Source organism: Ambystoma mexicanum, chromosome 1q, assembly GCF_040938575.1.
Source record: "Ambystoma mexicanum isolate Mex_15411 chromosome 1q, UKY_AmexF1_1, whole genome shotgun sequence".
Taxonomy (NCBI): Eukaryota; Metazoa; Chordata; class Amphibia; order Caudata; family Ambystomatidae; genus Ambystoma; species Ambystoma mexicanum.
The window spans coordinates 716,601,054-716,745,232 of record NC_090922.1 but is presented as its reverse complement, the minus strand read 5'-3'; positions in this window follow the sequence as shown (position 1 = coordinate 716,745,232).

Below are 144,179 nucleotides of genomic sequence, written 5' to 3'. Positions count from 1 at the left end.
CCTGGGCCCAGGCATTAAAGGATCAGACCGATTCAGAGACAGCAGCCTCAAACACGTGTGCAGCATATCTAAAGGCCTTTGATCCTATTGAGAATGGTAAGGTACGGGATTAGTGTAGACAGGGAGAGCCAGGGGTGGGCTGGAAATCAAAGAGACTATGGAAATAATGTTCAAAGTGGCTCATATTGCACATTTTCAGCAAGGACAACCCTTTTCCTGTGGGACATTTCGGAAACATCACACACAAGAGGCCCAGTGTGCAGAGTCCTACTGCGAAATCTCCAGAGTTTCCTATAATATCACTATAGTATCCCCTTAGAGTATCCTCTTACAAGAGATTAAGTGGAAAGCTGGGCAAAAGCGTAGAATTATTGGACCTCATATGTGACAAATATTCTGGGCTTCAGGGGATGCCAAGTGAGGAGGAGTGGGGATAATTCTCCATAGATCGTGGGTCCTTCAGGAACCGGAGGCCTTTCTTTCCACTGACGGGAGGTTGTTCTGGGTTTGATGGGCTTCTGGGGGGCATGAGAATCTCAGTGGCCTCTATCTACTGACCAGACTAAGGGCAATTATCATACAATAGGCCGGTATTGGATCACTTTCTGGGTATTACTGGGTATTCGTTTCTCTCCTCCTTCTACAACTTTGGCTGACTCCCACTCTGGCACAATCCTCTCTAACCTTCATCTCTCTATCTCTAACACTCTTGACATCCTTGACCCTGTCATGAGTATCGGCTTGAAGCCCACTTCCAAGTGCAACTCTTGGTATGATTATGAACTTGCCACCCTCACACGCAAGTGTAGGGTGGCTGAGACGAAGTGGAGGGCATCAGGTGCACCATGTGACAAACTGGCCTGCCTACTATTCCAAATGCAGTACAGACTCTCTGTCCTCTCTAAGAAGAGAGCCTACATCCAAGTCTGCATCTACCTCTCCTGTTCCCTCCCAGGCCCTCTGCACGGCCCTGGCTTCTCATTTCTCCACTAAAACTCAGGACATCCTGTCTACTCTCTCTTCCTCTACCTCCCCTTCGTCCTCATCTGCCACCCCTGCACCCTCTTTGGCCGCTTTGCCTCCTCCTGTCTACTCCTTTCTCATGTTCATCCCTGTCAATTTTACTAGACAAGTCTGATCTATGAAATTATCATCAAAGCAGGTTCTCCCTTGCTCATCCAGAACCTTCAAGTACCACATCAACACCCTGGCTCAAGCATTGGCTAATTTCTGCGATCACTCCTTTGCCACTCGAACCTTCCCCTCCTCCCTTAAGCACTCCCTTGTGCACCCCCTTCTTAAGAAGCCATCTGATGATCCTTCCTCTCTGGCTAACTATTGCCCGATCTCCATCACTTCTTTCCTGGGCAAACTCCTGGAAAAGCTGGCCATCTCACAGCTTAACTTGCATACTGAATCTGTTGGTTGTCTCCACGACCACCAGTCTGGATTCAGAGCTGCCAGAAGTACAGACAGTGCTCTGCTGAACACCTGTGAACACTTGAACTCTAATCATGACTCTAATCTTCCTTCTGTTCTCATTCTCTTTGATCTATCCTCTGCTTTTGACACGGTTAACCATGCCATCCTGCTCAATCGCTTCCATGACAACCTGGGTATCACTGGCCAGGTCCTGTCCTGGTTGACATCCTTTCTCACTGACTGAAGCTCCCAGGTCCAACTGGGGTCTTTCCTCTATTCCAACTCTCTCCCTACTTATGGTTTTCCCAGGGGTCTTACCTTACAGAACATGTTGGGGTCACACGGTGGGTAAAATGTTAGAGGTATTCTTGAGGAAAAGGGCTTGGTCGATGTATGGTGATGTAAGCATCCACGGAGGAAGAGTTTTACATTTTTCTCTCCCCCTCATAACACTTACACTTGTATTGACTACCTGCTCATTAAAAGGAGACTCGGGGGTAAAGTAGATGTATTTGGGATACAACCAACTGGTGGAGCGGATAATGATATGTGGTAATGGATATGCTCACCTGTGTTCTTGGCAGAAGGGACTCCATCTGGAGATGCAATGATACCTAATGGCAGGATAGGGTTTTGGAGACGAGTTAGGGGAGGCAATCAATAATACTTTAAGTTTAATTACACAGGTCATGGGGAGATTGAGACAGTGTGGGAAGCAGGGAAAGGGGACATGGAGCAACTTGCTGATCAGAGAGGGGTTGCAAAAGTAGAAGGAAAGGGATTGCATTGAGGATGCTCTTAGGAGGGCGACCCGTACTATGGAGGGGCAGGTTGTGCAAGGTGTGGGACATAGTGGGGAGATTCTAGTAACACTAAGGCAAAAGAGAGTCAACCCGAACGAGCAGGGGATGGTTGAAACAGTAAGGAAGCTGAGATTCCTAAAACAGAAATGTTACAAGAAGGGAGATGAGGCAGGATCTATGTTGGTGACCAGGCTACGTGGACTGAGGTTCGAGAGATGCTTGATGGAGATATGTGGATACTGTCTGGAGTCATATATTAACCCTAGGGAGATTGCAGAATGCTTCATAGTTTTTTTCACTAATCTATATAGGTCAGAAAGAGCAGGACAGTCCCAGGAGATTTCTGAGTACTTTGGCAAGATGGCCTTGCCGACTCTTTCGGCAGAGGAAGTGACATAACTTAACATCCTCATACCTGGGCATGAGATCAGAGCAGTCCTCGGGCGAATACAGGCTAGCAAAGCTCATGTAGAGGACGGATTCACCATATGGTTCTAAAGGAGATACTTGGACATGCTGCTCCCATACTTGGTCAAATTATTTAACTACACCTTGAACAAGGGACATGGCCCACCTCTTTTAGAGACACCCTAATATCAGTGATGTATATGGGCGGGAGGGATTCTGCCAATTGTGCCTTCTATTGAACTATCTCATTATTGAACGAGGATGAAAACATTTTCACGCAAACCATTGCCTCAAGGTTTCATTATGATATGGTATGATATGGCATTTATAACGTTTCTATACACAAGTGTTTCAAGGTGCGACGTGGCAAGGGAGGGGACCAGACGGAAGACAGAGACAAACAATCTTACTAGGCCAGGTGACATTGAGATCGCGCAAGTGCAGGGTAGCAGGATGTTAGGGAGAATTCTACAGAATGGCTAATTTCCCTTACCTACTGAGTCCCCCAGCAGCTTTGCTGGATTTCTAGGATTTATTTTTTTCACCTGGTAAGAGTGCGAGCCTTGTTGTTCCACTCTTACATGTGTTTTGCTGTGTGTGCTTAACAGTTTCTTGTGTTCACAGACTGTGGAGCCTCACCTACTCCATAGGCATCATCTTTTTACTGTGTGTTATACAGCACCTTCAGTACAGTGAAACAGGATTGTCTTTTTCGACTTCCCAAACTCCGACTCCATTTTCTGGGACTGACTACTGTCTCCCAGAACATCTAAAGTTGCCATTGACTTTATTAGTCTTTTAAACTCACAGACCCAGTACAAACTATCTTTCATAGAGTTCTGGAAAGGGTTAATAGTTATCCCTTTTTGTCTGTTTCTCATGGAACATTGTTTCGTTCCCCTTTCATTAAGATGTGGCTGGTGGCAGTGGTAACTACCCTATTTTTCCTGCTGCGGTTATTTTATATAGCCTTGGTATTGTTTTAGTCTATCTTGGTAGCCTCGAACTTAAACCCGCTGGACCATATATGTTTTTATACGGTACCAGCTGGGTTTATTTGCCATTTCTTTTTCTAAAAGTTTTTTTCGTGTTTTACTTTGCGTGCCAAACCAGGTTTGGTTCCTTTGTTCGCCGACCTTTCGCAGGCTTCTGCACAGAAGCCCTCCTTAGGCGCCTGAATGTCTGAGGGGGACAGGATGTGAGGGAGAGGGTTGAGACTCCCTGGAGAGGGTCTCCTTGGAGACCCATGTCGCACCCTGCTATGATTGGCTGTGGTGACTGTCCCGGCGGGACAGCCACCCTGCTGTGTTATTGACAGCCAGGCTGTGTGAATGGGGGAAAACTGCATAAAAAGCAGGTCTCTGGGACTGAGAAGGCAGAGCTTCCACTGAATCGAGAGAACCAAAGAGTAGCTGACAGTAGAGGACCTCTACCATGACTGAACCTCGCGGTGAAGCCCTGCTGCGTGTCTGAATCTTCATACTTCGACGACAGGGAAGATCTACAAGCGATCTTCTCCCCTTCAGCTGGTCGGAACAACCAGTTCACCAAACTGCTAGCCAGGCCTCCCTCCTCTGGTCCAATTTTCTATACAGAGCTACAGTGAACTGGATAGCCAGGAGGAACGGACCCTGCTTGCATTTTAAGGAGCGCACCTTTTATTCGTCGCTTTACTCCGCTGCTGGTTTCTTCCCTGGGCAGTGCAGGACCCTCCAGTGTTCCTCCTTCTTGTCAGTCCGACAGTCCTTCAGGAACCATGAGCCTGCTGAACCTGCCAGGAAGGTCTGCCACAGCTACAGCAATCTTCTGCTCTAAAGGTACTGTGCTAACCCAGTTTTTTATTTCGTCCAGCCGCAGTGAAAGTGTGTGAAATCTTTCGCCAATCAGAGGTAACTTTTCGTCTGACCAACTTTGTTCTGAACTCTTGGCAAATACTTAACTGCGAACCACCCTGAACTGTGTGATCCTCTGCAAAGACTTTGGTCCATTAACTTTGGGCCAGGTCCCTTGATTTGATTTCCTCACTGTAGTTCCTTTTTCTAGATTGCCATGCTTACTTACTTGTAAGCGCTGCTCGATTTCTGTCTAACTTTGTCTTTCCCTCCCTTTTAAATTACTGGAGTGCCATTTTGTTCACACTTCATTTTGAGCTTAACTTGTCCAGAATCTATCGGGTGCGGTGTAGTGTTTTAAGATTGTGATTTTTCAACTACTTGATAATATTGAAATGTTTTATAACTGATGTGTAAATAAATGTATATTCTTTTACTCAGAAACCTTGAGTCAGTGTTTGTTTGAATCATAGTAATTGCTGTCCTTTGTGTAACTATTGATACTGCTCACTTTACTCTTGAGATAAGTCTGGCTGATCAGCCATCGCTAAGACTTTACTGTGTAGTACAGATCTGTACCAAAGGTGAATTTGTACTGTCACTTGTAGTCCTAATTGTGTGCGGTGTTCCCAAAGGGTACTGCGTATAATTATGCCTAACACAGGGGAGCGGGAAAAGTGTAAAGGGAAAGGGGGAGGGGAAGTGCAGTACATAGGATAAACAGTAAATACATAAAAACAATAATAAGAACAATAAATAAGAAGTGTGGCCAACTGGTGGCAGATGCAAGGGTAAGTTCAGCCATCAGGTCTCAAGTGCTGATAGGGGGCTGTAGGGATACAGAAACAGCCCCAGAGTGCCAGGGTTGCCAAGGGGGTAGTGCATGTGTGCAATTGGCGGTGAGGGGACCTGGGCCCAAGAACAGAGGGTAGCCAGGTGACCAGTGTAGATTAAGTTTCAGCCATGAGTTCAGCAGGGGAGAGATGGAGAGAAAATAGAAGCAAAGAGGAAGGTCTTGAGGTGCTTCCGGAACCACAGGTTGTTCTCTGCAATTTTCAGAGCGGCAGGGAGGCTGTTCCAGAGGGATGCCCCAACCAAATAAATAGATCTACCACCAACTCGTTGCTTGACGAAGGGACGGAATATGAGATAGTTGGAGGCGGATGAGAGAAGAGCTCGAGAAGGAAGATATTTAGGAAGAGAGAGTTGAAGGTATTGAGGCCCCAAGCCCAAGAAGCCCTTGTGGACAATGCAAAGGGTTTTGAACGTAATCCTCGCAGCCACTGGGAGCCAGTGCAGAGATTTCAGTCCTGGAGCGATATGTTCCCTGGGCTTCAGGTCAAGGACAAGTCTTGCAATCCTGTTTTGGATGAGTTGCAGAGTGTGGAGAGTAGAGGCAGGCAGATTTAGAAAGGGGCTGTGCAGTAATCCAGCCTAGAGAGAACCAGCGCTCTGGAAACAGTGAGCTTCTGGGGGAAGGAGAGGAAAGGAGGAATACCCCTGAGGAGATATGACTTCTTAGAGATGTCAGAGATGTCTGGAGAGAAGGAGAGTGTGGATTCGAAGATGACCCAGGGGTTTTTAGCCTCACAGGTGGGAGCAGGAAGAGGGCCAGGAGAGGCCGGCCAGAGAGTGACAGGAAAGGAGGGAGCAGGGGTGCCGATTAGGAGAATAATGGCATTTAGGCAGAGATCATAGGCAGCACACCACTCCTTGATAGCTTAATCTCAGTCAGAGTTGAGAGAAGGAGAGGAGGTGGCTGAAAGGAGCCTGAAAATGAGCTGTGTGTCATCTGCATAACACTGAAAGTTGGGGCAGAGAGCGGCGATGCGGTGGGCAAGAAGTACCAGGTATTGGTTGAACAGTCTGGGAGAGAGGTTAGAACACTGGTGAACACCACAGGTAGAGATAGAGATATATATAGAGGGGAAGAGAGACCCAAGTTGGACCGTGGAGTGTCGATCAGAGAGGAAAGAAGTCAGCCAAGCCATGGCCTGATCAGTGATACTCAGGTTATCACGGAGACGGTTGAGCAGGATGACATGGTTGATCATGTCAAAGGCAGAAGAGAGATTGAGTAAGATGAGGACACAGGGGGTGTTGGAATCAAGTTTTGAGAGCATGTATTCACGGATGTTCAGGAGAGCAGTTTCCATATGGCAGCTCTGAAGCCAGACCTTTCGTCATGAAGACAACCAACAGATTCAAGAGATTAAGCTGGGAGATGGTCGGCTTTTCCAGGAGTTTGCCCAGGAAAGGAGTGATGGAGATTGGCCGATAGTTAGCCGGGAAGGACGGGTCGGGAGAGGGTTCCTTAAGAAGAGGGTGCACAGGGGGTGGTTCAGGGGGGAAGGGAAGACTCCAGTGGCAAAGGAGTGGTTGCAGAAGTCAGCAAGAACAGGAGCCAGGGTGTCAATGTAGTCCTTGATGGTTTTGGGGAACAGGGGTGAACCTGTTTTGAGGAGACATCCATAGACCGTACTTGTCTAGAAACCTCATCTGGGGAGAACAGGGGAAAGGCAGAGAAGGAGGGAGGAGAGTTGGCCTTAGAAGGGCCAGAGGAAGTGCAGGGAGTATAAGGAGAAGGGCGGAGGAAGAAAATACAGGATGCCTCAAATAGTCCACCCAGATTGGGTAAGCTACATTCCAGGCCTCAAGGGGACAGATACACTGTGGAAAACCCAGGATTTGATAGAAATAGTGAGAGGAAAAGTGGTGACCTGGTACTTCTTGCGTTAGATGCTGAAAAAGCCTTTGATCACATGGCATGGGTGTTTCATTATGCAGTGCTGGGCAAATGAGGTTTTGGGGATATGGTCTTGCTGGGAAATTGGCCAGTATATACCAACACCAGGGTATGGGTTAGGGTAAATGGCAAAAGCGTGAGTCTATTCATTTTATGAAGAGGTACGAGGCATAGATTTTTCATGTCCCCTCTCCTCTTTGCCTTTTCTTTGGAACCCTTGGCCATGGCAATAAGAAATGATGTGCAGATTAAGGGACTTAGAGTGGGTGATGAGGAATTTAAATTGGGGATGTACGTGTATGACTTAATCCTAAATCTGCGTTCCCTGCTGAGCTCCATTCTGCAGTCTTTACCAACTTCCAGGAATAAGGATCCTTCTCAGGGTTTACATTTTATATACCGAAATCAATCCTCTTCCCCTTTAATAGGGAGGGGAGTAGGGATAGTGATAACTTAGACTTGCTCCATTGACCGTCCATGGAAATAGAATACAATACTTGAGAGTTGTGGTGACTAAGTAGGGGGACTATGTGCAGCCAACTACCCACCACTGTTTGATAGGCTGTTTCAGGATCTCGATGTGGGGGTCAAATCTATGGATGGGTAGATTGAACACTCTCAAAATGATGCTTCTGCTCAAGATGTTATATTTGTTCGAAATGTTGCCAATACATGTTCTGGATTCAATTTTGAGGGAAGCTTTGAGTAAAATAACCCACTTCCTCTCGCAGGTGAAGAAGCAGAGGAGTGGACATGATGTTTTAACGCTGCCTAGGGAAAGTGTTGGAGTGGGTTTCCAGGGACTGGGATGTTATTATGGAGCAGCGCAGATGAGAGCATTGATCCCACATATCCGGGGGTGGGGGGTAAAGATAAGCAATGGGTATACCTAGAAAATTAATGGTTGAAACCAGTAACTGTCAGGATATTGAGTATATTTTGGAAATTGTGGAGAAAGGGTAAAGCAATGGAGGGGATCTCCACATGGCTGTCACCTCTAAGAATATATGGGCCCCCCGAAAAGAGATGAGACCCTGAATACATCAAGATTTCAAAAGAGGTTTGAGGCGGAATTGATAAGGGTGAGATAGCGCTGGAAGGCAGGTGAATTAATTTCAATGCATGATTTAGAGGCCCAATTGTATATTGGTTAACTGTCAATGTTTAGTTACCTGCAGCTAAATGGGTTGCTTGCACCAATAAATGGAAGCACTATCTTCAGAGGGAACTAACCACAACAAAAGTGGTATTGAACACTCACACAAGAATCAATGGTTTGATATCAAAGCTTATGAGTCTTTTGTGATTGCAAGGGGGAACGGGATGCTGCGGGTGAGATGTAGGTGGAAAGCAGATTTAGGAATGCAATTAGTAGACGACACGTGGAGATTGCTGTGCATTTGTGTGCACAAGACATCAATAGCATGCCAGTATAAGCTCCATGGCATTACGTTCCTCCATTGGTGGCAGTACAACCTGCTCAGGTTGTCCAGGATGTTTCACAGAGTGAGTCCACTATGTTGGAGAAAATGTGGTGAAAAGGCCAGTTATTGACATATGTGGTGGGCATGCTCTGCTGTACAGAGCTTTTGGAAAGAGGTGCGTGGGTGGATTAAAGACTTCAATTGGATTCAAAGGGAAACTGATGCGATGCACATCCTCTTTGAACTTGAGAAGAGTCTGGGGGACCCCTGAAGCATATGACTAATGTTCTCCTTTTAGCAGCTAGGGCCTGCCTGACCATGACCTGGAAGAGGGATACATTGCAGAGTGAGAGAGGATGGGTGTGCAAGGCCAGGGAGATTTTTGAAATGGAGAATTTGACTGGTATGCTACATGAGGTTCGGTCACCCAGAGACATTGAGTTGTCCCCAATCATTTTCAATTGCACAGTTGGAGGGTCCTCTGCTCGCTACACTTCTTTAGAGACCAAGGCTGGTAAAATGATTGCCTGGCTGGTTACTGTCATCCAAGTGCTTGCTGGTGCGGTCATTAGAACAGTTTCCTGTGATTTCTGAAGTACCTATGTCGCAAAGGGTGGGGGAATCAGTCAGAGGGGGTGGGAGGGAGGGTAAGAGGTGCTGTGAACAATGTTCCTGAGTGGTTTATTTTTAGCGCTGTGCCCTTTAAAAAAACACTTTTGATCCCAACCACTGAAAACCCCACATGCAGGAGCCTCGCATATATGGGGTGATATAGGATGTGATACTCCTCCCTGTACCAGTGGTGTATACATATTCAATAAATACAGATTTCCTCATCGCTATAACCTTTCGTCAGAAATGGGAACTTTACTGAAACACGACCTCCAACAGACATAGTGGAATGCGCTACATGGTCAAGTAGTGTATAGAATGCAGTGCAATTCCTGTAATGGCAGAATGAGGTACTGGAACCATTACAGATTTCATAGAGTAAATGAATAATGGATAAAAGTCAGAGAAGATATGTCACGCCTTGAACGTTTTGATGGCAAATGTTGAATTCAAATGGGCATGTTATGCAAATATGGGTAGGAGATGGTATGTCATTATTGAATCATCTTGGGTGAAAGCAATGCTTGTAACATATTTACGAATAACGAGACTCTGACTACTTTAATACAAAAATAAATCTTAGTGTGCTACCATAGGGGTGTGAGTGCAAGCACACATTGCAGCAGAACCATATTGCTGCAGGTCAGCAGCAATATTTGTGAATGGACAGTTGCTATTAGGTCACACGTGGCTCCAATCAAGTTCTGAGCATTGACTCCAATAATACAGAAGAAAAGGAGACATTTAGATGTGTACTCAGCAATTCCCTGCCAGTCCTCAGTATTATCACATCCAAAAAGGAAGGCGACATGATTCACACAATACTAAAATGATCGTTATCTCTTCAGAATCATCTTTTTATGAGTACTCAGTCATGTGCTATTGCTTGGTAATTGCTAGGCATAATTTCTTGAAATCAAAGAAAACTAAATTTTGGATGCATACGGTCCATGAATTTTGAATAGGTCTCTTTTTTAGGATTCCACTGCTTTTCCATTTAGAAGCAAAGATTCAGCATCGGTTTTAAATCGGATTCATTAAATCAGATATAAAATTAAAGTATAGCCATAATCATCCCTAAAGAGATAAAATAGTATGCATTTGTATTCCAAATGTAGAATGTTCTTTTCAATTTTATCTCATTAAAGTCTACCAATTAGGGGCTATATTCATGAAAAGTTCTTCGTCGTTCGGCTTCCCTAATTGTTCTTCTTTTGCCTTGAGAGGATGTGAATGTTACAGAGTGCTTTCAAAGTGCATAATTGTGTGAATTGATTTGTGGAAACAGTTTTTTTTGTTGGGTGGGAGGTTATTTTTCTCTGTTCTCCTCATAACAATTGTGATTTCAATTGTTTTGTCTGTCTCTAAAACTGAGTTCTCTTCAGCAGGACTCCTTCAGTAAAGATATTCAGAAGAGAATGAATACTGTAATGCATAGAGTGGATGATATTAGTAGGAGGTGTTTTACTCAAGGGATAGTTAATCCATCAAAATGATACTCTGTGGACTGCAGCGTGCATGGTGCTGTGGAACGCCCCACGGGAAAAGCACTCTATTATATGGTATATTTCGCCACATATATATGAATTAAAATTAACATATTTCACCGTGTTTGCTAAAAAGCAACTTTTGTTTTGTATGTGGTTAAAGAAGCAATGTCACAATATGAATGGATTAATAATGATGTTATGATTAATTATTTTCCTTCTCGGTGTTCTTGGAGCAGAGCGAGCTGTAATCAAGCTTGGGACTTGCTTCAAGGAGCACATTAAATGGGCAGCAGACCTGCTGTTACTTTAGTTTAGCCTTTGTGTGTTGCAACGTGTAATGGCCATGGAGATGGAACACGAGCAAGTTACTACAGCACTTGCTGTTGACCCATCTACTCGCTTCTTGCCTATGTGTGTACTCAACTATGGTGCACCCCACCACCTAGTGATCGGACAGTCGTGGATGATCCTGTTTCGGTCTTAGGAGTGCAATCCTCTAGCTGGTGCAATTGAAAACGGAGCGTCTTGATACTTCCAATCGCTCAAAATACTATGAACACATTTTTGGAGGGCATCGAACCGTATCGTATATTTGGTGTGAGAGAACTATTAACGAGTTTCCCTCCAGAAAAAAACGAAACTCTCCCTGAAAACAATTCAAAGTAATATTCTTAATGGTGATGGCATAGCAGAGAAACTACAACACGCTCTCCACCTACAAAAAAATGCCTGTGGTCCAATAGTGTTTCTCTGTTGGTAATCCCAGACAAGTATGGATCATCTGGCAAGGACTATACTGGTGGAACCCAAGTACTACTTGACATTTCAAAAGCTGTTCAAAAGGAGTAGAGATGAGGGAATTGTTTACTTCATTCTACCCTCTTCATGTTCCTACTATAAAAAACACGTTGCTGATATAGTTAATTATGAGGATATCTTCATAAATTAACAATATTCATCCATAGGAAATTGGTCTACCGCAGATGGCATTTTTTCTCTGCTGTGTCACATACAGGCCTTGCGGGTGTTATGGGCTCTGCTGAAGTAATGCAGACTAGAGGGGGTACTGTAGATTCATAGATGAAGTAGAAGATCCCATCTTGGAGGCCTAGTGAAATATGCCATCTGCGACAGACCCAAAGAAATGATGACCAATAATACAAACTTAATAAAGAGTTAGGTCCAGAAGCATGCAAAAAGTCGATTTTACTGAAAGAAGTTGACCAATTTTCTTATAAGGCATATGCTTGATTTGGGAAGATAACCTTGTAAACTCTCATTTGGGCTGTGAGGGGTTTACAAGCTATGTGGGGAATACTTGAGATAAACACATGTAAAGTGAAAATGAAGAAATCCATACTGCAGAGAAGAACATGGACGCATAAGAAGGCCCAAAGTATTTGATTTTGTCCCGTCATTTCCCCCTGATCAGGTTCAGGCAGTGCTTTGTAGGGTTTGTAGTTTGGGATGTGTATCTTTCAACTAGAGGAAGTTGAGTTGAAGTTCGCAGGGCTTGCAATGCGAATGGCTTGGCACTCTTCTGCCTTTCTAGCACTCTGGCTCTGGCCCACTGTCCTACCACTGAGGTGGTGGGTACAGCCTAGGTTTTGAGCTACAGGCTCACACCTGTGTGGTAGCAGACTGTGCTGCATGATTATGTCCATCTTGGAAACATTAGTATAAGGCCTCTGCTCAGAGTGTTGTGTGCTAGGTTTCTAAAGTGACAGTCAGCTGCAGCAGGCAAGGCCCAAGAATTAAAACATCATCATAAGCAAATATAGGTAACATCATGTTGAAATTAAGATCAGTTGATTTGGACAATCTCATCATCATGCACATTCTATTACAATGCCACCACATGACTTCAATTAGGTTAAAGGTATGTGTGCCAGTAACATAACACAACATGACAGGCTTCCCAAGCTCCTTGAAGCAGTCCATAAAGCACAACAGACTCCTGGGACAACCTGGTGTGGCGATTTCCCCCTCCATAAGGCATGGTGCCAATCAAGGGGTCCCCAAGCCACTGAGCATATGTGTGCACATTCACAGGGTTCGATGACATAGCTTATGTGTTTCCAGACTTATTTGGGTCCGTGGAGAAAGTTCTGGGGCATTATGATGCCCTCTTCACACCATCGCGCACTGACAAGGATGGATGAAGAGGATCTGGAAGGACATAGTGGGTGCCATCAACGCGGAGGGGGTGGCACCCCACGACATCAAACACGTCCAGAAGCGCTGGGAGGACTACAAGTCCAGGACCCTCAAGAAGGCCCGGCGCCTCTTGAAAGCAGAGGATGCAGTGGGACTGGGGCCAGCTTACCACCCAGCAGATGAGGGTCCTGGAGAGCATTCACCCAGTGCTTCACCACCAGATCCTCAGGATTCAGGCCCGTCCAGAGTCGAGCGGTAAGTGGGCATGCATTCACGTCTAAAAAAGGGCATGTTGCAGTGTGCTGGTAGTTAGCTACTTGGCTGCATGTGTGACATGGGTCATGTTTGAATGTGTGTGTGCAGGGACATGATGGTGCTGCATGTGAGTCCAGTCAGGCGTGACCCACATGGATGGTGTATGTGTTACAATACATCATGCGGAGCAGCATGCAGAATTCACACATGTATGCATGCCTGTGTCTGTACTTTGACATGTTTGGGATGTGAGAGATGTGTGCTGCTGTCATCGACATGCATGATGTACATGTCCGTGTGTCTGAGTAGTGTGTGTGCCATGGATGCATGACACATGTCCGTGACGATGTGTTGATTCACTGATACAGCCTAGTCATTCTTGTATCCACTGTGTCTGGGGGTATGCGGGGCCACATGCATGACCCTCCGGTGATGTGTGTGCATGTGACCAGCATGTCCCATGATGCATGTGAGTATCAGCCCACCATTGGATGAATCTACAGTGCCTTGAACATGGATGCCATTGTTTGTTGCATGTGCCATGCCGGTTTCTGCATGTGTGTTGCCTGCACTAACCCATGTGTTGTGGAGGGACATGATGGAAGTGACGTTTGACAGTGCCAGTGATGTGCATTGCTTTGTGTCTAGGGGACTATTGTTCAGTACCCTGATGCTTGTGTTCAATATCTCCCTTTACACAGCGGTGAGTGAAGAAGAGGGCGGAGACGACACTGTGGAGGAACATGGCAGGGATGCTTCCAGCCGCCGGCAACGCAAGGCCCAGTCGCGCTCCCAGGACATTCCATCATCCGGGAGTGAGGGGACCCGCGTATACCACTATGGCTGCAGCAGAAGGGGTGGATGAGCCCCCACAGGGGCTTGCAATGGCGGAAGACGGTGCAGAGCCATCCAGGTTGGTGGTGTGTATAGAGGAGGAGGAGGCCACTACAGAGCCGCACATGGGGCCTGGTAGGTGTGGTCCACTGGTGCAAGTGGTGCAGTCCAGGGGTAGGAGGTAGCACAGGTCGCCGAGGAGGTGCCTGTGCATGTCCCTTTCCCTGACATTGTGACTGCATCACAGGCCCGTCCGCAGGCAGGGGGGAGGTCCACGTCATCTGGCACTCCTCTACCTGCAGACGTGGGGACCCATGACCGGATTGAGTCCATCCTGATTGGTGTCGCGTTGCGCACATGTGACATTCGTGATGACGTGCATGCTTCCTGGGGGGACCACGCACGTCATCATGAAGAGCTGTGTGCCAACGTGGCCCAGTTGGGAGGGACCATGGTCGGGGGGTTTCCTCCATGTGTCGGCCAGTATTGCGGCCCTCTCCTCCTCTGTGCATACTATACGCCAGTCGTTCTCTGTGCCATCTTCCGGCCCAGATGCCACCAGGGCCCCCTGTGGATCTACCCCAACCAACGCAGCCAGCCTGGTGGAGATCCCATCCCTGCCACAGTCAGGAGTTGGAGGTCCAGCAGGGGTGGCCACCCCACCAACTGGACCCCAGCAGATGGAGCATGTGCCAGCATCATCGGGCAGGGCACGTGCACAACTGCGCCGGATTCCATCAGCCCGGAGGCCGTCATGGTGGCAGAGGCAGTTGCATCGGTGGCAGCATCAGGCTCAGCGTGGGAGGCATCATGGCTCGGGGCCATCAACACCCCGGGGGCAGGCATCGGCCGAGGGGCAGGAGGACCCCGGACTCGGAGTGTCTTCCGTGTGGCAGCAGTTGGGCCAGAAAATAGATGTGGAGAGGCGGCGGGTGGAGAGGGCACGGCTCACTATGGTCAGGGCGGAGAACTCTATGCGCATCGCATTGAGGCGGGCTGAGTGCCTCGAGGCAACTCGCAGGGAGTTGGAGGAGGCCATGGATGCATCCCTGCGAGACCTCGAGGCCAGGGAACAGGCCCGCCCCCGGAACATCGACGTGGAGTTAGATGATGCCCTGGCCCGGAACATCAACAAGTGATCCGTTGGACTTGCCCGCCGCCTTTGTACATAGTTCTTTAGGGTTAGGTTTCCTTTGTTTTTTCTTTTTTATTTGGAGTTAATGGACTTTGCTCCACATTATGTATATAGTTTTTTGTTCATAGGACTTTTTTGTAGGTTTCCTTTTGTTTTGGGATCATGGACCCTTTGTACTTGGATTGTATATAGTTGAAGACTTGTACATACTTTCTTTTTTAACATTTTCCATGGATTAATGGTTTTCTTTTTGTTTTGGTTATTTAAATCATAGTGACATTGCCGATGGACCACTTTTTACTTTCATGCCAGGGATTTTTGTTCATCATTGGATTTTCTATTTTTTTGGTAATAGCTTTCATTGTTTATTAATTTGAAAGTTTGATTTTCTTTATGTTTTTTCATCATGTTATTAATACATTTGTTCTAACTTCATGATTGGTGTTGTGTTCTATCATTGGTTTTGTGCATGTCTCAATGAACATTGCCTCTGTCATGTGTTGCCACTGTGTGGCTCTGTTGTGCATTTATGCATGGGCATGGTGGTTCTTTTGAGACTGTCATGGCATGGGTAACTTGGGAGTGGGTGCAGCGGATGGTTGCATGCTTATACTGGGGGCCAAGAGGGATTTGGGTTGGCATTGAGGCCATGGGTCTGTTTTATTAGGACATGTTGTTTGGTGGGCCATGAGTTAGGGCCTGCTGGCAGGTGCCCGTCAATGGGGGTGGGGTGGAACATGAGTCGGTGCTCCCGAGTGCATGGTGCCATGTGACCTGCCTGCGGGTCATGGTCTGTGGTAATGGGCTGCCTGCAGGGCATGGTCTGGGGTGATGGGCTGGCTGTGGGGCATGGGCTTGGGTGATGGGCTGCCTGTGGGGCATGGTCTGGGGTGATGGGCTACCTTTGGGGCATGATCTGTGGTGATGGGCTGCCTGTGGGGCATGGTCTGGGGTGATGGGCTGCCTGCTGGGCATGGGGAGGGGGGCACACCCGGGTGGGCACACACTGCCAAATCACGAGTAAAATTCTACGCACACCCCCAGAATACACGTACCCTGCATGCGCTAGCGAAAACGTGTTCAAAAGTTCATGTGCCCCCCTCGGAATACGCATACCCCGCTCGCGCTAGCAAAAACGTGTGTAAAAGTCCACACGCACCCCTCGGAATACGCATACCCCGCTCACGCTATTGAAAATGCATGTAAAAGTCCACACGCACCCCTCAGAATACACGTACCCCGCTCTCGCTATCGAAAACGCGCAGAAAAGTCCAAAAATATTTTTATGGAAGAGCATTAACATATGCCACGAATTAGTGCTAGCGAATGGGTGCAGTGAAAATTCCCTGGGTCATGTAGGTTGTCTGTAAAATAATCTGTTTAAATGCTTCATTTTACAGCATAGATTTTGAGAAAATGTGTTTATTTATTTATTTATGTATTCATTTAATTTGACATTTGTAGAGCGCAGCAAGCCCGTAGGGATCTAGGTGCTTGGTTAAAAATGTCATTCAATGTACAGATGGTTCTCTAGGGAAACAAATGGATAAAAAAAACAGTAGATGCACAATTGGCGCCAGACTCACACAAGAAGGGGCGGCCTAAATGAGTGGTGCATGCTTCAAACAATAAGGGTCTCATTACAAATTAGGATTCAAGTAGAAAAAGTAGCAATAATGGAAAACGTGTTTTGATTCCACACATATGCACCTGTCACTGTACTATTACCTTTCACAGAATGCACATGCATTACTTAAATGAAACAACTTCTGCATACATTGGCTGTAGTCCAAAGTGATTTATTTGGCATGTTCAGACCCTCATCCCCGATGCTTTGCACTCCACACACCCTCATCCCCAACACCTTACCTCCCCACACCCTAATCCTCACCCCACACCCGCATCCACAACAGCTTGCCTCTGCACACCTTCATCCCAACAACATACCCTCTTCCCCGCCACCTTAGTCATTCACATGGACATGTCTACTACTTCGTTCTATTGCCACCTTTTTAACCTGTTGTAGTGGTATCAGGAATGCACCTTGTTGGTGTGCTTGTCACAGATCCCTCTGTTGGGGTGGATGACACTAAATTTGCAGATGTGCTTCAGTGGGGGGTGGGGGGGTTATAGCCTGTGACACATGGTCATTAGTGGCACACATTTGCTCTGCCAAGTCCTGAACCCTTTAGCTCATCAGTATGGTGGTAGCTGTGACATCTGCTGCATTCCAACACAAATGGTCCAAGGCATTAGCCAGCTTCCTAGAGGCACCATACAACTATATCTTGCATTGCCTGGAAGTGGCCCAGTTGTCCTGGGCAATGTGTTCCATCCTCTCCAGCTGCTGCTCAATCTGTCTGAGCCTCTCCCAGATGGCATCCAGCGTGTGAAGCTGAACTGGACTAGGTTTCACATGGCAGTGCTCTCCTCCCCAACCCCCCCACCCGAGCCAGAAGCCTCTTCATTATCTTCATCCTCTGAAGGTGAGTCAGTGTCTTCTGCATATTGCCAATGCAGGGCACATAAATATGATAAGGGGGAGGGACAGGCGTGAAGAGGTGAGAAGCTAACAAGGGGAGAGGAGTCATTAGATATCTGTCTCACTGGGGCAGCTGCCGAGGTAGTGTCAGTAGTGTCAGTGGTGCCCGACACAGGTGCTGCAATTTGGGTGTGTAAGGTATTGTGTCCTGGGTAGTGGCCTGGCCAAAAGCCTTAATGGTGTCTGAGGTGAGGTCAGTGGTTTGAACCCCAGGTTTGGTGCCAACAGTGTTGGGTACCAGCTGGGTAGTAGGTGCTCCTGCAGGGTGCCCTATGGCCGATGTAGTCACCACAACCATTGGATGTGTGCTCATGCTGCCAGAGGTAACTGCACCGGTGCTCTCGGACTGCAAGGTCCCCAAGGTGTCCTTGTGGCCATGACCACCTGGCTTCCTGTGGGCTGCATCACTGAACCATGCAGCATGTGCTGTTGCCATTCTTGCAGGGACAAGGATAGCCAATATGTCGGTCCCTTCCATGGCCTCCTGGGTGTCTTGTTGGCCTGTTGCGAGACACGGAAGATAGCATGATTAACCTTGTGGAAATGTAACCATTGTGATTTCATGCAGGTTAGCAGTGAAGTACTGGGAACACCGGGCGGGCAGGGTGCCAAGGTCCCAAAAGAGGCCAGTGGTGATTGGCTTGATGACTGGTTGCGATTTTGAACTATGTGTTCCTTGACTGGCTTGTGGCCTCATGGACTTAACGTATGTGCCAGGTCATGGTAGCCCATGTAGACCTATTTGAAATTAGTTATATCTCCTGAGAGGTGCCCTGCTACCCATCAAAGTGTGGCATTTGGGAGAACACACTGTGCATACATATTCCTCTCTGCTAATGATCTGTTGCATTTGTTGCTGTGGGGCCAGGCCACCAGCAGCTGTTGGGCTTGTACTATGCATTTTGTGGGTAGGGGCTCTTGTCTGACATGTGTTGTAGATGCATGGGTGCTGTGTATACTGCCAACAGGGGCTGTTGGTGCTCTATTTTACTTATTGGGTATGTAGAATGAACCTATACAGCAACATGGTATTTCAAGGCACATCAAGGCGCGGACGGTGCAGGGGAGAAATAAAAAAAATATATATCATTCCTACTAGATCTTGAGACATTTGGATCATGCAAGTGCAGTAACAGAAGAGAGTAGAGTGGGAGGAGAGGATGTGAAAGGGGAGGGACAGGGGAGGAGACAGACCGTAATGTTCCTTCTAGGTCGTGAGTCGATTCAAGTTCAGTAACAGAAAGGGGAGATGTGGCTAGTGGGAGGTGTAGGGAAGGGTGGAGCAGGAGAAGAGAACAAAGATTAACGTTCCTACTAGGTCGTGGGACAATTCGGATGTGCAAGTGCAGTAACAGAAATGAGGGGAAAGGGGGAGGAGTGGAAAGTAGGGTGAGGAGGAATGGCTAATGGTCAGGGAGAGGAAGGAGCAGGGTAGAAAGGTAAAACCCAGCACAATGCTGGAATGAGGAAACGACCTAGGAGCGGGTGCACAATGGGAAAGCCTCACCCTATGGTACAGGGGCTAATAACACATATGCAGGCACAAAAATAGGTTAAATGCAACATTGGACTCCCTCACCTCAAAGGTGAGGGGGCTACATCAACAATGCAAGACAAATAGATCAAATGAAAAATTGGAGCACCCCACACCACCACATGGTGATGGGGGCTACAACAGCTATGCAAGGACAAATAGGTAAAATGCTAAATTGGACTACCCCACCATATGGTAAAGGGGGGCTAGATCAAAAATGCATTTGCAAATGGGTAAAAGCAGCATTAGGATGTGTGTGTAATTTGGGAAGTCCTCACCAGATGATTGCAGGCTACATAATAGGCACGTACAACAGGCAGTGCAGCGTAGGGATGAAGGTATCAAGCCAGTGTTAATCGGAAACAATAAGTAAAAATAGTTTAAAAAAATTCCGCAGAGGGAGGTGTAAGTCAAGTCAAAATATGCAGGAACAGTTAGGTAAGATGCGGTGTAGAAATAGGTGCAGGTCCAGCAGCACAACATGAAGAGGGGGTTGCAATGGTGCGTCAAGAAGAGTCTCCCAGAGGGCTAGTCAGGAAGTGTGCTATATGACGGAACTGGTAAGAGAAGGAACTGAGTTAGTTAGATAGGTTGCTGAGGGACTGGCAGTATAGTTCAAGAGTACTGAATGATCAGGTTCAATGCCATGCGGGCTGAAGCATGTGAAGATGAATGAGTGAGTAGCACAGAACAGGTACAGCAACTGGATCCAGCAAGACTAGAAACAAGCCAAAAGGGGAGGCTACGGGGTGATGCCGTAGGAGTGGCTCGTCAAGTGATGGAAGGTGAGATGCCGCGTGAGCGGGAGGCTCAATATGAGGCAGCAGCACTTACCTTGTGATCTTGGATTTGGTGATGCTGCAAGTGATCGTTTGGGGGAAGGGCTGGTGCTTCATCTCAGGGGCGATGGAAGGTACATCAAAGGGGAGAATGGAACAGGGGGAGGTGGCACTCTGGCCACGACCGGTCATGCCCAGACAGGCATTGCCCTTCTGTGAGGGCCTTCAGTGGGGGACGGCTGCCAAGCCTGCGGGCTTGAAATCAATTCTGGATTTTCCTGCGGATTATAGCTGCCATAGATGCAGCATTGGTTGTCAAGTACTACGGGCCACAATGCGGTTTGCTGCAGGAGGGGCTTTGGTAGCTGACTCCTGATGGTCTTGCAGAGTAGAAAGAGCCCGACAGGAATTAGCCTTTTCTGGGAGCCTTCTGTGGGGGACGCCGTCCCACACACATTAAATGTATGAGAGGAAAGAAGCAGAGAATTGCATTGTTTGCATGCTTTGAAGGTTTGGTGGAGATGGGTGCGTGGAGCAGATGGGTATGCAAAGCTGACGAGTGTACAGAGCGGACGAGTGTACAGAGTGGACGAGTGTGCAGAGCGGACGAGTGTACAGAATGGAGGGGTGCGCAGAGCAGACGGGTGCGTAGAGCGGACGGTGCATAGAGCAGACGGTGCGTAGAGCGGCTGAGTGCGTAAAACGGCTGAGTGCATAGAGTGGCTGAGTGCGTAGAAAGAACAAACGCTTGGAGTGGACGATTGCGTTGAGCAGTTGTGCGCCTCAAGTGGATGAGTGCATAGAGCAGACGAGTGCCTAGAGCGGATGAATGCGTGAATGATGGAACGGGAGAAGTATGTGGATGGAATGGGTGACATATGTGGATAGAACGAATGAGGTATGTGGATGGAACGGGTGACGCATGTGGATGGAACGGGTGAAGCATGTGGATGGAACGGGTGATGCATGTGGATGGAACGGATGAAGCATGTTGGAAAGTAAGGGTGAAATATGTGGAAGGTACGGCTGAATTATGTGAATGGAGTGCACAAATCAACTTAGAATACACTGAATGGATCGGAGTACAGATTAAAGTGCACGGAACGAATTCAAGAGCATGAAACTGATTGGAGTGTGTGGAACGGGTTGGAGTGTGTGGGACGGGTTGGAGTGCGTGGAACGGGTTGGAGTGCGTGGAATGGGTTGGAGTGCATGGAACAGGATGGAGTACATGGAACGGATTGGAGTGCATAGAATTACGCAACATACATGGAATGATTTGGAGTGCATAGAACGTTTGAAAGAGCATGTAAACCATTATTTCACATCACCACGCTTACTCTCTTCTTTACAGCACCATTCAACTAGAACACAGAGATACTATGACACCATTCGGTATAGCTGTTCTCATACTAACATCCGACTCATACTCCCCATCACTCTAACTAAACACTGCTGGTTTCACACCCTCCAGCCAGGCGTTCTCCTCAGGCCTAATGCAGCCAGAATCGGTCTGGATAAAACCTGCCAGAACTAACACATACTCTTGATCTCTCAACCACCACACCTAACGCTAAGAAGCAGCTATTACATGAATGCCACACCAGCTGCAGACATATACCGTGCTCACACGCACCTTTGACTCTCTCTACTCTCTCTACTGACTTGAACTTCGGCTCCCGAGGGCGTTCAACCTACCAGCGCCTTGAGACTATACCAATGATACATAAGGCGCTACATAAATGCAAAGTAACATAACATAACATCTACACGCAATGAGGTTATGACGTCCTTGTAGCTTCCTCTGCTTACGGACCAACATAACTCCTTGCAGTTTTGAAAAGCTCGAGAGCAGTTTGTAGAGACTTTGCAAATGACACGTGTATCACTGGGGAGCACAGTTGAAAATGACACAATTTTAAAGTTACACAATGAAGTAGGTTGTTTAGAAGTTCTTTAAGAGCAGGCACCTGGGAGGGAATCACTCTACAATACCAATCAACCTTTTTCTGTGGCAAGAACACTGCTTTGATTTCCGTATCCCAGCCAGCATGCACTGCAGAAGCAGACCGGAGCAGAGGGGTAGTTAGAAAGCATTCCTAAGTGGAAAACCTACACAGGATGTGTTCCCAGTTAGAAATACACATTGTGTCCTTTCACATATGGAATACAGGCACAACAACCAGGAAAACAATGAGGGGCTTCTAATCGTAGCTAATAAATAACTGCAAATGCCGAGTTGTGAGGCCTTAAACAGTGAATGTTATGTTATGTTATGTTATCTAGACTTGTAGAGTGCACGGTCGCCACAAGGGCATCATGCCGCTAGAGAGGAGAGCTCCTCACAGAAGGGAGGGCCAGAGAGAATGGAGAGCTAAAACAAATTGGTCATAAGGGCTCTTCTGAAACCAAGGTGGTTGGAAGCACTTCTTAGTGCCAATGGAAGACTGTTCCAGAGTTTAGCAGCTGTGATGGAGAAGGCTCTACCGCCGACCCTTGCACGGTTAAACCTTAGAACAGCAAGGAGATTAGTGGTGGAGGAGTGTAAGTCATGTTCCGGGATATGACGAGAGAATTTTGATTGCAGAAACTCAGATCCTTGGCCATGGACAGCCCGGTGCACAATACACAGCGACTTAAAATGGACGCGCTGGCCCACCAGAAGCCAGTGAAGTCGGCGGAGCACTGGAGAGATGTGGGCTCCATTGGGAGTGCCAGTGGCTAGCCTGGCCGCCAGGTTCTGCATGCAATGAAGCCGCTGTATTAGGGTGCCATGTATAAAGAGTTAAAATAGTCCAACCGCGATAGGACTAACGCAGCCACCACGGGGGGGGGGGCGAATGGCTTCCAGTATCATGGGTAAAACCCTCTTAAGGACCCTGATCTGATGGTGGGCAGCTTGGCACACAGCAGTCACTTGGTTGGACATAGAAAGAGAGGCAGAGAGAATGACACCCAGGTTTTTCACTTTACTAACTGGACTAGGAAGAGTAAGGACCTAGAGAGGTGGGCCAAAAAGCAGAGGTCCACAGTGAGGAATCTGGAGGACAACCCACCACAAATACCTCCATTTTGTCACCATTAAGTTTGTGCCAGTTCTGGTCCATCCAGCCACCGACGGCTCTCAAACATTCATGAAGGCATGGCGACACCTCAGCCTGATCTTGATCTAGTTGGATCAGGATTTGAGTGTCGTCAACATAAGAGTAACAGTTGAGGCCGTAGGAGCAGATGAGGCAGACCAACGCCCAGATATAGATATTGAACAGAATCGGGGAAAGTGAGGATCCCTGTGGGACACTACAGGTGAGGGAGCAAGAAGAAGAAAGAAAAGGGTGCATAGCAAGAGTTTGTGTACGGTCTGAGAGAAAGGAGGTGGACCACACAAGAACTGGGCCAGATATGCCGATCTGAGCCAGGCGTGAGAGCAGGATGGGGTGATCAACCATGTCAAATGCGGCTGACAGATTTAACAGAATCAAAGCACCGACTCCACCCACTTCAACCAGCCTGGACATGTTGTCTTGTACAGAAACCAGCACACTTTCAGTACCTCTCCCAGGCCTAAAACCAGCCTGAGCAGGGTTGAGGATTTTAGAAGATTCCAGAAAAGAGCTCAGAAGGGAGTGATAAGAGATTCCAGAAGTTTGGACAAGAAGGGAAGCAGAGAGATAGGGCGGAAGTTGGCGGGGACTGTGGGATCAAGTATGGGCTTCTTGAGAAGGGGGATAACCCTTGCAGATTTCAGCTCCAGAGGAACCAGTCCTGACTGGCAAGAGTCATTTATGGCCGAAGTAATATCTACTAGTAGGTCTGGGGCGATCTTCTTCATAATGGTGGCGGGAATAGCATCCTCAGAAGACAATGATTTAATTTTCAAGATAGCCGCTAGGACCTCTGCCTCGGTGAAAGGTGGGAAGGTAGACCAATTGGCTGAGGGATCAATAGGGGTGCAGGTAATGACATGGTGGCATCTGGAGTCATTATCGCAAGATATTTTGCCATATTAGAGCGGATCACTTCAATTTTAGTGATAAAAAATAAGGCAAGGTCGTCGCACAGCTTTTGAGAGGGCTTAACCTTGGAAGTAAGGGCCTCAGAAGAGGCTAGTGAGTGAACAATAGAGAACAACGTTTTGGGCTGACATAAGGCATTTTTGATTTTCTGGGAGAGAAAAGTGGCTTTGGCTATTTTAACACTGACCAGATAAGTAGATACCAAGGACCTCATTACGAGGTTGGATGTAGCCATGGTGCTATTAGGATCATGGCTACCCCCTTACCGCATTCCGGGTCCGGGTTCTCGGAATATGAACTTAACGGGTCATTCCAACCTTGGAGGACCCGGTAAGTCCCCATTCTGAGAACCATTCCCCATTCTCATTCGAGCCCCCATAGGGCTCAATGGGAATGGGGATGGAGCTAATTAGCGGGCCCGTTATTAGCTCCCTGGTCCCTTAGCGGCTCCCGCTAAGGGACCTCGTAATGCAACGGTGAAGGGTTAACGATAATGGCACCCTTACCGTTGCCGTTAACCCCTTACCACCAACCTCATAATGAGGCCCCAAGTTTGTAGCATTCTCTGAGCGCAGGGTTGTAGCTTTTTTGTCATCTGTGCTGCATTTGTCTAAGTTTCAGGCGAGCAGATATAAGCTGATCTGTAAACCAGGGTTGAGAGGGTAGTCTGCGACCTTGAGTCAATTTTAGTGGGGTGCAAAAATCTGCAGCTGCCACGAGGGATTGGGAAAGTGATTCCCAAAGTGAGTGAAGTGAATGCAAAGCGTGCTGTTGGTGATTTGCTTTACAAATAAACAGAGGTATAAAAGCTGCTCACAAAAACAAATGACATTAAAGAAAACTGAGCAATGCACAAAGACTTTAAAAGTCTTCCTCTATGCACAAAGGGCATCATTAAACATTTTCCAGTGTGCGCTCAGATACCTCCGGGTTTGGTCGAACAAATGTTAAACATTCCGGTAATTCTATTTACTGGCACTTTTAATGTACCAGCAAGTAGGCAGAAAAACCATTGACAGTCATACCGCTGCCGGATACTATACCTTCCGGAAGACCGGATGTCCAAAACCCTGAGCCGGTATTTTCAGGCAATGCACAAAGACTTTAAAGGGGTAATTCATAGAATTTAGCGCACAAGTGGCGCACGCGGCTGGCGCACAGAGTGCGCGTGCGATTCCCTGCGCCAGCCGCGTGCGCTAAAATCCATTTCCGCGCACAGCGTATTCATGGACTCCAGCTACCAAAACCAGCCGTGGCGCACAGTGGCGCAGCGACCCTGCAGCAGCGCCAGTTACGCCCCCAAGAACGCCTCTCGCGCAGGGAAAATCCATCAAAATCCCCAATCCAGCGCAAAGGGCTGCGCTAACCCTGTACCAGCACGGCAAGCGGGCCACGTGTATCACCGGGGTGCGTGGGAAGTACCTCACGTCATTTCAGCTGGGTACGTGTATTTCAGGGGTGCGCTGGAAGTTCCACACGCGATTCCATCAGGGTACGTGTACATCAGGGGTGCCCGGGAAGTTTCACACGCGATATCAGCATGGTACGTGTATTTCAGGGGTGCACTGGAAGTTCCACGCGTGAATGTCCTGGCTACGTGTATCTTGGGGTGCGCGGGAAGTTTTACACGCGATATCAGCAGGGTACGTGTATATCAGGGGTGCGCGGGAAGTTCCACATGTGCATGTCCTGGCTACGTGTATTTCGGGGTGCGTGGGAAGTTTCACACGCGATATCAGCAGGGTACGTGTATTCCAGGGGTGCGGTGGAAGTTCCACATGCAAATGTCCTGGCTACGTGTATCTTGGGGTGCGCGGGAAGTTTCACATGCGATATCAGCAGGGTACGTGTATATCAGGGGTGCGCGGGAAGTTCCACACGCGAATGTCCTGGCTATGTGTATTTCGGGGTGCGCGGGAAGTTTCACACACGACATCAGCAGGGTACGTGTATTCCAGGGGTGCACGTGAAGTATCACACGCAAAAACAGCAGGGTACGTGTATTCCAGGGGTGCACGGGAAGTATCACACGCAAAATCAGCAGGGTACGTGTATTCCAGGGGTGCGCGTGAAGTATCACATGCAAAAAAAGCAGCGTACGTGTATTCCAGGGGTGCACGGGAAGTATCACACGCAAAAAAAGCAGCGTACGTGTATTTCAGGGGTGCGCGGGAAGTATCACATGCGATTCCATCAGGGTACGTGTATTACAGGGGTGCGCAGGGAGCACCACACGTGAATTGCATGTGTGGGTCCTCCCAGGTGTTCCCTCTACACCCTCCACGCCCCTGCAGGTGGCCCACACCACAGGGGCCTACCCTGCACATGTCCTGCAGGCACCCCATCCACCATGGCCATGCACCCAGCCAACCCACATGTGACCTTGCACTACTGCCCACCAACACATGTCCCCCTGCACCCCCAGCCACCAGGGGCAGCCTCCACCAGGCCCCCACTCATGTCCCCTATCACCCCCACCCCCCAGCAGTGCAGGGGCAGCCTCCACCAGGCCCCCACTCATGTCTCCCATCACCCCCACCCCCCAGCCACCAGGGGCAGCCTCCACCAGGCCCCCACTCATGTCCCCTATCACCCCCACCCCCCAGCCACCAGGGGCAGCCTCCACCAGGCCCCCACTCATGTCCCCTATCACCCCCACCCCCCAGCAGTGCAGGGGAAGCCTCCACCAGGCCCCCACCCATGTCTACCACCACCCCCACTCCCCAGCACTGTGGGGCACCTGCCAGCAGGCCCCCACTCATGTCCAACTCATGTTCCCCTGCACCCCCACCCCCCAGCACTGTGGTGCACCCTCCACCAGGCCCCCACTCATGTCTCCCATCACCCCCACCCCCCAGCCACCAGGGGCAGCCTCCACCAGGCCCCCACCCATGTCTCCCATCGCCCCCACCCCCCAGCACTGTGGGGCACCTGCCAGCAGGCCCCCACTCATGTCCAACTCATGTTCCCCTGCACCCCCACCCCCCAGCACTGTGGTGCACCCTCCACCAAGCCCCCACCCATGTTCCCATCACCCCCACCCCCAGCCACCAGGGGCAGCCTCCACCAGGCCCCCACTCATGTCCCCTATCGCCCCCACCCCCCAGCAGTGCAGGGGCAGCCTCCACCAGGCCCCCACCCATGTCTCCCACCACCCCACCCCCCAGCAGTGCAGGGGCAGCCTCCACCAGGCCCCCACCCATGTCTAGCACCACCCCCACCCCCCAGCACTGTGGGGCACCTGCCAGCAGGCCCCACTCATGTCCAACTCATGTTCCCCTGCACCCCCACCCCCCAGCACTGTGGCGCACCCTCCACCAGGCCCCCACTCATGTCTCCCATCACCCCCACCCCCCAGCCACCAGGGGCAGCCTCCACCAGGCCCCCACCCATGTCTCCCATCACCCCCACCCCCCAGCACTGTGGGGCACCTGCCAGCAGGCCCCCACTCATGTCCAACTCATGTTCCCCTGCACCCCCACCCCCCAGCACTGTGGGGCACCTGCCAGCAGGCCCCCACTCATGACCAACTCATGTTCCCCTGCACCCCCACCCCCCAGCACTGTGGGGCGCCTGCCAGCAGGCCCCCACTCATGTCCAACTCATGTTCCCCTGCACCCCCACCCCCCAGCACTGTGGGGCGCCTGCCAGCAGGCCCCCACTCATGTCCAACTCATGTTCCCCTGCACCCCCACCCCCCAGCACTGTGGGGCACCTGCCAGCAGGCCCCCACTCATGTCCAACTCATGTTCCCCTGCACCCCCACCCCCCAGCACTGTGGGGCACCCTCCAGCAGGCCCCAACTCATGTTCCCCAGCCAACATGTCATCACAATCTAGATCCCTGGTCCCTATGGTCAGCCTCCAAATGCAAAACACCCACCCGAGTATTGCATCCACCCACTTAGAAATGGCAATAACATGATAGAATACCAATTGCAAGTTTGGAAACGAACACATGTCCCTCACATACACCCAATGGGTGTCAGTGAATCTCAAAACCCATATCATGATATGCATGAAACCAATGAGATGATACTACACATTGAAGTTTGATCAAATAATATGTATTAAAGGAAACATAAATTGAATCAAAAATAAACAAACAGAAATGGCAATGTAAAAAAATGAAAAGAAGCATGTCCGTGAAAAAATGAAAAACCAAAAATCATAATCCAAAGGAATGGTGTCCAAAGTCACAGTCCACAAAAGAAAATCCAATGGAAAATTATAATTGAAAGCCATTGCTCCATGGGTAAATTGTAAAATAAAAATAAAATCCAACAGTGAACTATGTACAGATGAACAAGCCAGGGTCCATTATCCCAACAAAAGAAATGAAACCTATCTAACAACACTAAGTAATAAAAATAAACTATATACAAAAATGTGGCCCATTGTCCAAAAGGTCCAAAAAAAATGCTAAAACAAAGGAAACCTAACACTAACTACAGAACTATGTACAAGGGCAGCGGGCTAGTCCGACGGCTCACTTTTGGATGTCCCGGGCCAGGGCATCATCGAACTACTGCTCAATGTCCCGGAGGCGGTCCTCTTCCATGGCCCCGAGGGTCCGCAGGGTCGTCGACGTGTCCACCTCCAACCCCCTGCGGATTGCCTCGAGGCACTCGGCCCGCCTCAGGGCCCTCCGCATGGAGTTCTCCGCCCTGACCATCGTGAGCCGTGCCTCTTCCGCCCGTTGCCGCTCCGCATCTATGGCGTGGCCCAACCGCTGTCCCAGGGAAGACACTTTCTGTCCTGGGTCCTCCTGCCCTCCGGCCGATGCCTGCCCCTCCGATGTCGAAGGCCCCGAGCCTTCATGGCTCCCACCACGTTGCTGCTGCTGCTGTGCCTCTGCCCGTGCACTGCCTCCTGCTGCCTGCACATCCTCCGCTGGCTGGGGTGCAGTCGTTGATGTGGCCACCCCTGCTGGACGTCCGACTCCCGACTGTGGCAGGGATGCCTCCTCCACCAGCCTGGCCACACCGTCAGAGGCAGCTCCACAGGGCACCCAGGTGACTGATGGGTGGGAAGATGGCACGGAGGACGACTGGCGCATAGGGGGTTCAGTTGAGGAGGGGGGTCGCATCAAGCCCCCTCAAACAGAGGAATCCGGCCTGGGTGACCTGTCCCAGTAGGCCGACAAGGTCAACGAGCCATTCGAGGTGACGTGCAGTCTCCTCATGAAAAGACTGCAGGTCACCTTGCATGGCCCGTTGACGCAACGCCACACCTGTCAGGACAGGCTCAACCTGGACCCGGATAGCCATGTCCGCAGGCAGAGGAAGGCCAGTTGTCGTCAGCTCATCCCCTGCCTGAAAACGGGTCTGGACGTAGGCATCCCTGCTGGTGCATGATGATGCAGTGACAGGATCAGGTACAGGATTGCACACAGGCACCTCCGCGGCGGCCTGTGCTGCCTCCTGCCCCTGGTCCTGCACTGCACCACTAGCACCAGTGGAATCCCCACCTCCAGACCCCGTCTCTGTTGCTTGCACGGCCTCCTCCTCCACCAAACCCCCCACCAACCTGGAAGACTCCGTGCCATCTTCCCCCGTTGGGCCCTGTGGGGTCCCAGCTGCCCCTTCTGCTGCCGAGGAATCCAACTCCAACCTCTGCCTCTTGGACCTCCCCCCGGCAGCTGCGGCCTGGGATGCGGCACCGGACTCCTCACTCCCCGACGAGATCACAACATGGGAGGGGAGCCGGGCCTTGCGTCTCCGGCTGGTGGTGGGATCCCCGCCGCTGTGCTCCACAGCACCTTCTCCGCCCTCTTCATCAGTTGACGCTGCAGACAAGGAGAAACAAAACACAGGCATCAGGGCACTGTACAATGGACACATACGCACATGACAGTTGTACATGAGTGGCATTGGCAAACCTCAGACATGCCATCACAATCCCCAACACACATGTCATTTCAACTCGCACACATGAGCCATACCACAGCCATATCGCAACTGCCAGCACCATCCATACACATACAACAGCATGAGCAGGTAAAGCTGAGCCAGACATCACATGCAACACAGGAAATGCACTACACATGTAAACACACCACCACACTTGCATGCATGTGTACACCTCTGCCAAGTGTCGCAGTGTTCAGATGGGCATCCATGTCACATCTGCCAATCAGGCTTCCACATCCCGCTGTCACATGCATCCATGTTGCATCACTGTTGCACCCTTGTCAAATACACACAAATGCACATGTACACAGTGCTGATACATGCAGCTGAAAACAACATACATGCGTGACATCACGAACATGTCTACTTACATACACATTCATCCAAACATGTGTGCCCACACAACTGCATTTGGCATGCAAGCCTACAACCACAAGCACCATCCATGTCTCACACATTACAGCCCTCGCATGTGTTAGCCTCACAGCCCTGTACATCCCCACCCATACTCGACCCCATACAAACAGATGTGCAACCTGCACACTACTGAAACATCACCACACGCACAGCTCACAATCAGGATGCATGTACACTTACCGCTCGACTCCAGACGGGTCTGCCTCTCAAGGACCTGGATGTGGAGCGCTGGGGATATGCGTTCCAGGACCCTCATCTGATCTTCTGACAAGTGGCCCCGGCGCCCCTTAGCATCCGCTGCCTTCAAGAGGCGCCGGGCCTTGTTCAGGGTCCTGGACCTGAAGACCTCCCAGCGCTTCTTGACATGTTGTAAGTCGCGGACTGCCACCCCCTCCGCGTTGATGGCAGTCACAATGTCAGTCCAGATCCGAGTACGTCCTTCCTTGTCGGCGCGGGAACTTCCGAAGAGGGCATCATACTGCCCCAGGACTTGCTCCACCAGGACACCAACTTCGGTGGCACTGAAGCTGGTGCCCCTCTGCCGCTCTGGCTGGGGGTTGTCAGTGGTGCCAGATGTTGCAGTGCCCGACATGACAACCCCAGAGGCAGGAGTGGGTGGGCAACTGGGTCCTGGGGCTGGGCTGTGGAGCGATGGAATCCCAGTCGGGAGTTTTCGGTTCCAGCAGGGGTGGTCACAGCAACAGCACCCCTGGCTGATGTGCAGGCAGCAAATGGCAGGGCACGTGGGCAGCAGGCAGTCAGGCAGCAGCAGATGGCAGGTGGGAGCGTGCTTGGGGCTCTGGGGGGCAGTAATTTGGCCTTCTGGGCAGGAGCGTGGTCTTCCGTGTGCTTACGCGTGGCCAGCTTGATACGGAGTGATTTGGCACGTAAAAATTCTGCACGTCAGCGTGTAATTCGAGGAAAGGCCCTTAGCGCGTAAGCGCGTCTGCACGCATATGCAATTTCATTGGACAGAAGGCCCCTCAAGCACAAGCGCCCCTGTGACGTGACGCGCACAGGCGTGCATGGGCATTTCAGCGCGCGTGAAAAACTGCACGTCCGCGTGTAATCTGAGGAAAGGGCCCATGCGCGTAAGTGACGTGACGCGCGCGGGCGTTTCCCGCAGCACGGGTTAAAGGTGAGCGGGCCCAGCAGTTCGCTGTACTCGCCTTTCGTGGTGACCGACGTGTGTTGCTGCTTCCTATTGTTTCGCGCGCGATCACAACTTCACAGCTATCAAGGACGTATCTCTTCTTTTGGCGGGGGTATTGGCTACGTGTGTTTTTCTGCATCGCGCTAGTCAGACGGTGAGTCGCACACGCTCTTTTTCCCACTGCGGGTGCCCCTGTGTATCGCACCCATTTACGATGTCATAGTAGCCTGTGTGTCCCACGTGTACGTGTTATTCGTGTTACTGGGTGCCACCGCGTACTGCGGGAGGTTGAATCCACGCACGTAGGCTGCAGGGTTGCGTGCACGGTTTTACTGCAGTTTTGGGGTGCCTGAGCGTTGCGTGACCCGTCACTACATCACCGGGGTCACATTCAGCCTTGCAGGTGCAGGGGGGCTGTTAACATCTTGCTTCCCACCCCCTTCACCCCAATTGCCCAGGTCAATTGTGGTGTACACCTCCCATTGGCACTACTCCATCTGTGCCGGCACTACTACATCTGTGCCATGGTTGGGAGGCCACCAAAGGTGAGGGGCGCATCAGCTGGGCGTCCTCCTCATGGCGGGCGTGGTCGGGGACATGGCCATGGTGACCAGGGAGTAGGGGGACTCCAGGGTGTCCAGGGTGGCCACAGAGGGGGAAGAGGCAGGGGTGCGCCACTTGAGCACAATGTTGTGCCATGTGTCGGTGCAGTCATGCCACCACCCCCTGTGGTTCCGGGGGATGCAGCTTCTGCATCTGGCACTGGCGCCCGTGTGACCCGGCAGTCCGTTCCATCGACTGCCACGGGCCCAAGGGTAGTGGTAGCTGCAGGTGCAGCTGTGGACACCGCCACCCAGGCTCAGGGTCTGCCAGCACAGGCTGCGTTGGCACTTGAGGAGCCCTTGGTAGATCTCCAACAGACCAGGAGGGAAACCATAGGGGCAGGCCGGGCTGCTCAGACCAAGACACGTGTCCCTGGGGCAGTCATGTCATCTGCTGCCCCGAACAGCCGGGTGTTGGCAAGTGCAAGAGCAGATGCACCCAACAACACCCCGGTTGTGAGCCTGCCAACCAGGACCGTTGCGGTCAATGACCCTGCCACAGCTGATGTTGCTGCGCAGGGTCCATTAGTGGGCACTCAGCTGCCACTGACACAAGTCAGGCCTTTGGTCGTCCCTCCACCTGCCACTCCCTTGGCTCAATCCACCGAACCCACTGGCCATACTGGTCAGGGCGACATTAGCCAGCCAGGGTCTGCCCCACAGTCCAAGAGGAAGAAGGTTGCACCTGCAGCACAGGCTGCGACCCCACACACAGCCACGACCTCCTGCACGTCGAGGAAGAAGCCTTTCTGCAAGCAGGAACTGGACTTCCTCGTGGACTACGTGCGGGGCCACAGCCGTGACATGCTAGTGGGTGCCAATAGTCAGACTACGGCTGCCCAACGTGACACCCACTGGAAGCATGTTGCGGAACATGTCAGTTCATTCGGCCATGAGGTGCGCACGGCGCAAGAGTGCAAAAAGCGTTGGAGTGACATCAAACGCAGCACTAAGGCTAAGCGTGCCTCTAATTACAACTTGACTCTGGTGACTGGCGGTGGGCCTGCACCAGAGGAGGAAGAGCTCACTCCGCATGAGGCACTCGTTGCAGAGTTCATACCACCTGAATTGGTCAAAGGAGTGGGAGAGATGCTGGACTTTGATGCCCAGTCCAGTGAGTGTTGATGCATGTTTGTTGAGGACGTGTGTGTTTCACTTGTGGGATGTGTTGTGCATGATTGCCACTACATGTGACGTGTACATGGTTCTGATGTGTAAGTAATGCAATGCTTCTGTCATGCATGTCTCCTCTGCCTGCATGCGGGTACTCCATGTAGGCATGCTCCCTTGCCCCTCCTCCGCCACTCTGCACCCCAGTTCCACCTTTGCACTGGTGTTCTTCAATCTTGCCAATGTGTACTTTCTTGTTCATGTGTCCTGTGTAGATGCTAACTTCCAGCGTAGAATCTGCCAGACATATGCCGTGTGGTACAGCCTTAGTACTTGATGCAGGGTATCTCACTTGTACTGTGCATAGGTCAGATGTCCCGCAGGGACATGAGTGCCCATTCATGCTCCATGTGCATTGCACGCATGCCCCTATGTGTCCTTGACTGGATGATCACTGTAATACAAGTCCTTGGTTACATAGATTGCCTGCCATCTCATCAGCCTTCCCATGTCAACTGTGGCTCAGTCTTGCGTTGCACACATGTTTAGGGTCTGACAATCTGTGTGGCTCACAGGCCTCAGCCTGTTCAATGGCCAATGACTCTGTCCAACTGTTGTTGTGTCTTCTTCACACATGGGTGGAATCCAGAGTTTTCATCATGTGTCCTGCTTACTGTCCCAGCATCATTTGCAGTGTTGTCACTTGAATCACATTAAGCTGTTGATGCCAGTCAACACTGCCTGTCAATACACAGGTGTATGGTCAGCCTTTTGATACCATGCTAGGCATCCCTGCTTTGGTACTGGGGTGGAGGGGTGCTTGGCTTCTAGATATGGTACACATTGAATGCACAATGCACGTGATGTCTGAATTTGACATTGCACTGCCTTCACATTTCCTGGCACACACCATGGAGTCCTTATACATGTAGGTAGTAAGTGGCGTACACATTTTCTGCACTGCATAGACCCACTTCCATGGAAGCTGCCACCTTTCAACAGGTCTGATCACAGAAGCAATTCAAATTTGACCCAGCATGCATGCCAGGTTATATGTTGTGTGTCACATGTCTGCCTGATGCGTTTGCTGTCGGTGTGTGTGTGTGTTGTGTGCTTCTGACATGTGTAGTGACCTTTTTTCTCTCTATTTTTCAGGTGATGACGCAATGGAGGCGGAGGATGGTGTTGTCATGCCAGACACAGGGTTGTTACCACTACATCAACCCGGCACTAGTGGGGGTCGTGGGGTGGTAGGCCACGAAAACCCCCAAGTGCTACAGTCCATCTTGTCTTTGGCTGCCTATGAGTCCAGCCTTGATGACGACTCTGACGTCCATGTTGAGTTGGATGAGCATCAAGTCCATGTGTCAGGGGTGAGTGATTCTGATGTGGACACTCCTCTGTCTGCGACACCTGCACTGAGGGATCAGACAGTCTTGGCTCCTCCGCCCGTGGTGGATCGGGACGCAGGGTCACCCTCCACACCAGTCACTGATGTGCCTGGGACATCACGTCGACGGGGGCATGTAGTCGTGCAGCCGCGGGCGGTGCCAACACAGCGAGGACCCCCGGTCCTTGGGTCCCGCAGGGGTCAAGCCCGGCAACGTGGTAGCCGCGCGCAACCGCAGTATACTGAGTGGGAGCAAGACATGACTGCCAATTCAGAACGGCAGGGGGCAGCAATGGAGAACATCGCTGAGAGCATGGAGAGTGTGGCCCGATCTGTGCTCCCCCTGCTAGGCAGGTGCTTCTCCAGCAGCAGGCGGCACGGTCCACGGCCCGCTCGCTCAGGCTGGGCATGGCGGCCTCAGACAGGGCACGCCAGGCTGAAATGTCGTCTCTGCGTCAAGCAATTGCTGCTCACGCAGAGGCGCACATGGATGCCCTGAGGGAGGAGTATGCTTCCCTCAGATCCACTCTGGGTGTCCTTATGATGTCCCAGAGCCAGCGGGCAGAGGAGAGGTTTGCACAGCTTGAGCGTACCATCTCGGCTGAGCTACAGGCTTGCCGGGAGGTGCAGCGGTTGTCCAGCCAGGCCTTGCAGGAGGAACTCTGTGTTACACATGCTACCTTTCAAGAGGAAGCACGTGTATCACGTGAGGTTCTGCATGCAGACCTACGTCACATCGCCACACAGAACCAGGCTCACCCGTCTGGCAGACTTGCTGCCGATGAGGGGCAAGCTGCGGCTAGGCGTGGCCAGGCTCCTGTGCCACGTCCTCCTTTCCAGGGTGAGCCAGACTCGGACGACCATCTATCTCCCACATAGGTCGGGCTGTGCAGGCGTTGAGCCCATGGAGGGTTTTTTTTGGCTCAGCATCATCGCATGTGGATGTTGAGCAGCACCCTGTACCTCCCCCCTCCTGGATGCCTCCCCTCCCCCCGGGTCGTATGTGGCCATTTTTGATTTTTCTTTTAGTTTAGTTAGTTAAGTTTCTGTTTGATAGTTAGTTTAATTAGGTAATGTAGGTTTTCAATAGTTAGTGTAATTAGTTGATATAGTTTAAAATTACTTGTCTATTGTGCTTTCATGTGACGGTGCGGTGCTTTGTGGCTTTTGAAGGCATCCACTGTTTGTTCCAGCTGGGCCCTTCAGGCTTGTCTTGTGTATGTGTTTGCTGCTTGGGGTCCTTGACTCACATATGCCACTCCTGCCTCCCTTATCCATGGGCTCGCAAGGATGGTTCGGTGTCACAACCTTTTACACAAGGGCTTTTGACTGTCATATCTGTGGCATGTCTGGTGCTGTGTGACTTGTGTTTCAACCCCTAATGGGGATGATTTTGGTGTTATTGTCCACTGTTCAGCTTTTGCTAGATGGGGTGTTTCATGATTAATGTGTACATTCATTGCTATGCATTGTGTAGTATGTTTCTTATCTTTACTGTACACGTGCTTGTTGCAATTCATGCTGTAGATAGTGTTCCACACTTTGGATGTGAAAGACGGACTGATGGTGTGATTTATGATGTGACTGTCTGACATGGTCAAGTAATGAGATGCCTGAAGAGACACACACAGATGACTTTGAAGCATTAATCATGTGTTTCATGCCCTTTCTGCAGGGGGATGAGCCTCCAGAGCACCTTTGCCAGCAGACATGGCCCATTGGACGACGGAATTCTGGACACATTTGTTGGTGCCCACATGCACATGTGTGCACAAGCAGAAGCACAGGGATTGCAGACCTACATCCTAGAACTGCTGACGTGTTCCAAGGAACTCCAGGCAAGGCGAGCAGCACAGGGGGGCCACTACACAGCAAAGCTTGCACCAGGCGAGTTGCACATGCAGGCTTAGTCACAGCACTGAGGGTGAGCTTGGACGAATATTGGTGTTGAAGCACACAATGCAGCTCAGATGTGTTCGTGGACTGATGGCTGTTGATTGTAAGGTTGTCTGGGACACCTGCAGGGGCAGTGGGACATACCCTCAGGTACACCAAGGTCCATCGAGGCACTTGTATCAACCATGTAGCCTTCCGAGACATGGAAAGGGGCAGCTCACAGGGACATACAGCAAGGGACATACTCGGGTGCAGTGCATTTCATTTCCATGTACATTATGATAAATGCACTGCCAACTTTGTTTCGGTCATGGTGGTACACAACTTGCTCTGAAGTCATGGCTTGCTATATGGGTATGTCTGCTTACCCAGGAAACATTGCATGTTGTGTGAATTGTGACACATTGGTGTTCCATTTGCCACGCACCCACCGGCGGCTGACTTACTGCATTGACTGTGTATGACCCATCACAGGGGTAATGTTATATATGGGTACGAAGCATCTACACCAGATTGTCTGTTTGTAGAGTAGTTTGTTGCTATGGGACATGCATGCATAGGCTTGCTGGGGGGTGCACTAATGCATGGATGAATGTGTAATTCAATTTGGTATGTTTTTTTCCCCCTAATCACTCGGAATCCTATGCAATTTTGAACCCTGTACCCTCTACCCGGTGTTCCTGCTTCCCGTACCTATCCAAGCAACGTTCCCTAACCCTCTTTCCCTGCTGGGGTTGCGGATGCCTGTGTAAACCCCAAACTTGCAGGCGCCAAAACCCTAGAGGGGGGTGGTTGGTTCGTGCCACTCCTAAGCCTGGACTACAGAAGGCCATGACAATGATGTCCAAGTTTGTTTGGATTGTGTATGTGTTCATGCAGGTAGTACATTTTTGTGCATTCCCTACTTTCATGTGTCATTCCTCCTCCCCTCTCCTGCCACTCATTCCAGTTATCCAGTGTGACAACACCTGTCCCGACTGCATATCCCTGAACCTCCTTCCCCACCAGGGTCTCAGGGGCCTGTGTGAGTTTGACCTTGCAGGCACCCGGGATACGGTGGGGGTGGTTGTTTCGTGACACTCCCGCGCCTGTACACGGAACCTGTGACAGTACACATCCGTTCATGGTGGATCATTCTATGTTATGTCCCACACATGGTTCACATCCTGTTGTGACATTGTTTTACTGTGCTACCTTGGTTGTTGCATCATTGTGGTAGTACTTGGCCTTTGTGAGGTACTGCTACGTCAAGTCATCTACTGGAGGGTGTTCTGGTTCATTTTTATGCCTTGGATTTTGTGATTTTGGAAATGAGTGTGGATTCTGAGGGTGCAGGCACCTTTTTACACACAAGGTGGGAGATGGTGACGAAGGGTAAAGGTGATCCTGTGGCCAGGTGGAATTGAGGGTTGAAGGCTCCATGACCCAGGTGCAGTTGTTCAGTGGGTCATGGTCATTTGTGAGGGAGGGGGGGGTTGTTGTTGATAGTTGCCTTGCCCTGCAGTGTGATGGGAACCCTGACATTGTAATGGTGGTATCCTATGTACATGTTGTGTTCTGCTGATCAATGCCTGTTCATGTGTTGTGTTTACCTTTGAGGTGCGAGGGGATAGTTGTGGTTTGACATGCTGGGGTGTACATATGGTGAATGTTCACATGTGATGTGTAGAGAACACTGATGGTCACTTGATTTCCACATGCATATGTTGAGTGCATGACCTTGCTGACCCACACACTTGCACTCTGATGCACTACATGTACTACCACCCTTGCATATCCACGTGTTCACTGTTTGCCTTCTGGTGCCCACTATGTCCCTGCAGCACATGTTCTGTGACCAATTATGGATCCTGTACATGCCTAATTTGCTTTTTGATGTGGTCTGTCGCTTAGATGTGATGCTCAGGGTGTGCATCACACACAATGACTGTTCACTGTGCTGTGCACTGAGCAGTGTGTTGCAGGAGTAGGACACAGCACACAGAAGCTGCAGTGTTGATTTTGCAATTCACAATGTGCATGTAGACAGGCATTCATTGTTATGTTACGTCTACAACTCTTGTAATGCATTTGGAAATGACTTATTTTGGGTGGGAGGTTGTTGGTCAGTCATTTCATCTGATTCCAGGTCAGGCATCATTGTCTGATGCCACTGTACATTTTGGACATGGCAATGTGTACCTTATTGTTACTGTGTTGGTGTATGGGTATTGCTTGCCATGTCATGTTGTGGTTTGGGAGGGTTTGAGTGACATAACAGTGATGGCCATGGCCTGTTTTGCAGGTGTGTGTGATTCACACCTTGCATGTCAGGGTCATCCGCTTCTCAAAGCAACTAGCTGCGGGTAGATCTCTCTCCGCGGCAGGGCCCTCCCTTTGGTACAGCCTTCCTGCCTCACTGGAACTTGAGGAGAACCATCTCCGGTTCGGGAAGCACCTCAAGACCTTCCTCTTTGCTTCTGCTTTCTCTCTGCCTCTCCCTTGCAAAATTCTTCACTGGAACTGCACTGGATCTGCAACTGGGCCACTCTCACCGACCTCGGTCCCTGACCCAGCCACTCTCCACTTGCACTGCCTCCCTGGCAACCCCTGCACTGCGGTACTGTCTCTCTATCCCTACAGCCCCCCCTTCCCAGCACTTGTCTGCACTTACCTTTGCAGTTGCCACCAGCTGGCCTATGTATTTGTTTTTTGGTCTACTTACCCTGTACTGCACTCCCCCCCTCCCCTTCCCCTTGCACTTTTCCCTTCACCCTACCCCTGCACTTGCACAATCTAAATGACACCTGGCCTAGTATTACCGTTGTCTGTCTTCCCTTGTTCCCCCCTCCCTGCCTCATCGCACCTTGAAATACTTGTGTATAGGCCATATCATGTCATGTCATATGTGTGCCTTTTGGTCACACAGGATAGCTTGTGTTTAAGTAGCTAGGGATGCAGACAATGTGGCACTTCCATGGCAACTATCTCAGGGTGGTAGGGTTGTGACAGTTGACTGTCTCTTTGTCATCATCGATTGTCACCTGGTATGTGCCAGGCCTGTGTGCACTCCGCAGGGGTGGGAGTTTAGGTGAAAAATGTGGCCACAAGCTGGGTCCGGGCTTCCTCGCCACGTGCCCTGTCCCCTCCCATGGGCAGCGCCTGTGCCTGTGGTTGGGGATGTGGGGGCACCACCATGTCCACCGGGACGCCCTGCCGTGTTGCAACATTGTGCAGGACACATGCTGCCACAATGATCCTGCACACTACTGGTGGTGCATAGAGTAGCTGCCCGCCAGAGCGGTCAAGGGAGCGGAAACGTGACTTGAGCACTCCGAATGTGCGCTCCACTATGGCCCTGGTTGCAATATGGGCGGCGTTGTATCTTACCTGGGTTGGTGTGGTGGGGTTCCGGATTGGCGTCATCATGTGGTTGCTCAGAGGGTAGGCACTGTCCCCTGGGGAGGTGTAAATGGTTGTGATTATTGGGGTTTGTTTATTTGTGTGTGTGTGTGTGTGTGTGTGACATGCATGCATGTGCAAGGGCATTTGTACTCACCTAGGAGCCATGTGTCGCCATGCTGCCCAGCTTCCAGGGCCCGGCTCAGGGCGGACATTCTGTATATGAAACTGTCATGGGTGGAGCCAGGGTAGTTTGCATAGACAGAGGTGATGATTCCCTTTGCATCACATACCACCTGTACATTGATGGAATGCCAGTGCTTGCGGTTTCGGTAGATGTGCTCAGTGGCCCTAGGTGGACGTAGGGCCACATGGGTGCAATCTATGGCACCGAGCACTTTGGGGAAGTGTGCCACCCTCAAAAAATCCAGGACAACGGCCTGCCTTTCTGCGGGTGTTCTGGGCATGTATATGTGCCTGCGGACTGAGGGGCGCGCTGTCATGATTGCCAGTACCTGGTGTAGACAGCGTGACTGCGTGGCCTGTGAGACCCCCCCCCACTATGGCAGTAGTCCGCTGAAATGACCCAGTGGCCAAAAAATGCAGGACATTGAGCACCTTCTCCAAGGGGCTCAATGCTTGGGAGCAAAGGGTGGGGGATGTAAGGTCATCTTCCCACTCCCTGACCAGGTCTAGGATGATGTGGGGTGGAAACCTATACCTGCCATAGACCTGGTCGTCAGGCATCCCAAAAAGGCTTGTCCGTGGTGCGAAAATGCATGCCCTGGCTATTCTCCTCCTCCTGCGGTGTCCCACGATCAGTGCTGCGACAAATGGGGCATTCATCGTAGCTGTATATACGTGTTTGTTGTTTGCGCGCACTTTTATACTGTGCGCGGGGACGCTTTCGCCTGCCTTCGTGTGGCGGACGCGTTGACGCCTGTGTGTGTGTCTTTTGCCGTGCGCGGGTTTCCCGTATTTGAATCCATGAATACGGGTTGTTCACGTGCGTGTGGGCGTTCCGTGTAGTTCCCTGCAGTACTTCCCCAGTTACGCCTTCTTTTTCACGTGTTATTCCCCATTCCGCGTGTTACGCCCACTGTTCCACCCACTTTAGTTGTGTGCGCCGCGCTATGTGCGCTTTTGCTGTGCGCGTAGCGCACGCCGTGTATGCCTGCGTGCGCCATGGCTGGATTGGGCGCACGGACAGCGGGAAACACGCGCAGCGTCTTCCTTGAATCGCACACGTGCGCGTGCGCTGCGTTTCTCGTGCTTGCGCTACCTTGCGCCTGCTTGCGCTGGGATTTTCGGCGCACGTTTGCTCCATGAATCGACCCCTAAAAGTCTTCCTCTATGCACAAAGGGCATCATTAAACGTATTCCAGTGCGCGCTCAGATACCTCCGGGTTTGGTCGAACAAATGTTAAACAATCCAGTAATTCTATTTACTGGCACTTTTAATGTACCAGCAAATTACAAGTAGGCAGAAAAACCATTGACGGTAATATCGCTACCGGATACTACACCTTCCGGAATACCGGATGTCCAAAACCCTGAGCCGGTATTTACGGCCCAACAGTGATACTGGAAGATCTGGAGTACAGATTTGCTGGTAGAGAACAACATCTCAGAGCAGCCAGTAAATGGACACAGGTGATGTCAAACAGGCAACAGGTACACCCAATCCACCCAGGTGCACCCAAAGCACACACAAGAGTACCAAAGGGCCACACATGCCCCAAAAAATACTCACCAACACAACCATGCTGTCACTCATTGCTGCTACCATGGACGTGGTCGTGCTCCATGCTGATTTACAGCTGTTGGTGCTGGAGTACCAGCATTGGCAACAGAAGGGCAGGGAGAGAAAGAAGAGGAGGAGAAGGATGCATATGGGGATGCAGGTGTCGAGGAGGAGGAGTAGGAGGCATGCTGTGATCCCACGCACAAGGGCCACACCATGGACCAACACGGAGACACAATCCTCACCCTGTACCTCCTTGACAGGGAGACCATCATAAAACTCTGCACCCACATCCAGGAGGACATAGGGAGCAGGATCTGCAGCAAGACATCCATACCACCTCTGGAAAAGCTTGTGTTTGTCCTGCACTTCTTGACCTCTGACACGTTCCAGCACTCTGTGAGCCAGCTGCATGGCATCTATCAGCCAGCATTCTCCAGAGTGGTGGTGCAGGTGCTGGAGGCCCTCCTGCACCATGTGGGCCAACACATTTTCCTCCCCACCACCCTGGAACAGCTCAACTCCACCAAGGCATACCCCATGTGGTAGCAGCATTGGTTTGCATGCATGTGGAGCTGGTGCCCCCTACACCTTCGAGGAGGTCTACAGGTACCAGAAGCAGTTCCATTCCTTCAATGTCCATGTGACCTGTGACACCAAACTGACCATCACACAGGATCAACCCACGCTGCTAAGATCCTGCGGAAACAGCACCCTGCCGGCGTACATGGCATGTCACAGAGGACAAAGGACCTGAATGTTGGGTGAGTACATGTACAATTCCATCCACCTTGCAGCTTGAGTGGAGTGACAGCTAAGGGGTAGGGGTGTTGCAATGTAACAAATGCATGTCTGCAATGCGCCCTGCACATGCAGGAACCACCAGCACACCCCTAAATGAAAAGGCCAGAACACAGGGGTAGCATATGACTTGTGATGTAGCAGTCACTGAGCAGGCCATTGCAATCCCAAAGGGACATCCACACTAATTCACTACAGGTACCAAGATGCAACCCCACTCCCCAAATTGCAAAGGCAGTGTATAATCACACCTGGCCACCCAGGGTGACCAAATGCATGTGCTGGGAAAACACCCTAAGTAGTGCAAAACGCATGGAAGGACTGGAATGTGAAACACTATAGCACAATGTGAAATGGGACAGGCATGCCCAGACTGACCAATGCAATGACGACATGACGTGCAATGTCGTTACCAATCAACAGTACTCACACCTGTGTCTCCCCACCTTGTAGGTGACTCTGGATACCCATTGCTTCTGTGGCTGATGACCCCTCTGAGAAATCCCCAGACATCGCAGGAAGTGGTGCAAAAACTGATCCCATGTGAGGACCAGGGTGGGGATTGATTCAACCTTTGGACTCCTATAGGCCGTATTCAGGTGCCTGCACATGTCTGGGGGTGTGCTCATGTACAGGCCAGAGAAGGTAAGACAGATTGTATTGGCCTGTGCATTGTTGCACAATATCTGCATCAGGCACAACATGCCTGTGTCCCCATATCTGGACATTTCTGCCCCAGAGGATGATGATACTATGCCAGCCAGTCACATGCACCTGTGCACTGAGCCCTTTGAGGCCAGAGATGAACGCATGACCAGGCAAGAAATCATTGATAACTTGTTCCCCCATCACTCAGCACTTCCCTTGCACCTTACTGTATATCATGCACAATCACAGTAAGCAATTATTTGAAGAAATGGAACGTCCAGTGATTGCTTCAAGTGAAAAGAATATGTTTAACAATTACATAAATGCACCCATAACCTCCACCCCTCCACAAACACTCCCTCCACCACCTCCACTAAGAACTACCTCTGACTCTGCCCCAAACACCTCCCTTCAACCCCTGCCCAAACACCCCCTCCAATCTCTGCCCAAACACCCCTTGCCCAGCCCCTATGCCCTTCCTCCCCCTCCCCAAACACCCCATCCACCTTCTCTTCAAACACCACCCACAAACCCCTCCCCAAACACACCCAGTAGAGCACACAGTCAGTGTCATTGTCACTTGTGGGCTCTATTGAACATGGGGCTCTTGCCAGACTCCTTTGTGGGCCATAGTCTCTGTGAACAGTCCCTTGGGCTGCCTTGCTGGGAGCCCTCAGTGGTGGTCACAGATAAGGGTGGGTCTAACCCATTGGCCTGCAAGTGGTCCAGGCAGAGTTGGGTGGCATATCGTATGACCTCTAACGTGGCGCAGGTGATCGCATTACCCTCCCTTACCCTTTGTGCACGGGTGAAGAGGGCTGTGGATGCACAGCTTCAGGATTTAGCAGGACTCCCTCATGAATCTTATCTCATTTAGCTGTTTAATCAATGGTACGGAGGCTGGGAAGTGGTAATGGTGAGAGGCCATGAGGTGATGGGGTCTGCAACAGGCTGATGGGTGCATTGTTTAGTCATCGCCCTCCTCCTCCCCCTCCCAGGCAACCCAGCCACAATGGCCTGGTGGCTGCTGTACCTGTGGTGGATTGGAGGACAGAGGAGGGACAGTGGGGCCCCTGACCACAGTTGCAGTGGATGCACACGTGCATCAGTGGGTGATGATGGTGCTGGTGGTAGGGCTGATGATGCTGGTGGTGGGGCAGGTGGTGGTGATGGGGCAGGTGGTGCTGGTGGTCAGGCTGATGATGCTGGTGGTGGGGAAGATGGAGCTGGTGGTGGGGCTGATAGTGCTGTTTGTGGGGCTGCTGGTTGTGGTGGTGGGGCTGATGGTTCATGTGGTGGGGCTGATGGTGCCTCTGCTGTGGCATTTGTATTGTCTTGGCGCCTGGGCCTGCTTACCTTTGCAGGTCTGACTGAAGCTGCTCAGCATGATGATCGTCCTGCATCATCACTGTTGGAAGACGGTGTGCCTGTTGGGAAGAGATGTGCATGCTCTTAGTATTCTGGGTGTCACAACTGCTGCCTTGCATTTCATTTATGTCACATTGTGTGTGTACTGATCTTGTCATGAGGCTTCCCTTGTCTGTTGGCTCTGATGTGTGCATCTAAATGTTGGTTTCGGGAGTGCACATTGTAGGTTGGTCTGCCAAGATGGCCTGTTGTTGTGTTTACAGTGGGCCATACAATGTATGTCCTGTTTGTCCCTTGGCACACGTGTTAATGTTAATGTTAAAGGTATTTATATAGTGCACCGTCACCACCATAATTGGACTCCAGGTGCTCAGGTGAATCTGCAAATAAAGAGTTAGGAGTGAGAAGGTTGTGTCCTGTTGGCATCTTCAGTTTGGGTTTTCACCATGCGCTGAGCTTTGGTGTGAATATCAGATTGATCCGAATCCTTGTGTGCTGTTGGTGCGATTATGTGTTGTTTGTTTGTTGTTGCGGTGTGGTGAAGTGCATGCAGTTTGCTGTGAGAGAAGTGCTTGTGTGGGGTTTTGTGTGAGTTAAGTATGCAGAAATTTGAATTTTTGGTTAGTGGATTTTATGTCTCTTAATCCTTGTAGTTCTTGTTTTATGTATCTGATTGTCAAATGGGGTAGGTATATTCTTTCTCTTTCCTTTCCTGACTGTCTAGTTTCTAGGGCGATGGTGTGGCTGGTTCCCAGCTAAGTTATTTGAGCTTAGTACAAGCGGTTGGGCGAGCATTATCCCCTACTCAGATAGTGGTGCTATTCACTCACCCACTCCTTCCTATCTATTTACTGTTGATGGTCCATTGCTGCCTGTGATTACACTTTGGCCCAAGGTGTTATTGATAGGTCATCCTTGCATTCCTTCCCGATTGAATCGTGGTTGTTCTTTGGTATGATTCTAAGTGGTCTATCTTTCAATTGGTAAGCGGATATGTTGTAGATTGGTATATCCCTTACTTCTATTAAGGGTCGAATGCTTAGGGAATAGGGGATAGGTTTTCTCTCAGCATAGTTCTGTAGTGTATGCCCCAATAGGTATTCTTTTTAGTTATGGGAAGAAGAGCCAGGATTTGAGGAGTTTCCTGAATTGTAGGTGATCTCTTGTGTTCCGTATGCTCCTTGGTAGTTCGTTCCAAGTTTTTGCTGCGAGGTGAGAGAAAGAGGATCCTCTGAGTTTTCTTTTATGTATGGTTTGGGTTCCACACAGATGTCGCTACTGGATCTGAGTGGCCTTGTTGTGTGTTGTACGTTTATATTTATTCTAAGGAACTCTGCATCTTGGTTGTGGATTGCTCTGTACCTTATGCACATTGATTTGAACTTGATTCGCTGTTTGATGGGTAGCCAGTGTAGCGTTTTCAGTGCTGGTATAATGTGTTCTCTTCGAGGTAGTTTGACGAGCAGTCGAACTGCTGCATTTTGTATGCATTGGAGTTTTTTTAGAAGTAGTTCTGGCATGCCCAGATATAGGCTATTGGCGTAGTCTACTCTGGACATGACAAGGGCGATGACAGTGAGTGTTTTGTTGGTGAATGACAGGAATGGTAGGATCGTTTTATCTGCTCGAAGAGAAAGAAACATTTCTTGATTAGGGCGTTTATTTGTGGCTCTAGAGTGAGTTTGTTGCCCATCAGGACTCCGAGGTTTTTTACAATTGACGATGGGGCTGGGGTTTCACCAAGTTCTGTAGGCCATGGGCTGTAGAGGTTGTATTCTCCAGTTCATCCAGTTGTATATTTCACAAAGGCATTCTCTAGTGATGAGTTTTCTTCTTGTGAGTCTTGTATTTTATAGAATAATTGTGTGTCTTCAGCGTAGTTGTAACAGGTGAGGCCATTTCTTTCGATTAATTTAATTAGTTGCGACAGATAAATGTTGAATAGTAGTGGGGAGAAGGATGATCCTTGTGGAACTCCACATGAAGATTTGAAAGGTTTCATCCTTATCATTTCTGCCCTGTTTGTTAGGAAGGATTTGATCCACAGTAAGGCATTGTCAGTGATTCCAAATTCTTCCAGTCTCATGATGAGAATGTCATGGTTAACTGTGTTGAATGCTGCAGAGAGTTCTAGAAGTATCAAAGTGGTGCTGTTGTTTGGGTCTGCGTTTGCCTTTAGATCATCCCAGATTGAGAGAAGTGCTGTTTCCGTTCCTCTCATCGGTCTGAAGCCTACTTGTGCCCAGTTTAATAGGCGGTATTCTTCTATGAATTCATGGGTTGTTCTATATATATGTGTTTCCAGGAGTTTAGCTGGGTGCGGGATGTTGGAGATGGGTCTGTAATAATTGGTCTGTAATTGGTCTTCTATGTTTCCTGCTGTATACTTGAGGAGTGGTTTTATGTATGCTGATTTGAAGGATTGTGGCACTTTCCCTGTTGAGATCAATTGGTTGAGGACGTTCCAGTAATATTCCATTGGTGTTCCTTGTGAGAGGATTGATTTGTAAATGTCAGGGGGGGCAGGGATCTGCGGGGGAACCCGATTTCTTGCTTTGATTTACCAGTTTGACAAATGTCTCCAATGATATATGTGGGAAGTTTCAGAGTTTGTTCTGGCGTTCCTCGTAGCAGTGGGCGTCTTCAGTATTGTGGTTGCATGGTCTGTTTTGTATGGTCTGTTGGATGTTCATGATTCTGTTTTTGAAATGGTCTGCAAGGCCACTGCATAGTTTCTTCGATGGTGTTGGAGCGTTGTTGCAGCCAGGTGTTTTTTTTTTATTTCGTTTATGATTTTGGGTGTTTGGTGCTTTGAGGATTCTGTTGTGGTAGTATTCCCTTTTTGCTTTTTGTATTTCATTGTTATATGAACGGGTATGTTGTTGATGTTTGAATTTCTTTCCACAGACTTTATTGATCCTGCATTCTAGTTCTAGTTTTAGTTTTTTCCTTATCATAGCGCTGTGAAGACCTGAACAACCCATACCCTTGTGAAACTTCCAGGGATAGTGAAGAAGACAGTTTATTCTCCTATGAAAAATGCAACAACTGTGGAGACGAGGCTACAACACCCAAAGAAAACAGAGAAAAGGAACGTACTGCGGCCAGCGCAGAGAAGGGATGTGGGAGCCCACCAAACTGAGACCCAGTTTGCCGTGGCCAGCAGAGCATGACAGAACTTTCCTTGGAGGAATGGCAGGGGCAGCCCATGGAGAGACCAGTTCCCCCCATACCCTTGAGGGAGGGGGAGTTTGGACGGGGAACGCCGCGGGGCGAACATTGCACCCGTGAGCAGCCGATGCAGTGCCGAGTGGCGGCTCCGCGGCTGTGCGAGCAAGCATGCAGAGGGGTGTTCCAGGGCTTCCGGCATGAGGAAGCGGTCTGCCGGTCGCGGTTGGAGGAATGCCGCGTGTTGCACACAGACCCCGGAGGACGGAGGGAGAGGGAGGCTTGAGCTGAAGGCTGAGCTGCAAAAACACTGTATGGCCGCAGGATTTCCGACCGCGGAACGGTCAAGGGGAGACCGCATTGCAGTGAGGTAAAGATCTTAAAAAAACAAGGAAATACAAACCATACCTTCCCTTACTCTATACTTACAACGGGAGGGGGTTACTAGACCCAGCCGCAGGAACACATCAGACGCCATACTCCCAGGAAAAGGGGGGCAGGGCTTGGGAGGGTTATTATGGTCTGTGGCCGGAAGTAACCGCCGATTGGACAGTTAACTGCTGCCTATATAAGGAGCCTGAAAGTATGACAAGGGGTGTTCTCTTCACAGATCGGACCAGACGTGGAGTCAGGAGCTACAGGAAGCACCTTGGCGTATGAGGACTAAGAAGAAAAGGTTGGAAAGAGGTCCTTATGCTGTGCCCTGCAGGAGAAACAGAGAAAACTTTGGTCAACAAGTAGAACTTCAAGAAGGAAATTATTTAGAAAGGACTTTGAGTGATTGACTTGGCTGTCAAACTTATTGAGTCTGAATAAAGACAAGCTTTAATCTTCACTTTAACACCGGCTGTTTGTCTCATTGTCACAGGCGCCTAGTAGTCGGGTGAAACATTTTGCTGTTGCTCTTTTGTGGGTTGGGCTAAAAGGTTTTCCTTTGGCGATCACATCAATTATTGTCATGATCCAGTTGCAAAGTTTATCTATTTTAGTGTCTAGGTCAGCTTTGTCCATAGTTGTCACTTGTGGTTTGGTGATCTCCAGTAGTTCCATTAAGTTGGAGTTTTTTATGGTTCTCCAGTTTCTTTTCATGATGACCGGTAGCTTTCCCTGTTGCTTGGTTATTGGTGAGGGCAGTGTGATTATGCAGGGGATGATGAGGTTGTTGCTCCAGAGGATCTGAATCAGTGGCTCTGTCGTAATTCGTTTTTTGTTGCCGAATATTGCATCCAGTGTATACCCTGCCATTTAGGTTGTTCCTTTGACTAGCTGATGTAGTTTCATTGTTGCTAGTTGGCTGGTAAGAGATTTTTGTGAGGTTGTGGTTTTTTCATCAAACCATAAGTTGAAGTCTCTGAGGATAATCAGGAGGTTATGCTCGATAGCTAGGTTGGTGATTGCTTCTATGAAGGTGTCTACGAAGGCTGCATCATAAATTGGTGGTCTGTATACCAGTATGAATTTAAGGTTTGGTCTGCGATTTGTTGATAGCCAGAGGATTCGGGATTCGCTTTTATCAATGTTTAATGGGTCTTCCACTTTAATTTCCAAGTGTTCCTTGTGGATGATTGTCAGTCCACCACCTCTTTTGGTTTTCCTGTTTGCTTGGAAGTACATGAAGGTATCAAGCAGGTAGTTATTGAGGGTGATCTTCTAGTTGTCATCTAGCCATGTTTTAGTTACGAATAGGATGTTGTTACCTTCGTTACTTGGGAGGTCATAGATTACGGTGACATGTTTGGACATTGACCTTGCGTTAATTATATTGACGTGGATCTTTTTGGTGTGATTTGGTTTATTTGTTGTTCCCTGTTTTGATTTGTGGGTGTTCAGTTGGGGTGCTTTTATGTTGACTCCGATTGGTTGAGGTTCCGTGGAGGTGGCTTCATCGTTGAATCGGTCTGTGCGATTGATAATGAGGTTGCTGACTTCTATTGCTTCGTCATCTCCTGTCATTTGATGTGGGTATCGATAGTGCCCTTCTGTTCTTGTGATATAGGGAGTAAGGGGGTTGGCGTCGTCCCATTCTTTTTTGGTCCACCCGTCTTTTGTTCCGTTGCTTGGGGGGGTTCTTTATCCATCTGGAAATGTTGGTGTCGTTGAAGTATCTAGTTTCTTTGGTTGGTGCGAGGTACGGTGTAGGGTATAAGGATTTTTCTCTTACGATGTTTGTTCTGTCGATAGTATTATTTGGCGGGGTGTGTTCTGTATTGAAGGCGTCTTCTACTGGGGGCGGTTGAGCTTGTGTATCTGTATTATTTGTACCATGTTCCTTTTCTCTTTGGCAGCATCCAATTCTGCATCGGGGTATGTTGGGTCCTCAATGGGAGGAGTTGGTCTGGGTGTTGAGTTTACGGGGGCAGTTGTCCAACTGTTGTGCCTTGTGCCAGGAAAGTGTGGATTTTAATCCTCTTAAGTTGTGGTGTCTGGATGCTTTATGATGCTGTCTCTTCATTCACTCGGTTGGGTAGGGGTGTTCTTCTTCCCACTGGGGGACTATCCTAGGGAGTATTGTACATTGATTGCTGGTGATGCTAGTTATGGTCTATGGGTGCAGGTAAACTAGGGTGGAGAACATGGTATTAGTTCCTGGCTTTGGTGGTTGCTGGGTGTTCTAGGATGTTGGGTTCCTAGGATTCACTGATAATATCCAGAAGAATGAGAATGCAAGAGGTGGATAGCCTAGGTTTTACATGTGGTTACAATGAGAGAGTACTCTTGGGTGCAGGATATCAGATTTCTGAAAGGGATGTAGGTTTTGGCGGGAGCCAAGCGATTATTAAACAGCTCAATTCCTGACCCCAGGACAACAGCGGGTAGGCCCAAGTTCCCCAAACGGCAGGCAGTGATCAATATTGGGACACCTAGCTATTCGGAGAGGGTTTAGGGCTCGCAATAGCTTCCCATCCCCCCTCAAGCACTCCCTTGTGCACCCTCTTCTTAAGAAACCCTCTTCCGACCCCTCCTGCCCGGCTAACTATCGCCCAATCTCCATCACTCCCTTCCTGGGAAAGCTCCTGGAGAAACTGGCCATCTCCCAGCTTAACCTCCATGCTGAATTACCGGGTCCATACATGCCAACCCTCCCGATTTAGGCGGGAGACTCCCGATTTTTCTGTGAAAAATAATCCTATTTTTCACGTTCTCCCGCCTAAAATAAATCTTTGCCCAATGCATTCCCATGGGAAAATCTTTGAGTCCCGATTTTTCTGACGTAATCTCCCGCATCGGTGGGTTGAAATGTTGGCATGTATGCGGGTCCTCCAAGGTTGGAATGGCCAGGTAATTCCTCATTCAAGGAAGCCGGATCCAAGTTTGAAGGCAGCCATGCCCTTGTTAAGGGCATGGCTGCCTCCAAACTCGTAATGAGGCCCAATATCTGCTAATTCGCATTCAACACCTCATCTCTAGCAGTCAGTCAGTATACTTGTTTGGAACATTCAGATCCATATAAGTGCAAAGACAACATTAATCAGAAAATAACAACATAAAAACACAATATATAAAATTCATACAAATGTGTTCATAAATATGCAACTAGATTATATATTCACATAAGGATTACCAATTAGAGTCCATGCTCTTAAATATAAAAAAAAGATAATGAACAGGCAATTGCTTAATTCTAATATAGCTATATTAATCAGTTCATTAACTATTTTCTAAATATTCATGCTGTCTAAGATATTTAAGTAGGGTCCAGACAATCAAGGGAGACCTACAAGTAAACGTGCATATATTGCTGGTCTACCTTGTCTCGGGAGGATAGCTCAGCGGAAACATGCTCGCATGTGAAGCAAGACTGTTGGGTGTCCTGACCCACGTTTAAGCTATCCTGCTACAACATTTGGTGCTGTGGGCTTAGGAAATTCAAGATGGCGGAAAACCCACATGTGCGCTGAAATCCAGGAAAGCTGCGCAGTTTGTGCGCACACTAAAATGGTTGCCTCACTTGCCACCCACCAGTGCGAGAATGAAAGGCCGGGTTGCCATGAGGGAAATGGGTTGCCAAAGGAAAAACAGTAGCGCCGGTTAGCTTCAAAGCGCTTTAAAACCACCATTGGACTACCCGCACAGTAGTCTGAAACCATTGGGAATGGCAATGCTGATTGCCAAATGCAACCTAGAAGTGTGGGGAATTCATTTCTTAAATCCCAAAAATGGGTGCAGTACCAGTACTCACCACTATCCAAAAGCCGGCGTTTTAAAACCACTCTGTGTGTTTTTCTGAAGGCAAGCAAAATGCCTATTTCAAACCTTGCAACATGTGCAAAATATTCACTGGACACCAGCAGACATTTGGCAGAATGGAGTTTTGTGTGCCTACAAAATCTGGGAAATGAAGAGCCCAAAAACAATGCTTATAACAAAAATGCTATGGAGTCAGCAGCTTAAGCCTAACTACAACTGGATTTAAAACCACCAAAATCGAAAATGTTAAATTAAATGAGTGACCTATGTTTGGTGTCACATGCCTTTGTAACTGTTGAAATGTCATAGTTTTGCACTTAGAATCAGCATTCTAGCTGCATGTGTAAAATTACAAGTTATTTTAAAAGCAACAAAAAGTTAGCTGAAGGTCTGGCTTAAGGAACTTGATTTTGCCTAGCAACTACCCATCAGCAGTGAAACTTGAGTCACCACTGTGTTCCCAGGCCAACCTCCCTTTTGCTGCCCAGGCTAAGGATATGCCATCTATCTGATAATTGAATTTCCTGTGCTCTGCCAGAGAGTGAACAAAGCCCTCTCCACTCAGGCAAAGGTTTTTTATTACAGACGTCGTAAAAAGTGGCTTCCTCCTGGAGAAGCTGGGAGGAGCACTGCCTGTGAGAAGCAAGCTGGCTTGGCAGAAACTGGAAAGACTGGTTTCTGTACCATGTGACCTGAAAAGACACACCCCTGCAGCAAGGATATGGTTTTATAAAAAGGGGGATAATTCATAGAGCGGACATGTGAAAATTTTATAAATGATACCATAATTCTTGTGATTTTTCTGCCCACAGTTTAAGACGTGGTAGGAACCGGTGGTATGTTCAGGGGGGTTTTAGCGGAAAAGTGGATATTACTCTAAATGTGTGCATGTTAAAAATCTGAAACTTCATCAGTTAATGTCCCTACCCCCTGCACACATGTATGTAAAGTTGGGTCCATGTCGGAAATTGGAAAAGCAGTTAAAAAGTCAATTATGTACACTCTTTGAATGCAAGCTCCGAGAATGAGCAGATTTGGACATAGACATGGCTAAATTCAGCCACACCATGTATATGTAATTTTAAACAAATGTGTACCTGTGCAAATATGTTTTTAGGTCAGATATAGATTGTGTGTAAAGTTGACAGGGGTGGGTTCTCTGTATCATAAACAGACCTCATCATGATGACACTTCATTTCATTCCCCCAATCAAGTAAGGGATGAAAGCTGGACCAATGACGATTGAGAGGGGCGAGTCTAGTGATGTAACACACACACCCATTCTCAAGAAACAGATAAAAGCAGACAGACAGGACAGATAGAGACCTTCAAAATCCATCTGCCGCTGGAAGCCCTGCCGGAAAAATCCATACTTACCTCCATCAAACTCCAGAAAGCCAAACTAGAGACTTCAATCTATCCAGAGCAGAGAGACCCAAAGAACCGGTGCCTAGCAGAGACCAGACCCCTGTGAGCAGTTCCAGAGGCCAGGCGCTGTGAGCAGAACCCGGAAAGACCAGACCAGACCAGAGTCCCGTTTAAAACCCTGACCAGATCCATGGCGAGGCCCATTTCACTCAAGAATATAGTGTGAGTACCCAGCAGAACTGTGTAGAACCAAACTCTTAGTTTAAATTCATCTAATTCAATCTATTTAACCTAAGTAGAACTGCCTCCTAGCTGTCACCTGTCATTTCTAGTTGCAAGCTGCACTTGTCATTTGGAAAAAGTGTGCGTTTAAAATTTACAAAACCAAAAACGACCTTTACTAAATCGCTCATATCTCCGCAACCGTTTGTGCTAGAGACTTGCAATAACTTTTATTTGATAGCTTAGAATCGTAGCTTTGAATCGCACCAAGAACCGCATTCCTAGCCCTTATAGTTTTACCGCAATCGCGGAACACGCATCCGCGAATTTTACCGCGATTTGCAATTTCTTCACATGTAAAAACTGGTGCTGTTTGCTTTCCATTTGCCAGAAATTCGTTTTAACCTGCTAACTATCCCTGCCTCATTGCTAGTGTGAGCCTGGACTAATATTAACTAGATACCACTCATCCTGAACCTCTAAAAGGGAATTAAAAAGCATTTCCAGCATATTTCTCATCCATTGCTAGCACATATCAAAGCATTTGGGCCTGTGTTTTCAAAACTCCTATCTGTTTTCTGTAAGCTTGCTGGGATTGAACTGAATCACATTTGATTGCATTTCTGAGAACTGTGTGTTTCCTTCCATTTCCTTGCCTTGCATTAAGGGGGGGGGAGGGAATTACCAGAGAAAAGTGATTACATTGTTTTGTTGAAATCATATTGAGTATTTCTATACGGCATTTCATTCATTCAACCTTGCCTCCATTTGAACTCTATAAAGCATTTTGTACCACCTTCTTCTTTTGTTCCTATTTACCAGTGTGCTACCTTATCCATTTCATCTCAACTCCTTAGTAATTATAAAGAAGTGGGCTAGTGCCAGATTCTCTGTTGTTGATTTTTATCATATCAGATTAAGTGTGCTATTCAATTATTAATTTATTATAAAGTGTCATATATATATCTATTGTTTAAATTATCAAATAAACCCTTTTAACTTGCAAAACAGAACTACTTCTTGGCTCAGTGGGGTCAGGGGGATTCCAAGAGAGGGGTGTTATATAAGGGTAGTCATCCAGAACGCATGAACTGGACCTAAAGATATATCAATAAGGGTTTTCATTCAGTATTCTAGACTAGGCGTTAACTTAGCTGTAGTGCTGAATTGAATCCTCTTACAAAGTGGGGGCTCGAGCCGAGACGTTGGGTTAGATTTACCATTTGTGCAGATTAATACAGTGTGCTAACTGACGGGATACATACATCCAGTCGGATCACCACGCTGCATTACGCTGTGAAGCATTCCTCAAAAGGGACACTCCAAGAAAAGTTCTGTTCTGCAAAAATAAAATACAAACTTCTGTAAGTCAGGACAGAGACCAATCTCTAGAATGACGACCTTAGTAGACATGAAAATAGCCAGAGAGCACCTCTTGCATAAGCTATTTGTGAGAGGTGAATGGACCGAACAGGGCCAGGATGTGTGGTTGCAGGCCATCACACAACAGGTCACTGAAACAGGGTCAGATATATATAGAGATCAGGGTCCCTTACATGTGGCCCTGAGTGAACTATATATGGCTCCTAAAGCCAAAGAGGAACACAATAAGATTGCCAGGATAGCAGCATACCTGTACCTATACGTTGGAGACATGCAGGATAGATGTGCGGAAAGCCAAAATCTGGCAAATAGGCAACAGATGGCATTACAGAAGGCCCAATCTGATCTGGACTCTTCTGAGCAGAGGCTGCAGAGGAGCCAGGAGTCAGAAAATGACAGCAGACGGTACATCACTAAAATAAAGGAGGATATGGATGTGCTGCAAAAGGAAAAGTCAGAACAGGATACCAGATTTCTGGCCCTACAGAAGGAGCACCAAGACAGTTTGGACTCCTTACTGCAGAGCCAGAAAAAGCTGGAGCAACAATTAGACTTTAACAGGGCATGCACGGAGCAGGTAGCCACCCTGCAAAGTCATCTAGATAGAGTGAAGGTAGAGAGCAACAAGCTGATCTTGAAAGACCTGGATACCCAGGCAGAGTTTGATGAGGAGCGCCAAAAAGCTGGTGCCCTTCAACGGCAAAGGGACGACCTGGCGGCACAAATGCAGGCTCTTAGTCAGGAAAGAGACGCCTTAGGCCAGGAAGTCTGCCATTTAAAAAGGAAAATGGAAGAAAATCACCTGGCCCACCAGGGGCTGGGTGACCTCCAAAAAGAAAACCAGAACTTGGTAGAGCACACCAGAAGGGTGGAGGATGCTCTAGCAAGAAAGGAGCAGGCCAATAGGGACACAGCTCAGGAGGTAACCCTCCTGCAGCAAAGACTGGCCCAGTTCTCCAGGACCAACCAGGAAGCACAGAGGGAAAATGAGGCCCTCTGTCAACATAATGATAGGCTCCAGCAACAGGTAGCGATGCAGGAGAAACTGATAGAGTCGAGTAAGGCCTTAACAGAGGAACTGAAAGCACAAATGCAGGCTCTTGCATTGCAACAGGGAGCAGGGGCGGATAGAGATGAGGTCCGCTGGGAAAGAGAGACTCCTGACCATAACCGCAGGAGCCCTAACACCAGGGGCCTTCATCTTCCCCAGTCCCTGGACTCTACCACCCCCGTGTCCCCTGGCGCACATGAGCACAGGGCCACAGGGATGGCAGATTACTATCCAGCTAAGAGTATGGGGCTCATAGGTCAGTACCATCCAGGAATGGAGGGGTGGGCATCCGGGTATGGGCACCCAAGTACAATACAGTTCAGTGGGGAACCCCAGGAGAGTAGGCCCATTAAGGGCATCCTGAAAACCTCTGCCCAGTTAGGTCAGTGGAGGGGGTACCCATCAAATCCTGACAGCAAGGAGGAATCTGAAGACTCCTCTGAACTGCGCAGGACACAGGAGACCAGGTCCCCACATTCTGCCAGCCATTCCCAGGCTCGCAGAATCCGGGAAAACCTGGAAGAACAGACGGGAACCTCTGGGAGCAGTGCCTCTGAGTCCGACGAAGAATGGACAAGGGTTACCCGAACCAAAAAGGCCAATAAGGCAAAAAGGGCCTTGCTCAAGGACCCCTTAAAGCAGATTAAGGCGATCAGGAGCGTCATCACGCCTTACCATAAGAACGCTAAGTATTCTGTTTGGGAGCACTTAGAGTTGTTTGAACAAATGATGGAGACTTTCCATTTGAAGGACAGCCAAAGCTGCATTCAATATGTAAAGTGGACCTTCTCCCCGGAATACTCCAGTTTCTTTGCGGGGCTGGAGGACCAAAATCATTTAAGATGGTCCACCTATAAGGCGGCCATCCTGAAACATTTTTCTGTTCACAGAAATCCTCAAGAGGCTCGCAAGGCAGCCTACAATTTGCAATGTGGGGAGGATCAGGCCCCACAAGAATTTGTGCAGGAGTTAAAGCGTGCTTTTGCGCAAACCACCAGAAGGGTGCGCACAGATAGTAGAGAGTTTGTCAATACATTTTTCCATGCCTTGCCCAAATATATCATGACCCAGCTTGTGAGGGATTTTCATGAGAAAAGATCTTTAGACTGGGTCATTGAACAGGCTACCCGGATCTATGAGGTGCAGAAGCCCATAGAAAATAAAAGCAATGCCCAGAAAAACCCCAAAGCCAACAGCACCCCTGCTGCTGCCAAGGTGGCAGAGGTAAAGGTCACCCCCGTTTTGGATTTGGAGATGGGGGGGCCTAAAAACCTGCCTGCACCTAATAATGCTAGGCCCAGGAGGTCCTCGGGTCAGTCACAGACAGGGAGCCAAGGAGGCAGCCCCACAAATGGGGTCCCTCGCTCTCCTGACTATGTAAGTCCTCGCTACAAAGGTAACAGACCCATCCTGGGTTATGTGTGGACTCCTCCAGCCCAAGGGGGGGGATCCAGACAAGCACCTAACCCAGGGAACTTCCCTCCAAACTTCCCACAGGAGGGCAGAAATTTACCAAACCCTGGGCAGAACTTTTTCCCCAGATATCCACCCGACTTCCAACCCCAAAATCATCCATCCTTCTTTCCTCAATTCCCTGAGCCCAGACCACTGAATCCGGGAGAGGGGAGGCCAAGGGTGGAGGGGTACCAAAATCTTCCCAACCAGGGGTACTACCAGAGGAGGGACAGCTACCCTTCCCGGGATCAGCCCAGGGGAGAAAACAGGGCCCCGTATCAGCCTGAGCGGGTTTCCCAGTTAGAGCGCCAGGTTCAAAACATGGCGCGGGATATGGGTCATATACTGAGGGCACAGCAGAACCCTCAGATCAGCATGCCGGCGCAGAACGCACCCAACTCTGGACCTGGTGCTCCAGAACAATGACGGGGGCAGCACCCCGATAAATCACCGGTTCCCAGGGAGGAGGCACAAAGGGAAGGGGGGTGTAAAGCCTTGGAGGAAGCTTCCTTCCTCACTTGTAAACAGCCCCTGGAAACCCAGGAACCGGAAACGAAATCTCTTGCCCCTGAAAGTCTGCCTCCTAAGGAGCAGAGGGGGGGTAGGAGAAACAAAAGACCCAAACAGATTCAGTTTGAGGAGGAGGTACAGATCTTCCAATTTGAGGGAGAGGGATCCTCAGAGGATCCTGGGAAAAGGATCTTCTCCTTCAGAGAGGGGGGAACTCCTCCCAAAGAAAAATGGGTCCCTAGGGATGCAAATCCAGACTGGGGAGATGTGGAGACTGAGCTACCGCCGCCCACCATCTCATCCCAGAACCAACAGCAAGAAAATCCCCTGGTTCAAACCCATCCTGGCGACTGCCTCCAAAAAGGGGGGGGCGGCCCAGAAACGGAGCCAGGGGAACCCACAATGGCTCTGATCTCCAGTTGCAAATTTTTTCTTTCAGATTCCCAAGACTCTCCACAGAATTCTGCCCAAATCTCCTCGCTAGCGATGTCCAAAACCAGAAAATTAGCCCACCAGTTGTCCAAAAATGTACATTATCTGTGCCCCCTTGAGGAGAAGGAGGGAAGATATTATGCCCCGGTACAAGTACAGGGGCAGGGTACAATCTCAGCACTGGTGGACACTGGATCTCAAGCTACCCTTCTGTCCAGAAGGGCCTTTGACGAACTGAATGCAGGAAGGGGAGAGAATTACCAAATTCCTCTCACCTCTCTTCCTGGACAACTGCAGAACTTTGACGGGAAGGAAATTCCCGTCGAGGGGACGGCAGACTTGGACATTAAGATCGGGCGACACAAGTTGAAACACCCGGTCATAGTTGTGACCCCAGAGGGCACCCCTTGTTTACTAGGGAATGACCTCCTGAGAAGGTTGTCACCCCTAATAGATTGCGTAAACAAGGTCCTCTGGACCCAGACTAGCCGACCAATAAAATTAAAACAGAGTGCCAACCATGTTAGTTTAAACGGCACATGCCACATGGTTGAACAAAAATCTGACCAAGTAGAATTTCACTTCCAGAATAGCCAAATTCCAGACGTGACAGTAATAGCAGTAGGACAACAGACTGGTGATGGGGGGTCCTCTCTATTTCTGAAAATCAACCTTCCTTCCAGTCTAAAGTGGTACTCCACGCTGGAAGGAAACACTCTGAAATTCTATACCAATCCACAATCTGAAACTCCCACTCCTATAGTCCAGAAAGATGTGAAATCAGCTCAGAGCCTGGCTGATATTCAGCAAATTGGAGAGCAGTTGTTCATCCCTGTTCAGTTAAATGATGGGAAGGACTCTGTTCTCGCTCGAGTGTGTGTGAACAACGGTAAGAGCTTCATCAGCGAAGCCATGTTTCGCCAACTCCCAAAAGATCCAGCCATTCCCACATTCAAACTGATAGACAAATGGGAAATGGACCTGGAAGCACCTAATTCCAAACATCTCCTGCCAAGCAGGTGTATGCTCAAAATCTCCATTGGCAACAAGAGCATAGTCCACAATTGTTGGGTCGTGCGAGACGTCCCTGCCGCCTTTTACTTAGGCAGTGACATTCTCAATCGCTTTGCCATTAGTTTGGACCTAATAAACTTCAAAGCTTGGTCCCGATTAGCGGATAATCCCATGGGCTTTGATGATCCAGAAAAAGCATTTAGGTCAGCTCAATTGCTACCTTATGCAGTTGAAATTCAGGTTAAAGAGGAAGTCACCATCCCAGAAAGGACCCGACAATTCTCCCTGGAAGTGAAAGTTAAAAGGGGACAAGAGTTGAAAAACCCTGATGCTTACATACATCTAAATGCTTCTCTCCAACAGCAAGGGTTGGGGGTAAACCCGACTCCATTAGTCAACATAGAACATGACCCCATTCTAATAGAGGTGGATAACAGCGACTTAAAGAGTATTACTCTAGCCGCAGGCACCATTATTGGAATGGCGGTTGATGACCGACATTTCTCCATTGATCTTGTAAATGAACTGTTAGGACCCATCCCCAAGGACTGTTTTGACAGTGACAGTGATGACAACGCAACACCAGACAGGATTTTTACCCGGCATGGGGGGAACTTCCTGGTGTACACTTCCTGCCCCTATGAGAAGGAAGATGTGACCTGTGACTTCAGGAGGGATGAGGTGATTTTCCAGGTCCATGAGGGCTGCCTTTCCCACCTGAAGCCTCCGGTCCAAATCAGCACTCTGACCAGGGACTTCTCCACCCAGCTGGAGGAGGCCGCGGAGATAGCCAAACCAGAAGTCTTTCCAGGCTTCAGGCAGATGGTGGAAGAGAGAGTCAACCTAGCTGATGCCTGTGTGACTCTGGAACAAAAGCAAAAGTTGAAACAAGTTTTCTTGGATTTCCAGGATCTCTTTGCGGTAGACTCATATGACTGTGGTCGCACCGACATCCACACCACAACAATCCCCACGGACCCTGGCATGACTCCAGTGTTTGTGAAGCAATATCGCTTGCCTCTCGCATCAATGGAGTCCCTTACTGAAATAATTAAGAACCTTGAGTCCCGGGGAATAATCCGTCCAGTCCACAGCACCTTCAATAATCCGGTGCTGGGAATATTGAAGCCAAACGGCCAGTGGAGACTCTGCGCTGACCTCAGGGAGCTCAACAAACGGGTCCACACTTCCCGATGGCCTCTTCCCTACATTGACCAAGGGCTGGCCCAGATTCAGGGGTCACAGGTATTCACTGCAATAGACCTGACCAATGGGTACTGGACCGTGCCTGTCAGTAGGGAGGACCAATACAAACTGGCTTTTACCTTTGGGGGCCAGCAGTACACATGGACCCGGACTCCCTTCGGATACCTTAACTCTGGTAATGAGTTCAATATTTTCCTACATAAGGCCATGCCCGACCTGGGTACGAGGGGTAACCTGGCTTATGTAGATGATGTCCTCATCAAAAGTTCATCTGTGGAGGAACACATAGCAGAGATCCGTTATGTTCTGACACAGTTGAGGGCCGCCGGAGCAAAACTTTCCTTTCAGAAAGCACAGTGGTGTAGAACCCGTGTTAATTTCTTGGGGCATGAGATTACTCCTCAGGGTCTCTGTCCCCAGGAAAAGAAAGTGGAAGCACTTCAGAAACTGAAAGACCCCACAACTCTGCGGGAACTAAGGAGCCTCCTTGGACTGACTAATTACAGCAGAAAGTTCATTGAGGGCTACGCAGAGATCACCAGACCCCTGATTCATCTCCTGAAAGGGGGGGTCAAGTGGGAATGGGGTCCAGAACAAGCCGAGGCAGTAAAACAACTCAAAAGAAGCCTCTCACAAGCGCCCTGCCTAGCTTACCCTGTCAGAAACAAGGAGTTCTTCCTGGAGACGGGGTTCTCTAATACGTGCTTGACGGCAGTATTATACCAAAAGCATGACAAGGTCAATAAAGTAATCTCCTATGCGAGCAAAACTTTATCCTCTGTGGAGGAAAAATTCAACGATTGTGAGAAGGCACTCCTGGCAACGGTGTGGGCATTGAAGAATTACCGCCCGTTTATCCAGGGGGAACACATCATAGTGGAGACTCCACACCAGCCTCTGCAATATCTCCAAAGTGACAGAATCCGGGCCGGAAATGTGAGTAATTCCCGAATTACTTCCTGGATTCTGTCAATGCAAGGCTTTCCTGTGGAGGTCAGATATGGCCAAAACAAGAAGAGTCCCCTCGCGCAAGGTCTGGCTGACTTGCATGATTGTGCCAGAGAAAACTGTCTCGAGGACGAAAGTCTAAAAATAAAGGACAACATGGAGGCATACCTTAATTCCCCACACAAAGCCTTTGAAGAGGACAAGTGTGAGGGAATGCCCACTGTCTATGTGGATGGATGCTCTTACCATGTCGACAACAACGGGGAGAAAGAACTGGTGGCCGGCGTAGGGAATGCATGGGTGAATGAGTCCCCAGAACCCTCCGCTGGATACAAAATTGGTCCCCGAAGTAGTCAGGTGGCAGAATTGATGGCTGTGCATCAGGCCATCCTCACTGCTGTCCAACATCAACTCCACGAACTGGTCATAATCACAGATTCGGATTATGTACGGAACGGGTTCGTGGAGCACCTGGTTAATTGGAAAACCAGAGGCATGTTATGTGCTAACAACAAACCCTTGAAACATGGGAAGTTGATCCAAAACATTGATGATCTGGTCACCTCGAATGGGATGACCATCTATTGGAAGAAGATCAAGGGTCATTCCAAAGTAGAGGGACCAGACAAAACTGGAAATGACTTAGCTGATCAGCTGGCCAAAACCGGGGCCATCCAAGGGGATCTAATTGAGATTGAGTCCCTGTTGGGGGAAATCCAGGTCACTGCTATCACTAGGTCCCAGACAAATGCTAACAACGACCTTTCAATTGCACAATGGAGTAAGGAGACCCCTGATGCTGATTTGATTACTGCTCAGAAGGGGGATCCAATAATTGGTAAATTTTACCAGCACCTTGAGGACCCTGAGAACTTTCCCCTGACGGATACCGATTACACTGGGAAAGAGGACCTAAGAGTGTTGATGAAATGTCCAAAAATGTTCAGAATCCAAGACGGTTTGTTGGTAAGGAAATCCAAAGCTGGCCACGATCAGTGGGTGGTTCCTACCTCATTCCGAAGCCTGATGTTAAGTCACGCCCATGATGCGGCCACTGCCGGTCACAGGGGGTTTCACACAACATTGGAAATCTTAAGAGAGGTTGCCTACTGGCCACACATGGGGCAGGACCTCGACCAATACTTGAAGGGGTGTCTTGTGTGTGCACAATTTCAGCCATCATCCCTCACGCACCGGGCGCCTTTACAAAAGAGGGGAATGACACTGCCATGGTCAGATTTACAAATCGACTTCGTAGGCCCCGTGATTCGCTCGGCTAGGGGGAATAAGTACATGTTGACCGTCACATGCTTGTTTACCAAGTGGGTGGAATGTCTCCCAGCCCCAAATTGCAAGGCAGAAACTGCAGCTGCCTTGATGATTAACCACATCTTTTCCCGTTTTGGTCTACCTCAAAGGATTGAGTCAGACAGAGGTAGCCACTTCACCAGTGAGGTAATGACAAAGATGTGGGAGATACTGGGGGTCAAGAGAAAGCTGCATATTGCTTACCGGCCAGCTTCTTCTGGGGCAGTAGAGAGATATAACCGGACAATTGTGAGCATATTAAAGAAGTTTGTGGCAGATTCTGGGCCAAGTTGGGATATCCGATTACCTCTGGTCCTAATGGCCATCAGATCTACCCCTTCATCTGCAACCAAAATGTCACCATTTGAGTTGATGACGGGGCGCAAGATGGTGCTTCCTCAGCATTTGCTCTATAGGACCCAAGAGCAGACACTGATAAATGCCTCCACTACTCATGAGTATGTGGAGAATTTAAGGAAACACCTTCAACATGCTTTTGCTTATGCTCAGCGGAATCTAGAAAGATCGGCTGATAGCATGAAGACCCATTATGACCTGAAAACTTCCAGGAAGGAATATCAGGTGGGAGACCGGGTCTATCTATACAACTTCCAAAGGAACCAGGCCAAGCAGCGCAAATTTTTGCCTACATGGAAGGGACCCTTTGAGATCGTCGATAAGATCTCCCCTGTGGCCTACAAGATCCGCATCCCCAAAGGCGGTTCGGCAGAGGGGGAAGACAAGTGGGTCCACATAAACCAGTTGAAAGGTTGCCATCCCAGGCACACTCTGCAACAACTGGAGGAATCCTCTGGAATCCTAGCGGGTACTGTCTCAGACTAATTCAGTTCCAATCATAAAACATACCACATCTAGTCTCTAAAATATTGTGATTGTATGAAACTGTCTCTTAGTCATACTGTTTTTATTAAAATAAGAATGTAATGTTTTGTTATGATAAAATGCATATGCTGCCCCACTATCTCAACAGTGGTGGAAAAAATCGCCTATGAGTAGATATTGCCGCTTTTGCTTTATCATCCTAGGAGAGATGAAACCATGAAGGATGACCAAGAAGGACGATTCGGAGACCGGGAACGGAGATCCAATGGGCCCAGTGGACCGCCCAATACTCCCATCAGGACCGGCGAGGAGAACCGATCGATCAGTACCGGATGGAGAAGAAGATGCTGAACTGTGCCATCTACAGAAGAGGAAGAAGATTATGCGGACAGACCGGTGCATGGGTCAAAACCCTTGTGCACGCGACTCCCCATCGACTCAAATTCAAAGTGCAGTCGCGTGGGGGGGACTTGTTGGGTGTCCTGACCCACGTTTAAGCTATCCTGCTACAACATTTGGTGCTGTGGGCTTAGGAAATTCAAGATGGCGGAAAACCCACATGTGCGCTGAAATCCAGGAAAGCTGCGCAGTTTGTGCGCACACTAAAATGGTTGCCTCACTTGCCACCCACCAGTGCGAGAATGAAAGGCCGGGTTGCCATGAGGGAAATGGGTTGCCAAAGGAAAAACAGTAGCGCCGGTTAGCTTCAAAGCGCTTTAAAACCACCATTGGACTACCCGCACAGTAGTCTGAAACCATTGGGAATGGCAATGCTGATTGCCAAATGCAACCTAGAAGTGTGGGGAATTCATTTCTTAAATCCCAAAAATGGGTGCAGTACCAGTACTCACCACTATCCAAAAGCCGGCGTTTTAAAACCACTCTGTGTGTTTTTCTGAAGGCAAGCAAAATGCCTATTTCAAACCTTGCAACATGTGCAAAATATTCACTGGACACCAGCAGACATTTGGCAGAATGGAGTTTTGTGTGCCTACAAAATCTGGGAAATGAAGAGCCCAAAAACAATGCTTATAACAAAAATGCTATGGAGTCAGCAGCTTAAGCCTAACTACAACTGGATTTAAAACCACCAAAATCGAAAATGTTAAATTAAATGAGTGACCTATGTTTGGTGTCACATGCCTTTGTAACTGTTGAAATGTCATAGTTTTGCACTTAGAATCAGCATTCTAGCTGCATGTGTAAAATTACAAGTTATTTTAAAAGCAACAAAAAGTTAGCTGAAGGTCTGGCTTAAGGAACTTGATTTTGCCTAGCAACTACCCATCAGCAGTGAAACTTGAGTCACCACTGTGTTCCCAGGCCAACCTCCCTTTTGCTGCCCAGGCTAAGGATATGCCATCTATCTGATAATTGAATTTCCTGTGCTCTGCCAGAGAGTGAACAAAGCCCTCTCCACTCAGGCAAAGGTTTTTTATTACAGACGTCGTAAAAAGTGGCTTCCTCCTGGAGAAGCTGGGAGGAGCACTGCCTGTGAGAAGCAAGCTGGCTTGGCAGAAACTGGAAAGACTGGTTTCTGTACCATGTGACCTGAAAAGACACACCCCTGCAGCAAGGATATGGTTTTATAAAAAGGGGGATAATTCATAGAGCGGACATGTGAAAATTTTATAAATGATACCATAATTCTTGTGATTTTTCTGCCCACAGTTTAAGACGTGGTAGGAACCGGTGGTATGTTCAGGGGGGTTTTAGCGGAAAAGTGGATATTACTCTAAATGTGTGCATGTTAAAAATCTGAAACTTCATCAGTTAATGTCCCTACCCCCTGCACACATGTATGTAAAGTTGGGTCCATGTCGGAAATTGGAAAAGCAGTTAAAAAGTCAATTATGTACACTCTTTGAATGCAAGCTCCGAGAATGAGCAGATTTGGACATAGACATGGCTAAATTCAGCCACACCATGTATATGTAATTTTAAACAAATGTGTACCTGTGCAAATATGTTTTTAGGTCAGATATAGATTGTGTGTAAAGTTGACAGGGGTGGGTTCTCTGTATCATAAACAGACCTCATCATGATGACACTTCATTTCATTCCCCCAATCAAGTAAGGGATGAAAGCTGGACCAATGACGATTGAGAGGGGCGAGTCTAGTGATGTAACACACACACCCATTCTCAAGAAACAGATAAAAGCAGACAGACAGGACAGATAGAGACCTTCAAAATCCATCTGCCGCTGGAAGCCCTGCCGGAAAAATCCATACTTACCTCCATCAAACTCCAGAAAGCCAAACTAGAGACTTCAATCTATCCAGAGCAGAGAGACCCAAAGAACCGGTGCCTAGCAGAGACCAGACCCCTGTGAGCAGTTCCAGAGGCCAGGCGCTGTGAGCAGAACCCGGAAAGACCAGACCAGACCAGAGTCCAGTTTAAAACCCTGACCAGATCCATGGCGAGGCCCATTTCACTCAAGAATATAGTGTGAGTACCCAGCAGAACTGTGTAGAACCAATCTCTTAGTTTAAATTCATCTAATTCAATCTATTTAACCTAAGTAGAACTGCCTCCTAGCTGTCACCTGTCATTTCTAGTTGCAAGCTGCACTTGTCATTTTGAAAAAGTGTGCGTTTAAAATTTACAAAACCAAAAACGACCTTTACTAAATCGCTCATATCTCCGCAACCGTTTGTGCTAGAGACTTGCAATAACTTTTATTTGATAGCTTAGAATCGTAGCTTTGAATCGCACCAAGAACCGCATTCCTAGCCCTTATAGTTTTACCGCAATCGCGGAACAAGCATCCGCGAATTTTACCGCGATTTGCAATTTCTTCACATGTAAAAACTGGTGCTGTTTGCTTTCCATTTGCCAGAAATTCGTTTTAACCTGCTAACTATCCCTGCCTCATTGCTAGTGTGAGCCTGGACTAATATTAACTAGATACCACTCATCCTGAACCTCTAAAAGGGAATTAAAAAGCATTTCCAGCATATTTCTCATCCATTGCTAGCACATATCAAAGCATTTGGGCCTGTGTTTTCAAAACTCCTATCTGTTTTCTGTAAGCTTGCTGGGATTGAACTGAATCACATTTGATTGCATTTCTGAGAACTGTGTGTTTCCTTCCATTTCCTTGCCTTGCATTAAGGGGGGGGGAGGGAATTACCAGAGAAAAGTGATTACATTGTTTTGTTGAAATCATATTGAGTATTTCTATACGGCATTTCATTCATTCAACCTTGCCTCCATTTGAACTCTATAAAGCATTTTGTACCACCTTCTTCTTTTGTTCCTATTTACCAGTGTGCTACCTTATCCATTTCATCTCAACTCCTTAGTAATTATAAAGAAGTGGGCTAGTGCCAGATTCTCTGTTGTTGATTTTTATCATATCAGATTAAGTGTGCTATTCAATTATTAATTTATTATAAAGTGTCATATATATATCTATTGTTTAAATTATCAAATAAACCCTTTTAACTTGCAAAACAGAACTACTTCTTGGCTCAGTGGGGTCAGGGGGATTCCAAGAGAGGGGTGTTATATAAGGGTAGTCATCCAGAACGCATGAACTGGACCTAAAGATATATCAATAAGGGTTTTCATTCAGTATTCTAGACTAGGCGTTAACTTAGCTGTAGTGCTGAATTGAATCCTCTTACAAGACGGCGCAGAACACCACAGGTCTGATCCCTGTGTCTGCGCTTAGAAACCTCTGGGTATTAAGCACGGTATAAATAACCTATCATATCCCATCATATAGCCGTATTTTGCAGCAGCGTTACCAATGTCCGATTCCTAATATCTGAGAATGCCAGAAGTAAAATAAAAAGTGAACAGAACTCTTCTGCATCTGCATTACATATTACACAGCTTGTTTCATAAGTGCTGGGAGTGCATTTTCTTGTAACAGTTCTGAGGGTGATGGACTAAATCTCAACCTAGTGATTATAAGGAATAGACTAGTGTTTTGTATGCTCTTTAAAGTGAGCATGCTCAAGTGAGTAGTGTTCCAATAAGGATTAATTAGCATGCTCAAGAGAGTAGTGTTCTTTCTTTCGCACATGCTCTAGTGGAAAAAAAAGAGAAACTAGTGCTTCTCCTGTGAGCATGCACAGCGTATGTGTGCACAGGCACACATACAGGGAAGGGAAGGACTATTTAAGGAGGTAGTCTGTTCTGGCTAAGTTGCGCGGAGCAGACCATTGCAGGCAGCATCAACACGCTATTGGAAGCATTGTAAAGGTAAGACTATAGCTACACTCATGAAATATAACTTTGAGCCTAGTTTAAGTAGCTCAATAGGAGCTCTTTGGATTTCTTTGTTAAAGAATTGAACTGAAAACCTCCTGTTAAACTCTTACCATGGGAAATTAATTAAAGAGTAATGTTATTTAAACAAGTTTAAATGATCTCAAGTAATATCTAGCATACTAATGGGCTTCTATATCTAATATTTGTGGGTTAAGAAGCGCAACTCCAATCCAAGGAGAAATAATTGTTTTTCTGAATAAACAAAGGGGATTAGATCTCTTAGTCCAACCAGCAAGGTAGGATATGCTTTATACAGACAATCTATTAATTTGAAAGAATGGAGGGCTGGTAACTGGTGCTAAATATTTTATATTATAGGTTATATGTAAGCTGCTGGACATTGTTCAATTAGTTAGTTAGAATATTTAAACAGGCAAAAGGTAAAGTATTACCCCACCTTGGCATGATTTAAAGACACATAAGGGCATTGGTGCACCATGAATTGTTAGGGCTCACGGGTGAGAGCAAGGCAGGAGGCATTTGGGGTCATTTGTAGAGCGCATGGCGGTGTGAGATAGCTTTGCACTAGAATTTGCCTGTCTCAATAAAATGGCATGGGGAATGCCCAAGGGTAACATTTACAAGGTTATACCCAGTTATAACATGAATCACATTGGACATGGTGATGTAATGTGAACTCACAGGTTTTTTTTTATTAGAAAATGGGAAATGTGTAGTAAATACTCATGAGGTAGTTTATCAGCTGATGTAAAGATATTACAGTAGTATTATTGTTTTTCTTTCTTTGTATATCAACGGTTGATAATGACACCTCATCCCCTGGATGCAAAACGTTTCCTGATTCGCTTGTTATGCAGTATTTATATTGTTGACAACAAACACTGATCACTTTTTGAATAATATTGTTTACATGTGTTCTGTACTTAGATTGTGCTTGGTAAATTACGTTGATTTTCTATTTTGTGTATTTTATGTTGACTATTATTAATCATTGTAATGTTAAAAGGTGATACATTGGCCCTGAAGAAGACCTGTTTTCTGTAAGGTCGAAACACGTGTTGGAAGAGCATATTAATCACCAATTGAAATTAAATTTGAACGTGAAGAATCTGTTGAAAACTGTAATTTGTGAAAAATTGGAAAGAATACTGACACCTATTGATCACATTGTATGTTAAGGAGAGGAATGATCAATGATCTATGCGCAGTGGTTGAACCAATACCTTACTTGCTTGTCTACTTTAACAAGTTCACTTTCTTCACACTCTAGAAGTAAAGATGTTGTTAATTCCTCACAAACTCAGCACCAGCTGACTTAGTTATATTAGTTGAATGCTTCTTCTATATATGTTAATTTCTATATTGACTCACTGGAAATGACCTGTGCTGTAGTCCTATGAGAGTGGGTAGATGTCCGTATCGAAGTGTATGAATGCCTGTGTCAATATAGAAATTAACACAATAACACTTCCAGCCAGCCCATTGATATCGCCTCGGTATCTCAGAGCTTCCCAACTACTTAATATCTCATTATGGGGCATCCGTAGGAGCCTGCCTCCTATAATACAAGGGGCAATCTCCAGCGCATGCACATAAAAAATGAGTGTCTCACTGTAGCGCATGCGCACAAAGTACGAGTGACTCGCCTTTGCACACGTGCACGGCCCAAAAACACTAGTAAATATCACTTAGGACGGAGCGGCCGTGAAATTCTCACGGACCGCTCCGGATACGAGATGAACACATAGGAGCTCCGACTTGACCACTCGACAGGTAAGAGAGCTCCACTCATCCCCCCAAATCGATCAGGGATACTTCCATACAAGCTACTCCAGGCCGCCTCCAGCAACACAACACAGCTGTGTATTCACACACTGTGGGAAATGATATGAGGTTCACTGTGTAGATATATGTCTGTTGATGAGTACCTAGAGTCACGTTCTTGTGAACGTGGTTCAGATTGAGATAAATGAAGAACAATGGAAAAAATACATACAAGTTATTACACCTAGGCTCACCACACCCTAGTAATGCACTAACCATCATTCTAGGTACCAGGGAATGCCAGGCATTGGGGCATCCAGGAAGAAGAAATCCAAAGAAACAAAGCAACCCTCCAAAGAACTTTATCCTGAAAGTTGCATTGAAAGAGTAGGGTACACAGTTGTAACCCTTGTTTGATGTGTGCCGCAGCGTTGTGGTAACCTTGGAGATATAGAGATCTAACTAAGTCATGTATCTCTCACCATACCCCGTACCCCATTATCTCTCACTTGCAGGTGGGGTACCTATAAAACCAGATTTTCACTAGCGGAAATGATATAAGCAGCACTTAAAACCATGCTGCAAGATAGCTCTGAAGAAAGTGACGTAACTTTTCCAGTCCACTGAAACCGGTAGGCTCTGTCCGGTCTTTTCAAAATATGTACCAATGAAGTGGTGAAAAGCTGTATATAGATCCTTCCAACGAAATCCAGGAAGGAGTCAGATTGAACCACAGGTTGTGCCTCAAGAAAGGAGACACAGACTGTAGATTACATGGGGTTGTAACTTTGAAAAACTACAATTCTGCCTAGGATATCTGACAGTAAAAACTGCTCAGTTGTGTGTCCGGTACTACATCCCAGGACACAAACTGGACAGCCTTTTTGTGTATTAAAAATTGTGTTTAAGCCACTTTTTATTAACTTTTTTCTTTTTCTGCCAAACAAAGAAAACAAATAAAATATATAAACGTTTTTCATTTGCAAGGCAGGCGGCACATGTCCAGATGGTTATGGCAGGTGTCTATTAAAAATATTATAACAATCATACTGTTCTTTATTGAGTGTGTTAGAGGATTAACGATAGGGCAAGTTTCTTCTCCACTATCCCCTAACCCTAGATAAGCAGAGCAACCAGCTCAAGCTAGGGCAAGTAATACAAAAGGGCATAGTTTAGCATGGTTGAAGGGCAAGTTAGACTATGGCCACGTTGTGTGCCAATCAGTCACGAGAAATCATAAATACTGAAGATTTTGTTAGCAAAGCATGTCAATTATATGCATTGTACAATTCACCAAATGCATGTCTACATTGGAAACAATGCTATGTATAAATTTGGATACATAAATGAAACTACAGAAAAAAATGTCCGCACTCATATAGCGAACATCGATGTTCACAAACTTATCAAAATTTCACACACAATAACATTCCCCTTTTCATTCTCTGCATCTTTCTGCCCTTTTTCTCACTATACTATGGGCCTCATTACGAGTCGCCGGTACGGACTTAACGTTGCCTGTACAACCATACCAGCACCATCTACCGGATTGGCAAATTCCGACCTTCGATCCTGGAAATACCACCACCAGAAACCGCCACTGTGGAGTCAACGCACCCGATATTTGCATTGGCAGAGAAACCTCCCAGTTACCAGCAATACGTAACACAGTGCGCATTAAGAGTAGCATGGACATGGAAAGTCCGCCACAAAAATGGCGGAAAAACCGTGGACACGGTGGCAGTATCGCCGCCACCGTGGAGATGACGTTAAACAGAGCCTGGTAAGCTGAATCAGGCCACAGGTGTCCCAAATGAGCAGTGCACATGATGGCATCAATGGTGCAGAGGAGGAGGAGGCATAGGCGATGGAGGCGCAGGCAGCGGTTAGCAAACCCTGCAACCATGCCAAACCCAATTGTGCAACTGGCACGACCCCGGAGGCAGCCTGCAATACCCTGCATCAGGGCCTCACCCTGGAACCTGACCCCAGGACAGATCCACACATTATACCGGCTGGACCGTCCAACAATCATGTATTTCACTGCCATGATTGAGGGCGACATCAGCAGCCGCATTGGCATTACGACTGCAACCTCCCCTTCTGAAGGTGGTCTCGGTACTGCATTTTCTAGGCACTGGAACTCATCAGCACACTGTTGGTGAGCTGCACAGGCTCTCACAACCCTGTTTTTCAAGAATACTTGGCCAGGAAATGGATGCCTTGCTGTACCATGTGTCAGAACACATCGCCCTACCCCGTACCCTTTCCCAGGTCATTGCCACCAAGTTGGCTTTCCATGCCATTGCCGGCATGCCAAATTGCATTGGTGCAGTAGACTGCACACACATAGAGCTGACAGTACCACGTGCCATCGAGATGGTGTACCGCAATAGGAAACTATACCACTCACTGAATGTACAGATGGTATGTGACGCTGAACAAGTGATAACACATTGCTGCACACATTTCCCGCGGTCAACACATGACTCAATGGTCCTGTGGAATTTGACATTGCCACGGTACATGGAACGCTATGCTGGACAAAGTACATGGCCATTGAGTGAGTACAACTGCCAATGCACGGGCCCAGTGAAAGGGGCGGGGGGTTTCCAGGGCAATGACCTGTGTGACTGGCCTTCTAGAACTGCAGATTGATCACCCCCTGGTCCATGTAATGAACAGTCACCACAACCCAACCTTCACAAAGCTCCACATGACAGGTGGGCACAGTGTGCCTGTACACACCCTTCCAAAGGAGATGCACAACTAATGTTTTGCTAGTACAAGCTCATACAACTTGAGCCATTTAATGCAGCCACCCACACTATGCACCACTGCCCCCCCAATGCACATGTTGTGTGCACATGAGACATTCTGCATCAACCACATCATCACAGTGTCTATAGACTGACTCCTCCATGTGTGTACATCACTGCACAATACCATCCTCACCAACCACTATTGCCTGCAAGGGCAACTTTATATACGCAGCAAGTCGTTGGGCAATGTCCAAACACCAATGTGGACAACAAAGACCCAGGAATGGTATTCACCCACTGGTCAGACCACTGCTTGGCCCATATGGATGATTGACTTATGACACATGATTGCACTGCATCTGTCCCCTCCATTTACATACCATGTAGGTGATGCAGGATATGCACTCACGCCATGACTGATGACGCCCGTACGGAGGCCAAGGAACAGGCATGAGGAGGCGTACAACAGAGCACACGTCCGCACACGTGGCATGATCAAGAGGACATTTGGCCTACTGAAGGCCAGGTTCCACTGCTTGAGCAGATCTGGCGGATCACTGCTTTCCAACCCAGTGAAGACGGGTAAAATAGTGCTCGTGTGTGCCATGCTGCACAATCTGTGCATGCGCAGGAACATTCCGCTGCTCCCAGACACAGAGGATGATGATGGAGTTGATATTGAAGATGGGGATGGGGATGGGATGGCATGGCTCCACTCCCTTGCAGGGGGGCCCAAGATGGTCAACAAGCACGGGATACACTCATTCGCATTTACTTTTGAGAGACTGCACATGAACAGCATTGCATGAATATGATGATGCATATTAATAAATGGATTGAATGCAAATGAAATTACGGATGTCCACTCATGAAAGAGTTTTCAAAGGTGATTTATTGTAAAGAAATCAGGAAAGAAGGTGTATTGGATAGGAAAGCTGTACACCCGTGACCACCCACCATCCAAACATACACACCCTCAACCAGGCCCCAAACCACTAACCCCATAATGGACCTCCCCCACCACCCAAACGTACCCACCCACAATCAGGCCCCAAACCACTAATCCCATAATGAACCTCCCCCACCACCCCAAACTTACCCACCCCCATATACCCATTGTGTCCCAGTATGTCTTGTGGATAGCCATTACCACATGGCACTATTTCCGGGGGCACTTATGTGCATGAGCGTCCTTGCTGGAGGGTCCTGTCAGCCGTCTGTAGCACCTCCGTGGGCTGGTAGTGGTGGGGCTTGATGGTGTGGTGCTGGTGGACGGCACTGGTGGTGTGACTGGTGGCACACGTCCATGAAACGCCTCCTGGGCAACCAACATGGACTCAGTGATGGTGGATGTCACACTGTTGCCCTCCCGGACATGGCGTGCCAAGGTGATAATGGTGGTGGCGAAACGCCCAATGGCCCTGGAGAGCCGACGCAATATTGTGGCATTGCTCTCTCGCTGCAGCCTCACCTCCTCCCGCTGATGCATCGCCCCCTCCTGCTGCAGCTTAGCAGATGCCTTTCTACAAGCTTAGGGTGGCCTGCTGTTCCTCCATCCGCTGCATGTGGGCACTTAACTCTGCCATGGAGGGGGTTGGTGACCTCATGGGGCTGTGCATTGAGGGGGGGGCTGAACTGTAGGTTGTGGAGGGATGACAGGTCATCCATGTTGTCCCCCTCTCCATGTCCTCCGATTTCACCCTGCATGGCTGGGGCACGGTCGTCACTGGATGCAGCCTCCTCCGCAGTGCAGATGGGCTGCAGGATGGAATCTGTGCCCATGGTGGAAGTGTGTGCCACTAGTGTGGTGGCAGCCCGCATGGTGATGGAGACATCGGCTGGTGCATCCATGCCAGATGCAAGTGGTGCTGGTGCCTGTGTTCCGGAGCAGCTTGCCTTATCCTCCTGGGCAGGAGGTCTGTGTTGGCCACGTGCAGGTGGACGTTGTGTCGCCTGTTGGGCATTTTCGCTGTTACTTGGCATGGCTGTGGGGATACAGAGGGCATGCTGTTAGTTGTGTGGTGGTACTTCATGGGTCCATCACATGCATCAAACTGAACGATCTGTGACCACTTCCATGTACACACATATGACTGTTGATGCACTCATGTGTGTGCTTCTCTGCTTGTTCTCAGTCACGCACTGTCTACATGTCCAGGGGCCATGTATTGGGGGGTGTTGTTTGTCATCTGGGTGATTGCTGGGTCCTTTGGGTCACTCCTGCCTTGGCTGTGGGGGGTTATCAGTGGATCCTTTGGGTCACTCCTGCCCTGGCTGGGGGGGGTTATCAGTGGGTCCGTTGGGTCACTCCTGGGGTCCATTCACACTCATGGTTTCGTACTTTGTGGCCTTACCAGCATCAACAGGTGGGCTCACTCCTGCCTCTGAGTCGCCAATGCTGTGCATGCCCTCAATGTGCAGGACACTGCTGCACCGCTCCTCCCACGACTGCAGTTTCAGTGGGGATGTAGGACCTCCACCGGTGCCAGTGCTGTGCTGGCGGTGTGCAGCGATGAAGTTGCACACTCTGAGCCTGAGGTCATCCCACCTCTTGTGGCAGTCGTTTACGGTGCATGTGGTCACCCCAACTGCTGTGCATTTGCATGCTGCTTCAGCCCACACCTCTTTACGGCGTTGCTGGGTGGCGTGCCGCTGGTCTGCGCTGAACAGCATTTCCGCATGGTCCACTATATTCTCCACAAGCACTGTCAGCTCTGCCTCACTGAACCTCTGCTTGCGCTGTCTTTGTGCTGGAATGCTGGATACCATAGTGGTTAATGGTTTTTGCTGCTCAGGGAGGTGACCTGGCCTGTGGTGTCTGAGGATGGCAGTGGATTGTGGTTGAAATAATGGCCGCCTCCCTGTTTCCGGTTTTCACGATCAAGGAATTTCCACTTGCGGTGATTCCGTGTCCGTGATGGCGGGGGCGGTCACGGGTTTTGCACTGCTTTTTGTGACGGTATGTCCATGTGCGTGGGTGTTTAAGTGCCGGCGGTGACACTGTTTCTGCGTTAGGGTAGTGTGTGCGACTGACAAGCCGTCATCGGCCGTTCATTCCGCAACCTTACCGTCGCGGTAACGGTGTCACCGTCGTTACGAAATCGCTGCATTCCGGACCAGCAGACTCGGAATGAGGCCCTATGACTTCCACTAATCCATTTCCAAACCAAATAGTGCAAAAACATCTCACACCCTTAAAAAATGCAGCCCCATATGCCACACTTATAACTGCAGCATTGCCCCATACCAACAATGCTAACACTACCAAGTGCACACTTGTATGCACTACTGTATAATTTCAAACCCACACACACTAACTCTTCCTGCCAACAAATCCTCCTAGAATCTAAACAATGGGCCTCATTATGAGTTGGCCGGTAAAATGTGCAAATTACGGGCATGCCGGTGCAATCGTGTCCATGTTGCACTGCTGCCGGAATCAATGGTTGATTCCGAGTCAGCATGCATGCGCATACCGGCATGCCGGTAGCGGCTGCACGGGCATGCTGGTAAAGCCCTCCAAACCCCAGATAGTGGCATCATCAATGCCACACACACTGGCACCAGCATCCTAGATGCCCTAAGGAATGGTACCGTTGATACCGCTAGCGTAGAGATGGGTACCGGAAGCAATGTCATTGCGTCGGAATGGGAAATCCACTGGTGGCCAGCTTGAAAATCAGAATCCTTTGCAATCCACGACCGACAGGAGTGGAACTGAGCTGCAAAGTGCCAAGCCATACAGAAGACCATGTCAGGGACACGTGGAACCGTTTGACACAGACAACCCTGCTTCAGTGAGCCCGAGCTAAACATGCTCGCAGACACTCTGGAAGAGAACGCAGATGTAGTGTTCGGAGGAGACCTGCGCCAGCCAGCCCAGATCCGGAAGAAGGCCATATGGACAGAAGTGACCTCAAAAGTGTCTGCGGTGGGCACAACACCCAGGACCGTAAAAGACTGCCGCAAAAGGTGGGACGACTTGCGTCTCCATGTCCGGAACATCCTTGCAGCTGAGCGCAGCCATGGGCAGGCCACAGGAAGCAGTGAACATCCACCCATCAAATTGCAGCCAGTCATCAACATGGAATGCATCGACGTGTTGGAGATGCGGGGCCGGAGCATCATCGTCTGGAGATGCCGGTGAGTGACCATGACTTACATCCCAAATCCCAGAAATGTCCCCCCATTGTCAATCATGTTTTTCGAATGACAATTCAGTGCCACCAGATACCTGCCTCCTTGCCACACACCAACCAGACCATAGCACTGAGAGATGCCCCTTCCAGGAAGACTGGCAAAAAACCCTACAGACACACTCCACATGTCCCCTCCAATGTACACACAACTACCATCAGCATGCGCAGACATACATCATTGTCCACAACCTGCCGCCAACGCCATGCCAACACATGGTCCAATCAACTTCATGCCGAGAGGCATGCATCATTGCCACCACTCACCCACATGCCTCCCCACCATATCCCTTCCCGCAGACCCAACATCATTGCAGCAACGTACACGGGTCGACCACATCCCCATCACAGGCAGACTACACATGTCCCAGAGCCATGGTCACATGAAAACAACACCCATGCCAGAACACACCAGTACCCCAGCCAACAGGCACAGCTCCATCCATGTCCACACTGCAAAATGTCCCCGCTCCGCTCCACCCCAACTCATGTGTGCTCCATGCCACGTCCTACATCGTGACCATGACAATTCTCATGAACATGAATGTATCAAGTTTGCTGCATGTCGCATGGATTGGCACACAAGAGTAATGGGCCGCTGCACTGTCCCCCACAGGCACCTCATTAGAAAGCGAGGGCGAGCTAGCCACAACACCAACCACCACTGCAGCACGTGGACGGAGCACCAAATCCACCAGCAGCAGCCAGGACCCAGGAACCACTGGGACTGGACCAGAGCGTACAACATCAACCGCTCATCCCCCCACCATCAACATACACCTGCCAGCCAGCATCAGCACAGGAAGTCAAAAACACCTGCAGACAGTAATCCCTGCAAAACAACAGCAGCAGCGCCCAACCTGGCATCTCACCTCCAAACACCCGTTGGCAAGACAGCACATCGACATGCGGATCCAGTGTCACCAGACATGACCCTGCCTGAAGACCCACAATCCTGTCCTGAGCCTGCCTGCACAGCCACTCTCCAATGTCTGGAGCATGCCCGACCTTCAGGACTCATCCACACCCACCCATCTGCCCCACCCAGGAAGTCCAATGTCGGATGCAGGGGCACGCGGCACCATTGAGGCCACTGTGTCAGTAACACATAGAATTGTGCCCCAAGATGAGGAGCCTGTGTTCAGTCCATCATGCCCCCTCAGTCCACCACCCTTGTCACTGCCTGGACTCTGCCACATCATGGGTATGAGGGCGGCCTCAATGGAAAGGAGGAGCGGCAGGAGGCCATACATGCCCTGGTAGCCACTACATCACTGAGGCTGAGTTGACCCGGCAGACGATGCAAGACCACACCCGCAACACTCTGCACATGCTAGGCAGGGCAACCGAGGCCATCTATCAACTGGCTCGAAGAGTGCGTGAGGGAAACGAAGTCATGTCCTCAATGGCTGAGTCAATCAATCTGCTTGTCACTGGAATAGCCGAACAACGGCATATCAACACACCACCGGTCGAATCCGCTAGTCCAACGCCAAGCACATCCACCTAGGGGAGCCCCGTATGCGCTCACAGAGACTGACTCAGTTACAGGGGCCTCAACCACATGCACCTACAAGGGGCTGCAAATAGGCCACGGTCACAAGTGCATGGATGGAAGTAGTTGTTGGTGAAGGGATGTTGATATAATGGTGGAGGTGGCAGTGGACTTGGGGGTGGTGTTTGTAGGGTGGGGGTGTTTGGAAATGGTTTACTGGGGGAGGGTGTGTTGGGGCATTGTGTGTGGGGACTTTGGGGGGTGGGAGTTTGCTCAATCATAAGGGGGTAGATGTGTATGTGGCAACAATGTTATACTGTACCTAATTCCACAACCATGAATACACCAGGTGTAGCAATAAATACAATTCATTCTTGAGTGTGTAATGATTCAATAATGCACAGTGTCCTACATTTAATCAGAAATAATTTGCAACCAATGCCTGACGTGTTGCATGTCCATCATGAGCATGGTGTTGCTGAGGAATTACAGCATCCTCCTCATCATCCTCCTCTGGTGGCATCATGTCCATGTCAGGGGGCAGGGGTATGTTACGACGGATGCACATGTTGTGATGAATTGCACAAACCATCACAATTCTCCCCACTATCTCGGGACCATTGATAAGGGCACACCCAGACCTGCAAAGGAAGCAGAACCAGCTCTTCAGGAGTCCAAATGTCTGTTCAATGGTCACGCGAGTCCGTGCATGTGCATGATTGTATGCCTCCTCATGTCTGTTGCGTGGCTGCATTTCATTTGTAATAAAACAATTCCTCCCCTCGGAGAAGTGCAACACTTCTTTTGGAGGAAAGCATATCAAACTAGCGGAGCACCACACATCTACATGCATTTCCCATGTCCAGGCCCTTTAGGTGGTGGTAGTTGCACCCTTGGGAGGAGGGATGGGCATGGGCATGGCCATGACAGGTGCCATTTGCAGCAATATAAAAGCTCTCCAAAACAGCTCTCCATATAAGTTCCTACAAGGATCTCTGCCAGATTGAGAATGATTAATAGTAATAGGTGGGTCCCTTCAGGGGAACTGTTTGCTGACTATTCTCCTGTCCATGGAGTCGGTGTCACGATCCTTGACCCAAAACCGCACTGGCATGCCCACATGCCAGATAGTGCCAGCACTCAGGGTTCAATTGGGGCCTCAGGGGCCTTGCACTATCTTCATGGACTCTCCATTGGCGCCAGGCTCATGTTCAGGATGGGAAACCTCCTTGAAGGGACTACTTTTTCTTTGGAGGCCTGCAGCCAACATGGAGGCACCCACACAGTCTATTTCCTAGAACCATACTGTACGGTGCAGTGTTTTAGAGTGTGGTAGCCCAGGCTACTTTACCTGGACTACTTTACTAGAGGGCTATATAAACCACACCCAAGTTACAGAACGTGTTTCATGTTATTCTGCAGCCAGCAGCATGACGCTCATCGTGTCCAGTGACCTGATACCGGCGATCCTTGAACAACGGACCTGCAGAGGAGACAAAGAACATCATTATTAGTCTCTACTTACCTGTGAATTCCATCCTGCCTCTGCCCGTCGATTGTCCATCCTTCTGCTGCTCACGGTCATCCATCCAGTCATCAGCATCTTCGGGACACCACGAATGCACTGGAATGAAGCAACCTGGAGGGAGAGAGAGAAAGACAACTTTAAAGCAATTTACTCACTGCGCTAGCCGCAATCATCACGAGAACCTCACATGGGTGGGCATTTCTAGTCCGGCATCATTCCGGAACTATTTGCATGCCAGAAAAGACCATCACGACCTGAAAAGGAAGAAAGAATACAGGTTAGCAAGTAAAAGACAAAACAACTACCAAATCATTGTACGCTCTTGCATCCTCCATTCTGGCACAAGCCCGATCCAAGCTGCGCATTCCCCGAACCTCAATGCACCTAAGGCGGAATAAAGAAAAGACATTAATCACAAGAAAGGAAGGCAAGGACATATAAAGACTGCTGCAATCAGACTTACCTCCCTTAAAAGACACATGAATGGGCTCGCACCAGTGAAGTTAACTTGGTTGATCAAGCCCGCAGAAGATTACGCACCCCTGCACAGAAGGTAGGACGGAGAGCACGCCAGACATCACAACAAGGTGAGGAGCGGGCCATCGGGTCGAACCCAGGGGCAGGTGGGAGGAGACTGAACCTAATCCTAAATCCAGTCATCCTGTGCTTTCAGGCCCGACTTCCATCGAAGGAACCATCTGGGATCGGGAAGGGTCCAGGGAGAATCCAGCAACCAGGGCTGAGTGGCATCCCTGTGGATACCAGGTACCAGGTACCAGTACTTGGCAAACAGGTTTATCCGCCCATCTAAATCAGCAGCAGCCAGTCCCCTATTCTTCGTACTGAAGAAGGAAGGGGACTTGAGGACGTGCATCGACTATAGACCATTAAACCGGATCACTGCGAAGAATCGTTACCCCGTGCCACTTATTCCCAAAATGCTGGACCAAGTCAAAGATGCCCAGATGTATACCAAGTTACACCTCAGAGGAGCGTACCACCTAGTCCGAGTTAAAAAAGGAGATGAATGGAAAACGGCTTTCCATACCAAATATGGGTTGTTTGAGTACCGGTAATGACTTTCGGACTCTGCAACGCACCCGCAGAGTTCCAATACTTCATAAATGATGTTATGAGGGAATTGATCGATGTTTGCGCCCTGGTCTGCATAGACGACATCCTAGTGTATTCAGCCTCGAAACAAGACAAGCACGTCCACTCCGTTCTCGCCAAACTTTGCCAATATCGACTATATGCAAAACTTGAAAAATGCTTTTTTAACATAACCGAAGTAGAATTCCTTGGTTTCATCCTCACTCCGAAAGGCATCGGAATGGATGTACACAAAGTGGATGCCATTCTTAAGTGGCCTCCTCCATCTTCGTTAAAAGGGGTCCAGAGCATGCTGGGCTTTGCAAACTTCTACTATCTGTTAATTCCAAACTTCTCTCAGATTGTGCATCTGATCACGTTACTCTTATGAAAAAACAATAAAAAAATCATGTGGCAGAAGATGCCGCAAAGGCATTCCAAGAACTTAAGAGAAGGTTCACTTCCGCCCCGATTTTACAACACTCTTGCCTGGACCTCCATCACATCGTGGAAAATGATGCCCCCAGCATGGCTATGGGGGCTGTTCTTTCTCAAAAGGACCCTGAAACCGGCCACTTGCACCCCATGGCCTTCTGGTCACGAAAATTCTCACCTCCCGAATTCAATTATGCCATCACGGACAAGGAGCTTCTAGCTATTAAATCCGCCTTCAAGGCATGGCGACATTATCTGTTGGGGGCCAAACATACGGTCACAGTAATCACAGAGCATTGGAACCTACAATATTTGAAAACAGCAAAGGCACAATCCTCACGACAACTACGATGGGCCCTTTTCTTTGCCGAATATGACTATGTGATCACTTATCGACCAGGCGTAAGGAATGGGAAAGCTGACACATTATCTCGCATGGGCATCGACGAGAAGGTGAATGCAACTCCAGATCCGGTGGCCATCATTCCTGAAGACAAGCTCTTAGGCCTCACCACAGCTTTAACACAAACTGAGCTCAGAAACGAGATTGAACGTCAAATAACTCCTAATACCTTACTGTAATGGCATACTAGAGGAAAACAATATACCATTAAGGACCAACTGCCATATTTTGGTGAACGTCTGTAAGTGCCTAAAACTACAACAGCAAATCATTTTGGATTATCAGGATTCCCTGATGGAGGGTCACCCTGGGATTTCCAAAACCCTAGTCAGAGTGAAACACAACTATTGATGGCCTACTTAGCGTCGCAACGTCATCCAATATGTCCAGTCATGTGGGGTGTGTGCACAAAACAAGAACCAGCTGGCCTTCTGCAGCCATTGGAAATTCCTCCTGCACCATGGTACACACTTTCTCTCAACATTATCAGAGACTTGCCTCCCAGCCAAGGATTCAACACTATTTTGGTAGTAGTAGACTTATCCTGAAAAATGGCAGACTTTATCCCTTCCAAGGGCCTCCCGGATGCATCCCGCTTAGCAAAAGTGTTCCTGGAAAACATTATTAAACTACATGGTTTCCCATCAGTCCTGGTCTCTGACTGGGGCAGCCAATTTGTGTCCAACTTTTGGAAGAAATGCTGTTCTGTGGCTCAAATCAACATCCGATTATCCGCCAGCCATCACCCCCAAACGGATGGTCAAACAGAGAGAACCAACCAGACTCTCGAACAATACTTGCGGTGCATGCTGCACCAGGTAGAAGCAACTTGGACAGACTTATTATGGATAGCAGAATATGCATACAATTCATTGCATTCTAGTACTGGACAAACCCCTTTCTACACCCTCTGCACCCTCTACGGCAGACATCCATGCACGAACTAGACAGTCCTCCCTGTTTAGAAATGCCAGCAGTGAAAACTCTTCATGCAACCATCTCTCAGGCCTTTAAAAAAGCAACTGAGCATTTAATCCAAGCCAAGCACAAGCAAAAGAAATTTGCTGACCAACATCGGAAGAAGGCCCCTGATTATCAAATAGGAGACAGGGTTTGGTTAGCAGCGAAATACATACCCATAAAAGGAACCCAGAACTTTGATCCTCACTATTTGGGACCTTATTCTGTCAAAGCCATCATCAACCCTGCAGCTGTTAAACTAGCACTACCAGCCAATATGGGAATTCACCCGGTATTCCATGTCTCACTTCTAAAACCGGTACAACGCGGTACACGAGTTAAGCCACCACCAGAACCCGTAATGGTCGATGGGGAACCAGAGTTCGAAGTAAAAGAGATCTTGGATTCTAAATATACCAGGTCCAAACTATAACACTTAGTTGATTGGAAGGGTTACGGCCCTCAGGACAGATCCTGGGAACCCAGCGAGAACATTCATGCACCACGTTTGATTAGGACATTTCATCTGAACTTTACAACAAAACCCGGACCAGGCAGAAGAACCACCTTGGGAGGGGCCTTGCGGGAGAGTGCTGTCATGACCCTTGACCCAAAACCTCACTGGCATGCCCACATGCCAGATAGGGCCAGGACTCGGGGTTCAATTGGGGCCTCAGGGGACTTGCACTATCTTCATGGACTATCCTGGAGTCAGTCAGGCTCATGTTCAGGATGGGAAACCTCCTTGAAGGGACTACTTTTTCTTTGGAGGCCTGCAGCCAACATGGAGGCACCCACACAGTCTAGTTCCTAGAACCAGACTGTGCGGTACAGTGTGTTAGGTTGTGGTAGCCCAGACTACTTTACCTGGCCTACTTTAGTAGAGGGCTATATAAACCTCACCCAAGTTACAAAACGTGTATCGCGTTATTCTGCAGCCAGCAGCGTGACGCTCATCGTGTCCAGTGACCTGATACCGGCGATCCTTGAACAACAGACCTGCAGAAGAGACAAAAAACATCATTATTAGTCTCTATTTACTTGCGAATTCCATCCTGCCTCTGTCCATTGATCGTCCATCCTTCTGCTGCTCGCAGTCATCCATTCAGTCATCAGCATCTTCGGGACCCCACGAACGCACCAGAACAAAGCAACCTGTAGGGAGAGAGAGAAAGACAATGTTAAAGCAAGTTACTCACGGCGCTAGCCGCAGTCTTCACGAGAACCTCACCTGGTCGGGAATTTCAAGGTTGGCATCTTTCCCGAACTCTTTGCACGCCAGAAAAGAACATTGCGACCTGAAAAGGAAGAAAGAATACAGGTTAGCAAGTAAAAGACAAAACAGCGCCGCACTTCGCGCATTACCTACCAAATCGCTCTTGCGTCCTCCATTCTGGTGGGAGCCCGATCAAAGCTGCACATTCCCAGAACCTCTGTGCACCTAAGGGGGAATAAAGAAAATACATTAATCACAAGAAAGGAAGGCAAGGACATATAAAGACTGCTGCAATCAGACTTACCTCCCTTAAAAGACACTTGAATGGGCTTGCACCAGTGAAGTTAACTTGGTCGCTCAAGCCCGCAGAAGACTATGCACTCATGCACAGAAGGCAGGACGGAGAGCACGCCAGACATCACAACATGGTGAGGAGAAGGCCATCAGGTTGAACCCAGCAGCAGGTAGGAGGAGACTGAACCTGATCTTAAATCCAGTCCTCCTGTGCTTTCAGGCGCAACTTCCATCGAAGGCACCATCCGGGATGGGGAAGGGTCCAGGGCGAATCCAGCAACCAGGGCTGAGTGGCGTCTCCGTGAATACCAGGTGAGCGTAACAGTCGGGAGTTTAAAAAAGGACTTAGAAAGATGTGAAAGTTAGATAAACTAAGAATGGCACTAGGAGATCTGGAAGGGTACACTTTCAACTTCAAATTTACTAGATTAGCCAAAATACGGTTTCAAAATGTCCACAAAGCAGAGACACTGATCACGGACACATCATCAGACCACATGGGCACGATCAAAAATGTGATTGAAGTGTTAAGATTGTTGCTAGGAGGTAGGGAATGGCAGCATTTTAACTAGAAACCTCTTAGATTGGCTGAAAATACAGCTTCAAAATGTCATCAGAGTCCAGATATCAAACGCGGACACATCATTACGCTGCATGTGTGCAGTCATATGATGAGGTCCGGGGACATACACGATGCCACAGCTACACCCACAGACCACAGTGTCGAAAGCCGTGCATGCACAGTAGACGTCCGTGACAAGGCGCGTATGTTCACGGACTAATTAAAAGTGCTTCTTCTCTCCGCCCTCTGCAGCTTATCCAGAACAGGACTGCGAGACTTGTCCTTGGCCTCAAGCCCAGGGATTGTATCTCTCCAGGACTGATATCGCTGCGCTGGCTCCCTGTGGCTGTCAGGATTAAGTTCAAAACCCTCTGCATCATCCACAAGGCCTTCAGGGGCCTGGGGCATCAATACCTTCAACTCTCTCTCCCCAAGTACCTTCCTTCTCAAGCTCTTCAATCATCTGCCTCAAACTACCTCAGGGTCAGTCACTTCTCCAAGCAACGAGTTGATGGTAGATCTCTTTCTTCGGCTGGGGCCTCAGCCTTCCTGCCTCCCTGAAACTTGAGGAGAATCATCTTTGGTTCCGGAAGCACCTCAAAACCTTTCTCTTTGCTTCTGCTTTTTCTCCTCCTCTCCCTTGCTGACATCCTGGCTGACACTGACTTGCACTGGTTGCCTGGCCGCCCTCTGATCCCGGGCCCAGGTTCCCCCCAGTCGCACTCCTGCACTGCCCACCTGGCAACCCCGCACTTGGGGACTGTTTTCTGTATCCCTACAGTCCCTCTACCAGCACTTGACACATGATGTCTGCACTTGCACTTGTACTTGCCACCTGCTGGCCGTACTTTTACCTATTGTTATTTATTTTCTTATCCCATATACTGCACTGTCCTCTCCCCTTCCAAACACTGCACTGTCCTCTCCCCTTCCCATGCACTTGATTGATCTAAATGACACCTGGCCTAGTAAGATCATTGTCTGTCTTCCACCTGTTCCCCTCACTTGCCTCGTCACGACTTAAAACACCTGTGTACAGGCACGTTATAAATGCCATATTATATCATATCATGTGAGATCAAACATGTCCAGACTATGCACAGCATCCGTATACATCAGACATTGTGGTGTGACGTCACATTGACGTGTGTGTGCAGACATGAACATCTGACTTTTAATTGGCATTTAAAAAAAATGTTTTTGCAATAACATACACAATATTTACACTATGAACAATAACTTAATTTAAGAAAAGAATGGGGAATTGGAAACATAAATAGGAGTATTTGGAAGTTCTATAAAGTCATCATCAGGAGAGGAAGGGAGGGACGTTTCATCAAACTGTCTGTCATTTATGTTTTGGATTTGATTGAGGAGATTGTTGGCGGAAAGGAGGGCAGGAACAAGTAGGGCCGTGTTAAGCAAGATTTCTTATTACATGATTATTAACATAAAAGTTCTTTAAAGTCATTGCTAAATTCATCTATTTTTAAAGCCAAGTTTATGATTTTGTTCTGTACAGTTGAGGATTGGGACTGTCTTTGTGGTTGTTGAGGTACTCTGTGATGTGGTGTGTACTATAGAAAACATATTTCCATAAGCTCTGTATAAGTTGCATTATTTGTTTGCATTCAAACATATATTGTTTACCATTGAAGATTTTGTCATCACTCATTTCTTCTTTAGGAAAGTACTCCTCTATGCACTCAAAATGTGTTTGCCATTTCTGTCAAAATAAAGAATGGTGATATTTGCTGAGAAATGTTTATATAATGAATGGTAATAGAGAAATAAAGTGTACTTAACATTTGGTAAGAGATTTTTCAATGTGTTGTTGCTGTATCTCAGTGCATATGAAGAGTGGTACTAAACTGATAATATGAGGTGTACAGTTATGCTTTGTATTTGGTACATTCCATAATAGTGTGCGCTAAATGAAAATTACATTTTTACATTTGTAAATGTTGAATTGTATAAAGATGTATATTTGGGTATAGCAAATAATAATAATGTTGGCATATGTATATGTTTTTGTTTTGAGAAGGGTACAATTGTTCTGTTGTCCCCTATGTGTCTGGGTTTTGTTGATGCTACCTGCTGTTCACAGACCTTTATACTGTCTGCGCACAGTAGAGCTTCTACATTGGAGGTGAGTGTGATTTTTTAGGTGTAATCATAAAATATAGGTATAAGGAACTTGTCGGAAATTAGGGTGCACTGGTAAAAACCTATGAAATTCAGTGAAAACACTTTGTTAAAGGGACGTTATGGTTCCAAGTAAAATCGAAAACCCCAATATATTTGCCTGTCATGGTAAGATATGCAACCATAACTCCTGCCACTACCATGCACTGCTAAAACTAACACCCAGGACATCAAAGATGGGATCACAAATGGTTGCATAGCTTACCATAACTGGTGACTTCCTTGGTGTTTTCGATTTTACTTGTAACCTAACATCCCTTTAACAACGGTTTTTCACTGAATATATATGTGTAAACAAAAAGAGGAGAGAAATGAACCGCACTCTCCGCAGTCAGTTTGAACAATGGAAGTTTCCAAGTTCCAAGAAAAATAGCACAGCTCACAACACTGGAAAGGTCAAAAAAGTATTTAATGTTGCACAGAAAAAATTGTTTAAAATAAACAAAAATACAAAGTATGTCTGGAACAGTGGCAAAAACAAAAGCAGGACGCCCGTGAGAACGGCCTGCACACAACGCGTTTCACACTCAACTGAGTGCTTGGTCACGTGAAAAAACAAGGGACTAAAGCACCTTAATAGTTTTTACAAATACAGTCCTTTGACTATGTCTATGGAGCTCAGAAAGGTGCCTGGGCAAATGGAAAGAGCAGTGGCCATGATGGAATGGAAATGCCAGAGTGAAGTAACCTGGGGCCAAACAGCACGTATACTAATGAAAGTACTGCAAGCAGGGTCCTGGCAACAGCACAATGATAAAGGCTCTATTGTGGGCATTCCATGGCAGGCAGAACTGCAATTCCAATGCCAGTAAAGTAATTAAGCAGTATACATAGAGGAAAGTAATTCCAAGTGGAAGCACAATATACTGAATAGCCACACGGCAGAACGAATGGCATATGTCTTGGTCCTCCTTAAAAAAGGTGTAGAATTGTAATACCAATAAACTGGAAATAAAGTGCATACACAGGCAATAATAGCAGCGAGGTAATGTGCAAATATGAAGGACCATGGTCACAATACAAGTGTATATACAAAAAGCAATTTTCAACATTCTGGCTGATGGAATAAAGGCAAATGCACACATCTGTAACAGCATAATAGAGCACAAGTGCGAAGGTTGAAAGATAAAAATATATAAAAATGCATGATACAGCAATCAGGCCCCATTAAAAGATGAAATAAAGTGCAAGTGCATAGCAGCTTAATAATGTGCAAATATGCCAGGCCTGGATGCCAGAGTCAATGGTAGCAAGAAATGCGAGATATCAGCATCGTTAAAAAAAAGGGGATCTAGCAACCTCAGTACTATGCAGATTTGCAGGAACCAGAATGACCGCAATAAACACACATAAAATGACAGAGTCCATGGCTAACCAGTTAAAAGGAGATGATGTAAAAAATGCCAAAAGATCATAGATCTAACATGGGCTAAGAAGACAGGGAATAACTACTATTAACCAATATTAAAGGTGGTAGTTAATACTAGTGCAGAAATCAAAGACAATAATCAACTGAAAAACTACATACACAAAGAAGGCAGAACTACATAGACAAGAAAAAGCAGTAAAAGAAAAGTGAACAAAAACAACAAAGAGCTCAAGTCCCAAAGAGTCGTGCTGCAGCAAAATAAAATAGTTAAACATAAACAATCTGAAAACTAAAACACCGATGAAATAAGGTGTTGAACAGTACAAACAGACCAAGGATATAATATATTAAGGGGAAAGAATTGCCAACAAAGAACACTTAAACCAAAGAAGAATCAAAAAACAACTGCAAAAGGAGAGATAACACAAACATAAACCATATCATCCAAGTTTAAGTCCCCAAGAATGTGTAGAGCTCCTCATCAAGGTTATGTCCATTGGGAAACTTGGTATCAAGGTCCAGGATAAAACGTGTTTCCAGTTGTCTCAATTTTAGGACTCGGTCTCCACCCCTGGGATGAATGGGAATATGTGCAACTCCAAAAAACGTAAGCAAATTTAAATCATTCTCATGTTCCTGCTGAAAGTGTTTGGCCATGGGGTAAGCAGGATCTAAGTTTTTGATAGCCCTGAGATGCTGGAGAATTCTGAGCTTGAGCTTACAAGTAGTGCTCCCCATGTATCACTTCTTGCATGGACACGAGAGGACATAGACAACAAAAGTAGTGTCGCAGTTAATGGAGTAATTAATAGTTTGTTTGCATTTGGTGACCAGATGGAAAAAGAATTTACAAGAGATGGCATGGGGCGCATGGTTTACAATTGGCGCATTTAGTAAAACCGATGGGGGAGACCGCCAGCCAATTCGAAAGGGAAGAACTGGAATCAATAGGAGACAAAAAACTGGAGACTAGCTTGTCTCTGAGCGATGGTACTCTCTTGTATGTAATAGTGGGGCGTTTGGAGAGTAAAGGGCATAAATCTTTATCCACGATCAACACACGCCAGTGTCGCTCAATGATCCTGCTGACATTGTGGGATGCATTGTCGAAAGAGACAATGGGCCTGATCACGACCTCGGCGGTAACCCTTAAATCTGGCGGTAGCGCTATTACCGCCAGATTTAAGGGTCCGCCAAAGCAGGACTTCGGCGGATTTCGCCCCAGCTCTTACATTGTCAATGTAACGCCACCATGCGATGATTTGAGTAGAAAAGCTGGATGCAAGCAAATCGTGCAAAAATGTAGCCTCCCGCCACCCCATTGTCAAATTTGCATATGATGGGGCAAAGGTACTGCCCATAGCTGTTCCCCTAACTTGCCGGTAGTAGGCACCATCAAACAAGACAACATTGTTGGTGAGACAAAAAAGCAACATCTCCAGGATCATCAAACTATGGCTATGATAATTCAATGAATGTGTCTCCATAAAGAATTGACAGGCGTGTATTCCTACTTGATGGTCAATGGATGTATAAAGGGAAACAACATCAAGGGTAGCCAAAAGAAGACCCTCTTCCCAGGGGGTGTCATTGATGTGTTGTAAAAAATCCCTTGTGTCCTGCAAATAAGAAGGTAAAACAGAAACGAAAGAAAACAAAGTCTCATCAATAAATTGGGCCAAGTGTTCAAGAAGGGAACCGCATAAGGTGACAATGGGTCTCCCGGGAGGGTGGATGAGAGATTTGTGTGTCTTAGGTAAAAAGTAAATGGTGGGAACAGTATAGCAAGAGGGAACAAGAAATTTAACAAAATCTTCTTCTAAGAGTCCAATATCTACCCACTTGGTACAGAGAACACTGAGTTCCGACTGAATGTCAGCGAAAGGATTTTTGGCTAGTTTGATATAGCACAACCGGTCCCTTAGTTGACGGTTGGCATTGGCAACATAATGGACTCGGTCTTGGATCACAATGTTCGACCCCTTGGCGGCCTGCTTGATGACAATGTTAGGCAGTTTTTGGAGTTCATCTATGGCCTTGAGTTGTGAAGCAGTAAGATTATATTTGCCTTTGTCCGTATTTGTACGTAGTTTTCTTAGGTCAATGACACAAAGATCTTAGAAAGCTTCCAGGCAGCCACCAACGGGGAACTGGGGATTGAATTTAGATTTGTTCTTAAGTCTCGTGCGTATATTCCAGTTGGGGTCAATATCGAAATCTGTAAAATCAGCATTGGTGGAATCAAACTGTGAGTCTTCAAGACTGGCCAAATTCATGAGTGCTGGGATGTCTGAGATTTGAAGATCAGTGCGGCCAGTCCGAGGGACAGAAGGCTTAGGGACCTTGGGATTGATACTAAAAAATGTCTTCAGTTTGATCTTACAGAAGAATTTGTCAAGATCCAGACGTGCTTGAACATAATCGAAGGCCTTGGTGGGACAAAAGTTAAGACCAAGTGAAAGGACAGAGGTTTGAGGTTTGGTAAGTATATGAGAGGACAAATTGATGATTTGGCACAGCTTCATGGTATCAGTGTTTATTTTTTGGCTCCAAAGCGCGTTGATCTGTTCTCCTGATTTGCGCCTGAGCCGTTTCCCACGCCGGCCTCGACAAGTCCTTTTCGGGTTTTCTGTCCCTTGCCTCTGCCTCTTGGTTTGCTTTGACCTCTGCCACGTTTTTGATTTTTCCCGTCCTGGAAAAGTAACTGCATCTTGTCTAAAAAAGTAAGCTTAGCCGCTGCTCGTCAGTTTCAGATACTGAAACATCCGATTCAGATGAAATAGTGTCAAGATCACCAGATGCGGTAAGTACAGGTTTGATAGCGGGATTTTTTCGTAGAGAGTCAAAGCGTTTGGCAAAAGTAAATATCCTACCGGTCTCATAATCAATTTTGTCTCTTATGAACTTGCGGTGTTTGCGCTGTTTAATATCTTCTTCATATGTGGTCAGAGCCTCATTAATTTTTGTGCGCAATTGTTTGCCCTCCTCTGTACTGGGAACTAGCTTGAATTCGGTTTCCCTCTTATCCAGTTCTTTGAGAGCCATTGCTCGATCCGATTTCGCATATTTAACCAGGATAGTGAGAAAATGGGCAGAACAGCCCTTACTTGCTTCCCCCCATTCTTGAAGCAGGAGAGGATCTTGATCCTCAAAGGAGGGCATTGTCATAATGCGCAGTCCTAGAGGTACACAGGCTATGTCCAAGTAATTCTGAAGTGAGTGCTCCTCCCACCATTTGGAAATCTCCTTTTTTCTAAGGTAGCTTCTCGATGTCTTTAAGCAAAGTGATTTTGATGCTATGATTAGGATTAGTCTTTTTTGCCCCACTAGTAAGCAGGGCAATGGGCATCTCCTGCTGCTCACAGAACAGATCCTTGGCCTGAATGAGCCGAGCTGCTGCCCAGGCGTCCTGCATGTTAAGCCACTGTATCCAAGCCATACGAAAATAGTGCAAAGATCAAAAGCTTGAGCTAGAGACCTAAAGTGTGAGCTAACATGTGCTAAATTGAAGGTGAAAAGTCAGTACTGCGGCGTGCCAGACCATTACCCGTGGGCAATATAGAATGGCAACAAAAGAAGCTGGTGTAGGATAGAAGGACGTACAATCCCATTCGTAGTGAAAAACAAGGGAGTGAAGCAAGCACATGGGGAAAGCACCTACCTTACGGCCGAGATCCACGTGTCCTCCGGCACGTTTTACCCTTACCAATGGACAGGGCTCCTCAGGCTCGCCTCCCTTGCGGGTATGACTACGATCCAGTCAGCAGAATAGTCTGACACCAGCGGCAACGGATCTGTGCAGAAAAACGCCCCTGGACGGTAGTGGCCATGTAGTTATGGATAAGTTGCTGTTTCCATAGGAAGAGCACTTTTTGGGCGGCTTATAACTTCGCTCCCCCTGGACGAATCCTCACCAAACTTTGCAAAAAAATATATGGTCCACTCTGAATATTTTTGCAAAGTTTGGTGAGGATTCGTCCAGTGGGGAAAAGTTATAGGGGGGGGGTCCCAAAATGTCTTTTTTTCCCGTAGACTGAATGGGAAACATTTTTTGCTCGCACCTACAGCCCAAACCGCTGGACGGATTTTCACTAAATTTGGACCAGGAGCAGCGCAAATTTGGTGAAAATCCGTCCAGTAGTTTTTTTTAAAAATGACCAAAAAGTAGGTAAAAAAAAATTAGTGATATCCGTGTTCGCTTCGCCGACACACTTCCCTGTTGGCTCCGCGGACAGGACAGGGATTAGGCAAGTGGGTTGCGTCACGTCCGCGGACATGTTACGTGTATTTTCAAGACGTCCGCCATCTTTGTTTGTGGTTTGCGGTGAGAGCCCGGCTAGTAAGTGTCTTCCTTCCGATCCCCCCACCCCCGCTCATACCCGTGTCTTCCTCCCATTCCCCCCACCCCCTGCTCATGTCCGTGTCTCCTTCCTGTTCCCCCCACCCCCACCCCCGTGTCTCCCCTGTTCCTCCAGCCCCCGCTCACGCCATCGGCACACGGTGGCCTGCGGAGGGCCGAGGAGCGGGATCTGCCGCCTGCACAGTTAGCTCAGGCCCCGTGTCTCCTCCCGATTCCCCCACCCCCCACTCATCCCCTGTGTCTCCCTGTTCCCCTCACCCCAGCTCATGTCTCCGCTCATCCCCGTGTCTCCCTCACGCTCCCCCACCCCCCGTTCATGCCCCGTGTCTCCCCTGTCCCCTCCCACCCCCCGCTCACGCCCTGTGTGTCTCTCCCCTTCCCCCCACCCCCCGCTCATGCCCCGTGTGTCTCTCCCCTTCCCCCCAACACCCGCTCATGCCCCGTGTGTCTCCCCCCTCCCCCCACCCCTGCTCATGCCCCGTGTGTCTCCCCTTCCCCCCACCCCCCGCTCGTGCCCCGTGTGTCTCTTCCCTCCCCCACCCCCGCTCATGCCCTGTGTGTCTCTCCCCTCCTCCCCAAACCCTGCTCATGCCCCTTGTGTCTCTCCCCTTCCCTCCCACCCCCCGCTAATGCCCCGTGTGTCTCTACCCTCCTCCCACCCCCGCTCATGGCCCGTGTGTCTCTCCCCTTCCCCACACCCCCCGCTCATGCCCAGTGTGTCTCTCCCCTCCCCCACCCCCCGCTCATGCCCCGTGTGTCTCTCCCCTCCCCCCACTACCCACTCATGGCCCGTGTGTCTCTCCCCTTCCCCCCACTCCCCGTTCATGCCCCGTGTGTCTCTCCCCTCCACCCCCCGCTCATGCCTGTGTGTCTCTCCCCTTCCCCCCACCCCCTGCTCATGCCCTGTGTGTCTCTCCCCTTCCCCCCACCCCACGCTCATGCCCCGTGTGTCTCTCCCCTCCACCCCCCGCTCATGCCCTGTGTGTCTCTCCCTTCCCCCCCACCCCCGCTCATGCCCCGTGTGTCTCTTCCCTCACCCCCACCCCCCCGCTCATGCCCCGTGTGTCTCTCCCCTCCCCCCACCCCCCGCTCCTGCCCCGTGTGTCTCTCCCCTCCCCGCGCTCATGCCCCGTGTGTCTCTCCCCTTCCCCCCACCCCCCGCTCATGCCCTGTGTGTCTCTCCCCTCCCCCCACCCCCCACTCATGGCACGTGTGTCTCTCCCCTTCCCTCCACCCCCCGCTCATGCCCTGTGTGTCTCTCCCCTGCCCCCCACCCCCCGCTCATGCTCCGTGTGTCTCTCCCCTTCCCCCCACCCCACGCTCATGCCCAGTGTGTCTCTCCCCTCCACCCCCCATGTGTCTCTCCCTTCCCCCCCACCCCCCGCTCATGCCCCGTGTGTCTCTCCCCTCCCCCCCACCCCCCCTCACGCCCCGTGTATCTCTCCTCTCCCCCCACCCCCACTCATGACCTGTTTCCCCTGTTACCCCCCACCCCGCTCATACCCCGTGTGTCTCTCCCCTTTCTTCCACCCCCCACTCATGCCCCGTGTGTCTCTCCCCTTACCCCCACCCCCCGCTCATGCCCCGTGTGTCTCTGCCCTTCTCCCCACCCCCCGCTCATGCCCCGTGTGTCTCTCCCCTTCCCCCCACCCCCCGCTCATGCCCCGTGTGTCTCTCCCCTTCCCCCCAACACCCGCTCATGCCCCGTGTGTCTCCCCCCTCCCACCACCCCTGCTCATGCCCCGTGTGTCTCCCCTTCCCCCCACCCCCCGCTCGTGCCCCGTGTGTCTCTTCCCTCCCCCCCCGCTCATGCCCTGTGTGTCTCTCCCCTCCCCCCCAACCCCTGCTCATGCCCCTTGTGTCTCTCCCCTTCCCTCCCACCCCCCGCTCATGCCCCGTGTGTCTCTACCCTCCCCCCACCCCCGCTCATGGCCCGTGTGTCTCTCCCCTTCCCCCCACCCCCGCTCATGCCCCGTGTGGCTCTCCCCTTCCCCCCCACCCCACGCTCATGCCCAGTGTGTCTCTCCCCTCCACCCCCATGTGCCTCTCCCTTCCCCCCCACCCCCCGCTCATGCCCCGTGTGTCTCTCCCCTCCCCCCCACCCCCCCCTCACGCCCCGTGTATCTCTCCTCTCCCCCACCCCCACTCATGACCTGTTTCCCCTGTTACCCCCCACCCCCGCTCATACCCCGTGTGTCTCTCCCCTTTCTTCCACCCCCCACTCATGCCCCGTGTGTCTCTCCCCTTACCCCCATCCCCCGCTCATGCCCCGTGTGGCTCTCCCCTTCCCCCCACCCCCCGCTCATGCCCCGTGTGTCTCTCCCCTTCCCCCCACCCCCCGCTCATGCCCTGTGTGTCTCTCCCCTCCCCCCCACCCCCCGCTCATGCCCCGTGTGTCTCTCCTCTCCGTCCCACCCCCCGCTCATGACCTGTCTCCCCTGTTACCCCCCACCCCCCGCTCATGCCCCGTGTGTCTCTCCCCTTCCCCCCACCCCCTGCTTATGCCCCGTGTGTCTCTCCCCTTCCCCCCACCCCCTGCTCTTGCCCCGTGTGTCTCTCCCCTTCCCCCCACCCCCCGCTCATGCCCCGTGTGTCTCTCCCCTCCCCCCCACCCCCCCCTCATGCCCAGTGTGTCTCTACTCTCCCCCCACCGCCCACTCATGCCCCGTGTGTCTCTCCCCCTCCCCCCACCCCTGCTCATGCCTCGTGTGTCTCTACCCTCCCCCCAACTCCCACTCATGCCCCATGTGTCTCTCCCCCTCCCCTCTACCCCCCGCTCATGCCCCGTGTCTCCCATCTTTCCCCCTACCCCCCGCTCATGCCCCGTGTCTCCCTTCTTCCCCCCACACCCCCCTCTCATGCCCTGTGTCTCCCTTCTTCCCCCCACCCCCCGCTCATGCCCCATGTCTTCCTTCTTCCCCCCACCCCCTGCTCATGCACCATGTCTCCCTTGTTCCCCACCAACCCCCGCTCATGCCCCATGTCTTACCCTTCCCCCACCACCCCCCGCTCATGCCCCGTGTCTCCCTTCTTTCCCCCCCACCCCCAGCTCATGCCCCGTGTCTCCCTTCTTCCCCCCCACCCCCCGCTCATGGCCTGTGTCTTCCTTCTCCCCCCCACCCCCACTCATGCCCCGTGTCTCCCTTCTCCCCCCACCCCCATTTCATGCCCCATGTCTCCCTTCTTCCCCCCACCCCCCGCTCATGCCCCGTGTCTCCCTTGTGTTCCTCCCACCCCCCGCTCATGCCCTGCGTCTCCCTCCTTGCCCCCCCACCCCACGCTCATGCCCCGTGTCTCCCATCTTTCCCCCCACCCCCGCTCATGCCTTGTGTCTCGCTTCTTGTCCCCCTACCCCCCGCTCATGCCCCGTGTCTTCCTTCTTCCCCCCCACCCCCCGCTCATGCCCCATGTGTCTCGCCTTCCCCCCAACCCCCTGCCGCTCATGCCCCATGTGTCTCTCCCCCCCGCTCATGCCCCGTGTGTCTCTCCCCATCCCCCCCACCCCCCGCTCATGCCCCGTGTCTCCCTACTGTTCTACTGTTCCCCCCACCCCCCGCTCATGCCCCATGTGTCTCTCCCCTCCCCCCACCCCCAGCTCATGACCTGTCTCCCCTGTTACCCCCCACCCCCCGCTCATGCCCCGTGTGTCTCTCCCCTTCCCCCCACCCCCCGCTCATGCCCCGTGTCTCTCCCCTTCCCCCCCACTCCCCGCTCATGCCCCGTGTGTCTCTCCCCTTCCCCCCACCCCCTGCTTATGCCCCGTGTGTCTCTCCCCTTCCCCCCACCCCCCGCTCATGCCCCGTGTCTCTCCCCTTCCCCCACACTCCCCGCTCATGCCCCGTGTCTCTCTCCCCTTCCCCCTCACCCCCCGCTCATGCCCTGTGTCTCTCTCCCCTTCCCCCTCAACCCCCGCTCATGCCCTGTGTGTCTCTCCCCTCCCCCACACCCGCTCATGCCCTGTGTGTCTCTCCCTGACCCCCCACCCCCGATCATGCCCCGTGTGTCTCTCCCCTCCCCCCACCCCCCGCTCATGCCCCATGTGTCTCTCCCCTCCCCCCGCTCATGCCCCGTGTGTCTCTCCCCCTCACGCCCTCTCATGCCCTGTGTCTCTCCCCTTCCCAACACCCCCGTTCATGCCCTGTGTCTCCTCTGTTCCCCCCACCCCCGCTCATGCCCCGTGTCTCCCTCATTTCCCACCCCCACCCCCCGCTCATGCCCCGTGTGTGCCCTGTTCCCCCACCCCCCCTCATGCCATGTGTGTGCCCTGGTTCTCCCCACCCCTGCCGCTCATGCCCTGTGTCTCCCCTGTTCCCCCCACCCCCCGCCTATGCTCCGTGTGTTCCTCCTGTTCCCGCCACCCCCTGCTCATGCCATGCCCCATGAGTGCCGTGTTCCCCCCCACCCCCCGCTCATGCCCCATGTCTGTCCTGTTCCCCCCACCCCCCGCTCATGCCCCGTGTGTGCCCTGTTTCCCCCCAACCCCTGCTCATGCCCCGTGTCTCCCTTGTGTTCCCCCAACCCCCGCTCATGCCCCGTGTCTCCCTCCTTCCCCCCACCCCACGCTCATGCCCTGTGTCTCCCATCTTTCCCCCTACCCCTAGCTCATGCCCCGTGTCTCCCTTCTTCCCCCCACACCCCCCTCTCATGCCCTGTGTCACCCTTCTTCCCCCCCACCCCCCGCTCATGCCCCATGTCTTCCTTCTTACCCCCCACCCCCTGCTCATGCTCCGTGTCTTCCTTCTTCCCCCCAACTCCCCCTCATGCCCCGTGTCTCCTTTCTTCCCCCCCACCCCCCGCTCATGCCCTGTGTCTCCCTTCTTCCTCCCCACCCCCCGCTCATGCCCCGTGTCTTTCTCCTTCCCCCCCACAACCCGCTCATGCCCCGTGTCTCCCTTCTCCCCCACCCCCATTTCATGCCCCATGTCTCCCTTCTTCCCCCCACCCCCCGCTCATGCCCTGTGTCTCCCTTCTGTCCCCCCACCCCCCGCTCATGCCCCGTGTCTCCCTTCTTCCCACCCCACTCCCCGCTCATGCCCCGTGTCTCCCCTCTTCCCATCCCACCCCCGCTCATGCCCCGTGTCACCCTTCTTTCCTCCCCACTCATGCCCCGTGTCTCCCTTCTTCCCCCCACCCCCTGCTCATGCCCTGTGTCTCCCTTCTGTCCCCCCACCCCCCGCTCATGCCCCGTGTCTCCCTTCTTCCCACCCCACTCCCCGCTCATGCCCCGTGTCTCCCTTCTTCCCCCCGCCCACCGCTCATGCCCCATGTCTCCCTTCTTTCCCCCACCCCTCGCTCATGCCCCATGTCTCCCTTCTTTCCCCCCCGCTTATGCCCTGTGTCTTCCTTTTCCCCCCCCACCCCCCGCTCATGCCCCGTGTCTCCCTTCTTTCCCGCTCATGCCCGTGTCTCTCCTGTTCACCCCCGCCCCCGCTCATGCTCCGTGTCTGTCTCCCTCCTTTTCCCCCCGCTCATTACCCGTGTCTCCCCTGTTCACCCCCACCCCTCGCTCATGCCCCATGTCTCCCTTCTTCCCCCCCACCCCCCGCTTATGCTCCGTGTCTCCCTTCTTTCCTGCTCTTGCCCCTTGTCTCCCTTCTTTCCACCCCCTGCTCATGCCCCGTGTCGCCCTTCTTCCCCCCCACCCCCTGCTCATGCCCCGTGTCTCCCTTCTTCCCCCCCACCCCCCGCTGATGCCTCGTGTCTCCCTTCTTCCCCCCCACCCCCTCGCTCATGCCCCGTGTCTCCCTTCTTTCCACCCCCTGCTCATGCCCCGTGTCTCCATTCTTTAACCCCCACCCCCCGCTCATGCCCCGTGTCTCCCTTCTTTCCCCCCACCCCCCGCTCATGCCCCGTGTCTTCCTTTTCCCCAACCCCGCTCATGCCCTGTGTCTTCCTTCTTCCCCCCCATCCCCCGCTCATGCCCAGTATGTCTCTCCCCTCCACCCCCCATGTGTCTCTCCCTTCCCCCCCACCCCCCGCTCATGCCCCGTGTGTCTCTCCCCTCCCCCCACCCCCCACTCATGGCACGTGTGTCTCTCCCCTTCCCTCCACCCCCCGCTCATGCCCTGTGTGTCTCTCCCCTTCCCCCCACCCCCCGCTCATGCCCCGTGTGGCTCTCCCCTTCCCCCCACCCCACGCTCATGCCCAGTGTGTCTCTCCCCTCCACCCCCCATGTGTCTCTCCCTTCCCCCCCACCCCCCGCTCATGCCCCGTGTGTCTCTCCCCTCCCCCCCACACACCCCTCACGCCCCGTGTATCTCTCCTCTCCCCCACCCCCACTCATGACCTGTTTCCCCTGTTACCCCCCACCCCCGCTCATACCCCGTGTGTCTCTCCCCTTTCTTCCACCCCCCACTCATGCCCCGTGTGTCTCTCCCCTTACCCCCACCCCCCGCTCATGCCCCGTGTGGCTCTCCCCTTCCCCCCACCCCCGCTCATGCCCCGTGTGTCTCTCCCCTTCCCCCCACCCCCCGCTCATGCCCTGTTTGTCTCTCCCCTCCCCCCCACCCCCCGCTCAAGCCCCGTGTGTCTCTCCTCTCCGTCCCACCCCCCGCTCATGACCTGTCTCCCCTGTTACCCCCCACCCCCCGCTCATGCCCCGTGTGTCTCTCCCCTTCCCCCCACCCCCTGCTTATGCCCCGTGTGTCTCTCCCCTTCCCCTCACCCCCTGCTCTTGCCCCGTGTGTCTCTCCCCATCCCCCCACCCCCCGCTCATGCCCCGTGTGTCTCTCCCCTCCCCCCCACCCCCCTCATGCCCAGTGTGTCTCTACTCTCCCCCCACCCCCCACTCATGCCCGTGTGTCTCTCCCCCTCCCCCCCACCCCTGCTCAAGCCTCGTGTGTCTCTACCCTCCCCCCAACTCCCACTCATGCCCCATGTGTCTCTCCCCCTCCCCTCTACCCCCGCTCATGCCCCGTGTCTCCTATCTTTCCCCCTACCCCCCGCTCATGCCCCGTTTCTCCCTTCTTCCCCCCACACCCCCCTCTTATGCCCTGTGTCTCGTCTCCCTTCTTCCCCCCCACCCCCCGCTCATGCCCCATGTCTTCCTTCTTCCCCCCCACCCCCTGCTCATGCACCATGTCTCCCTTGTTCCCCACCAACCCCCGCTCATGCCCCATGTCTTACCCTTCCCCCACCACCCCCCGCTCATGCCCCGTGTCTCCCTTCTTTCCCCCCCACCCCCGGCTCATGCCCCGTGTCTCCCTTCTTCCCCCCCACCCCCCGCTCATGGCCTGTGTCTTCCTTCTCCCCCCCACCCCCACTCATGCCCCGTGTCTCCCTTCTCCCCCCACCCCCATTTCATGCCCCATGTCTCCCTTCTTCCCCCCACCCCCCGCTCATGCCCCGTGTCTCCCTTGTGTTCCTCCCACCCCCCGCTCATGCCCTGCGTCTCCCTCCTTGCCCCCCCACCCCACGCTCATGCCCCGTGTCTCCCATCTTTCCCCCCATCCCCGCTCATGCCTTGTGTCTCGCTTCTTGCCCCCCTACCCCCCGCTCATGCCCCGTGTCTTCCTTCTTCCCCCCACCCCCCGCTCATGCCCCATGTGTCTCGCCTTCCCCCCAACCCCCTGCCGCTCATGCCCCGTGTGTCTCTCCCCATCCCCCCCACCCCCCGCTCATGGCCCGTGTCTCCCTACTGTTCTACTGTTCCCCCCACCCCCCGCTCATGCCCCATGTGTCTCTCCCCTCCCCCCACCCCCAGCTCATGACCTGTCTCCCCTGTTACCCCCACCCCCCGCTCATGCCCCGTGTGTCTCTCCCCTTCCCCCCACCCCCCGCTCATGCCCCGTGTCTCTCCCCTTCCCCCCCACTCCCCGCTCATGCCCCGTGTCTCTCTCCCCTTCCCCCTCACCCCCCGCTCATGCCCTGTGTCTCTCTCCCCTTCCCCCTCATCCCCCGCTCATGCCCCGTGTGTCTCTCCCCTCCCCCCACACCCGCTCATGCCCTGTGTGTCTCTCCCTGACCCCCCACCCCCGATCATGCCCCGTGTGTCTCTCCCCTCCCCCACCCCCCGCTCATGCCCCATGTGTCTCTCCCCTCCCCCCACCCCCCGCTCATACCCCGTGTGTCTCTCCCCCTCACGCCCTCTCATGCCCTGTGTCTCTCCCCTTCCCAACACCCCCGCTCATGCCCTGTGTCTCCTCTGTTCCCCCCACCCCCGCTCATGCCCCGTGTCTCCCTCATTTCCCACCCCCACCCCCCGCTCATGCCCCGTGTGTGCCCTGTTCCCCCACCCCCCCTCATGCCATGTGTGTGCCCTGGTTCTCCCCACCCCTGCCGCTCATGCCCTGTGTCTCCCCTGTTCCCCCCACCCCCCGCCTATGCTCCGTGTGTTCCTCCTGTTCCCGCCACCCCCTGCTCATGCCATGCCCCATGAGTGCTGTGTTCCCCCCCACCCCCGCTCATGCCCCATGTCTGTCCTGTTCCCCCCACCCTCCGCTCATGCCCCGTGTGTGCCCTGTTTCCCCCCAACCCCTGCTCATGCCCCGTGTCTCCCTTGTGTTCCCCCCAACCCCCGCTCATGCCCCGTGTCTCCCTCCTTCCCCCCACCCCACGCTCATGCCCTGTGTCTCCCATCTTTCCCCCTACCCCCCGCTCATGCCCCGTGTCTCCCTTCTTCCCCCCACACCCCGCTCTCATGCCCTGTGTCTCCCTTCTTCCCCCCCACCCCCCGCTCATGCCCAATGTCTTCCTTCTTACCCCCCACCCCCTGCTCATGCTCCGTGTCTTCCTTCTTCCCCCCAACTCCCCCTCATGCCCCGTGTCTCCTTTCTTCCCCCCCACCCCCCGCTCATGCCCTGTGTCTCCCTTCTTCCTCCCCACCCCCCGCTCATGCCCCATGTCTTTCTCCTTCCCCCCCACCCCCCGCTCATGCCCCGTGTCTCCCTTCTCCCCCACCCCCATTTCATGCCCCATGTCTCCCTTCTTCCCCCCACCCCCCGCTCATGCCCCGTGTCTCCCTTCTGTCCCCCCACCCCCCGCTCATGCCCCGTGTCTCCCTTCTTCCCACCCCACTCCCCGCTCATGCCCCGTGTCTCCCCTCTTCCCATCCCACCCCCGCTCATGCCCCGTGTCACCCTTCTTTCCTCCCCACTCATGCCCCGTGTCTCCCTTCTTCCCCCCACCCCCTGCTCATGCCCTGTGTCTCCCTTCTGTCCCCCCACCCCCCGCTCATGCCCCGTGTCTCCCTTCTTCCCACCCCACTCCCCGCTCATGCCCCGTGTCTCCCTTCTTCCCCCCGCCCACCGCTCATGCCCCATGTCTCCCTTCTTTCCCCCACCCCTCGCTCATGCCCCATGTCTCCCTTCTTTCCCCCCCGCTTATGCCCTGTGTCTTCCTTTTCCCCCCCCACCCCCCGCTCATGCCCCGTGTCTCCCTTCTTTCCCGCTCATGCCCGTGTCTCTCCTGTTCACCCCCGCCCCCGCTCATGCTCCGTGTCTGTCTCCCTCCTTTTCCCCCCGCTCATTACCCGTGTCTCCCCTGTTCACCCCCACCCCTCGCTCATGCCCCATGTCTCCCTTCTTCCCCCCCACCCCTCGCTTATGCTCCGTGTCTCCCTTCTTTCCTGCTCATGCCCCGTGTCTCCCTTCTTTCCACCCCCTGCTCATGCCCCGTGTCGCCCTTCTTCCCCCCCACCCCCTGCTCATGCCCTGTGTCTCCCTTCTTCCCCCCCACCCCCCGCTGATGCCTCGTGTCTCCCTTCTTCCCCCCCACCCCCTCGCTCATGCCCCGTGTCTCCCTTCTTTCCACCCCCCGCTCATGCCCCGTGTCTCCCTTCTTTCCCCCCACCCCCCGCTCATGCCCCGTGTCTTCCTTTTCCCCAACCCCGCTCATGCCCTGTGTCTTCCTTCTTCCCCCCCACCCCCCGCTCATGCCCCGTGTCTCCCTTCTTCCCCCCACCACCCGCTCATGCCCCGTGTCTCCCTTCTTCCCCCCACCCCCTGCTCATGCCCTGTGTCTCTCTTCTTATCCCCCCCGCCCCCCGCTCATGCCCCATATCTCTCTTCTTCCCCCATCCCCCGCTCATGCCCCATGTCTCCCTCCTGTACCCACCACCCCCCGCTCATGCCCCGTGTCTCCCTTCTTTCCTCCCCACCCCCAGCTCAGGTCCAGTGTCTCCCTTCTTTCCCCCACCCCTCGCTCATGCCCCGTTTCTCCCTTCTTCCACCCCACCCCCGCTCATGCCCTGTGTCTCCCTTCTTCCTCCCCCACTCTCCGCTCATGCCCTGTGTCTCCCTCCTGTACCCCCCCACCTCCGCTCATGCCCCGTGTCTCCCTCCTGTACGCCCCACCCCCTGCTCATGCCCCGTGTCTCCCTTCTCCCCCCCCGCTCATGCCCCGTGTCTCCCTTCTCCCCCCGCTCATGCCCCGTGTCTTCCTTCTCCCCCCCACCCCCGCTCATGCCCCGTGTCTTCCTTCTTTCCCCCATCCCCCGCTCATGCCCCATGTCTCCCTCGTGTTACCCCCACCCCCGCTCATGCCCCGTGTCTCCCGCGTGTTACGCCCCCACTCATGCCCCATGTCTCTCTCCTGGTCTTCTCGACCCCCTGCCGATGCCCTGTTGTGTTCTCTTTATACACCCCGCCTTCCCTTTCCCTGGTGTCCATCTTGGTAAAAGATTTTCCTTCCTACACCGGGACGCCTGCCTGTGGCGTCCTGGTTTGGGAAGAAAAATCTTTTTTTTACCACCTTGCTCTGCCACCCTCCCACTTTGAGAACCTAGGATGCTAGTGGTCTTCCTCCATTGAAAAGGACGTTATGGTTACGTTGCACTAATAAAAACCTATGAAATTCAGTAAAAAAAAATGTGTTAAAGTGACTTTATGGTTAGGTTGCACTAATAAAAACCTATGAAATTCAGTAAAAAAAACGTTGTTAAAGGGACGTTATGGTTAAGTTGCTCTACTAAAAACCTATGAAATTCAGTAAAAAAACTTTGTTAAAGGGACGTTATGGTTAAGTTGCGCTACTAAAAACCTATGAAATTCAGTAAAACAACTTTGTTGAAGGGACGTTATAGTTAAGTTGCGCTACTAAAAACCTATGAAATTCAGTGAAAAAAAAAACTTTGTTAAAGGGACGTTATGGTTCCAAGTAAAACCGAAAAACCCTTGAAATTCGCCAGTTATGGTAAGCTAAGCAACCATAACTCGCGCCACCACCGTGCACTGCTAAGCCTAACACCCAGGACATCAAAGATGACATCACAAATGTCATTGATGGCATCACTGATGACATCACATGTCTGACTCCCCCTTTTTTCCTTTCCTGACATATCTAGGCCTCATGATTTTCTTCAGTAACAGTCAGGAACTAGAAATTGTAAATGTACTATATTCGTAGACTTATCCTTCAAGTATGTTCTTACAATAATTCCCTTAGGGTCCAGTCATATCATATGAAACATATACATAGGGGAAGACAGGACCTTGAAATACAACAATCCTTTTTGTGCATTAAAATTATCAGTAGATTTATCAGCACTTTCTGATACTTTTGATGTTTTTTTATTACTGTACTTTCCCTGTGTATGCTCATATTTGTATATGTTGTACTCACCCTATTTTCCTTAGGGTCCAGACACATCATTTGACATATATAGATAGGGTAAGTAACAGCTTTGAAACAGAGCAATCATTTCTCTGCATAAAGGTAATCAGTTAGGTTATGAACACTTTCTGCTACTATTGCTGTTTTTTTTTCTTACTTCAATTCCCTTGTATGTATTCATATTTGTATGTGGTGTTGTCTCTTTGTGATTTGTCTATAATAATGCAATTATGTAGTAAGTGGGTTTTATTACCTACTTATCACAAGTTTCACTGTACGCAAAACTCTAATATGAAAACAGTTATCATTTCACTATTCAACATGGCAAGCTTATGAATATTGCACCTCAATCATGTATGCTGCACACAATACATATGTTTCTACATGAGTACCTTAGTATACTGGATTGAAGTTAATAATAGAATGCTATTTATATCAATGCATAGCTTAATGCACTGATTAGCACTTGATATTTATTCCAATAATCTTTGACACTTTTTTTTATTAACATTACACTAAGAATCCCTTGTACAGACTTTTCCTGAAAGGTAAATGCACATGTGATGTCATCAGTGGTGTCATCTGTCATCAATGACATTTGTGATGTCATTGATGACGTTAGTGGCCATGTAGTTATGGTTAAGTTGCTGTTTCCATGGGAAGAGCACTTTTTGGGCGGCTTATAACTTCGCTCTCCCTGGACGAATCCTCACCAAGCTTTGCAAAAAAAGTATTTGGGTCACTCTGAAATTGGGGACAAAGTTATAGGGGGGGTCCCAAACCTTTTTTTTTGCCATAGACACAATGGGAAAAAACTTTGCTCACGCCTACAGCCCAAACCGCTGGACAGATTTACACCAAATTTGCGGCAGGAGCGGCGGCTTGGTGCCGAAAGCGTGCTTTGCTTTATTTGGTATAAATCCATCCAGTAGTTTTTAAGAAAATGACAAAAATGTAAGTGAAAAAAATTAGTGATATCTGTGTTCGCTTCGCTGACGCACTTCCCTGTTCGCTCCCCGGACAAGACGGTGATTGGGCAAGCAGCTTGCGTGATATCCGTGGACATCTGACGTGCTCTCTCAATGGATGCGGTGAAAGCGTGCAGTGCGTCTGGCTTCAGAGACGCCCGCCATCTTTTTTCCTCGCATGAGAGGCTTTGTATCCCACCTGCACAGTAAGTCCCCCACCCCCGCTCATGCCCGTGTCTGTCTCCTGTTTCTCCCACCCCCCCCGCTCATGCCCCGTGTGTCCTTCTTGTCACCCCCACTCATGCTCCGTGTCTTCCCTTTTCCTCCAGCCCCCCGCTATCGCCATCGGCACACGGTGGCCAGCGGAGGGCCGAGGAGCGCGATCTGCCGCCTGCATATGAACGTTGTGTGTCTTTCTCACTCCCGCCCTCCCCCCACTCATGTCCATGTGTCTTTCCCCCTCTCACCCACCCCCTGCTCATGTCCGTGTGTCTTTCACCCTCCCACCCACCCCCCGCTCATGTCCGTGTGTCTTTCTCCTTCCTGCCCACCCCCCGCTCATGCCCCGCTCGTGCCCTGCTCGTCTCTCCCAGCTCATGCCCCGTGTGTCTCTCCCACCCCCCGTGTGTCTCTCCCACCCCTGCTCATGTCCGTGTGTCTCTCCCCTCCCGCCCACCCCTGCTCATGTCCGTGTGTCTCTCCCCACCCACCGCCCACCCCCGCTCATGTCCGTGTGTCTCTCAACACCTGCCGCCCACCCCCCGCTCATGTCCGTGTGTCTCTCTCCACCCGCTGCCCACCACCCGCTCATGTCCGTGTGTCTATCCCCACCCGCCGCCCACCCCCCGCTCATGTCCGTGTGTCTCTCCCCACCCACCGCCCTCCCCCCGCTCATGTCCGTGTGTCTCTCCCCACCCGCCGCCCACCCCCCGCTCATGTCCGTGTGTCTCTCCCCACCCGCCGCCCACCCCCCGCTCATATCCGTGTGTCTCTCCCCACCCACCGCCCACCCCCCGCTCATGTCCTGTGTGTCTCTCCCCACCCGCCGCCCACCCCCGCTCATGTCCCGTGTATCTCTCCCCACCCGCCGCCCACCCCCTCTCATGTCCCGTGTGTCTCTCCCCACCAGCCGCCCACCCCCCGCTCATGTCCCGTGTGTCTCTCCCCACCCGTCGCCCATCCCCCGCTCATGTCCAGTGTTTCTCTCCCCTCCCATAAAAGATGCCACCACACATGTCATTGATGCCATCACTGACGCCACCACCGTGCACTGCTAAAACTAACAGCCAGGATATCAAAGATGACATGACAAATGTCATTGGTGACATCACTGAAGGTTAGCTTTAATTAGATTGGGATGCAATGTGGCAGTGCAAACTCAAAAGGTGCTGTTTTCTTGCCACCAAATTCATACAGTAAAGTGGAAGTTGGTGCTCAATGTATGCCGACCAATGCCTGCGTCTGTGTTGCAATGTTTTCAGATTCATATTAAAGTAGGACTGGCGTCCTGTGTTTTCAAATCTGAGGTGGTCACCTGGAGTGTTTGATGGAAAAAGTGATTTTGGAGGCGTATGGGAGTAGCGGTTCTCATCATTGGATGCTCATATGCTGTTGCAAAGTGAGAATGTATTTGTCTTCTGAGTGAAGGTCAGTTGATTTGCTTTTTTGGTTGCAAGCTGAGTAGGCCCACGCATCCAAGTCAATCCATGAGGGGCTATTGTTTTTTGACCTTGAGCAAAAGGGGAACTTCAAAAGCTGTGCAAGGAATGAAAGCTTGGAAAAAAAATACCATTTGATAAGGTTCTGTTTTAAAAACGTGTGTAACGAACATGAAATATCAGTTCACAAAGATTCTTTGATGCGAACACTTAGCTGTCTAACTGCCAAAAACAATGGAGGCTGTCAAGAAGATGTAAGTTTAATTTTGACAACCCTACACTGACCCGCGTTTAAATTTTATATTTCCAAACACTAATTGTGACAATGTAACTGAAGTATTATCTTTTTGTGAAGTTGTAATTTTCCTCCTATAACAGAGTGCACATTGTTCGCGTTTGCAGGCTATGACTATAGTCACCCTTGTTCAACGTTATTTATTTTTCTTTCAAATGTTATGCTTGCCCAACATAGCTTTGTGTATTACTTTGCACGTTCTTTTGGTCTTGTGTAACATGAAGACATGTAATTTTTTCTTGCTTGTCCATTTAATGCTGCCTTCATAACTGAATTACCATCTTACTGTGTAGTTGCCCTTTTTTTTAACCCTTACGGCACTGCTGTTTTTCGGCGTTTGTAGGGTGTCACTATATGTACCCATGGTCAACGCTAATATTTCTTTAAAATGTCTTGGTTGTTGACTTCCATTTGTGTACTACTTTCCACAATCTTTGTGTCTGTTTTGGAATTTTTTCCTAAAGGTTGGGTATTGACACAGATTTTCTCTTACGTTTTCCGCCTAGCTACATCTTGCCATACTGTGTGTGCCAAGCCGAGTGACGGCTTCTTTCAACGCCAGATGCAACTGCTCGTGACCGGCTGTCTGCCCATTATAATCTTATGGGATGACCGGCCAGGCGCCCTCTGTCCCTACGCGGAACTAGCGAGTAGGCATGACATAACATCATTTATGGTGTTGTAAGGCAACGGTCATGGCACCGTCTTGGAAATACCTGTGCAAACAAAGCGGATGCTTTAACAGCAATGCTTACTTTGTGTATGCAAAAATAACTGCGTGTGTCTCAGCATGAACATTTTCAATGTCGCCATTAGAACCATTGCAACAATTTAATTGGAAATGGGATTAGTCCGTTGGTCTCTGACAGTTGTTTGTTAAATAAAAGTACTTTACAAATTCTAAAATGTTAACATTTTCTTTTAAAATCCTGTGTATCATTTCGAAATGTGAGGTACCACGTTGTACATCGCTGTATGTTTATTTGCAGGTTCTGCGTCATGGCACGTACTGTTGCTTTTTGGTGGCTGTCATGGAAAGCGAAGAGGGGCAATGTATGTAACAACCACTTTCCCTTTCTATGGTTGCCATCTTGAAAAAGGATTTTGTTTTATAATCGCTGTATGTTTATGTATAGGTTCTGCGTCTCGGCACATACTTTTGCTTTTTGCTTGCTGCCATGGAAAGCGAAGAGGGGCCATGTATGGAACAACCGCCTTTCCTTTCGATGGTGGCCATCTTGAAAAGGGATTTCTATAACCCGAAATCCTATTTTTCCGTAGCACACGTTAATGCTTTGCACATCTATACTATTACTGACAAATCTTATTGCGTCTATGTCCTTTACTGAGAAGTACATGGAGTGTATGCAATTTTTTAAAAATATATTTACACTGTAAAAGGTGGTTCTTAACGCAACATTTACTTTGTTAACGGATGGCTTTCTTTTTGGTAGGGCAGCTAATAAGGCCAATTGCGAACGCAAATGAGGAAAGACGCATTAAACAGTGATATTTCCGGTGCAAAAATATTGTGCGTTTGTCATTTCTAAGGTTGGGGCAGTGTTTGTCATGCTCCTTCATTACAGTAGTGCTGCTGTTTCTTGGGGAGGAGGGATGGCCTTAGCTGATGTCATTTTCAGATAACTAAAACTTTTGCTAAAAGTAAGTCATGTGTACTACATTGTTAATGGCTGACTACCAATACGTGTTGTCGCTGTGCAAGGCAAATGTTGCAGGTGGACGTTCCTACATCAATATAAAATCTGTTTCCACATTGTCCACGAGGCAAACATCTTACTGTTAAGTGTTTATGGATTCTGGAACACGTTACTGTGCTGTACACCAGCATATTGTCAAGTGGTATGCTCTGCAAGGTGTTTAAATAAGTCAGAAGTTGCTTTACATTATGGCAGTGGTCTTCAAACTTTTTTGTCCTGGCCCCCCCTGGGCAACGTTTGGGCAGGCCGGGCCCCCCCCAAAAGTGCCAGATGGACAGTATGTAGAAATTGCTATGAACTTTTGCGTGCCGTCACCGCACCCTACTCCCAGTACAGACCCTGGGCTCTCCCCACCCTACTCCCACCACTATCCCAGTGCTGCCGCCCATCCTGCTCCCACCACAGTCCCATAACACAAGCATATACACATCCATACACATTTAAATAAAAAATAAATCGCCATAAAAGTACCTTCTGCAGGGGCCTGCGTGTGGTTGCTAAAATGCCCCGCTGCAGGTTGCTAAGCCTGTATGTGCAAGGAGGTGCAGGAGCACCCCTCGCACATACATACATGCAGTACCCCAGCCAGCATTTCCAATGAGCTATGCAAGGCTGGCAAAGCAAAACGCCCCAGCCTTGCATGGCTCAGTGATCATGTGCGGCTGGGGAAATGAACTGTCATAGGCAAACAGTGTTTCCCTTTGACAGTTCAGCCAGCCCAGGAGCACTCCCTCAGCTTGAAAAAGCAGCTGAGGGAGTGCTCAGTGTTTCACTGGGCTGGCTCCTTGGCTCCTCCATAATGGGTGAGGTGACCAGTGGGTGGACGCCCCCTCACCCATTATGGATGAGCCGGCAGGGTTGGACTGGCCTATAGGGCAATAGGGCGATGACCGTACCAAAAATGCAAAATGCTAGTGTAGGCCAGCCAAAATGGGCCACTTTTTGGGGCAGTTTGAGGAGTTACTTCACTATGCAGCTAGTAATTTTGACCATTGTTGCTAAATAAATATTCTTTAAATATCACCATTTGTTTACATTTGAACAAAAAACAACCTCTTGATTACTATTCAAACAGTCTTTGACTAAAGGACTGAATATCCATTAGCAACTGCTGGCCATTTTTTCATTGGTGCCTAAAACCGTTTTATGGTCCAGTTTTTTTTTTTTTAGTCATTTCATGCTGGGCTCTGGCGCTCCCCCCCACCCCCTGGGATGCGGCCAAGCCCCACAGTTTGATGATCTCTGCATTATGGTTACATGGCACTACTATAAACCGATCATCTTTAGCAAAAAACTTTTCAAAAGGGACGGTATGGTTAAGTTGCTCTACTGAAAACCTGTAAAATTGAGTAAAAAAACTTTTTTAAAGGGACATTATTGTTAAAAAAACTTTGTTTTTGTATCACACTTTTCTGGTCTCTGAAACATGTACTAAAATGCTAATAATGCATCACTTACTACATATTTCTAATAATACACACAAAACATAAATAGACTACAATGCATACAAAGATGGTGCTTATATCTGGAGAGTAAAGTAAGCATACAAGACGCAGTATCATTACCAACTGTGTATAATCTACATGATTATTCACGCACAAAAATGGTTGCTGTGTTTCAGGCCTGCTTCTTCCCCTATAATATATACATCATAAGATACAAGTGAATTCTAAGGAAAGTAGTGTAAGAACACGTGAGAATAGCCATATTTATAAATGTGATACCTTTTGAAAGTTAAGTTTCTGACTGTCAGTAAATAAACCCACCTGGCCTAGATATGGCAGTGAACAAAAACGAAGGGGTTACACATGTGATGTCATCAGTGATGTCATCAATGACATTTGTGATGCCATCTTTCATGTCCTGGGTGGTAGTGTTAGCAGTGCACAGTGGTGTGGGCAGTTATGGTTGCTTAGCCTACCATAACTGTTGAATTTCAGGGGTTTTTCGATTTTACTTTCAACCATAATGTCACGTTTATAACGTTTTTTTATTTAATTTCACAGGTTTTTAGTAGTGCAACTTAACCATAACGTCCCTCTAACAAAGTTTTTATATATATGTATATATAAGCACCCTGTGTGTTTTTTCATCGCTTGAGATTGTGATCTTGATAACCTGTTCAGCATGCATGTGCTCTACAATTGCACTGTTTTTCAAGGTTTGTTGGGCACTGACTTGAGACTGGTGATGATGGAACGTGCAATTGTTGTAGTGTAAATCGATTTTTGCACAGCTTCCAGGACTTTTTGCATCCTTGACCTATGGTCTGCTAATGAGATGCAGCACGGACACCGCTTGGCCCACTGACAGGTTGTGCCTTGGTGTAATGTTTGCCACTTCGATAGCAGGTGCATTTTGCGAAGTGGTCTGAACAGACATGAAAAGTGAACTAGACAACTCTTTCGACAAGTGTTTCGATTAAAAGGACACGACGTCTTCTAGCTAAAAGTATGTTTCAGTTTATTGTCCTATTACCTGGGAATTATAACCTTAACATAGCAACGGCCCGGTCTGCAACCGAGCACAATATCAAATGCCCGTTGTCAACTGCCACGCTTGTCATAAAGATAGTAATCGCCACGTAGGTACTGTGCTTTCATTCACTTGGTGCTGCGTATTGGATGTTGACGATGCAAACAAAAAATGTGTGCTCGGAAATGAACTACCAGAGTAAACTCCCATTGTTTCTTTGCATGATGTCAGGCACTTTATAGTTGCTAGGTGTGAGTAGTTACCGAGCGCAGATTGGGTTAACAGCATACTGTGCCCCTTTAAATATCGTATTTTTCTTCTTCGGCAGAACACAAGTTTCATTTCTTTATCCTAACATGGTGGTACACCAAGGGTAAATGGAAATTTCAGATCCTGTGTAAAGCTGCTTCCAATTTTCCTCACAGCGTGTGGCAGCTCATTGAAAAGTCGCAATGTGGCCCATGTCATCAGAAATGAGCACAATGTTACTTTCTCTCCCGTTCCATGGATTTCTTTTCAGTTTTACAATTCACGTTTTTCAATAAGAAAATGACATGGGGATATTGAATCTCCTACAGGTCTGTGGCAGTCGTGTTGTACGAGAATGCTCCATGTCTAAGCGGTAATTGCAATTGCAGGGATTACTGCCGAGCAAGGAGTATCCCTTCCTTTTGAAAGCGGAAGCCACTGAAACGTCATCTCGCAGGCCCTAATCCGGTTATCTAGCTGAGGCAGAGGTCTGAAGAGGTGGATTTTCCCTCATGTTTAAGAAATAGAAATGCCATTTCCAGGACTGCAACATAATGCACATTATTTTAACTTCTGATTCAAGGCTTCTCTCAAGAACATGGTTTCCAGGTCAATTTCTTTTTTAAAGTCTTTCTTTCCAGTTAGGATAATCCCGTAACCATCAAATATTTCACTAATCTAAATGAAAATTAACACGAAAGAAATAATAAAAATAATAATAATAATAATCTTCGCAAATTGATGTTGAACTACTCTGTATATTTAAAAGTAACCACATCATTTTCCAACTTCTTTATCCACTCGTTAAAATGTCCTTTTTTTAACCAGAAAACTCAAGCCACGTATTCACATTACATTGAACCAATATGGGTAGGGAAGAGAGAGGAAAAGAAAGTAGTGAGTGGATGGAAGCTGTTCAGTTGTCAAAGAGCCTGCTTTACATATTGGTTGCAAAATGTCTCCTACCCCTAACCATGTCCTTCTTCCAGAGCAACTACTTCCAGGTATTTTCCCCAGATTTGTTTATGTAGAAGTTTCTTGTTTGTTTGTTTGTGTGTTTATTCATTTGTATTGCGCTCCAGACCCTTAGATATCAGGATGCAGGGGTTACAAAGAGATTCACAGCTTAGTTACAAAGTAGAGCAGCGTATATACATTATGTTCTATGCATTGCATAGTTACACAGTAGAATACAGATGGGTGCATAAGAGGGGCATAGAAGAGCAGTTATCAACAGGTGTTATTGCAGATTATTCATTATAGAACTTTTACATATAATGCATAATTTTAGGGGTCAGTAGATTTAAGCCAGTTGATGCAGTTAGATCTGAAGCTATGATATGATTGGTCTTCCCGGATAGAAGGTGGCAGGGAGTTCCAAAGCTGGGCTGCTTTAATCGGAAAGCTTCTACCTCCTACTTTGGAGAGTTTGAAACTGGGGATGTGAAGGCAGTTGGTGTGGGCTAGTCTGGATGGTCTGATGTAGGTCCATCTGTGGAATCTCTCTATTAGATAACTAGGTGCTGCATTATTCAAGGATTTATAGGTAAGTGAAGCAATTTTCAGCTTGATTTTGTCATTAGTAAAGAGCCAATTATTTTGTCGCCTGGTTTCAGACATGTTCTCTCTTGGCCACACCAAGGACCGCTCTGAGGGCGTTGTTTTGAAGTATTTGGATTTTTATGATGATTGATTTGTTGGAGCCAAAGCAAAGGGCGTTACAGCAGCTGCTGAGGGAGAGAATACCCTCATGATTCTCTCACTCAGAAATGATTTGATCCAGGTTATGGCCTCCCTGCTTAGTCCAGATGACTGCATAATACCTTGTGATCCACAAGGTCGAATGCAGCCGAGAGGTCAAGGAGGAGAATGAGGGCTGATTTCCCCTTGTCCCTTAGTTCATCGACTTGAGTCTTCAAATCGATGAGGGCTGTCTCTGTTACATGTTGTGGCCGGAAACCAGATTGGTGTGCGCCAAGGAGGAGGTGTAGTTCCAAGAACTTCTGGATTTGTGTATAGGCGACCTTATTGAGAATGTTTAAGAAAAACGGTACTGTCGCGATGGGCTGGTAATTAGTGGGTATCAATGGGTCCAGTGTTTGTTTTTTCAGCAGGGGGACTACCCAGGATTCTTTGAAGTTGGTGAGGATGGTGCCAGATGTAATTGAAGCGTTGATTAGTTTGGAGACAAAGGGAGCTAAATCCCTTGCAGCATCCTTGATAAGCTGGGCTGGGCAGAAGTCTCCCTGGCACTTGGAAGGTTTTAGTGAGAGTATGATTTTTTCAACCTCCCGGATTGTGGTTTTAGAGAAGTTGAAGCGAGTGAGTGAGGAGTTGATGAGAGTCTTGGGAGGAGAAAGTGGGGCGTTAATAGTAGGAATGTTAGGAGGCAGTGAATTTGCAGATGAGTTAAGGGATGCTTTTTTTGTGGCTATTTTGTTTTGGAGAGTAGCTACATTATTAGAGAGCGCATTTTGGATGCCTGAGCACCAGCTTTTGTCTTTTGTGCAGATATCTGGAATGGCGATGGGGGATTCTAGCTCTTTAAGGATTGTAAATAGCTCCTTCATGCTGGAGTTAGCTAGAGGGATCTGATTGTTGTAGGATTCTTTTTTGGCCAGACAAATTTCTTTTTTATAGATGGTAGAGATCTCAATGAGTTTGGATTTATTATCTATTGACGGGAGTAGTCGCCACTCGGCTTGGCAGGTTCTTTTGTTTGTCTTAAATCTTTTAGGTGTGGGGTTTTGTTTAGATGGGTTTTAGGCTTACTTGGTCTTACTTTAAGTGGGGCAATTAGGTCTAGTGAGGTTGCCATGATTTTGTTGTACTCATCAACCAAGGTACCTGGATCAGTGCTGTCTGGAAGAGAGTTGAGGGTGGGGAGGATGGCTGGGATGATCTTTCCAAGGTTATGTTCTTTTTATTTCTGGTTAGGGTGGGCGGGGCGGTGGGGATCATGGTGAGGAGAGGTCTGATAGTGTTGAGCACATAAAGATACAAGGGAATGGTCTGTCCAAGTTAGTGGGGAGATGGAGGTGATGTTGGCATGGCAATTGAAGTCTGCCACCCAATCTAGTATTCTTCCCTTATTGTGAGTAGGTGAGGAGACTTTTTGGATTAGGCCAAGTTCAGTTATGATGGTGGCAATATTAGTAGCTGGTTTGTCAAACAGGTAATTGAAACCTAAGTTAAAATCGCCTAGCAGTAGGATTTGCGATGTATTTTTGAGATTATTTGAGACTATAGTGGATATATCCTCCTCAAATGTTCCAATGGGACCAGGTGGTCTGTAAATCAAATGGAGGGTTAAAGTTTGTGAATTGACCAGCGGGAGTTTCACTGTGAGCGTTTCACACGACTTGACCTTTTCGGTTGGGACAAGTCTCAAGGCTAGGCTGGATTTGAAAATAAAGGCGATAGCTCCACCTCGGGCCTCATGTCTGTCTTGTCTGAGAATGGAGTAGCCATCAGGTACTGCTAGCATGAGTATATGGCCTGCTGTGGCATGTAGCCAGGTCTCTGTTCTGGTGAGAAAGTCAAGGTTATTTGCTGAGATCAGATCTGCAATTTCAGTGCCATGAGCCACCAGGGACCTGCTGTTTAGTAGGACCCCCTTTAGTGAAGGAGGGTCTTTATCAACATAGTGGCAGGGGGTTGAAGGTTTTCGGTTGATGATTGCAGTGTTTAGCAGTATACAGTGGGTCATACAGTTTTAAGTAATGGTGATAGTTTGACTTGGGCAGTGATTGTTATTTAGGTTAGGTCTGGGTGTGCATCTAGCAAGGGGTTAGAATATTTGAGCTAATCTGGATCTGAGTCTCGTGTTCCTGAGATTAGTGTTACAAGGGGTTAGAAGTGGCTGAGCTCTCTGCCAATAGTCTTGCTTGAGTTGCATGGGTGCATGCCATGTGTCTGCCATCATATTGATATTAGGCAAGCTTACAGGATCTCGATGGTAGGGGGGAGATTGTCTAATAGAACACCAAAGGATATTGAGCGTGAATAGAGCACCTAGGCCGCTAAAGTTATGAACTGTGATAAACATGCTAGGATAAAGAATGTAGACGTTACTGGGATAGCGTGGCTAATCTAGTCAATTGGATGAGAGGGCCTGGTATGATGTAATTGTTAGGACAATGCCTAAGATAGATTCAATTAGTAGGATGGTCATGCCTAAGATCAACAGCATAGAACACTATAGGGTAGTTGGCCGAGACAGGAACATTTGGCAGGTATAGGCTAGCCTCACATTAGCATAAATGGGTACATCACAGTAGGTTAGTCCTGCATTGGCCTAGATGAGTACAATTGGCTGGAATAGGCTAGTTCTATTTGTTCTTAATGGCATAGACGGGTATGGGCTAATTTGATAACAGCTAGTCAGGCAAAATGCATGTGGCGATAGGCTAGTTCTTCGGCAGCTAGGCAGGCAACATGCATGTGGCACTAGGTTAGTTCAGAGGCAGCTAGACAGGCAAAATGGATGTGGCAATAGGCTAGTTCAGAGGCAGTTAGACAGGCAAAATGGATGTAGCAATAGGCTAGTTCAAAGGCAGCTAGACTGGCAAAAATGCATGTGGCAGTAGGCTAGTTCAAAGGCAGCTAGACAGGCAAAAATGCATGTGGCAATAGTCTAGTTCAAAGGCAGCTAGACTGGCAAAAATGCATGCGGCAATAGGCTAGTTCAAAGGCAGCTAGACAGGCAAAAATGCATGTGGCAATATGTTAGTTCAAAGGCAGCTAGACAGGCAAAAATGCATGTGGCAATAGTCTAGTTCAAAGGCAGCTAGACAGGCAAAAATGCATGTGGCAATAGGCTAGTTCAAAGGCAGCTAGACAGGCAAAAATGCATGTGGTAATAGGCTAGTTCAAAGGCAGGTAGACAGGCAAAATGCGTGTGACAATAGGCTAGTTCAGAGGCGATGTGGCATCCGTGGAGGTTGTGCATGCCCAAATGGCAATATGGATATCAAAATCTAGCATGATAATACTATTGTTGATACATGGGGTTGAGATGGTATGGCTGCTAGGTGCCATTTGGTATGCTACAGAATATAATGTTATGGCAATATGTCACAATATGATGCAGTCTCAACATAGGGCACAGTAGACACGTTAGTTGCAATGCAAGCTACTTATTGCTGTAGGGCTACTAGGGGACAAAAAGGCGAGATAGGCAGAATGGAACATGAGTAAGCAGGGCTGATGCAGGGTAAGTCCGGCTGATGGTATACTTATAACAAAATCTAAATGTTACATAATCCAAGGCACCACATTTGGTCATTTCACTGGTCCATGTGATTATTCAGGTGTTGTTGTCACTTTTCTACTGAATTAAGAATATTTTTACTTTTTTGGCTGTTACTGTAAGGTGGCACATGAGCACCACATTTAAAACGGAACTGTTGCATTTGTGTACAGTTAGGAAGAGATAGCATGTGATGAAGGACACACAGCTTGTGGGGGTTATTTGGCTGTTTACCCACCCATTGACTGCTAGGGTTTAGACCTTTACTGCTCCCCTTCTACACTAACTTCACCCTCTCTCCTTTCTGCAATGCCTCAGAGAGTCTTTGGTAATTACCACCCTGTTGTGTGATCTGTAGTATCCTGGCTGGGCTTGACTTTCGCACACAACTTTAGGAAAAATAACCTTCACTGGTTGCACACATGTTTTTCCGTGAACAGCACTAAAATGAAGTGAAAACACTGATGTGATTTCCTGGAGAAAAGTATTGTAATCAATTTAATTTATACGTAGTAAATTGTTATATCAAAATATATGAACATTGCAATCACTAGAAAAAAGAATAAAACATCTTTTTTTTTCTTTTACAGAGCATTCAAATACACAGTGATAAAGTGTCAATCCATACTCCTTACGTGAAAAACAAGCTGCACATTCAACCCAATCATTGCTATCACACCCACAGGCATGCCACACTTTCTCGTGCAAAAAACAAACAAAACAAAAGTTACAAAAGGTAAATAAAAACTCAATTCATGCCCAACATTGCACCAATATATTGACCCAATGTTGATTACAATAACAACCAGTGCGTAACATGCGTTTGAAAGAGCTAATTGTGTTTAATTACATTTGTTCTGGCTTGAACATTTCAAAAAGATTGGCATAACGTAAAAACGTTCAAGCAGTGGTTCCCAGCTAACCCACTGGGGATATTTCCTGTTTTTGGAGGAATGTGACACGCCTTCCCAGAGAGATCAAAATGGGAGTTTCATGACTGAGTCCAAATGGTTGTTTTGGTTGAAATCCATTCCCAGACAGATACACATAAGGCCCGATCCATGAATGAGTCACTACCAACCAAGCTGGCAATAGAATTACACCAAAATGTTTTGACCTGCATAATTGTAGATAGCTTTTACTTAGATGTTAATGTGCCACCAGTCCCTGGGAGCACTGAGTTATATATCTGTGTATAAAGGATACTCACTGCAATGATATTCCATGGCTGCTGTATCTTTGGGTTCCATCAGGCCGTTTGCAGGAATGCACATGCCATTTTGAAAGTGTCATGAACCATGTTGATAAACTACAAGGCAGCTGCTTAGAGGTGTCAGTATTGTGTCATCAAACATATACACAACAGCTCATGAATATGTTCATTTGAAAGTCATCTCCGAATGGTTTGGAATGTTTGTACCAGCAGTGACCCATTTCTGAGGCATTGTATCTTTGCCCGATTCAAATTATCACATATTTCCCAATTCACAGGAAATGCTTCTGTTGCATTTAATGTTTGCAAACATGTCCAGCTACTCCATGCTCGCTGCACTTTTAGGAACTGTTGCCTGCCCTAGAGTTATGTCCCTATGCTTGAGAGGTCCGCATTCTTTGTCACCTGTATCCTGCTATGAAATGTGCTTTCACAATTCTTGTCTGTGTTGCTCATTACAGTCTGCACCCATCTCCTGTGGCTTGCACTGTTTGTCTGTGCTGACTGCCATCTCCTTAAACTATCATAGGTACACCAGAGCCAAAAGACAGCAGCAAAATGTAATTCTCCACCGAGGAACAAACTGCCCATATGAATGGAATTGTAAATGAGAAGGAGTATATCATTGGGAAACCATGACCCGAACTACACCATGCCTCAGCTCCATACTGTGTGACGCAATAAATACTGAGGAATGAGCATCATCTTGATGCAATTACCCCAGAATGTGTTGTTCTTTTTTGAAGTGAGATTCAGACACGGAAAGTAAAGACTCTCAGCAATATGGAGAAAGAGCAGAGTCATTAAGACCACTCACTAAGCACATTACAACCAATCATTAAGCATGCTTGTTAGCAATGTCTATGAAGTGAATGTCCATAATCGTGTCGCATGGGGGACAGGGGCACCTTGCCACCTTTCATAAAGGAAATGCATATTGTAGTTCCATGGGTTGATGTGTAGAAGGGTAGAGATGACAAAGAAGATCAGAGGACCACTCTGCAGCGGAGGGATTGGCTTACAAGTCTCAGAGCCCCAGTCTGCAAAGCAACTCTCTGAATCCCCACTAAAAGCACCAAATAAGTCTCCTCCATCCATCATTGACAATGCCACTAGTATAGATCAGATTACTAGGCACATGACAAGAAAGGCTTGAGTTCAATTATAATGAACATGAGAAATGTGATGATGATCAAATCAACAACGGTTCCCTGTCACTGTCTCCTCCAGTGGTTTCCTGTGAAACAAGGCAAGCCACAGAGGCAGCAGGTTGAGAGACCATGTGAAGCCTCTCAGCAGATTGCCAATGTATTGGACATAGACCTTTTGGAAGTTGCAAGCACATGTAACATCTGGCTCTGTGAGCAGAAGATTTAAATCAGACATTCCGACATTCATTAACCAAATATTCCCCCTGCTGCGCAAGTACTCCCATGCTTGTATCTAAAATTTGGCTTGCACTTCAGCCTCCTAGCCACTATATTAGATAATACCTGATAACCTCGAATTTGCCTGCCTTGGCCCTTTGAAAGGTTACTTGATGTGTTACTACGTTTGCTTGTTTGAAGTGTGTTGCCATAGGATTCGCATGCAAGCACCAACATGTCCATATGATATGTTGCCTTAGAAAAACCATCAATCACATTATGCAACCAAACTGTCAGCTCAGATCTCTGATACTGACTTTAACTATGCTGACTACTTGTATGTGTGTGATCTCATACCACACTTCCTATGCCTTATATACATGTCACATGTTTTTATTGTATTCAATGCCCTACTTTCTTTGTCTCAGGTTCATTGTGCCAACCCAGTGAGTTAGCCCACGATAAAAGGCAACAATGAATACATAACTACATATATATCAAAGAACATCTAGCATATATAGTAAGCTACAATCACAGTGAGAGATCAGCTGTCAGATGTTTGCAGTAAATCACACCAGAATGCTACCTGTGTATATAAGGTACTACTGCATCAAGATAGGAGGCTGCTCCTGCATGCCCGGAGATGTTAGTTTTAACCCATATCTACAAGTGTGTTTGAATGAATGGACAGTGGCATGGGTAGACCAAAGGTTGCTTGTAAATTGCATGCATTTGAGTGTAAAAACTCCCGATTTTTGGCATTGTCCTGTACCGGACGGACTACAACTCTAATAAGGTAACAGAGCAAGAGTATATCAGACTCTTTGTGCATCTATTGAGCTAATCTTCAAGCTATTGGACCAGATAAGACTACAAATGGCCTTTTGATATGACTTAATATTGGCAGGTAGCACAATCAATAATGCATAAGTATTAATAAGGAAACAGAATACCAAATACTGTTCAGAATGCAACAATGTTCAGTCAGATGTGTCTTCAGCTGAAATGGTGATTTTGAATAGTAATGTTCTGATGTACTCATAAAAATATCATAGCATGTATTGATGAATTGTGATTCAATCCATGAAGCAACATTCAATGTTCAAGCTGGATGATATGCTCAATGCATTTTCATTCAGGAACAATCTTTTCCTAGAGGTAGAAAATAACAAAACAAGAGTCACTATTGAATACCAAGTATATAGAATAGCGTTGTTGCAATAGCATGAATGTTTCATCAATGATATTCAAGAAGAGTCGGCAAGTAATGCAGACCCACATTTTTCAAACAGTTATCTTTGAGCATGATGTATCAGAATGAAAGGCACTGCTCTGAATAGTGAATCACAACATTCTGTATACGCAACAGGCTAAACATTTAGAGTTGCATTGCCATCAAAGTAAAATAAGAACTCATGGGCCTCATTACGACTCAGGCGGTAAGGGTTTTATGGCGGCGTAAACAGCGCCGACCCTTACCGCCTGATTCCGAGGTCCCTTAGCGCCATGGAGGTTTTAACACCTGCTTTTAGCAGGTGTTAAAATCCATGGCGCTAAGGGACCTTGATGTTAATTACGCCACCGTAATTTACGGTGGCGTAATTAACGCCTTCCCCACTCCCATTATGCCCTATGGGGCAAAATGGGAATGGGGAAGGGAAAATGGGAAAATGGGGATTTACCGCCCCGCCAAGGTTGGAATGGGGCGGTAAATCCGCCAACCACCATGGCGTAAACGTAGTAACTTACCGCCTGGGTCGTAATGAGGCCCAATGAAAGGAAATAGAACCATACTACACATTGGCTAAGCACAACATTCATCATTGATAACATAAACATAATTCACTATTGAGTGATACCTAAAATACTCACACACCTGCCATCAAATGATCAGTTATAAATGACTTAAGAAATAAAATAAAGGAACCACAAGACAACAGAAACCAGGAAAAATAGACATATGTTTGACAAAAGGAAAACTTACAGAAATAGAAAAAAGTCATTGAAATTAGTTACAAAATTCTCCTATGGTACTCAAATCAAAAAGTGGGTTCAGAAGTACAGAATAAAGATATGGAACACAGAGGGAAAATGATAACAAATCAAACAATAATAGATACAAACAGAATTAAGAAAGTTTGGAAAAGCAAAAAAAAGAGTGAGCAAAAATAGAGAAAAAAAGGAAATGGAGAGAAATGAACTGGAAACATTACAAAATAATCTGGATATTTGGATGAAAAAATGATTGGAAGTGGACATAAATAATAGTAAGTGCAACCTTACATGAAGAAAAATGAAGAAATGATGGAATTAAATAAATGTCAAAGAAAAATCGGAACATCAAATGAAACACAATTAAGTTGTGTTTATCTTAGAAGCCTTGAGGACAACAAGCTGCTCAATGGGCCTCATTACACGGTTGCCGCTGGTATTTTACCGTGTCCGCCTTGGTGGATGGCGGAATTACCGGCCTACTCCAAGGGGAGCGGGGCCGGTAATTCCCCATTCACCAAGGCACTTCCCCATTCTCATTTTTGCCTCCATAGGGCTCAATGAGAATGGGGAAGGAGGTAATTACGGTACCGCCATTGTGGTACCATAATTAGCACCAAGGTTATGTTATGTTATATATATTTGTAAAGCGCACGGTCGCCCAGAGGCATCATGGCGCTGGTAAGGAAGCTGCGAGCTCAGGGAACACAATAAGGGCAGAACGTTAGAACAGGGTGGTCTTCAGAGCTTTCCTGAAAGCCAGATGGTTAGCTGAGGATTTAAGTGATAATGGCAGAGTGTTCCAAAGCTTGGCTGCGGTAATAGAAAAGGCTCTACCACCATGTCTTTCCCGATTGAACCTGGGAACCTTAAGTAGGTTGGTTGTAGAGGAGCGAAGGTTACGATCCGGGATATATCGGGAAAATTTAGCTTGGAGAAATTCCGCTCCTAAGTCATGAATTGCCCTGTGGTCGATACATAGTGACTTAAACTTAACTCGCTGTACCACCGGGAGCCAGTGGAGACGGTGAAGTACCGGTGAGATGTGGGCGCCATAGGGGGCGCCTTTGCGGGCCCATTCCTTAACGGCTGGTAAACCAGCCGTTAAGGTAGGGTCCGGCAAAGGGACCTCGTAGTAAGGCGGTAAGGGTTTACCAGTACCGGTGCCATTACCACCATTACCTGCCATTACCGGTACCGGTAAACCCTTACCGCATACCGTGTAATGAGGCCCATTGTCTTCTATATATGATGGCGAGAGAATAGTTACTATTATTAGATACACTAGTTGCAATAATGAATGTCTCTTTTCAATGAAATATCTGGCAACGAATGACCTAAGAACTTTGTTGGAAGGCTGTTCATTCCATTTGATTGTAGCTTTTCTAATCATTGTGCAACTTTTCATAGCTCACATGGTCATTTGATGGCATAGATAATGTTACTATTGTCATATGTAGTGTTTTATTCAGGCCATGTGCTAGGATGTGTGACTACTTACCTTTCTTTCTGAGTTTACTTGGATAATGTCTTAGTGTTCTCACCGTCCAGGAAAATTTAAATGTGCAATGTTTTCAACGTTGTGTCTAACCTCAAAATCATCTGTACCCTGTCATGAAGTGGATATGGAACTAACATAGGCCAAACACTGAAGGCTCATTGAACATGCATGTGTTTAGTAAATGAATACATATGAGCAGCTAAATAAAACTGGAATTTAAAAAGACTTAAACCCGACATAGCTATTTCATATTGTCAGCACAATCCAAGGTTCCACTCCTGGGTGGCAGATGTCATTATTGGCATTTGTTAAAAAAAAGAAAGGAATATCAAAGTGTTTCCCTGAGTACTACCAAGCTGAGTGCTTTATCTCCTTCCTGCATGATTATTGCAGCACAACATATAGTAACTCACAGTCCAGGTTTCCTGTGTTCCCTGTACATCCTTTTTGAGGCAGGGTGGATAGCTGAGGGGCAAGGTGTTTGTCATGGAAGCAAGACAGCGCAGCACAACATAGATTCAAAACCCGGTCCCGCACTTAGAAACCACTCATTGGCATTAAGCATTTTATACAAGAACAATTATAATCATAATCTACTAGCTTTATGGTTGACTTCTTGTCATCCTTGGTGTGGGAGCATTGAGTCTGTCTCCTCTGTGCTTGGCAAGGGTCAACAACCTCGAATTGAAACACAGAGTACATCAGGATCCCTGGGTTCTTGGCACAGCCCAGAGGAATAGCCAAACAAATGCGGGACAACATGTATGCCTCCTCTCATCTCAACTCTACTTTCAACTTTCCCTATGTACCAACAACTATTTTGTCTCATCTCCTACACTTTCACCTTCCTTCTACTTACCAACAGATGTTACTCCTCCTCTTACCCTTCTGTTTGTATTGTCTTCCTATTTTTCATTTCTATTCTTCTCCTGCTTTTGTTTACTTTCATCCTCCCCATCTTCCTAACAGATGCCCCTCTTCCTCTCCTTGTCTACTCTGATTTTATCATCCTCTCCCCCACAGATGTTTCTTATCCTCTCTTTCTGTTCACTGATTTTAACTGTTTCCTCTTCCCAACAGATGCTTCTTATCCACTTCTCCTTGACTCTCCTTCCTACTTCCTCATCTTTGCATCTTCTGTCCCTCCACTGTCTTCATCTTTCCAACTGGATCCTCTTGTTGTTTGAACTCCTTCCACTCCCACTGTCCTCTGTCTCTCTTCCTCTCCTGGCTTCCTACCCCAACATAACAATGCTCAGGAGTGTGCCATTATCCCTCCTTGAAAGCAATTGAATGCATAAATGCAGCCAGTGTCTTTTTTACCACTTGTATGGCTCTGTTAAATTTTTACACGGTCCTGCAAAGCAAGCCTATGAAGAGTCAGGTTGCCTTTTTAGAATGAATTTCTGTGCAAGCATGAAGAGGGCAAGTGAGTTGGAGCTGCCTGTTCTGCAAAACCGTGTTGGAACTGACAGCATTGCACAAACTGCTTTACGACCTCGCTGTATGTGTTCAATGCTGTATTGGGTGCATTTATATTGATTCAACCAGCATCCAGGCTTCTGAAGCCTCTTTTTGGTTCCTGTTCAGTGCTATAAACCTATCAACCTCTAAAGAGTATGAGGTTGAAATACTTTGTTGTAGTGAAAGGCTGGTCCAAAGGAGGGAGGCCTGTTCTTTAAAGGTTCTTTTTGCAATGCTAGTTTTCTGTAGGTTTTGTTGGATTAGCAATGATTGATCCTCAAATCACATAAAATCCATGCTGGGAGATATCCAAATATTTTGGTTGCTTTTAAAATGGGGCTGTGCCTTGGAGGGATTAATTATATTTATATGTGTATTCATGCATTTATTGTGTGTTTTACAAAGTGCCTAACAAAGCAAAATGTAACAGTACAGTAATAATGAGCAATGCCAAAAAGGCATGGTCCAAACAATTGTTCACGTGCTCCAATGCATACACATGAACAACAATCTATGAAAAAGCATTCTTTAATAAATGGAATTTATGGTGATTTTTAAACTAAACTAGAGAAGAGCACGGCAAAATATCAAAGGGTAAAGAATTTCATAATTTAGGAACAAGAGGTTGAAAGGAGTGAAAAGGTGAGCTGCACAAAGTGCTCAGGAAACAGACCGAAGAAACTGCAAACACGAATGAACCTCTCGAGTAGGGTGATAAAGAGAAATCAATGAACAAGGATAGTTAGTAGCCAATGTTTGAATACCTTTGAATACCTTTGAAAACTGAGCAAAGGAATTAATAATCAAATCTCTGAACGGAAGGCAAGAAAGAAGATAAGTAAAAATATTAGAAGAAAAAGGTAAGCCAAATAAAATCCTCACAGCAAAGTGCAGAATGGAGAGTAGAGGATAGAGAGTATAGTTATAAAGGCCCACATATAAATAATAACCAGAGTGGAGATGGGGTAGGACAAATGTTTACAGCAGAAATTTGGTAGAAGCAAATGTTAGCAAACAACATGTTTTCTTGATATTAAAACGATTAAAGCAGCAGGATTTGACCGCAGCAATGATCTTGGCCAGTAATGAAATGGAAGAGTCAAAATATAACTGATACTGCCCAATTGGTGACCAATAGAAAGCTGGGGTTAAGGTAAAGACATTTAAGATTGTGAAGTTATGGAGAAAGAGGGTGGGGGGAAGAATACAATGTCAGTTTTCTTTTTTCCTTCAGATTAGGAGAAAGTCAATGACAAAACATCCAATATTTAATTGCTGAAAGATAAGAAAAAAGCCTCATGCAAGGCCCTATTGTGAGAATGAGGCTGGCTAAGGTTGAGACTCATTGTAATATGCAGACCAGTTCAAAACATTGTTTTCCAACATAAGGATTAGTGAATGAACAAAATGGGCCTCTTTCAACTTAACCAAAAGGGACAAGCACTCAAGTGAAGGAAAATGTGCCTGAGAACTCACAATAGCTGAATGTGCCCAATCCATTACAAAATATATAAAATATTAACATCTACAATTTCACTTAAAGAGACAGATATCAGCATGTTACATTGACTTCAATGCAGCACAAGACTCTGATCCAGAAATCTAAAGGGAAGCCAAGCACGTTGCATTTGTCACAAATAAAAAAAACACTTACTTTTCAACATTCAAAATGACATAATTTAAAAGGAGAGGCCTACTTGTTGTAGAAGTGAACTCTGGTTTTCTATCTTAACTGTGGACTATTGTGAACAATGCAGAAAGGGACACTCATGCCTTTTCAACTTGTATATTAAAGAAAGGCTTTAGTACTGGACAGCCAGTCCAGATGCCATACAAAATGTCATGTGTAAAAAATATCTTTTCAATTTGAAATGCTATTCTTTTAGAATTATGTAGGTAGCTTGTATTTCCTCACAGAACTGAAAGGTCTGTGCCTCTGAAACGTTGATCTCAAGACCTTTGAGGTTGGCCACCAAAGGAAACAGGTCTGGTTTTCAGGTTAAAATGCAAAGAAATACAACGAAATAGATCAAAATTGTGGAAGGTTCAGATAAGGCAGCCGACAGAAATGACATTTTAGGGCTATCTTGACCCCAATAAATTGCCTCTCAGAGACACTAATGAATCTTCAATTACTGGGTAGAAACAGGCATGGTTCCTGATAAGCAGATGTTCAGGTCACATGTTTCTGAGGACAACAGATCTGAATAGATTTGTTTGGAATATGACACTATGGCTTTCCATATTATGTCTTGCCATTTGCTTACCATCAGACTCTGTTCAGGGGAACTGTGCATTACAATGAGCTCATCCAAGACTCATACTAAATATCACAAGAAGCCTGTCAGTTCTATGTGTCTCTTAAATGTATGTGTTGTATAGAATTCGAGTTAGTACGCAAACCAGGAATCTGGCCTTCTCATAATTCAGAGGAAATATGAAACTAGGTGAACTTATAGAAAGAAAAATGATTGTGGTTTTGTAAAGGTTGATATTGATACCTATTTCAGCTCATGAATAAACAAGTACAAATGATAGCTCCTCACAGGAAGGTTGTGCTGCAATAAAATTAGTGTTCCCAGATTCGTCACAAATTGTAGAATTCAAAAATATATATGTTTATGCAGGTATCTGAAAGGAGAAGATAGTTGTCCTGTAGTGAGATTCTAAGAAAAACAAATATGTAAAAAATAAATGTAATTTGATATGTTGCAGTTCTCTCCTGCCGATTATCCATAATCCAGACCTCCTAATACTCCTTGTCCTATCAGCTGCCAGTGGGTGGATTGGTGGGAGGGTGAGGAATAGAGTGGGAGTGTTCATAATATGTAAGTGTCATCAGCACTTTACAATATCAGTTTTCAATTTAAAGAGGGTGAGAAGGACAAAAGAACAGAGCAGACAGATAAGCTAAGACTGACAACAACAGTGAGCTGACAAGAAAAAGGAAGTCTAACACCCAGGAGAGCAGATAGACAGGAGACACTGGGATCACTTGCTGGGGACTTCTGCCTGCAAGCTAAGAGCCCTATCTGAGAGAGACCTGTGGCTGGAGGCACCTTGCAGTGAATAGAGACCAGAGGTGTGAGATGCCTACCTATTCCCAAAAGAGGTCTGAAATCAGTCTGACCTCCTGTGCTGAGAAAATAGTCTTCTATGTAAGTAGATGTATCCCCGAAGCTGCCCATTGTGTTGGGAACTTCCTGCCTTAGTATTTTCCATTTATTTGTGGGTTTGGGGGTGAATCTGTGTAGAAGCGTAGCACATTTAGGTAAAATGAATTCAATTAACTCCCATATAGAAAAGATCACAGGGTGATTTTTGTTAAAATTTTAGACTAACACATGTCATGCTCAGTGTGTTATAGCTATTATAGTCAATAAATTAAATGGGTGACCCTCTTTTCTTATAACCCCTGACTTTGCTACAGAAGAGGGGTGTCCTTGCTCCCAAAATAAGAATTCCTAAAACTCTGCCTTTCAAGTGAATGTACTGTGTGCAAAACAAATGTTCCCTTTCACCCCAAACAATAATCCCAAAGCCCTGCATGTCATTTGAATGTGTATTCCCGAAACTATTTTCCCATTGAGTTAGTTTCCCAAACTTTGCCTTTCAAATAAAAAGGCCAAACAAAATTCCCATTATATTCCCACTCCCTGTACCTTGCCTTCAAACCAAAGGGGTCATATACTGATGCCTGTGGGCGGAGGCTGCTGGGGGAAAAGACCATTGTGATGAACCAAGCAATCACTGTGTGTTTTAAACGTTTCCCATCTGTTAATGTGCAAAGAGAACCTATGTGTGTTTGGACTTAAAATTCAACATGTACATATACACTATTATTTCTATACACCGGCCTGATTCCTGGCTTATTGTTGATGCATGGGGCATCTGCTGAATAGTGTAATACAGGTTGGATGCCTAACCAGATATGAATCTGCTAAGTGCTTTGTCGCGAACACCTTGATTGGTGGGAGGGGCAAAGGAACTCTCTGAGTTGAGCGTGACCGTCCAATAAACAGTGCAAAATTGTAAATGATTGTGGGCCTGAAGCCGAAACCTGAGGAACAACTTAAGGAATAGAAGAAAAACCATTCCAAGAAATAGTAAAAGAATGATAAGAACGGTAGGAAAAAAAACATTTAAGAACAGACCCTGAAAGACCCATGGAGGAAAGAGTGGAGAATAAAGTGGGATGATCAACCATATCAAACTCAGCTCTGAGGTCAAGCAAAACCAATACAGAAGAAATGGAAGATGAAGAAAATAAGGAATTGAGTTTGAAACAGAAAAGACAGAAGCCCACACAGAAGCCATATTGATGAGAGGGAAGCAGATTGTGGATGTTAAGATAATAACTAAGTTGACAGTCAACTAAACGTTTGAACAGTTTACACAAATAAGGGAGAAGAGAAATTGGGAAAACTGCAACTACAAACTTACCATTTGGACAGTATCTAAGTTTTCGGGGTAACTGTTATTATACTACTGAATATGATGAACAGGCATCAACATTGACACAAAGATTTAAAGAAAGAGGCTATCCAAGGAAATTCCTTAAGAATGCAAGGAAGCAAGCATTTTTAAAGCACTCACACAGCCCACGGGCATAGAGGCTCTGTTACAGGAATTGTTTGTTTTTTAGTTGGGTAATTGTTTTTTTGTCTTAGTTGCATATTTATAACGCGCTTAAATAACCAGAGGTTTCTAAGCACGGACCCGGGGATCGAACCTGTGTTGTTTCGTTTCGTCTTGCTTCCAAGGCAAACATGTTGCCACTGAGCTATCCTCCTGGGACAATATGGCACTGCCTTCACGACGTTTTGCAGAACAAAACATCAGAGACTCTGTAGTGAGATCGTATCACTCAGGATTGGGTCCTCAGTCTGACACGACAATATGGAACACAACACGTTCAGTTGGTCATGCACCTTGTGGGTCATGCTCAGTATGTTAATTAAGTCAGGTCAAATAACACTGGACCTTGGTCTCCCTACACCATGGAGGCAATTGACTTTCACCAACTGCAAAACAAGCACTGTGATTTACATGATCACCTGCCCTTGGAACCTTCGATATATTGGTATGACTGCTAGACCTATTAAGAAGCATATACAAGAACATCAATCATGTATACGTAGAAGGAGACTCAATGCAACCCTTGTTGAACATTTCTCTCTCAAAAAACACACAGAGAATGACCTCAAATGGTTTGTTATTGAAAAAGTACACATCCAACCCACAGGAGGCCACATACATGTGTTACTACTCAAAAGAGAAAAAAGGTGGATCTTTAGATAGGGGACTGATCGTCAAGAACCTATTGAAATGACCAATTGGTAAAGCCTTATGACTCTGGGCTAACTCACGCCAGGCGCTAGCTTAATACAACTATGAGTCACACTGGGACTCTGCCTCTTTGAGCCAATTTAGGAGTGTAATGCACCACAATACATGTTGACACTAGGGGTTTTCCTCTTCACTCCCCCTCTGGAATACTTGCCCTCCAAAATAATTCCAAACATAGTCATTGACTATACATATTGAGACATCCACCCCTTAGGAGGGGACCAACCCTTATCCCCATTGCCTTGACACAAATATGTACAATCCGAAACATGTAGTTCCGTGTCTTCACTACACACGACATCTGTGCAAGTGTCTGGTCATTCTTGCTGATCCAGTATGGATACATGCAGAAAATAAATAAAATATAATAAACAACATTAGCTGGGCCACTAAATTTCTCCATAATGGAGCACCCACTTGGTTTATTTTATAAGAAGTATATATCTGGCATAATGGACTACCCCATACAGAGACACATTTACATGACACACGATATTTCCGTAGGGTGTATTTTTAGAAATAGACTGTCCGATGTGAGTCGATAATTGTAAATAACATACAGCAATTCTCTTAAAGTAACCAGGGGCTATATTAACTATGTTGAATTGCCCAATTTACTTAATGCCTTAACAGCTCTGGAGAAATTAGACCACTCCAAGATGGTGGTCCGTTTCACGCATGACCATTCAGTCACGTGCTCATGTACTCTGGGTTACTGTGGCAACCCGCAGGCCTATCAACAATAAGGTCTCCCAGGAGATCTTACACACTGATTCGTAGAGTTTGAAAGCAAGATGAAAGAGCTGCATTATTTGGGTAATATTTGTTAAAGCGATTTTAAGTCTATATGCAGATGTTTTACACTAGCAGCCAACCTGATAATATGCCCGTAGATAAGGGGGCCTCTACATAACAGATGGGCTCTTTTTTGTTACAATAAAAACATGACATTTTGTTACATCACACAGTTACAGTTAAATACAATCAATAGCAGCCGCAGCAATCCCAATAGGGACGATGGTAAACACACAGCCCATTATGGATTTTCCCATAGTGGGTAGGTTGACCTATTTGAAACTATAGTGCCCCCGCGAGCACAGCCGCGCACTACTACAGTCTAATGAATGTTAATAAATAGGAATTGAGCAGGTATAATTCCCAGCTTTTGCTCAATGTAGGATACTGAAAATGCTCATATTCACCATTGTAAATTGCCAATGTCAGCTGACTAAACTGCCTAATACATACCTATCTACCTCTTACATAAGTCACAGCTACATACAGCCCCTGTACTCAAACTATATGACAACATATATGTGAGTGACATACCAAAAATGTGAGTATAGAAAGATGTGTGTTGGCTCCATATTATTACAACAATTGTCAGAATGTAGATACGCATTAATTGTAGGAATGGTGAAACTGTCCCAGTATGCCTGTGAATCTCCATCGATCCAGTACTGAGGTGAGACCCTTCCATGTAATATGCCCTTGTAATCTCGCTATAAAAGCCCAACATATATGGGCATGTTGTATATGAAGATGACTTTCGCAATCTAGACAGAAGACAGTCCTGAAGAAGAGGTCAGAAATGAAGAAGTACACTGAAACTGGTTGACAGAACATGGGTAGACAGTGGACAGACTTCCACTGCAGTTCCCGTCCTTCAGCACCAGGGAGATCCTTCAACATACAGATCTACCCTTATTCTTCTGGGTCTTCATAACATTCTCTTTTTAACTGCTCTATTGAGAGGGCTTTTTCCTCCCTTTTTACCATGGCACAATCAGCCACAGCATAGGCTAATAAAGTAATCATTAGAAAAAATATCTGTGGGGGTTTCTGCCCTGTTTTTAGTTCATCATATTTCTAGCTCTTGGTTACATAACTAACATCAGCCCTCCCTGGGGCCACACCTGCCATGGTCTTGCACACTATTGGAGTCATTAAAAGACTACCTAGAGACTAGGTAATAAACATCTACAATCAAAATATTTTTTTGCTTTGGATTAAAAATACATTTGAATATGTCTCTGCACCTCCTTATTCTATCCACCTTTAGATAAGCGGGCCACCAGCGCTGCCTAGGGAAAGTGAGTTAGAGAGGTAGGGCCAAATAGAAACTTCTCTGTCCTCTTTTTACTCCTCCCTGTTTGTCAACATTACATTGATATGTATTAACACTCAATTGAGGAACTGATTCTGTGCAGGCACAAGCAGGTTGTAACCATTTTGCTTTGTACCTCTCCCTGGCAGAGACTTTTCCAGTACAACACATCACTGAGGAGTATTATATATGCCCCTCCATTTTAAATAGAAGGGTGATATGCCCTCCTTCTTTTGTGCTGACAGACATTCAAATGTTCTTTTGGATTTAGAATACGTTTTTGGAGTAGAGGAATAATGGGAGCTACTTTACATGTAGAAATAGAATAACCATATGATAAAGTAAGATTTAAAAGAGTGGTTAGAATATAAGGGAAAGCAGATTTAATTAACAAAGGCCGGGGGGTTAGAGGGAGAATCAGTAGGGTGAGAATGGGAGGTAGAGGAGATAACATTACTCTCAGAAATGGGAATAAAATAGAAAAAATATTCACTACGAACAGAAGAACTAGATGCAATAGGATGATTAATTAGAGAGACTGGGGATGTGTCATGATTTTAAAAAAGTCTAATGTTTTCAGTTCTTGGCAGGAAGAATTTTGCAGATTGATCAAAATCACTACTTTTTAAATCTTAAATATCCAAATATCTAAAGACATGTGCAGCAAAACAATCAAAAACAATCATCCATGAGTTGGCAGATGAGCAGAGTGGTTAGGCAGTCTGCAGACACCAGTCAATGAGCATAACAACAGCTAAATGTTATGGGAGGCATGAGTCTTTAGTTCAGAGAAAGGGCTACTTAAAATTTGGGGCCACAATCACCCATTTTGTCTTGCTTAACATGTCATGGTATGCATTTCACATAACAGTTATCATCTGAAAAATAAGGGATGGACATTTTTAAAGGAATTATTTAAAATGTTACTTTTTGTATAAGCAAGTGCATTTATGCAGAATATAAGCATTGGCATCTAGATTTGGATCTAGACACCACTTTTAACATATAATCCCAAGAGAGCAGCAACATGTTTATAGCTGTGATGAAATTGTATGTTCTTAGTATTAGGAGAGCCCTTATCAAAGCTTAGTTTATAGTTAATATCAGATTGTAAATGTATATGGGAAATATTGCTTTGTGGTACTCTGTAAGGGTGTCTAACCCAGGTGTTAAGATATATAGTGAGATCATATTCTACAAGGGTGGCCTCACACTCGGGTGATATTCCCTCCTACTAAGTGAGGATATATAATATGTACTTCAAAAAAAGGAAGGAACACAAACAATGATCTGTATCAAACAATTGATGTACCCTCAGATAGTGGAATCTCAAAACAGCCACTTAGCAAATATGGGCTGTATTCTGTGTTCTATGTATTCAATAACAAACAGTGTTACCAAAAATATAATTTTTAATATGTTATTCTCTTTCAAGCACAAGTAATACAAACATTTAAAAAAACATATACACATCACATAGTCATATACATTTTAAAATCATTCCACCTCACAGTATCGAAAGTTGCCAAATACTCGATCAACAAAAACAACAACGGCAACTTAATTATTCTTATTCTCCATTGTGTAAACAAGCCCAATTTATATAAGTTTCTGTCCTCTGTGTTACAGGTAACTGGACATTCATCAGGGGCAGAAGTAGTCCTGTGCTTCAGGTAGATCTCTCCTATTCATACACCAGATTCCTAGGTCTGAGGGTACAAAACAAGAATGTATTACTACACAGGCATTATGGGTCTGATTAATCAACCTAGCCAGTCCTTAATCACCAATAGGGTGGACGGTATACAGTAAATCACATTCCTGAACCAGTAGTCAGAAGAGATAAGTGTCTTCGACCTTGATAGCAAAACCAATTCTTGCTCTTCACTAATTTAGCAGATAGGATTCACTTAGAGTACCTAGAACCAATTATAAAGACTGTCCTTTAGTCAAAAAAATTCTGGAGTCATGCCATTTCATCTCAACAAAGGGCTTTGGCATGCCTGTAAGAATACAAACCCCATATAGTGAAAACAGCTCACCCTCAGATGTAAAATGCTGTTCTTTCCCTAAACGTGACTCTATCACAGTAGAAGCTTCAAAATGCGTCCATTTCAACTTCCGACAGGCCATCTGATGCCTAAAGCAGGGGAGGTCACGGTAAGTTCAAAAGGAAGGGTACATAGGTCCAGACCCGAAGTCGGCGGGTCTGGACCTATGTACCCTTCCTTCTTTCCAGGAGAGCACCAGCCCCTGACTAGGTAAGAGTTTGAACGTGGGGCAATGTGTAAGCAGAGTCCCAAGATGTGGGCATTTGGATATAGATTATTTGTGCTCATATAGTGACCTTTTACTTACAGAATGAGTGGCGTGATACCCCGTTCTTGGAACACCCCTTTTTTGAGGAGGAGGAGGCTCCTTTTCTTCATGCTTCAATTCTAATGCTCATTGGATGTGGCCGCCTGAGGTGTGGACTGTTGACAGCAGGATGAGAGAGGTGAGGGTCCTCTGTTTAGGTTCTTTATGGGTAGACCATTTATTCCATTGAGATTTGGAACTTACTGTGACCTCCCCTTACTTTAGGCATCAGATGGCCTGTCGGAAGTTGAAAGGGAGGCATTTTGAAGCTTCTACTGTGATAGAGTCATGTTTAGGAGAAGAACAGCATTTTACATCTGAGGGTGAGCTGTTTTCACTACATGGGGCTTGAATTCTTACAGGCACCCCAAAGCCCTTTGTTGAGATGAAATAGCATGACTCCAGATTTTTTTTCGACTAAAGGACAGTCTTTATAATTGGCTCTAGGTACTCTAAGTGAATCCTATCCGCTAAATTAGTGAAGAACAAGAATTGGTTTTGCTATCAAGGTCAAAGACACTTATCTCTTCTGACTACTGGTTCAGGTATATGATTTACTGTATACCGTCCACTTTATTGGTGATTAGGGATTGGCTAGGTTGATTAATCAGACCCATAATGCGTGTGTAGTAATACATTCTTGTTTTGTACCCTCAGACATAGGAATCTGGTGTATGAATAGGAGAGATCTACTTGAAGCACAGGACTACTTCTGCTCCTGATGAATGTGCAGTTACCTGTAACACAGAGGACAGAAACTTATATAAGTTGGGCTTGTTTACACAATGGAGAATAAGAATAATTAAGTTGCCATTGTTGTTTTTGTTGATCGAGTATTTGGCAACTTTCGATACTGTGAGGTGGAATGACTTTAACATGTATATGACTATGTGATGTGTATATGTTTTTTAAATGTTTGTATTACTTGTGCTTGAAAGAGAATAATATATTAAAAATGATATTTTTTGGTAACACTGTTTGTTATTGAATCCAAAGAACACAGAATGCAGCCCATATTTGCTAAGTGGCTGTTTTGAGATTCCACTATCTGAGGATACATCAATTGTTTGATACAGATCATTGTGTTAAGATATATAGTAACAAGTACTATGGATCTTGGCAATGGAACAGATATTGTGAGCAGCCAGGGTGATAAAAGAGCAATACAGGGTTACGTTGAAATAAAACAGAACAACATTACTTATGCAATGTTATTGATGGGTGTGCAAAGTGTATACACTTGACACCATTTGGTAAAAAGGTGCTGCCAAATAAGCCCTGTCAGGAGCTGCCTACTCCAAAAACGAAATTAGGGAAGTCTGGCTAAAATTATGTAAACGTATACTTTTAGCCTACTTTGAATGACATTCTTGAAAGAATGACAAACTACTGCCTCCCCCCTCAAAGGAGGACTAATAAATGCCAGATCCTTGACCGCACATGCCACAGACATCTGCGATTTTTATATTGCTCGATAACTTGGACTTCCTCGAGTCATGGCTGCACGACACAGCAGGACCCCAACTCTCCTTAGAAATCCCGGAAGACTATACCATATTCAGATAAGACAGAACCAATATGCGTGGTGGCGGCATTCCTATCATTGCAAAGACCAGTTTAGGCATGAGAATTACACCCACCATAGCACCTTAGCACCATAGCATCTGTTTCATGCGAATCACCATCAAACTTCCCAAATACTGATTATCCACCTCATCTATAGACCACCTGGACCTATAGGGACATTTGAGGAGGACATCCACAACCTACTTTCCAACAACCTTAAAACTTCATCCCAACTACTTGTCCTAGGGGACTTTAAAATGCCACCACCATTGCTGATTCTCTTTTCAATCTGGGTATAATGCAAAAATCTCTAGAACCCACTCACAATAAAGGGAGAATCCTTGATTGGCTAGCATGTGAAAACAAATTCAAAATCGAGGCCCCCAAAAGGAAATACACCGAACATGGGTTACAAAGGAACATACAAAGTACTTTATTTTATACTGAATCCAGTTACAAAAACAAAACAAAATCAGATAGCTATCGGCCCTCAGTACAACACAACAAACAACAACAAACTCCAGCGCGGTTCAGTGTGTTCAGTGAGAGACGTTGTACATTAGAATGCATTCGCTTTTTATACACTTGATGGGCACGATGTCCAGCCCCACTTCGGGTTAATATTCCATTTAATACATCACCGATCTAGGGTTTGTGCCTAGTCTCGAACAACCGCATATAACTGGTTTACCTTTAATACATGTATCAACAAGCCTATGCAATAACTGTGTATTCTAAGATTTTCCATGCAGGCCTTCTCAAACATTAATACAATGTACTTAAACAGACATTCTACGTTCAGTATTTGAATACATTGTTTTAACATATGCTCGTGGATTAGTTTCATTGCACAAGTAATCCTTTTACACACTGGTCAATGAGGGACAAGGTCTCAGTTCATGACCTCAACAAGTAGCCTGCAGGCAAGTTACATATTAGCTATGTACAGAGGTCAAGACGGCCATGTTGTATTCTGGAATGACATTGTCCACCATTTTAACTCACAGGGTGACTTTTACAAAGTGAATCCTAAAATGGCGGTTTGACCTAAAATGGCGGTTTACATGGATTTAAGGTCAGGACCTTCAACACGGATTTCTTTCGCAAGCGACTTTCGAGCAGCTTGGCGTAGGCCAATATTAATATATTTATTATAATAAGAGGCACGATATACTTTCTCTTTCGACAAGCAGACTACAACTGCACCGCCAATATCAAAGCCATTGTCCCTCATACCTGAACAGACCACTTCTTCTTGTCATTTGAATTATCTACCTCCAGACCACTTCCGCCAGTATCCATCATGGCCCTGCCATGCTTAACAAGAAATGAAAAGAGCATCACCAGAAATAAAGTGATCCCGGCGATTCTACCCATCTTTAACTGACTAGAGCATCATTTAGACCCAGAAACATTAGTCAACAAGTTTAACAAAATGATGTTAACCACCCTTGACAACATCGCCCCTCTGAAACTTAGACCGAGTAAACCTAAATCTCACCTAAACAAATGGTTTACCCCTAAACTAAAGGATCTGCGACTACTTAAGAGGAGTTGCGAAACAGCATGGAGGCTTATTCCCTCAGAAGATCACAAAATGAAACTAACAGAAATCTCCTCCAAATATAAAAAAAAGAAATCGACTTGGCCAAGCAGAACTCATTCAACAAGCATATATCCAACGCTAATTCAAGTATGAAGGAACTGTTCACTATCCTCAAGGAACTAGAGTCACCCACTCTCACTGCGGATATATGCTCCAAAGACAAAACTTGGTGCTCTGATATTCAACAAGCACTATCAAATAAATCATTGATTTGAAGGCACACATAGATGAACTAAGAGATAAAGGAAAAATGGCTCTCCTCTTGCTGTTGGACCTCTCGGCGGCATTTGACCTTGTGGACCATGGGGGTACTTTGCAGCCAATTAGACTCTTCCGCACATTTTCTCCAGAGAGGCCATAACTTGGATTGAATCCTTTCTTAGCAACAGGACCATTAGGGTGTTCTCACCATCGGCAGTGGCTGACCCGATTCCCATCCTGTGTGGAGTTCCTCAGGGTTCTTGTGTCTCCCCTACTTTATACAACATATTCACTAAGCACCTTTTTGATGATCTGGTCCTTCTTGGTATCACCTACACTAATTATGCAGATGATACCCAGATTCTCCTCCCACTTTCTGGGGATTATAATAAGGATTGGGCCTTGGTAAATAGGGTGTATCTCATCATCCAGGCATGGATGACAACCCACAGTCTATGCCTGAATAACGATAAAACAGAGCTCATCATCCTAGGTACTCATTCTAACCTCAAAAAACTAAGCCAGGACTAAACCTCATTTGAGATTGATGGTAATATCATTAAGGTGTCTAAAGAGGTGAAGACACTTAGCTTCTATCTGGATGCCACCCTCTCTTTCGACAAACAGGTGAAGTCTCTGGCATCGACCACCGCTTACACATGCAAGCTCATTAGAGCAGGCAAACACTTTCTCTCAGACAACAACTTCCTTATCTTAGCGAGAGCTTTAATCCTTTCTAGGCTCGACTATTGTAATGCTCTCTACATTGGAGCCAATAAGTCCATCACCGATAGAATTCAAATCTTACAAAATAACGCCCTGCAAGCTGCCCTCGGTGTGTCCAAAAGATCGCACATTTCAAATCTCAGACGCCAAAATAATTGGCTGTCCACCCAAAATAAAATCCATTTGAAAGTTGCATCCCTTGTTCACAAAACCCTGAACAATGCCACACCAAGCTATCTCACAATCAAACTCATAAAAAGAAACCAAACACGTCCAGCTAGAACTTCAAATGCCAAGAGCCTCATCATACCAAGATTTAGGCTCACTAAGGCGGGGGAGGCAGCTTCCAGGTTCGAGTGGCCCAATTATGGAATTCGCTGTCTCACCCTTTATGTGAGGAGCGGCCCCTTCCGAAATTTAGATCCAACTATATCAATCTGATGAGGTCTACCAATGATTAGCCCACTAGCGCTTACTCATCCTCACAAGACCCCTAATATAGACACATTACTCTCCTGCCTATTTTTGCTCTTGTGGGCATTTTCACTCTGCCCATCTGGCCCATGAGCTAATGTCCACCTAGTGCCTGTACATATACTGTCCTCATTGTACTTTGTACTTACTATGCATGTATTTAAACTGCAAGTGCCTTTCTACCTGTATATACTGTATTTTGTATGTAACACATGACCTTACCCTGTAACTTAAACCTCGCATTTTCTGGTTTGTGTGCGCATTATAAGTGAATAAAACAAACAAACAAACAAACAAACAATGAAGACACGTTTTTTGCTTGATGAAAAGAAGTGTTCATTGTTTGCAAAGTAACGGATAACATAAGACAAATGTATTGTAGAATGATACATGTAAATTTATACCAATGACCATGTTTTAGATACAAGGCCCATTGCAGCTAATGGATTAAGTTCAGGCAAGGGTTTCAACTCTTCATTTAGAAAATTGGTTTATTTGAAAATGGCATTATTTAATTACAGTATAAAACCAAATGACATCCTGACAAGGGGGAGTTGGAACATTAGCGTTGGCCAAACCATTTCCACAGCCCATTAAGGACCCCATCTCTTTGTGAGGCTGTGTTGTTTTTTGTGACTAGACACTAGGAATATCTAGACATCATATCAATCCTCCAATGAGAGTTTATTTGTTTATTTATGTATTTATGTATTACATTTGTTAAACGCCCAAACCCTCGGGTATCATGGCGTTGTTACAGACATCTTTCAAAAAGGTTCAACAGTTTTCCAATTACATACAATAAGGCACTGGTACAGAAAATTGCATAGATAGGGATAGCATCTTTAGAAGGTGATGGCTACAATGCATGTAATGACCAACACAGAAAATGTTAAAGAGGATCAACAAGAAACATGGAACCCCTGGGATTGATTGCAGACACCATAGCTGTGGCAGAGAGCAGATTGGAAAACATATGAGGCCTCATCCAGGGGGACTTATTGCATAAAGGATTCCAGAGCAGGACAGAATGCTCAGGCTGAGAGGAACTGGGAATCATATCCTGGGAGAGGAACCCAAAGAGTGAGAAAATGACCAATTATGTTTGTATTCTACAGAATTAAAATAAAACAATATCAATTTTATAACATTAAAAGCACATTGTGAGGTTCCATGATTTTAAAATTAAAAACACTGGAAATTAGAGCATAGTCCCAAGTGTATGTGCTTTTGGGAACTGGATAAATAAAAAAACAATCCATTGGCATGAAACTGGCAGAGGATCTATTGCTACGCTTGTTGGTATACGTTTCAAATGGGTCTCACAGATTGAAAGTAAGATCCTTAAAGATCTGATGTGGTGTGAATGTCATAGTCAACAAAAATAATTGTATCATTTTTACCTGGCAAACCAATCAAAATGGTATTGTTGCTAATTGGGAATGGGACATTAAGAATTAAGGGTGAATATGGCATATTGTGCTCATATTTTCTTAATAGATTTCAAGAATAAAATGCATTTGTTGAATAATTCAACATTTTATTGAATATTAAGAAGCACTATTTAGTAAATTGCAAGGACATATATTTTGTTGGATAACATAATGCTGAGGTTGCTTGCGTTTGACTGTCTTAGTTTGATGTTTGCCAATTCATGTGATTAGCCTCTCCTGATTACCCACCATCACCGCAACTATCGTTTGGAAAAGGGAGGTTATTAGTTGGAATTTGCAAAATATTTGTTTATTATATGGGAAATGTTATGGTGAAAAGCTGGTATAATATATATTCGAGTTCACTTAAGTCTGTTTGATTGACTAGATTGATTGTAATCTGGCTCAGTTAAACTCCCATGTAGATTGAGCAGGGAGTTACATAATGTGGCATGGTAGGGTATTGACCCTATCAAGGGGATACAGAGACCCCATCCTATCCTGGGGTAGGCCGCCTACAAGGGTGTTTGTCAAATGTGATTTAAGCTCAGAGGGTGGGTGATGGGGTTGTGAGGACCCCAGTCCCTGAACCCCTTATTGGGCCAGGCATACCTGGGAACTTTGTAATACTGCCTGTTACATTGTGCCTTATGACCCCATGTCTCACATAAGTCATCTCAAGTCTCTTGCAGGACTATAGGCTGTAGAATGCAGTTCTGTCCCAACAGAGAGAGCCTCAAGCGAAAACACCAACGCCGAAAATGACAAGAATGCATACTTCACTGGTTAACAGGATGGACAAAAGAGCAGACAGAATAAACAAGCCATGGTACCAACAACCTCTACAGTATAAAGGGTTAGGGATAAGAGGGGGGTTTGAAGAATTGGGACAAGATGACCTGGCCCCAGGGAAATAGAAGACCGAGTCTCATCTGAGAAGTCCAGTGTGTGTTGGTACCAATAGAAAGGCAGAGCTACTGGTCTACCAGGAAGTCCTGGGTATTAAAGACACAAATGGCTTGAAAGGTTTCAAGTGTGTTCAGGTGATGTCAGGAGGAGAGGTGGTGGACAAAGAGGTCGGACAGATGACGGGATGTATAGTGGAGTGCTGAGGACGTGTTGGAGAGTGTGAAATAAAGTGCTGTGTAGCTAATGTGTTTGAGAGCGAGTGGTACCCAATGTGAGAGCGTGGAATGGTTGTTGGAATAAAGAGTGGATGTTGCGATGAGTGAGGAGAGGGGTGTTTAGGAAAAGAGTCGAATGGGAAGAAGGTGAGGATGGTTCAGCGAGAGAGGGCAAATGAAAGAAAGAATGGAAGTGAGGTTGCAAGAGAGAGAAGGCAAGTGAAGAGGAGGAAGGGTTGAAAATAGGTGTGAGTACTAGTAGAAAGGTGAGTTAGAGTAAGGAGAAGAGTGACAAAGTTCAGAGGGATAGACAGGTAAGAGAAAGTAGCAATACGGTTGAGGAAGACTGGTGGGAGGGAGAGAGTAAAAGGGAAGGAATATACAGAAGCAAAGAGAGACTAGGAGGAACTAGGAAAGAGAGTGGGCAAGAGTAGGGAGATACGTTACTGGACAACTGGGAGGAGAAGCAGAAAGAGGGGGAGCAAAAGGAAGGGAGAGAATAGGAGGAGTGTGGAAAACTGCCATGGGTCGAGAATAGGAGGAAATAAGAAGTGGGAAAGACATCGTGAGAGAGGATGAGTAGGCAAGGGGGGAAAAAGAATTGGGAGAGGAGGGAAAGACAGTGTGAAGGAGAGTGCATTCCAAGGTACATCATAGCTTTCTTTGTCTTGGCGAACGTTAGGGTAGGACAGCCGTAATAATTCACAGAGGTAGTGTGACAGAAGGCTGATGTCATAGGGCCCTCACTGTTGATTCAGTTTAGCATTATACATGTTGGGTTCGAGGGCATTAGTGTTGATGCACAATTAGGAAAGTAGGGAAGTCTGAACTGGGGTGCATGGAACCCTCGGGAAGCTGGGAACTAGACCAGGGACTCCCTTTGACTGACCTTCCCGAAGTCCAGCTTAATCACGTTGGAAAAATAATAACGCAATCTCAAAAATACATAATGCGTTTTTGAATTGCTGAGCCCATTTGTGACACTGGCTCAGTTTTGAATTTGAATAGAGTAATCAAAGAAAGAGTGGGGGTGTGAATTCTGTACATGTGGCTGTTTCATTAGTATTGTTTGATTAGTATCTACAAGACATGACCTAATAATAACGCAAATTGTCTGTTTCTTAGGGTAGGTTGTCGAATAGAAAAATATACGGCAAATAGTAATAATGTTCTAGAATTCCCACAAGAACACCTTTCCATATTTTCCAATAGAAAGGAGCAGTGTGGCAATCAATATCTTTAAGCACTGTTTGCTACAGAGCATCAAATTAATCCAAGTTGGATTTACACTCGCCCCATAAACTAGCAACAGAGCAGAATATCGAGATGTGGCACCTTTGACCCTGATGTATCGTGGTGTGCACTTGTTGCACACTGTGAGGCTATGCACTCATTTTATTTTATATATGCAGGTTCCACTGATTAGTTTCTCACAGTGTGTGAGCTTGTGAAGTGGGTTGCACAACAGACATTCGTGGAACAGCGTGTGTGTGTGTGTGTGTGCGTGCGTACGAGCATGTGTGCGTGTGTGCGTGCGTGCGTGCGTGTGTGTGTGTATGTGTGTGTGTGTCAGGCTCGGAGAGGCCTATAGGACAACAGGGCAATGCACGAACCAAAAACCCAAAATGTTAGTGTGGGCCAGTTTTTTGGGGTCAAAGTGGGCCAGTTTGATAAGTTAAACACCATCCAGCTAGTATTGTTGACCAGTGCTACGAATAAATATTCTTTAAAATGCACAATTTGCATCACATTTTATCAAAAACCTTTGCCTTGGGTACTACACAGTCTGTAACAAAAGGAATAAATTGACATTCGCAACAGTGTGCCACTTATTCATTGGTACCAGGGACACTTTTATGCCCCAGTCCGACCCTGGTGTGTGTGATTATGCGAGAACCATTGATTTGGAGCATATGCCTTCCATATTGTGGGTGATTAGAGGGGAACTCTCGACCCCTCAGAAGCTAAGCTAAAAGTTGTCCATTGACAAAGACTGGAAATACAAATAAACCAGCCAACCTTCATGTTTACAAACAAGACAGCAGTATACGCGATAGTGCACAATGAGGTCTGCAGGGAAGTGTTATACTCGATCAGAGAAACTAAGAATCAGTGAAGAAAACACACAACCTGAAGTTTCATCAATGTAAAATGAAGCAAATTTTCCATTGAAAAAAGTATTCAAGAACCCAAAAACGGAATGACCGTACAGAAGGTAGACGGAGAAAACTGATCGGAAATGGAAAAAAATTAAACCTGAAAAGTGAAAACAGATTTTCGTTTAAAAGCAAGACATTAAGACGCCTAACTCGTCATTAACAAAGGACATGTGAGCCATTCAATAAATGACAAGCGGTTTAACAGGCTGTCAAACACATTCTTATAAAGTGCTAGATTTGTCGGGTCACAGAAACGCTCGACTTCTGCAGAAACTACGAAACATTTACAATTGCTTTGAACATTATATGGATAACTAAGAAAAAGTCATTGTACATGATGTATTCTACATGATGGCTAATATACTGTTTCTCTGTCTCTCTTTAATGAAACAGCTGCTTATATCGACGATGAATGGTTTATGAATGCTTTATTTGAGCAGCTAACAGCAAAAGTTTTACCACATATGTCAATGTTATTTTTGATATTCAATGTGATCAAGCCAACGATTCTTAGTTGAGCAATCTTGATGATGTTCCATAATGAGCCAGTTAGCTACTAAACACTGAAAAGAACATGTCAAAGAAAGCTATAGACCTAACTTGACCTGGTGTTGCCATAATTCACTCAATCATTGCACTATATTTGAGGTGAGTATCAAGACACATTGGCAACCCGAACATTGCATTGTTAATAACTTTTGACTTGCATGACGGATGTGACTGACATTTTGCAAAGAAAACTTTAGTCATAGGTCACCCTCGACTGGACATTCTGGGAAAGATTGGGTCAAAAATGAAAATGTTATTAAGTAAGAAAGTATTGACTCAATTTCCATGAAGGGTCTGGGGTTATTGCGTCCAATGCTTTTAAAAATGTTTGATGGGTATGGGGTGCCCTTTCTCCCCATGGCAATTTTGATAATAGGCTCACTGGCTTATCTTAAAAGTTCTTGCCTTTATTTGGTAAATCATTTTCTTTGTTT